The 141235-nt window shown below is 29.6% G+C and overlaps 5 protein-coding genes across 6 annotated transcripts; 4 read left to right on the forward strand and 1 right to left on the reverse strand.

Annotated features, from left to right (window-relative positions):
• Positions 1–21858: 21858 nt before the first annotated feature.
• On the forward strand, positions 21859–36474 carry LOC123297870 (transferrin-like). 2 transcript variants are annotated; one of them, XM_044879679.1, is made up of 12 exons: positions 21859–22115; positions 29534–29627; positions 30107–30246; positions 31217–31498; positions 31769–32066; positions 32491–32651; positions 32726–32963; positions 33439–33587; positions 33951–34154; positions 34214–34330; positions 34717–34979; positions 35517–36474. In XM_044879679.1, exons 1-12 carry the CDS (start codon positions 22028–22030, stop codon positions 35685–35687), a joined length of 2205 nt encoding a protein of 734 aa, XP_044735614.1. In that variant the 5' UTR covers positions 21859–22027; the 3' UTR covers positions 35688–36474. The 2 variants fall into 2 exon arrangements, with proteins under 2 accessions (XP_044735614.1, XP_044735615.1); XM_044879680.1 differs by having other exon boundaries at positions 34220–34330.
• Positions 36475–42003: 5529 nt separating this feature from the next.
• On the reverse strand, positions 42004–82683 carry LOC123297338 (transferrin-like). The gene is made up of 12 exons (XM_044878954.1): positions 82557–82683; positions 68884–68968; positions 51744–51883; positions 50281–50556; positions 48999–49275; positions 47474–47628; positions 45756–46002; positions 45063–45211; positions 44343–44519; positions 43892–44002; positions 43044–43300; positions 42004–42785 (listed from the first exon to the last, which is right to left on the reverse strand). The coding sequence occupies exons 1-12, from the start codon at positions 82612–82614 to the stop codon at positions 42558–42560; spliced, it is 2160 nt and encodes a 719-aa protein (XP_044734889.1). The 5' UTR covers positions 82615–82683; the 3' UTR covers positions 42004–42557.
• A 5344-nt stretch (positions 82684–88027) lies between these two features.
• LOC123299254 (putative U5 small nuclear ribonucleoprotein 200 kDa helicase) lies at positions 88028–97226 on the forward strand. The gene is made up of 8 exons (XM_044881585.1): positions 88028–88193; positions 88256–88942; positions 89597–89846; positions 90236–91726; positions 92432–95431; positions 95673–96130; positions 96253–96495; positions 96701–97226. The coding sequence occupies exons 1-8, from the start codon at positions 88149–88151 to the stop codon at positions 96944–96946; spliced, it is 6420 nt and encodes a 2139-aa protein (XP_044737520.1). The 5' UTR covers positions 88028–88148; the 3' UTR covers positions 96947–97226.
• A 6308-nt stretch (positions 97227–103534) lies between these two features.
• On the forward strand, positions 103535–110420 carry LOC123298164 (CLIP domain-containing serine protease B9-like). The gene is made up of 8 exons (XM_044880086.1): positions 103535–103669; positions 103753–103849; positions 107451–107680; positions 108465–108573; positions 109092–109276; positions 109603–109698; positions 109760–109959; positions 110282–110420. The coding sequence occupies exons 1-8, from the start codon at positions 103591–103593 to the stop codon at positions 110396–110398; spliced, it is 1113 nt and encodes a 370-aa protein (XP_044736021.1). The 5' UTR covers positions 103535–103590; the 3' UTR covers positions 110399–110420.
• Positions 110421–131043: 20623 nt separating this feature from the next.
• LOC123297721 lies at positions 131044–134835 on the forward strand. Its single transcript, XM_044879479.1, has 2 exons — positions 131044–131983; positions 132227–134835. Exons 1-2 carry the CDS (start codon positions 131044–131046, stop codon positions 134833–134835), a joined length of 3549 nt encoding a protein of 1182 aa, XP_044735414.1.
• The last annotated feature ends 6400 nt before the right edge of the window (positions 134836–141235 follow it).

The following is a 141235-nucleotide window of genomic DNA, read 5'->3' on the forward strand; positions in this document are numbered from 1 at the left end:
CTATTTTCGTTATTGTTTGATTTTCGCCTTCATGCCTCATCACAAAATAATACAAATAATTAAATTTATTTAGAACTGCTGCTTTTACGTTTGCTTAAAATATAAAAAAACAATTTGATAATCGTTAGGCATCTACCACGAAAATGGATTTTCATTTTCAAAAGGTTTCTTTCTCATTACACAGATTAAATTAGTCTGCTAAACATTTACTATTAACGTAGGTATCGAAAATTATGTATACCTATTAGATTTAGGGTGTGTTTAAAAAAGTATATGCGCTTAGTGTCTATATAGTTAAATCATTTTTAAGGTTGCCGAATTCATATTAAAACAAACTTAAACAATAATAATATTTTAGTATTCCGTACCTTCAGAGGATACGCAATATCTTATCAGAAAATATTTCACTATGTTAGAAGAATTATGAATTATTGACTCTACTGCGAACTTTATCAAAGAAGGAAAGATTTAAGCCTTTATACTAACTTTCAAAAAATTATTAAATGATAACCATCTTTGTGCTTTGAGTCGACGTGTTCAAACGGTGGTATGCCAAAAAGGCATACTAACCAACATATTCCCGTAAGATTGATATGACAGGATTTTCCTTACGATTTTTTTCTCATTATTTTTAGCAATTCATTTCATTGTATTTGATTGAACTATTCACATGGATGTCAATAAACGTCCGCAAACGCTTGTTTAAATTTACGTATTGTTAATTTGGGCTGGCTTAACGGTGGTTAAACGGTGGCTAAACGGTACCGAGGGTATTCTGGGCAGCGACCCCAAAAATCTCCTATTAACAGGTTTAGAATCATTTTCATCACTATTAACCGAATTACGAATTTAGTATAATTTACCGTCTGTGAATTAAAATTTTATTGAGTTTTAAAAAAAAAAATTGTTTTATTTATTTATTTTTTTTTTATTTATTTTTTTTTTCAAATTTCCTGATGCTCTAATGAATCAAATGCAGAAAATCGCATTTAAATCCGTCTCACTCTTCAAATTTTCGAACTTCAGTGCTTCGTTTCTGTTTCTAAACTTACTTCGTTTCAATAAGAATGTAAATTAGAGTATGCATGTGTATGGTAAGAACCTTTTACCATAAGACTATGGTTCACACTTCAAAAGTCTTTTAAAAATAATATTTACCATTATAATCCTAATATATTTAGTAAATATTTTCTTCCTGTTATCCTTTTATCATAATTTATTCCTTTCAAAGATTACCTGTTAAACTTACTAACACGACATTTCCTGGGTTTCAAATCTGTACATTTCAATTCAAGCAATTTTATATTTAAAACTAAAGTTTTAAATTTTTAATAAATAATAAAAAATAATTCATTTTAAATCTTATGCCGATTTTCCACTAAACGGACAAACAAAAACAAAACTCATCTCAAAAACTAACTTAACTTTTCGCAAACTTTTTGAAGACCTTTTTTGTGTCAGTTGGATTATAATAATAATAATACTTACTCAAATATGGTTTTTTCAAAACCTCGCCTGTCTTCAAAAATTTTCTAAGTATATGAGTTTTGTTTTTGTTTGTCCGTTTAGTGGAAAACTGGCATAAGTAGACTTCTTACGGACCATTACATGCTCTTATTTTGGGGGGACGGGGTTAAAACCATTCTCACGTAATATTTTGTAAGTCGAAATTTGAAATATTTTTGTTCATTCTTTATTACAAATTTTTATTGTTTAATAAAATTTTAAAATCTTAAATGTGTTTATTTTTGTCTATTTTTAGGTAGTACGAACACCAAGGCAATTTTAGATTTAGAGTTGAAATTATTTGTACCTTATTTTCAACTTTGATGATGAATTTGGTTATAACTTCATGAATGTAGACGAAAAATAAAAACAAAATTCCTTGGTTTTCGAAATATTCACCAACAAAATTGAAAATATACATGTCTTTTAATTTTGGTTTCCCCACTACCGTGTTTATACATCCTTAATTAATCAGACACAACGGTTTTTTTTTGTTTTTAATAATTTATTAAGGTTTTAATTTAATTTTTTTTTTTTAATTTCCATCGACTAGTTTTCGAGAAATCTATGAAAACATATCATGCATTTACCGTTTTACCTCAAGACCAATGTTAAATATGCCTACTCTTATTAAGTCATTAATTTATTTAAATAATCGGGCGATCCCCCTAAAATTTTTATCCAAAATTGCAATAGCGCTCGTACATCCTTAAAACAAGTTTTATTAGCCTTCATTGGCGTGGACAGGAAATTTTACTCATGGGCTTATACTTCTTACCTTCTCTAGCTACTCCTATGGTATTTATTTTCAAAATTCTCTAAAAAACTCAAAAATAAAATTATCAAAACAAGCATTTTGTTTTTTTGTCCTACTTTTACATAACTGACGAGCCACTGTGTATTGTTTTTGAAAAGTAAACAATATTTTCTACGTATACGTTCGCTAATCTGTCTCCATGACTATATAGGGGACAAAGGGCATGAAAGAGACACTTTGGAAATTTATGTTGTTGCAATTTAAAACCTGAAATAGCTCAGAAACGTTTAAAAGTAAAGTGCCTCTTTAAAAACGTAGCTATGTCATATGCTACATACGTTACAGGTTTGCACAGAACAATTACATATATTTTGCAAATGAAACGTGTACCATTCAGGCTATACAGCTATGGTTTTACCAACGAGTTTATTTTTATTGACGAAAACTACTCAATTTATTTAAAAATAAATAAAATAAATAAATGTAAATACAAATAGAATATACGTATTACATTTAGTGGAGGGCCGTTAGATTTATACTGCAGAATCCAGGGCCAGTCAATGAATCTTTATAAAACTGTTAAATGACACAACAAAAGGTAAAATATAAAAAATGTTCCTTGGAAAAAAATAAACAAATTTTATTTCAAATATTTGTTTGTCAATATTATAGTTTAAACGTACTGGCACTAATTAGGCCAGAAAATAAGTAATCATTTTCTCTCCACCTAAGAAGAAGCTTCGAGCGACTACCTCAATTTTTTTTTGCAAAAGTAGGTGTATTTTATGTGAAAAATAAGCGGATACAATAAAGGAATGAAGAAGGTCCAAATCATCAAGGTAACAAATCAGCTGTTATGGTTGGCAAAAAAATGTTTCAAGCAGAAGTTATTTATTTTTTTACAAGGAACATTTTTTATTCTTAAACTTTTGTTGTATCTCTTACGGTTTACAAGATGGATCCTACGGGCCCAAGACTCAAGGTCGCACAAAGGACACTGCAATATTAGATAGGATAATGGCTTTCTGTGAAAATTTTTCTAACCCACCCTAAAATGTTCTTTGGATCATTCTGATCAAAAGCTCTCACGGTCTCAAAATGTTGAATGTTGAAAACGGTGATTTGAAAAAGTTTCACAGAAATCCTTTTTCCTAACCACGTAGGTACTATAAATATAATATATGAATAGCTTTGATCGTCCGTTGCTCGAAAACTACTCATTAAAAATTTTTATGACCGTGAGAGTTTTGATCAGAATAATTTTAAGAAATTTTTGGTTGTGGTTTAAAAAGCATCCCAGAAAGCATTTTCCTATCTTATATTGCGGGGTTCTTTTTGATTTTAACTTCTTTAAGTAAACCCTAAATAATGCAATTGAACAGTTTTTATAAAGATTGATGGACTGATTCTGGATTCCGAGATATGACGATTTTTATACCTTACGGCTCTCTATTAATTCATGGAACATACAATCATATACAATATACATTTAATTGTATTGGCAAAGTGAAAGGTCAGCACCAATCTTGCGCACGTGCAATCTTATTAATGCAGTTAATAGAGCATAACAATTCATATACACATACTGTTCTATTCGAGAGTATAAACTCATATTCAACGTATATGTACTATAATAGTAAAACTTACTTTTTTATTAAAAAGATCCAACTGTACAAAATACAGAATGGGATAGAATATTCTTATTCTCAATTTTTTTTTATAAACGTTGATAAAAGTGTCACCATTTTAAGAAAACCCGTATTGCACTAAATCTTCGTAACCGTAAACTTTAAGGCAGTATTCTGGTAAAAAAAAAAACTTCTTTTTTTGAATATTTTTAAAGGTTAGACTCTTAAGAATATGTCCTTAAACGGATTTTTCAAAATTCAAATTATTTTCGGAGACACAACTGATTTTCTGGTAACGAAGTTTGAATTAATTGCTCTGTACTGCGAGATTCAGCTGATATGTCTCGAAACGTTTTTTTTCTCAAAAACGCGGCACTTTTGCCCTCCAAATTTATAAGGATTTTGTGCATTTATATTCAATACTGAAACTATTTTTAATAAGTGAAAACAAACAATTGACTGAGTTAATTGTTACTCTATCACATTACACATACATACATGTCACACATACATAATTGATATCCCCATATAATACATACTATACAATTTACGTCTAATTTGCACTTTCACGGGTAAACAGTGATGTTTACGAAAAAATGTTTCAAACAAAAGTTGTTTATTTTTTTATAAAGAATATTTTTTACATTTAAACTCATGTTCTAACTCTAACGGCTTACAAGATGGATCCTACGGACTCAAGACCCAATTGACCTATGTTGCTCATTTACGAACTTGACCTCACTTTTTTCGTTCTGAATAGGCTGTAAATTTCAGCTGGATATCTTTTTTCGTTTTTGAGTTATCGTGTTGACAAACGGACGGACAACCGAAAATGGACTAATTAGATGATTCTATGAACACCTATACCAAAATTTTGTTCGTAGCATCAATATTTTTAAGTGTTACAAACTTGGGACTAAACTTAATATACTATGTATATTTCATATATACATGGTATAAAAAGAGAACTCCTGTAATTTATTGCCTGGAAAATATATCTTTAATATGTATTAGAAATATTAATACTATTAAAATAACTATTTTTTAAACTTTTGTAAAATGTTATTTTGTTTTAAATTTTATTTTACACTCAGTACAAACAAATAAATATTACTTATTAGTCACATACTGAGTGATATGAACTTAGACCTAATAATAAAAACATAGTAGGTACAAAAAGTCAACAACTTACTGAACTCTTAGATAATTGCTGTAAACTTTATAATTGAATATAATTGATAAAACTTATTGACTAATTTAAATAAATTATATTGATTGCTAATTGATTTTTGATTATTATTTTGTTAATTACCTAACCAACTAACCAATAAATTATAATATTATGATATGAGCAGGTGACATTCAAACTTATATTTTTTGGAGGTCATACATGCTGCTTAAATAGAAATAAACAAAATAACAAAACAACAAGTTTTTAATTTAGAGTATTAATGTTCTGCCACGTGTCTTACTTTTGTAATTAGTGTCATATCTATGGGGTAAAAAAACAGTAGGTACAAATCTTATCGTTTTTATTGATTTTAATTTTTAAAGAAAACAAATTATCGTAATATTTTTGTAATTGGTTTTGGACTAAGGAATTGGGGTCATAATAATAAAGTATTTTTCCAACTATTTGTTAACTAAAGATAAGAACAAGTTTAATGTAAGGATCATTTGTCGGAAACGAAAAATTAAAAACAGTCAAAGTTCGAAAAATTTGAAGACTGAGACGGATTTGAATGTGTATTTGTGCATTCTATTAGTTAGAGCTTCAGGAAATTTTGTGACCTAAATGTATTTATAAGAAATTAAAAATATGCAATTTGCATAAATAATATGCATTTTATATTAATTGCATTTTCAATTAACCGTAAATATACTAAATTCACAATTCGGTAAATAATGATGAAAAAGTTCCAAACTTGTTATTCGAGGGTTTTTGGGGTCACTGAACACTAATATCGCAACAGAGTTGGTCTCCGAGGTATCTGGTACGATTACAATAATTCCAGATGGAACTGTATATTCTTAACGATTATAAATAGATTGTTTATAATTATTTTAGGATTGAAATTATTTATACCTTATTTTCAACTTTGATGATGAATTTTGTTATAACTTCATGAATGTAGACGAAAACTAAGAATGAAATTTTTCGGTATCTGCCTTGGTTTTTGTTTTTTAATTTCCACCGACTAGTTTTGGAAAACATATCATCCATCTATATCGTTTTACCATAAAACCAATATTGAATATGCCTACTTTTGAAGTCATTTATTAATTGAAATGATCGGGCAACCTTCCCCCCTAAAATTTTCACGATTGATTTAGACTTGATTCACCTTCATATAAAAATAAATCAAGCTTTTTATTAAAAGTTGTCTTGGTGTTATTTTTCATATGAAATCATGTGATTCACTGAATAATTTAAACGAATTAGTACTGACGAAGTCGCAAGTAACAGCATATTTAAAATAAACAAGTGAAAACAAACAATTGACTGAGTTAATTGTTGAAATGCCATGCATAGTCAGTGTTGATTTCTTTATCACATTACACATACAAACATGTGACACATACATAACTGATACTCAAGTATAGTACATATTATAAAATTTCCGCCTAATTGGCGCCCTCACGGGTAAACAGTGATGTTTACGAAAAAATGTTTCAAACAAAAGTTGTTTAATTTTTGATAAGGAACATTTTTTACATTTAAACTTTTGTTCTATCTCTAACGGTTTACAAGATGTGTCCTACGGACCCAAGACCCAATCCTGTATATGCCCTATGATGCTCCTTTACGAACTTGACTTTACTTTTTACGTCCTGAGTACGCTGTAAAAATTTCAGCTCGATATCATTTTTCGTTTTTGAGTTATCGTGTCCACAGACGGACGGACGGACGGACGGACGGACAACCGGAAATGGACTAATTAGGTGATTTTATGAACACCTATGCCAAAATTTTTTTCCTAGCATCATTATTTTTAAGCGTTACAAACTTGGGACTAAACTTAATATTCTATGTATATTTCATATACATATGTATAAATTTATTTATATTTCATATAAATATGTATACATGGTATAAAAAATCTTTAAGACAAAATTAAATTAATTATAGTTTAATTTTTCAATTTACTTTATCTATAAGATATTACTTATTACGTACATACTAGATGAAGGTAATTTTTTTATAATTAATAAACTTAATTATAAAATTTAATTATAGGTAGGTTTGTACCTACGTATATAATGAGTAAATAATATGCAAAATGAAATCTGCTACTGTGTACATAATAAAACAAGTTATTACATAATACATATATCATTATCATTAGCTATTTGGTCAATAACTTATGATTGTTTAATAAAGAATCTGGTGTAAAACACTCTAAAAACCACCATATGTATCTAACTAAATATATAATGAAAAATGAATCAAAACAATCTAATAGTATTGCACTTTTGGCATTCACCTTAACTAATTATCAAAGTTTATCCTGTGAAAAATAATTAATAAAACTTAAGAGGATATGATACTTTCTGTATGTCAGACAGCTCTCTGCTACTAATTGTAAGCCTGATATACTGCTCCAAAATATCCCATCCAAGACTATGTACGTCATCGAATTTAAAAATCATCATGTTCGTCAAATGGCATAGTATCGAAACAGGAGCAAAAACAGACTTAATACCTTGATCACTTGCAGGAACTATCCTCATTATCGGTGGCCCTATAGGAATTCTTCTAATTCAAGATGAATCATTCTCAAATTCTGGCTTGCAGGTCTCATCTTCGTCAACTTTCAACTGCGATATAGAAAGATGAAGAAGCATGTTATCGTACGTATCCTTCGTACATTGAGATCACATCAAGCTGTCCCTGCTAGAACAGTACATCGGAAAGGCAAACGACAGTGAACCTTCTTCAAAAAACGTTACTATCTTCACCGACAGCCAAGCAGCTCTTAAACTGTTCAGCTCAGTTTATCTTACCTCAAAGGTAGCACGGGACTGCCGAATGTCCTTAAGCGAGCTGGCGGGACAAATGAATGTAAACCTGGTAAGGTACCGGGACACAAAGACTTTCCAGGAAATTGTGAAACCGGCGAGCTTGCTAGAAATGACACAATACTGTCGGACACAAGCATCAATAGGCATCCGAGAGTTCCGTTCGAGAACTGCAAACTGCTCCTTAAAGAAGATATCTTAAAAAGGGTCAATCTTAGATGGAGGGAGGAACGTACTTGTGGTACAATAAAACAGATATAGTCTAAGTACAATCGTAGGCGTTCCGAAGATCTTATATCGCTTCCAAGGGCCTCTATTAGCAAAGTTATTGCGGCTTTTACAGGACACTGGCTGGGCAGCAGGAATGCTGAACGCCTCGGTTTGACAGTGTATCAAGACTATTGCTGGAGTTGTGGAGGAGTAGGAGACGATGTCTTATGACTTCTCTGTCACTTTCCAGCCTTTGCCATGAGGAGGTGGACTTATTTGAGCCAGCCTCTCTTTGACGACTTCTCTGACCAAAAGTCCATTGACGTCAAAGTACTCCTGCTGTTCTTAAACAGTTCAAAATGGTTCATGGAGTAGGGGCCAGAAATGAGTCAAGCCTCTTTCGGTATCACAACGGACCCCATGGTCTAAATGTATCCCACCCCAGGACAGCCACTCTAATCTAACCTAACCTAACCTATCCTGAGTTATATACGAAAAATGACTTAAATGACGTACCAGATTTGTACGTCATCCATACGTAATTGGTTAAAGATTAATATAATAATTTCTGTAATAGAAAGGCTGAGTTCGTTAATGGACAACTATTTCAACAATTGTACGTTACAGCTTCCAGATAGCTTTTCGTAAAATTGCAAAAGAAATTTTTTTTTCAGAGTGTAGTTATACTCCTTAAATTTAAAGTCGTTCGAAAGAATAGCAATTTGTAATTTTTAAATTGTGTGACCTTAATACAGAGGTAAACATATTTCAATATTATGAATAATACCTAATATAAATTAGTTTTAATTATTATATCCGGTTATCTTATAATAAAATCAAAATTTCATTCACACGTGTGTAGCTGTAGTGTGTAAGTCAACAAACAATCTAAAAACGATTTTTATGTTTTTAGGTATATATTATTTTTTATATTTTAATATTTAATATATATGCATGAGAATGCGTTACCAACGTCGAGCAGTTCATATAGGGTCTTCCATAATTGACTGACGATGTATTAGATTTTATTTTAAAGTTTTTTGTGTGGTAATTTTGCATATAGGTCATTACTTCACACTATGATAAAACACAGCCCCTGTTGTCAAGGTAAACGTCTTTTTGCTGTGCATCTATAATATTACTAAATCTAAAAGCTACAAATTTCTATAAAATTAAGAAAGTGTTGTGTGTTTGTGACTTACTAAAGATTCCTCCTATAAAGCGACGCCTGTTAGGCGGTACGAAGTTCGTCGGGTCAGCTAGTATAGTATAATAAATGGGTTTTTTTTAGTGCCGGGACACAGTGTCTAAAATAATATTTTAAAAATAAAATTTGAAAAATAGAAACAAGTCCAGTAATTTACATAGCAACTTTAACAGTCGGAGTCCATTAAGATCTTGACTGACTCCAAGCTTCTTTAGAATAGATAGCCCCGACTGTTAAAATCGCTATCTAAATCACTGGACTTGTTTCTTTCTTTTCAGATTTTATTTAACACAGTCGAGTTTTTAATTTTTTGAAATATATATTTTATTTTAAAGTAGGAATTGTCGAGAACTTGGTCCTTAATTCATTGAATACTCTTGTATAGGTATATTAGTGATACTAAACAATTAATGACACATCTATGAAATGTTCATAAATTTATTTCATGTAGGTATATTATGTTGAAATGAGTCACTAACTAACTAATTTTTTTTTAAAGCATAAGCATTACAACAAAATAGTAATATTACACATTTACTGAAGTAGCAGTTTATGTATAATTGGAACGGAACGAACCAACGAGTCATCGTCATCTAATATAATGAATCAGGATTTTGTTTTAATATCATATTCATTGCATCCGTATCGAATTTTGTAATTTTTTGAATATTGCATAAATTTTTGAAAATACAAATATACCGCGTGTTTGTTATGTAAACTTTCTATAATTTTATCAAATATCCCAACAACAAAAATTTTGGATTAGAGAGGGTTGGATAATTTGATCAAATTATTTCAAATTTTATATTATGTCATAATAAATATCCTGATTAATTAATTGTTGGTAATGAACGCACATATTGGATTGACTACTAAATCAAAAGTATGTCTTTTTTAAACTAATAATACAATTAATTCATAAAGTATAGAGTTAAAGTAGCTATAATATTATATTCTTTAAACAATAAAACAAGTATTTGCCTTCTTAAATTAACACTTTAAATTTTCATGATTACCAATGCACAGATATGCGAACATCATCGTGCAAGAAAAAAATGAAATAAAACAAAGTACACCCAAAATTACCAACGCACAGAAATGTAAAAAGTATCGAGATAGAAAAAACAAAATTCAAAGAAACTAATTACACTAAACCTGCAAGGTACCATACCACAAACCTAATTTTTATAATTAATTACTAATACAGTTATTTGTATTAGTCGAAAGGAACATAGTTCCTACCGGGCCCCACGACACTTCTCGTTTATATTATTTCACAAGACGCCAATGTACTTGAAAGTGGTTGTTTTTTTGATGGCTTGATTGCATTGTTCCACAGGGCTGCACAGCATATTGGTATAGTTTCTGTTTACCATCAACCGGGTGGCGGGTAGCTATGAGATCACACTCAAAGAATTTGTTAAAATATTTTTTATTTTATTTTACCTGTTGTAACACGCATATTGGAAGTCTATATAAGTGAAGGTACTAACATGGCTGACTAATCAATATCCAGCGAGCTAAATTTTTCTATTGAATCATATTATTAAGGTAGTACATTGATGATGAATTTTGTTATAACTTCATGAATGTAGGCCAAAAATAAGAATGAAATTTTCGATATCTGCCATGATTTTCGAAATACCGAAAGCTAAATAATTGCCGTGCTCAAACATCCTTATATTTTTTTCAATAATTTATTAAGGTTTTAACTTTCTACCGACTAGTTTTGGAGAAATCTATGAAAACATAGATTCATCCATCTACCGTTTTAAAAATAGAAAGGTTGATTTAAAGACAAGTTTCTCTTAATCCTTGAGAGTCATGAACTTGCCATGCCAGTTCATTTTACTTTATGACATTTACACATTTGCTTAAATACTTGAGTCGAAACTATACTAAACAGAAAAGTGGAAATTTGTAGTTTTGCAAGCCCCAAAATGTTAGTTTTCGTTACATAGATCTTTGAAAATGAAATAAAATATATTCGGTGATTTTTCTCTTCTGGTGGATATTTCGAAAGATTTACGCTCTCTTTAAGTTTTTTAAATTTTAGAGGGTCCCACACCTACAGTATTCATCTGAGGAAAATAATCACCGAATTTCATTTTTAAGAACTTACCTAACGATAACTTGAAAACGTGTTCTTTATTTTTAGCCGATTTGACTGTATTTTTTTTTTTCGAACAATGTATCTTATCATACGTTATCGTTCTGATTTCTTTTCTGGTTGGGAGATAAAACCAAAAAAGTGCAACAAAACAAAAACGACGCTTAAAGAATTTAATTTTACAGCAACTTTAAGTTTTTATTGTATGAATTAATTGTTATATTAGTTTAAAAAGAGCCATTTATAATGTACAAAGGTACGAAAGGAATATATTTCCTATCTGGTGATCCACGGCATTTATCTTTTTTGCATAGGTTTGTACAGAAGAATTTAGGGTAGTAACACAGGGGAGACAAATTAAAATCAACTCAGCGATTTTTTCATACTCAAGCTCAATTATTACCTGCACTCAACCTATGTAACTTTATATTTTATTTATTTATTGTATGTAAAGGTATCGAATACTTTGTTCAAGTCTTATTGGCTTTAATAATGTGATTCAGAGGGTCTGAGTCATGGCATGCATACATCACATCGTTTTACTACTACAACTATACATTTAGTATTTATTTACACATTACAACAAATTTGTATTCAACTAGAACAGTTATTTTTTACGATTAAAATCACGTCACTAATAAATCATGTATGAAATCTGTTCAAACTTGTTTATTTTTTTAGTTGGAAATTTTTACTAATTTCTTAGTAAAAATCTTAAATTTTATACTCTTATGTAGGTATTACAAGTCGCTTTGGCCCACTTTCTATGCTGGGAAATTTCAACTTTAACCGCGTTTTGCCCAGTGGCGTAGCGAACTTAACTCGTGCCCGGAGCATAATATCTTTTTAGAACCTCTCCATTCGAAAGCCATATCATATTATGTTCTCGAGATATGCGAGACGAAAATTGAATCCGAACATACATACATACATACACACATTCAAGACCCATCACATGATGGGAAATTACTTTCCCTATTAAAATTTTACACACAAACAGGGCCCATTGTAACGTATATAAAGAGGATAATTTTACCCGTAACGACATATTTTAATATCGTCATAAAAGCTGGCCTTAAAATTTATTATACTCAAACAAAATGTGTTACATTATTAAGTCAATAGAAGCCAAGAGTAAAAGAACCGGCGAAAACTAACAAACAAAAAAAAATAAATTTTACGTTGAAATTTGTCTTACCATAGATCATAAGCCGAAAAATTAATATTTTTGCTACGAAAAACAAAATAGCCTATACATCACCATAAGTCTCTGTTGAACATTTAATTTGATCACGTGGAAGTCATTTATCGATAAATATACTAGATGGCTTTAATGGTTCACTTAAAGCAACGAGGGATCATTTTACCCTGAGGGATCATTATATAGCACTTTTCCTTAGGTATGTCTCATATTTTAAGCGAGACCATAAGCTATTAAACAAATTTAATTTCATCAAAATTGGTTCAGTTTTTTTTGTGTGATTGAGTAATAAACATCGAAACATACATCATTTATAATATTAATAGGATTATGGATCCTTCCTTCTTATATCCTGCTTATACCTAATCTTGGATTTTGGTTTTACAAAAGTTTAAGTTTCGTTCCCGGTCGGTGGCTAAAATAACAGTTAAATAAGTCAGTGGTTTAAAGCTAAGAAAATATTGCTTTAATCAAAATATTCGCAATCTTAAGTAATTCAAGATGGACAAAATTAAATTCATTTCAAGACGAAAATTATTAGTACAAGAGCCAGGATACAGTAGTTCCTTCATAGGGCAAAAGTATAATCGGCTGAAACAATCGGTGTATTTTTAGAACACTTAGTTCCATCTAGTGTTGTATTTTGATAAGCTCGCATTATATAGGCATGAAATGAACCTTTAATAAAATGTTCTCTTCTACTTATTATCAAAGCATGTATGAAATACGTTACTTGTATAGTTGTATCACAGATGTCCGTACTAAAGTTTGTAGATGATCACAGACTAATTAACTAATTAATAATGAGATGAAATATTTATTTATTTAATGACTCAAGTTTAATGTTGGTAATACATTAAAATGATTAACACATCATTTTCGATATTCATAACTAAGCACAAGCCGAAAAATAATTAAAAGTTGGCATATGTGTCCTGCTTATTAGTGAACTTGTTACACAAAAGACCCTTTGAACAGCCCAGACAACACAATTAAGCCTAGATGATCAATTTTTATTATGGCCACTTGGCATATATTTGAGACATGGAACCAGGATGTATGGGAAATATAAGATGCTTGTCTGGCTAGGGGGTCGTACTAGTTATAGAGCTCAAGCGCGGATCCAGCACTCAAAAAAGGTGATGGGCACGGCACAGCACCCGAAAATTGGCCAAATGCGAATCGGAGTATGAATTTGCTCATAGTCGATAAAGTGCATTCTTACCAGGGCCCGATCAAGGTATTTTAGGTATTTTAGGTAGCGGCAAATAATATTTGCCGCTCTTCACATAACATATACGGGGTGTTTCAAATGACATATTCTTGAAACTCGATGAATAAACTTAATCGAGGAAAATTCTTCAACATTTACCTATTGAATAAAAAATAAAAAGTTGTTTTGTAAATAACGGACAATTTTATTCTCCGGTTATTTTACGACTAAATAGCGTCTAATTAATGGCCTATAACCAATTTAATCTTTAAAAGTTGCTTCCCTAACATGGCATACATATATAAGTCAATGACCCCCTCCAAGTTATATATCCGCGCCTGGATAACAGAAGTTTTCAGCGTTTTACGTAGTAGGTACAGGGATTTTTCAAGCCAATCACACATGTATGTCAAATATTGTTCTATAATAATGTTTTGTTCAGAGCAGATGTGTGTCATGTGCTTTTGTAAGTTTTGCTATATAAATAAATGACTCAATTCGTGAAATACCTTCTGCGTCACAAAAAGTGCACGTGTCTTACCATTCTAAGTGTTGTAACTATAACATTTTATGTGAATTACATGTATTGTTCCAGTTATAACACTTAGAATGGTTTTGCGTTTATTTCGACTTAGAGTACACATTCTTATATTAATAAAATAAAGTAAAATAAAGGTGTAAAAATTATTGAAAATAAAGTAAATATAGATAAGAATAACTGACTTTACATTCAATAAATTACCCACTTAATCAAACGTAGTAAACCCTTGAATAATGTTTATCAATTTTATTATTAAAAATAGTTCGTGGGTAGAGGTGATATTTGTAGAGGAGACTGGGGACACTTGATTCCTTTTTCTCCTTGAGAGAAAACCCCAAAAATCCTGTTTTGGCCTAGAGGGAAGTACCCTAGAAAAAAGACCTAGGGAAAATTTGTACCGAGTTTGAGAAAATTCGGTTGAAAATTGAAGGCTTCAGCTTCGTAACAGACATACCGACATACCGACATACCGACGGACGCAACATTTTTTAAAAACCACTATTTTGGAATCAGGGACCCTCAAAACGTGTATTTCCGTTGAAACCCTGATATCGATTTTTTTCGATCGTAATACTTTATTAAATTTATAATATAATAAAGTAAAAAAAATTATTTTAACTACTTCAATTTCATTTATCTCATTTTTTTCTCTAAATTTTCGCGTTCCTTCTCAAAACAACCGTTCTCATAATTTGTTTATCAACAGTAATACATCGAATAATTGTTGCAGACTTGCAAATAATAAATGTATTTTACTGAATTCATTGACTTATTTTTCACTACTCCAGTCCTTATAAGAAAGTTTTGTTATCATCATTTTTCTTTTATATCTTTTTCATTTTTCTCATGTAAAATTTGTTCGTATTCTTCTCGTAAAACTCAAAACCCAATTGGCACAGCACATAAATAAGTAAATAAATAAAATTGAAAACTAGAAATTTTATTTTTTCTTAAAGAGGCATGTTTATGAAAATTCAATGAAATAAATTTATTGATAATATTTATAAGTGTATACACTTGACCTTCAATTATATAATTAGTGTTGTAATTTAATCAGAGATGGTTTCACGATATACTTATAAGCAAGGTATACTTACAAGCAAGGAAAATCTAATTAAGGCAGTATTTTCTGGTCTAGAAATTTGAAAATTTTTTTGATGCATATTTTTAAAAGTTAGGCGCCGAAATATATGCCCTTAACCGGATTTGTAAAAATTCGAATTATTTTCGGAGATACAGCTGATTTTCTGGTAGCGAAGTTTTAATTGACTCTATCACATTTCACATATATACATAACTGATATTCCCATAGAATACATATTATACAATTAACGCCTAATTTGCGCCCTCATGGGTAAACAGTGGTGTTTACGAAAAAATGTTTCAAACAAAACTCGACCTAACTTTTACATCCTGAATACGCTGTAATTTCAGCTTGATATCTTTTTTCGTTTTTGAGTTATCGTGTCCATAGACGGACACCGGAAATGGGAGGACTAATTAGATAATTTGTATGAACATCTATACTAAAATTTTATGCATAGCATCAATATTTTTAAGCGTTACAAACTTGCGATTAAACTTAGTATACCTTGCATATTACATATATGCATGGTATAAAAATCAAGCTTTTTATTTAAAATTGCCTTGGTGCTCGTATATCTTTAAGTTTGTAAAAATAAAAAATTTTGCCATAATTGTTTTTATTAAATACTAGCTGTGAACTACCCGCTTTGCTGGGCAACATCCCCACTTGCACCCCTACCTCCACATTTCCTTGCGTGGGATAACAGTTTTGTAATGTACACGTCATGCTCTTTTATTTGATACCCTACTTAGGTATATTTGTAAATATTCGATAATTCCTTCCCACTTTCTCGCTACACCTTTCTACCCTCCGAAGGTTAAAAGTAGATAAAAATAATAGATCTTTGAAGCTGGTTGTATATCGTGTCAATATTCGAGCTTAATCGATGCACAACTTTTTTAGTTTTTGAAGCATATCCCTTTCAACCCCTATTATACATAATGATATGGATGTATTATACATAAAAACCTTCCTCTTGACCTCATCAAAATCCGTTGCGTAGTTTCAAAGATTTAAGCGTACAAAGGGACATAGGGACAGAATAAGCTTTGTTTTATAATATGTAGTGATGATAGGGAAAAATATTTAAATAATCAACAATGTTCATATTCATAAATTTCGTTTATATCTAACGTCGAACCCAACTTTCATGTTTATCAACTATTGAAATCAGAAAAGAATTTTGTTTTCTAATAAACTTATACAGAAACAGTATAAAAGTATTTATTATATTATATTAAAAATGGGGTGTGTTTGTTCTTTTTATAGACGAAAAACATGCTTTTATTTAATTAAAAAGTGTTAAATTGGTCAGATAATAAAGAAAATTAATTTTTATTTTAGGCATGGTAGTAATAGATTTTATATATAATAAATTGGTACGGTGTTACGACTTATATAAACATTGATCAAAATAGTATTCGTGCAAAATACGTGGGTGCACAACGTGGATGGTATCGGATAAAAGTAGACCATCGTGCGAATTTTGGACCACTGCACCTTAAAAATTCGTATTTTAGGAGCTGCTTTAGCTAATCAAATTTCCTCAGAGATTGAAAAAATGACACATTTCTTAAAATCGAATATTGCATTTTTAATTTTGAAATAATTTTTATCTTGAAAACTAAGCGTCTAGAGAAAAAAAATCACAAGCGTACTTTTTTGCTTAAAAATGATCAAATAAACGGTCCGAAACATCGCACAAGACTTTATTATACTATAAAAATGATATATTATTATTGTAATATTTTTACTGAAAGCAGCCAATTGTAAGAATTATTTAAAAACAAGTAATGAGGAACAGGATTAAGTATTTATTGGATTAAATATAATATTTAGAAGGATATAGTTTGGTAAGGGTGAGGTTAAGCAAAGATTACCAAGTTACAATAGTTACTTAAAAAGACATTTTGAATATTATTTGATCAATTTTGGGTAGGGTTGATTTAACCACTTTTGACGATTTCATCCCCTCAAGCTCCACGGCTCCACGGTGAGGATTCCCAGAGGGAAGTTATATCAAACTTAGAACCTTGTTGATATAAACCCTGATACGAAGTTTCACTGCTGTCCCCTCAGCCTCTCCCTAGAAAATTCCATTTTCCTGTATTTGGAAAGGTTCTCCCAAGGGTGTGGGCCTTCTCGAACTTTCCTGGATATGTAGCCTATACCAATCCTAGGAACACTTTAAGGTCAAGCCTTGTGTCAAGTTTAATCGAAATCGTTAGAGCCATTTGCAAATCGTTAGAGCCATGCTCTTCTTTTTAAAACATGTTCTCCTAGTATTAATTTAAGGACTTTTGAATTTTTTGCATCATTTTTTACGAAATTTGTTGTTTTTAGCCAGGGGTTACGGTAACTACGGGAGCGGAATTCCTTACGGGTCGAGCTAGTTATTATTATTAAAGTTGCCCAGAATGACTAATTGAATGAATATAGGTAGATAATATTAAATTTTATTTAACAGCCCAATCAATTTATTACAATAAATCCTGCTTAAGAAAAACTTTTTACTATCAATAATAAAAATTCGTATATTTTCGCTGTATTTCATAATTTCGTATATTTTCGTTTGTTATTTCATATAATTGATTGATCGTGAATTAACTAACTTCATGGAAAATTAATTAAATATAATAAAAATAATAATAATAATAATATTAATAATAGAAAATAATAATAAACAAACACATATGTTTAATTGAAATTGTATTCTATTTTCTAAATTACGATTGTTTTATGAGGTGTCATTTGTGTCAATTTATACATAACATACGTATTAACGTCGTATAAAAGTACAGTAGGTGCTTCTAATAAAAAATTCATAGCACAGTAACTGCGATAGCTAAGTGAACTTACTCAGAGATTACACGTTTTTCTGAAAATCAAATATTGCATTTTTAATTTTTCAAAAATTTTTATTTCGAAAACTAAGCGTTGAGAGAATAACTTACAAGAGTACTTTTTTGCTTAAAACTGATCAAAATATACAAAAATATTTTTTATTTTGAAACAATTCCAAATGTTGTACTTTGCTTACCCCCCACCGCTTGTTTATCTGTCGACTTTTCCCATTAACGCATTTTTCCTTTCAAATTCTAAAACTCTTCTTGACGCCAAATTTTATTAAAATCGGACTTAAATTGTAACCGCTAGAGAGTTTACAGACACATAAACGTATAGGTACCTTTTTGCGTCTTGAGTACGCTGTAAAAATTTCAGCTTGATATCTTTTTTCATTGAGTTATCGTGTCCACAGACGGACGGACGGACAACCGGAAATGGACTAATTAGGTGATTTTATGAACACCTATGACAAAATTGTTTTCCTAGCATCATTATTTTTAAGCGTTACAAACTTGGGACTAAACTTAATATACTATGTATATTTCATATATACATGGTATAAAAAGGTGAAAACATACCACGACTCTGATGGTTCACACTTCTCAGAATATAGAAGAGATGTATTAAATATTTCTTTTCGCAGTTTGCGATGACTAACTTTCCATAACTGCCTTAATTTACAAAAGGTGCAGAAGAGGTTTTATTAGGATCAACTTTCTAACTTACATAACAAAGGACCTCTTTCATAACCTTTCTTTTTTACCTTTTAGGATCTAAATTGACTATTAAAGCAACTTAGAGAACTAAAGTTCAATTTGATTTCAGAACTTGATACCTCCCCATCAAACTCTGCAAATTTTGTTTAAGTTATTTTTTGATTGGTTAACGAGTTATTAGCTATAATAAATTAAAATGATCCACCCTGTATGAACGTTTTGGCACATCGAAAAATACTTAGACTATCTACCGTACCTAACCTGTCGAACCAAATGAATACGTCTCTATGCGTGAATATAGACCAAAGTTATATATCATTAAATAATTGGGTCGTTAAAAATTATTTATGCAAGAAAAGTTTATTTAGATTTTTTGTGTTTTCCTACTTCTTTTAATATCCGATGTCACATTACCTCCGGTTAAAAATATAACAAAGTTGTAAGCTCCAGGAAACTGTTATTTTGTGTGTACTCTTTTTTCAAAGGAATTCTGAAGAGGTATTTTTCATTCACATATCCTTAAAATATCTCATAAGAAAAGATTCTTATGAAATAAGATAATTTTTTTGCGTTCAATATATTATTAATTATTTTAGACTTTTTAGTGTCTCAGCACTAAAAAAATTCTCTTATTATACTATTATTCCTAATTAAACTTAAATATATAACTTATATATACTTTTGTACTCTTTTAATTTCCTTTATTTTGATACCCTATATTCGATAGGTTTTGTTAATTTTTTTAAAAATAACGTATTACTAATCCGCTCCCAATCCGCCATTTTGCTTTGTTTTTCCAAACATCTATCTAAGAACACTTCAGTTTTTAAGACAAAATATAAATGATACCTTAAATGTTGTATTCCATTGAACCGTTTGCAAGATACGATGTAACAAAGAAATTAGATATTCGAGTAAAAAGAAAATATTTATCACCAAAAAAGCTGCAGATAATAAATTTAACAAGGTAAATTTAGCTTGTTAAGGGAAGGAGGACGCTGGTCATAAAAGGTCTCAAAAGTTAAAAATGCCATGTCAAGTTAAAATACTCATTTATTTAAAAAATTAGATTTTTCAACAAGTTTCATCTTCAAAGAAAATTTTTTGTAAATTACAATGAATTTCAAAGAAAAAGACAATGAAAATAAGCATTGAAATATTACTAATGTTAAAAACAATAAAATGAAATTATAGTGAAGTTACAAAACTGGAAACAAGATAAACTTGAAAATATTTCTTTCTTGAGTACACTTATACAAGTATTTTTCATTGGTCCCCATAAAAATCTACCGACGCGGAGTTTTTTCCCTGAATCAGACTGTTTTATCGGTTTTATTTTCTCGATTCAATTATAAATATTAAGGTAATATATGTATAATTTTTTTTTTCAGTGTTTGTTTATTAGAAGTTAAGAAATTTTTTAGACTAGGTACTTTTTATATCTTAATTTCTTCTAGATTCGCATAAATAAAAAATGGCTGTCTTTGAGTTTCCATAACCAGAAAAATCATTCATATGTGAAGTATTTCATTATTACACGATATAGACATTAATATGCCAAACACATTGAATTGCTAACCTTGCTGATAAGTTTTTAATGCTTTTTTTTCGATGAGTTGAACCATTGTATTTTTTGCATGTTCATATGTTAATAAATTTAAAAATGTTTCTTACTACTGACTGCTTAAAATAAATACTTCTTTTTGCTCTTATCAGTTGCTGCAGGTAAACAGCCAAAAAATACGTTGTGAACCCCATACAACCTCTATACAAACGCTTTCACACATTTCCAAAATATTTTGAACGTGTTGGTGTTTAAGGACTTGAATATCGATATCTAGGCAGTAAAAAAAGTTATACAGATGTACTGGCGATTCATTAATGATAGTAAATCAACTATTATAAATGAATACCAACTCTGGATGACCAAATGGAAAACAGAATGGGAAAAAAATTCCGCCATACTAGAGTCGGTAGCTCATTTCATTGAAACATGCGACTAAGATTTGTTCCTAATATAAAAATGTTCTTACAAATACTGACTCTTTCGGCCAGCATAGCTACCGCAGAGACATCGTTTTCTATACTTCGCGGGGTATAATCTTGATTGCGTGCCTCAGTGGGACAGGAAAGATTATTCGGGTTAGCTGTTCCAAACATCTCGATATCAATGAAGTCATCAACGCTTTTGCGAAAAGAAAACGAAAGCTTGAATTTGTTATTTAAGTAAGCACCTAAATAAAATTATTCAATGTAAAATGTGTCGTTTAATGAAATTTGAAACAAAAATTTCATCAAAATTTGTTCGGTAGTTTAGAATCTAATTGTGGCGACACTGTGATGTGCAAACAAAGACACGTTTACTTTTGTGATTTTCGTGAGCGAACAAACTAACAACTAACAGGTTTATGAAATTACTAGTGTTCACCCCACGACTTTGAACACGTGGGCATATACACTGTACAAAATCTTGGTTAGGGCGTCATAAATTTTGTCAACATCTCCTTTGTAGGAAAGAACTGTATCGATCATGAGCGAGTTCATACTCCGACTCGCATTTGGCTGAATTTCGGGTGGTTTTACCGTGCCCATTACCTTTTTTGAGGAGTGGATCCGCTCCTACAGAGTGGCAGCGCCCAAGGCTGGAAATGAATGTCGTACTACTACAGAAACACCCAGTAAAACACTATGTACAACAACATTATCATAATTTTAAATAAACGTTTGAATCATACACCGATAATGCGTTATCACTTATCAGTCGAATTTTATAGGTGAATAGTAAAATCAACACCATTTTTTTGAAGTGTGTATGTGATGAGTATACTCTTCTCTAGGAAATAACAAACACACGGTGGTATGGAAATTTTATTAACGGATACTTCATTCAATTCATTTCACTTTTAGTAAGTTGTTGTGTGTTATTAGTTCAGTTGGCGGCTACATATAACTTCACTTAGTAGTAGGTACCGGCCGCGGTTTAAATGAAAATCATGGCGCTATCATTTGTGAATCTGAGTATTATTTTATTGTTATCAATTATTGTTAGTGTTTCATATGGACAAACTGTATGTAAGTATATTTTTTGGAATCCATATTTATAGCCTTGAAATATCATTTTCATCTCAAGGGTAGGTCATTTTATTTTCCATAATTACTCTGATTATATACGAGTTGTCTGGTGCAATTATGAGACGAAAGTTATCGTAAAGAAAATTGTTGTGTGTCAAACCGAAAAATAGTTTTTATTTGAATTTTTTTTTTTAAACTTAAAAATTTTGAAGGAAAATCGACGAATGTTTCGAATAAAAAAGGGTTTACATTTAATTAAAAGGATCGTCTCACATTATTTACTGTATTTGGCTACGTCCAGCCGAAATTAACGCTCAGTATTGCTCAATTAAATTAGGTAATATATTTTAAAGATAAAATGGATTATCGATAGAGTGCCGGTACTAACTGAACACAATTATTACTGCTTAGTTCGGCTAAACGCGGCAAATTACTTTTCACATTTTTTATAAATAAATCCATGTTTTTATCAATTTAATCCAGAGTTAAGTTAAAAATACGCACAGTTTCTATCTTACGGCTACGAAGGCGGAAAAGTTAAGCTACTATTGGATAGTAAAATGTATCGGCCTCGCATATTAGACCAGGTTGAAAACTTTTACTTCTTTTTTATTTATTTTATAACATTAATGCGCGCCGACTTTTAAGATTATTTAGATTACTTTTTAGATTTTTAATCTACCAAAAAAAAAAAAAATGTTTTTGGTCGCCGCAGCCTCATGGCTATTTTATTTGAATTAACACGGCGCGGCGTTTGGATCACTTGTTTTAAAATGTATATTTAACTATAAGAGTGTTTTAATATTTATTTTTTTAAATTATATCGTTTGTTATTGATAAATCATAACCCTAACTAAATAAAAGCGATTATACTATCTCTGGCCACTTCAATGTCGGTTAGACTTTGTTTGGTAATATTTTAAAGTATTGGTCAGGTACTAATACGTATTACAATTCATTCTTCGAAGGAAATATTCATTTATAAATCCTTAATTTTCAGTTTTCATATAATTTAGAAAGAACACTGATCATAGTTAACTCCTTAAACTACAGTAAACTACAATTTTCATTTTATCGGAATGAAAATTTCAGCCGGTATAGATTTTAATGAATCCCGACTGTTAAGTCGCTATGTAACCTACTAAGCTACTGGACTTGTTTTTTTTTCTTTTTAGTTTTTATTTAAAGCACTCGGGTTTTTTTTATTTTACACTTTTTAGTTAGGACTTTCAAATACTTTTTGAATGATACCTCGCTTACCATAATTCGCCGACTTTCGTTTTCAGTTTCTTATTTGTATGTTTAGTTCTCTGTGGCGCTCTAGAGACCAGACGCCTATTTTAATAATTCTTACGTCACTCGATTTGTTTTTTAATAGTTATTCAAAGTCTGGTGTTGGCCATATTGAATTTTCCTTACTGCCATATCTTTAGTAACACTTGGGAGATTAAAACCAAACAATCGACGTTAGAATCATCAAGATCGGCTCATGGTCTCTTGGTCTCTAGTGTGCCTAAAACGAACACATATTCATGCATATATGGACCGATAAACATATAAAACTCCTTTACATCGCACAGTCGGGTAAAAAAGTATGGACTTCATCGAGTAAAAGTATCGGGTAAAAAGTATGGGCACAGCCGAAGAATTAGTCAGAATGTGAATATATCCAAAATGATTTATATTCAAGTTTTTGTGGATATTGCAAGTTTGTTCCAAGATGAAAAGAAGATCAACTTCTACATTTTTTTTTTAAATGAAAACGCATATTTCTGATATTTTTGAACCCCGAATCAAAAAAGATATCTGTGGAATCGTAGCACCTAGACAAATCAACCGATTTTAATAATTTTTGTTTCGTTTAAAAGATAATTTAATGGAGAATGTTCTTAGTTATGTTTCAAGTGCGAGTTTAGGGTTCCGCGCCCGAAAGATTTGTCTGGGTTTTTTTAAATTTTATAAATTTCACTTAATAGGAGAGTTTTTTTTGGCAAAAAATATTAAACATTTGTTTGAAAAGTCTTTTCTTTCAATTTTGCATCTCTTTTTTCATGATTTTTCCTGACCCTTTACAACCCTGATAAGGCTTGCCAAAACAACAAGCTTATATTTTTTTTTAGTTTAAATAATTTCTAAATATTGAAATTTATGGAAAAAATATTTCAAACTAAAGTTTAATTTTTTTAAGGACAATGAATCTTCTATGAAAAATATATAATTTACTTTAGGCTAGAAAATTTTCTTGGTCCAATGAACGTGTTTCTTGTCTCAAAAGTTTTACCTTTTTTTCAAGTGCAAAAAATATTTTAAGGAAAAATTTTTTCTGTGTACAGGTAGAGTTGTTTATGTGTATCCATACTTTTGCACACCCTTTATGAGAAAAGTTCATAGTCAATAGAAATATTAAATAATTGAATATGTAATAATTTTAATATTTTGATAATGAAATCAGCCCTATTTTTTTTCCACACCTAGTTTTAAAAATATATGTATATATATTATTTGAATTACTCTTCTCCTATCACATCGTTATCTTTTTAAAACACCTAAAAAATTTGATAACAATTTAACGTTTTCATAATATATGTTTTTTTATAAACATATTTTTCAATTTCAACGCCATTTTATGTCACATGATGACTATATAAATTAGAAATTAGGTTTAATTTGTGTGTGGATCATAATAAATTATAATTACTTCAAGAAGATATCCATTATGTACAGAAAAAATTATCATTATTTTTACTACATAGTCCAGGAAAATAAAGATTTTTATGCTTTAAAAATTCAAGTGAAGTTTTTTCATGGAGATTATCTTTATTCGAATGCAAGAAATGACCCATGAAAAGTCCATTGCAAAATTATGTGCGCAAAAAAAATTATTCAAGGACATAGATCGTGAAAATGGGTTTTTCAAATATCTCGTAAACTATTAAGTTTATTGCAGTTGTAACTTATACGAAATTTCTTTGTAAGTTAATTTTGCATAAAAAGTATCACTAAAAAATTTCCTTCGAAGCAACAGTTTTCGAAATATGATAAAAGTTAGTATTTCAGAAATTAAAATATTTAAAAAAAAATTTTAAAAATAAGAATAGTTATTTTTAATATTAAAATAAAATTTACTTCAGCGCCCCAAAGTTTCCTTCAACACTCCCAGATACTACTTTGTTTTACATTAGTAAAAGTGGCTTCTAACTAATTAGTATTCTTCCTTCAAATTTATTTTTGACATTATTTATTAATAATGATGAAGGACAAATGCTAAAATGTAATAATTACACATGTTTTGAAAATGTCATGTCATTTTTTTTATAAGGTTTTCTAAATTTTAACTGAACGGTATTCTAAAGAATTTTATTTATGTTGTATATTTCGTTAATCATCGATCATTCGTACACTTTTGTTTAAAATACTGAATGATATTTTATAAAAATCTATTTAAAAATGTTTTATAAATATCAAAATTGTTTAATTATTTATAATTTTTATATAAATATTATTATTCATTTTTATGATTTATTTAACTAGGTAGTAAATTATCTTAATACACCGAGTGTGAGACGGCGGTAATGTACCTCTCCCGATTTCAAGGTGGATTTGTATTTATATTACAGTTTTGGTACAGTGAGAGCTCACAGTGGGATTTTGTACAACTTATTGTTAGAGAAGTTTTTTAGTTTCCCAAATAGCCAGTTTGGTGGAGAAGAAATCCGAATGTTTGTAAGCAAACTGCCTAGGTCAATATTAAAAATGTTAGATTAGTATGCATTAGTAGTTTTCAGTTATTCCAACTAACATAGGTATATTTATTTTAATGCAACAATATCGCAACACCTTTATAATTATTAGAACTTAGTAGAGATTTCTCACATATCCAGAGCCCACTTAATCAGGTTCCACTGTAAAACTGAAAGTAAATCACATTAAAGATTATCAATAAATTATACTACTACCGTTCAAATTGATATTTTTCTTTGCTTTCATGATTTCTTCTGAAAAGCAGAATAAAAAAAGTTTTTGGGAAGATATAACTTTTATTGTTTCAATACTAAACACAATAACTTACACTAATAATTTTTTAACTCTTTTATTTATTGATTTCATCATCTTTGGAAGAGTAATTTTCGAAAAATAAGACGGGTAAATGGTAAAATTAATTTATTCACTATTGATTCGATAACCATTGGTAGTCAATTACATATATTTTGTGAACAAAAATTTTAGGTAAATAAAAAAAAATTAATATTTTGAACACAGTAGTTAATTGCTGACATAGTATTTTGTAGAAATAATATTAAGTATAATTACGAGGTAATGATTCGTAATTTTAATAGTAATATAATTAATAATAATAATTTTGAATAGTAGGTATTTTTTAAGTATCGTATCTTTAATAGACTAATCTCCAAAGTCCAAAGATAACAAAAATACACATATATCAATGTGTAACTAGGGCGGTGTCATTTATAGGAAAATGTGGTCATATATTGATTCAATTATTAATATTTTAAATAAATTGATAATAGGACAACAGGCGCAATTTGAAAAAAAAAACTAAATCATTCATACACGTGCAAATAATTACTTTACACAGACAGTCCTAGCCAGTTTCGTGCAGTTCGCCACCAAATTAGCAACGAGTAACATACTGATTGATGAATACTTGGTAGTCGAAATTGGAGTATTATTAAATAATTATATAATAAAATTAGGCCTAAAATTGAAATTTATTTCAAAATATCCTAAAGTTCTCATTTATTATCTTTGATAATATTTATAGTCCTAGTCAGCCTTTTTACTACATTTTTCGTGGAACCCTTTCAAAAAGGTGCGAAATTTAATTAAGCTGAACATAGAAAATGTCAATGTTAAAAAATTTTATTGAAATTGCATGTTTATTTCCAGCTATGTAAAACATGTTTCATATTATCAGGAGGGTCTTTGATTCTATTGTAGAATTTTTTTAGAAGCTTACAAAGAACTATAGAATATCCCCGTAATTTTTCTTCATATCACATATAACAGATTGCTCTTCCCGTTTCATATCTGTTTATTCGACTTGCATAATAAAATTTTTTATTGATAAGGAAATCCATACAATACACACACACACACACACACACACACACACCTTAATAATGTATTTTATGAAAATATTAATTGATAAGCATTATTTTTGTAAGTATTTTTAAATTTCTGATAGAAAGATTTTCCTGTCACTCCAAAAAGCTAATTAAAAATACATGAGTAACTAAATTACTAACGTTTGAGAATAGTTAAATGGAAAAATACGTTCCAAAATAAATTCTGTCGAAATGTTAATTTTACCGTAGTTAAAAGCATAGAGACTGCAAATACCATACTGGAAATACCACAAGGATATACAAGCGCCAGGGCATGTTTGGATTAAAGCTTGATTTTTTTTTATGAATTTGGACTAAGACTAAATTAATTCTGATAATTTTATGGGGGGAGGGGGTTGCCTGATTATTTAAATAAATAAATGACTTCAAAAGTAGGCATATTTAATATTGGTCTTATAGGAAAACGGTAGCTGGATGATATGTTTTCATAGATTTCTCCAAAACTAGTCGGTGGAAATTAAAAAAAAAACTATTTAAGTTAAGGTTAAAACCCGAATAAAATATTCAAAACAAAAAAAAAATTCTTTATATTAGCTGATTTGGCAAACATCAGGCTCCCTATGCTTTGAATTTGGCATAAAAACACTTTTTAGTGAAATAAAGCGTGTCTTTTTAGTTTTTTAAGTTCACATCCCCTTTCCGACATGGTTGGAATAAAATAGGGCACCTTCACTTCTTAAAAATAAACAAATCTTCCTTTGTTTAACTTAAAAAAGTTTTAGAAATATTACTTTAATCAGAAATTTATCGATATAGCGCCTTAAGGTCATCATCACAGCTTGTATTATAAGATATTATAAGTATATTTATATACCTATTTGTTAGAATTACTTAGTCATAGTCTTGGAGACATTGAAGTGCACCTACAACATTGCTTCTAACGAAAGCTATTACTCATTGATTATCTAATCATGTATTTTGAATAATTGGAATGATAAAATTGTGTTATAGCTCAAAACAAATTATTTTGTAAGAAGTGTACGTCAAGGGATTTATCACTGTGCCAACTGCCTTGTGGAAATAAATCTGTTCTGCAACTCTTAGTTTGAATACTTAGTTTGAAATTCAGAAAAAGAATATATGAAAGAAAACTATCTCTGAAAAATTCTGAAAACATTAAATAAATTATTAATCAATCATTTAATGACAGAAAATGGTATTAGATTGAGACTCTTTCGGATGAAATATGAGTTACACTAAAATTTTTCAGAAAATAATTTTCAAGCAGCTGCATCTCTGCGAAAAATCATCGAATTTAGAACCTCAATAGCTCATTTGAAAACTTGTACTTTTTAGTTTGAAAACTTGTACATTTTAGTATCTGTTGCTCAAAAATTTTTATCAACCCTTGCCGCTTAGGAGGGTTGAAAGGGTGACAAATGTTATCCCTAAATTTTATATAAAGTTTAGAAGCGTATCAAAATTTTAAAAATACTGTTTCAACAAATTTCTTAAGACCACTCGAAAACTTGTTTACTTTTCTTGAAAATGAGATTTTGCTGTACGACCTCTTGGACCAAGATATTGACTTTCTAAGCAAAATTGACACTTCTGAATTTAATATCATGTATCATCTAAAATAACCATCGCACTGAAATTTTTTTCATATCTTTTGAAAACTTAAACTATCTTATTTTATTATTCCCTTGACACTTTATTATTTGATAATAATAGTCCGAAGTTTTACCATAGATTTCAAAATATCCTTTTCAGAATTTCCTGTCCTTAAAAAAAAGCTTTAAGATCATCTTGCCATGTACGCATTGGTCTACCTTTTTTCTTTTATTACCGTACGGTATCCATTTCGTATCGTCAATCAACCGTCTTTTATTCGCGCAACATTTTCCAATTTTCACAGCAAAATCGTGGTCAGTAAGCCTAAAAACCCATTAGCATAGATTTTAGTCCACTTTCGTTGTTTATTTTCTTTAAACCTAGCACACTTTCTAACGATATACCTACATTCTGAGCTACAGAGTTACCTAAGATTATTTTAAGATCAAAATCAAGCCGATTCCTAAAAAATTCCTAACAAATCGGTACAGAAACTCTAAAATCAAGACTGCAAAAGCCAAATGAAAAAACTAAAAATACAACTTTTTTTGACAAACTCTGTAAACTTTTTTACAAAGAACATTTTTCTAATTTAAAGAGTTCGTTCTTCTGTCTCTTATCAATTATAAAATTGAGTGAATTAAGTCTAATTTGAGGTCTCCTTAAGATGCTCTACTTACTTAATTGATAGTTACAATCTTTTTTTTTTTATTTTAGTTAATGTATGCGCCATTGAAGATGTGGTTCCACCAAGTCTTTGCCAAGAAGTGAAACAAGAACAAAGTGCCGAATGTATACAAGTACCTGACAGGTAAATATTAATTACACACCATGTTCTTTTATTTGATATCTCACTTGGATATATATAAAAATATTAAAATGTTCATGCCCACTTTCTCACTCCAACATCCCACCCCTCGAAAATTAAAAATAGATCAAAACAATTCTTGAAGCTGGTTGTATATCTTATCAAAATTTCAGCTCAATCGATGCTGAACTTTTTAGTTTTTGAAGCCCACCCTTTTCAATCCCTATTTCAACCCCTTACAGCCCTTTTTCGCATTAAAAACTTATCTCTTCAGGGTCTAGATTATCTCTGTACCAAATTTCATTTAAATCGATTCAGTAGTTTAGGTGTGATTACGTAACATACAGACAGACAGACAATGTTACTTTCGCACCTATAATAAAAGTAAGGACAAGGATAAGGATTGTAATTATAATGTTTTATGCAAACGATAGACATTTGTAAATTTATTATTTTTTTTACGTTTTGTATATCTTTTTCAGTGTAAACTGTGCAATTAAATTACAAAATGGAAAAGCAAACGTTGCAGTATTTTCGCCAGAACAAGCATTAGTAGCTGCCAAAGCATTAAATGATACTGTTAAAGTTGTTGCATCTGTTCGTCATCCAGACGATATAAACGGTAAAAATTTTATTCATAATTTAATTTTTATACCATGTATATATGAAATATACATAGTATATTAAGTTTAGTCCCAAGTTTGTAACGCTTAAAAATATTTATCGTCTTCAATTTCGATAAAACTCTGTATATAAGGTAATTTTGACCCAAAAAATACAAAAATCGGTTTCATTTAACGATTGGGCGAATAATTCTCGAGATAATACTGAAAATCGATCCGAAATATCGTTTTTTTCGAAAATTACTCGGCCAATCGCCAAATAAACTCGATTTGTGAATTTCTTGGGTCAAAATTACCTTATAAACTGAGTTTCATCAAATTCCGAAACAAATAATTTTTTACGATTTTTTCGAATTTTTCTAAGGGGTACCCCTTGAAAAAATTGCAAAAAATCGATACAAATTTATCGTCTCCAATTTCGATAAAACTCTGTTTATAAGGTAATTTTGACCCAAAAAATACAAAAATCGGTTTCATTTAACGATTGGGCGAATAATTCTCGAGATAATACTGGAAATCGATCCGAAATATCGTTTTTTTCGAAAATTACTCGGCCAATCGCCAAATAAACTCGATTTTTTAATTTCTTGGGTCAAAATTACCTTATAAACTGAGTTTCATCAAATTCCGAAACAAATAATTTTTTTCGAATTTTTCTAAGGAGTCATAAGGTCATTTGGGTCTTTGCTGCGTAGGACCTATCTTGTAAACCGTTAGAGATAGAACAAAAATTTAAATGTAAAAAATGTTCCTTATAAAATATTAAGCAACTTTTTTTCGTAAACATCACTGTTTACCCGTGAGAGCACAAAATTGTATAGTATGTATGTTATGGTTATATCAGTTATAGTATCAGACAGAGTAATCAACACTTTCCATACATGGTATTTCGACAATTAACTCAGTCAATTGTTTGTTTTCTCTTGTTTTTTCATTATATTTTATTTACATTTATTTCCACTTTTATAGAGGAATTTGCATTCCAATCTGTGGTTGTTGTGAAAAAAAGTTTCGAAGGTGGTTTAAAAAGTCTATCCAATAAACAATATTGCCATCCAGGTTTTGATTTAGAAGAAAAAGTATCAAAACGTGTATTAACTGAATTTGAAAATACTGTTGTACCATTAAAATGTGGTCCATCAGATAGTCATGCAGCTGAAGATGAAGTTGGTTCGGTAGCTAAATATTTTGGAAAGTCATGTCGACCAGGTCCATGGGTACCAAATAATGAGAAAATTGATAAACAATTAAGTACGTACAAGTGTCAAATTAAATTATTAACGTTACCATGCACTTATATTTTAAACTCCGAACCAAAAAAGCTATAAGCTAAGTTATAAGCTATGTATGTGTGTCTATCTGTCTGTCTGTCTGTCTATCTGTGACATCGTAGGGCCTAAACGGATGAACCGATTTTGTTTTCTTTTGTTTCGTTTGGAAGGTCATTCTGTGCCATTCATCCATAATCTTCGATAATGAAATAAGATCTTGACATAATAATAATAATATTGTACCTTTCAGGAGATAAATATAAGAATTTATGCGAATTGTGTGATAATAAAGAAAAATGTGAATATCAGTCAACAGATAAAAATCCACATCATGATGCTTTGAGATGTTTAGCTTACTTAGGTGGAGACGTTGCATATGTGAGCTTACAACATGTTAAATCTTATTTTGGATTAACAAATTCTGCAGTCAAAAAAGCTGATCCCAACGATTATCAATACCTTTGCCCAGATGGTAGTGTTCAACCGGTAGCAACAGTAAATCCATGTACATGGGTCAAACAACCATGGCCAGTAATTGTTGTTCGAAAGTAAGTGTTATTACTTTGTTACTATATCTCAACTCGAAGTCAACAAAAATTCATCCTGAGATAAATACTTAGTTATCCGTTTTTGTGCCAAAAAGTGGAATTTCGGGTAAAAGGCAAGATTTTTGGAATGTAAGCCAGAATTAGTATAATAACATCGGATTCGTATTAAGCGACCAAAAATACCAACTAGTTGGCAAATTTAAGCCAAAATCAGCATTTCAAAAAAATTCGGGCTACATATGCCTCCCGCTGGGGCCCTATGCCCCCCTGACTAGGTTAAATTGGCTGATTATACGGTACAAAAAGTTTAATTCAAATCGGTGGTGTTTCCTCACTTTTCCACTTCCGAAACTTTTTTTTCTGGCTTATTAATTGTATTATTACGTGTTTTAATCAAAAATTATCTCATGATAAATCATTTTAGTGAAATTGAAGATGAATTTAAAGCCAAAATAATAGATGTTGAACTACCAGCGAAAAAAATTTGGATTGAAATTTTAAGAACAATTTTAGCTCCAAGCAATCAGAAAATTATTGAAGTAAATACAACTAATAACATCGTTGCTTATTTAGAAGACAAAAATGGTATTCAATTTAGAAATTATTCATTTCTAGTAGCAAATCAAAGAAAATTTTGTATAAGTAAAAAATTTTTTTAGCTCGAAAAATTCCATCTCCGAGTGAAGATAAATGTAAAAGAAATCTTAAATGGTGTACTGTTACTACTGAAGAACAAGATAAATGTGAATGGCTCAGTAAATCTATGATATCAACTGGAATTCGACCAGAAATAACCTGTCAACTGGGAGCAAATACTATTGATTGTTTCAAACTCATTAGCAAAGGAAGGGCTGATATTATTAGTATTGATTCGAATTACGGATATATTGCTCGCAAGTAAGAACTCAATCATTAGACCATTAAGTTACATAGACTGAGCGCCAAACGAGCGTACCAACATCTGAGGTAATTGCTTAGGTCAAATCCATCATGTGCGACGGTATAGAGATATCAAAACGAAGTGTTGTTGTCATACTTGTCATTGTAAATTCGTAAGAAAAAATGTAAAGTGATACGTGATAAGAATCTTTTAAGACATTTCGTCATATGAAAATTTGGCATTCAATGTATGTTTTTTTGATAAATGCCCCTAAATTCAATGTATATTTTTTTGATAAATGTCCCCAATTCTTTTGATAAATGTATTTTTTTGATGAATGTCCCTAGCGGACCCAATAACCTCAGATGTTAGGCACACTTCTCACTGTATGGAAAGATAGGGGATGCTCAGTTTATGTACTTAATGTTGTAAGAATCTATCATAGTTAGATTTTATTAAATTGTGCAGTATATCGATTATTTAAATTCACAGGTCCTATTCTTTACAACCAATTTACTATCATCGCACCAATGAACAGTCATTAACTCTTGCGGTTATCAAAGATAAAGATTCCGATAAATATCAAACAATCCAAGACTTAAAAGGGAAGAATGTATGTGTTCCAGAATATGGTGGATTAGGTAAATTAAATTTTACAAAGTACAGGTAGTACGAGGTGTTACTTAATTTCTTTATGAAACAAAGTGGCGAAACGTGACTCATATACATTTAAGGTTGGAATAACTTTCCGCACTTAATAAAATTTAATATTTCAAATTAACTACAAAAGAAATTTTTGTTTTTCATAATATACAATTAATTAGAAACAATTCGTGATCAAATTTAGAATGTTTTTCAAGTCAAAATTTGAACGTCGATCAATCGGAAACCGTGAATATTTTTGGTAAATTGCTCTATATAATGGATTCTGATTCCTTTCATCTTTTAAAATGTTACTTAATTTCGCGATTATAAACTATTATTAAAATATAGATATGTTTTAGCTTTTATATCAGCAGTTGTATTGGGACTTAGCACTAATTTAACCAGAGATGCAAAAAGTAAATTATGTGATTATGGCAGAGATTTCAGTACCTTTTTCAATGATGGATGTGTGCCGGGTGCTCGTGATAAGGATCATGGTATTAGTGCTGAAACAAACTCAGATCGCTTATGCGCTTTATGTCAAATTACTGAATTGTCTAAAGGTGAGATGAAATAGCTACAAATTTACATGAACTCTTTACATAATTTGACCATTTTTAAGGTGCAGCAACTTGTGCAGCAGATATATCAAATAGATTCTTTGGCGATAAAGGAGCTTTGGATTGTATTTCATTTGGTGGAGGAGACGTTGCACTTGTTGATAAATCAGAAGTACAAGGTAAGAATTAATTTTAATTTTAAGGAAAAGTATTTAAATCTTTGCTACTACTTTTACTTTTACTTAGCTAATGAATGTCGATTTTATTTCTTTATAATTCTAAATATTATGATGGTGGGCATTTGTACCACTCACTTTAATGAGGAAACCTTAATAAATCTCTCATAATTGACAATGCACATCGCAAAATAAGTTTAGTCACTTTATATAAGTAAGTATTCACTATTTTCTCATCGTTTCGAAATATCGCCCTTGACCTGGGTAGTGTCAAGCTTTTAATCTCCAATCATTGTAACTGTCTAAATATTATCTAAAATTCAGAATTTATTAATATGTTTCTTTCAAAATGAAATTTGAAATTATAACTTTCCTATATTTGTTTTTAGATGCTACTAATTCTTCAGATTATCGTGTACTCTGCGCAAACAATACGTTGGCAGCAAGTACGGGATTCAATGTTGATGAAAATTGCGCATTGAGCGCTATTGTTGATAGTGAAACGGTTACCAGACCTAAAGACGCAAACAATCCTGCTTATGAGTTACTTTTAGCTGATATCCAAAGTGCTTTCAAAAATACAAACAACAAAAAGTTCTCAGCAATGTCTGTGTTTTCTAAATTCAACGATCATGAAGATGTTTTATTTAAGGTGAGATATAATTTTAGTTTTATTGCTATTATACCCCTAAGTAAAAAACACTAACGATGTAACCTCTTGATGACGTTTGACGCCTGCTGTATGAGCGTCAAATTTGAATTAAATCCAGCTGAAAAAGTAGAATTAAGTTATGCGTCAGCGTCAAATTGTAAAAATGACGACAAAAAAGTTTATTAACATCGATATCTCAAGATATACAGTGGAACCTGGTTAAGTGAGCTCCTGAAAATAGGATTGAATTGAAATAACTGTGGAATTTTTTATTCATTCCATTGTGTGATTTTTGATTGCGGCCTTCTTTACTTAAATATAAAGTAAACAGTAATTGCCTAGTTAGGAAAACATATTCTTAAATGAAAACATATTCTTAAAAAAAATGGATGAATGCAGGCATCTAGATTACAGAAATACTTGTGAATGTATATTCGATTCGAACGCAAGCAATCGTGAACCGAATTCAAACCGAATAATGTTAACAATTTTCAGCAACTATTAGTATAATATTAATAAAACCGTTAATTATTTCAGAGCAACATACTTGGTTTTGATGAAACAAAAGACCCCAATTCGAAATACGCAAGAAACTATGACAAATTATTTAGTCAAGTTGACAAATGCACGGGTGCTGGAGCGATGGGTGTCTTCAGTTCATTTGCAACAATTCTTTTCTGCCTTGTAGCTGTGTTTCATCTATTTTAATTTTACATTATTTAATAAAAACTAAAAAGACAATTCGTTATTAAAGTATTATAAGAATATTTGAGTTACAACTCTCGAACAGTTCCATAGCCCGGATAAATTATTCGATTTCGTCAATGTGAATTTCAAATAATGTTTTTTTTTTTTTAATTTACCATTCATAGTAGGGGAAGGTGTCCTATAATGACCCTAAACTAACCTTAAAATTTATTACACGCCTATCAAAATGTGTTATAATATTATGAAAAGTTAACAGACGCCATGAGTAAAAGAACCAGCCGGCGAAAACTAACACAAAAAATAAATTTAACGTTGAAATTTCTCTTACCATAGATCATAAGCAGTGAAATTAATATTTCTCCTGTTAAATATAAAATAGCTTATACATCGCCATAAATCTTTGTTGGACGATTAATTTGATTACGTGAAAGCCATCTATCGATAAATATACTAGATGGCTTTAATGATTCACTGAAAACAACGAGGGATCATTTTACCCTAAGGAATCATTATAGAGCACTTTCCCCTACTGTATATAAAACGGGAGTAGATAAGAGATTTCATAGGTACGTTATTAGATCATGCCAATGCTGCATAGAGATAGTGATAACTATCTTCTAAGTAATGTGGAAGCTCTCTTTTAAAATTATTTACGATATTTTCATTAATTTTCCATTAACGAATAATAACACATCACTTGAATAAATGTTGATTATTACATGAAATTCATATTACGCAGTTTAGTTGTATTTTGATACTTTTTGAATAAATGTAATATTTGTAATTATATTTGTATTATTAATTAAAAATTTAGGAAATATATTATTTTGATTGAAACTTGTGTTAATGACCCGAAATTCGACTAAATTTATCTTGTATCATAATATCTAAAATAAGTGTTAAAAAATTAAAAATTTCGTATTCTTAATTTCATAATCCATTATGGTCCCAGAAGTAAGCAAACGCAAATAATCTTTATTAGTAAAATATAAATTTACAGAGGTACCCTAAATAACAATTGATGGATAAACATTAATTATACAAAATAATTTCTAAAGTAGCTAGAAACAAAAGTCAAAAATATAAATAAATCATACAGTGAAGAAATACATCATTACAATCTGTAGGCTAATAGAGACAGGGTAACCAGGTCTCATGTTTTAGCGCTAGAACTTGTGCTTTTTTTACTCTTCCTACACTCTACAATTTTTTTTTCTCCTTAATCTACCGCTTTTTGAGGATTTTGGAAAAATTTTTGAATTAACAAAATGACATTTGTTTAATTTTCATTTTACGTAATTGAAAATTTGAAACTCCTTCGTCTATGTTATTTTGAAGTCTTTGCACAAAGTCATCAACTCATAAGATATTCACCCAATAGACTATTTACTTCGGTAAATATTTCTAATTTAAAGTATTTTAGCATACCCATGATAATGCCATTACCGCCCAAGATTGTAACGTGTATTTCATTCCGTGTAAGCGCGTGAAAAGTGTGTTTTTTTAGCAATGTTAATGATAAATACTGAGAGTAACATTAATAAGTAATATTTATTTTAAATTTATATGAAAATAAATTAAAATGTCTTTATCGTTTAATTAATTTATCACAGCATTTTAACAATTTTAATTTGCGGAATGTTTGGTACGACGCACCAACATCTGTAGTTATCTTTTCTGTAATATATATAGTAGCAATTCTGACCAAACTCAACACATGTATATAATACCTCTCACTTAGATACATTGCTTGACGCATTTAGTCTGTCATACTCGTGATATTTATAGGCCTAGATGTAAATCGAACATTCTGTATATCTATGCGAGCTAACATACATAGTTCTTTTTTACATCGCTAGATAGAGTCTTTCTTAACATTAAAGTTCCAGAGACAAGCGGTAATTTAAAAAAAAAAAAAAAAAAAAAACTACAATAATAATATCTACAAAACGTTAGGAGTTGCAATATAACCATTCAATTCAATTCAAATCAAAGATTTTACTTGACAAACGTATATACTTTCTCCAAAACAGTTTAAATCGTTATACCAAACATCCTGTATAAATAAATTTGTGTTATTTTTTATATAAATTGTGAGATTTTAACAATATATAAAAATAGATTTGTCAATATAAACAAGAAATCAATCCTTCTTAGCTCCACTGATTCAATTCTATCATAAGTATCAACATTAACTTCCACTTGAAGATATGGAGTAACTATAGATTTATATTTATAAAATTCAAAGCATAACTCGGTGAAGTTTCACGTCTATGAAAAGCGCGCGGGTAAGTTATACTTGGCCACAATGGCCACGTAACATTTAAATATACAGCGTGTTTGTTGTTTATTAATGAATTGGGAACCATATTCGAAGTTTTACGAACGTATTAGCTATTTTATTTAGTGTCGTTGCGGCTACGGTAGAATTTACTCATCTCACGACTTTGAAGAGCGAGCGGATAAGTAATACCCAGCCAAGATGGTCACGAGACATTTATTTATATGTACAGTTTAGTTTCTTTAATTTTTGATTATTATATGTTCATTTTATATTAAATAAATGTTTAATTTTTATTAATAATGTGAATAACTAGGTATGTCCCCAATACAGAAAACTGAAATTCACATGAGATTGATTCAGTACGTACGTACAAAAATGTCAATGTGTAAAATATATCCGGCCACAACTGGCTACTTGTCTGATTTCTGAAACTTCAAATGCTTGTCTCAATAATTATTATCCTGTAAGATAACTAATTTTTACACCCAAAAATAAGTAGAATTGAAATTAGTTTGGATGCAAGTATTGAATTAATGAAACTAAAAAGAGAAAATCTGATTTTTAATAGTAAATCTTAACAGTTATTTGAAATAAGTAGAATTATCTAAGACTTAATAAATTATATTTATGTTTAAAATGCTAAATGTTTAAAAAAAACCAAACTGATACTTAAAAACTATTGGTCCATAGCACTATTGGCTCGGTTTCTGTACAATATTTCGTTCATATTTAAGTAATAGAGAAAATAAAGAGACATTCCTTTTTTTTAAATAAAGAACTGTTTTAAACTACTTTTCTGGGCATACTACGGAAAGAATTTTGCATGATCTCTAAATTGAAGTGTGCATATATCTTTAAAAATAAAAGACACAGCAAATGTTGATCATTCAAGTGAAAACGAATTCTTGAACAAACGGCAATCGTAAAAAAAGGTTTGATTCTAAAAAGAAAAAAGATTTTTGATTTTGTTTTATTTATATAAAATTTTTGATACAGTTAATATAGTTTTTTAATTTACTACATCAAATTAATATTTATTCTTAATATTTTATTCTGGAAAAAATAGGGACTCATCTTCTGAGAGTCACCTGTTTGTTATTGAAGGTCCCTTAGATATGTATAATAATAAAAAGGAATATTTCTTAAAATTTAAATAAATAATTATATTTTAAGTAATAAATAAATACAATAATCTATTTTTATAAGCTTAAGCGCTAGGTTTTGCAGAGAAAGATCTGTCGAGCGAGCAAGCAGATGTAATCGTTTTGCCCAATGACTTACTTGACTAATGTACTTTAATCCTGAGGGGGACGTAGGACCACAAAACCATCATATTTGTCACAGCGAGCAATTTATAACCAATAACAAATAGTAATACAAATTTCCAAATAATTTTCCAATTTATTTTGCACTTCTATATCAGCCTCTTTAATCTCCCCGGTGGAAAAAATATTTGAAGAAATAATAAGTCTTAATACTTAAGTATTAAAAACTCTGAAAAGTCTTGGAAACTCTGAATAACTCTGAATTTTTCAACGTTTTTGGGCTATCTAATTCAGAAAAATAAGTCTGGATAATTCTAAATTAAACTGTTGAAAAACGCTGAGAAATTCAGGGTTATTCAAAGTTTCTAAGATTTTTCGAGTTTCTAAAACTTATTAAGACTTATTCTTTCTTCAAATATTTTTTCCAGCCAGGGTTGTTGAATTATAAGCAATTTACCTCTATCCTTTACATTATTCCGCAAGATAATTGTCTGAAGTTATGTTCCACGTTCGAAATATTTATTTCTGTATTGTGTTTTATGATAGCCACTGTATCTATTTCTGCAATAATTAAACCGCGTTACCTTCTGCAACAGATCATTCTCTGTGTGACCCAATAATTTTCTAGACATTATAAATTCTAAAGGAAGAAAGGCATTTTCATAAATACAAGCTTAAGAGTATAATTAAGAGGCACAAAATAGACAATCATTTAAATAATTTTAAACTTAAAAAAAGTCGCAGATGTCTACATTGAACTTAGAACGCGTACCAATATTTAAAGAGTGTTTTCACAGTATTTCATAGTTTTTATTTTTTTATTTTTTGGATATCAGATTCCAGATAGCCAAACAGTAAGCTCGCTATTTTAGTTCAAAGTAAACATTTGTGGAACTGTATAATAGTTCATAGAGCTACTATATAATAAACATTTGGGAATATAACTGTCCTCCCGATAAAATAACCGCACATGGTTTACTAACAGAGTATTTGACTGATACACGCAGACATTAGCGTTGAAATAAGTATTATAAGGTCAAATACATCCAGTATGTTCAAACAATTATCGTGTAGAAAATTTTACTGCCATTTGAAAAAAACCATCACTTATTTGAACGGGAGGACTGCAATAGACTCCTTGAATCGTAACGTTAATAAAATGATATAAAAATATATGATATCGCAGCTAACTAACTTAATTAGCCATTCAATTAACAATCTTTTTACTAAACGGTGCCGTTTAACTAGTTGCCTGAACAATATTCAGCCATTCAATCAAACAACTAGGCAAATAACCTAGTCATTTAAATTTGGTTCCACTTTCTGTTACCTGGCGCTGAAATACACATACTGTCTCAATATGGCGTCCACAAGCAAAAATATTATTAGTGTTTCTCACAGTTTGATTGCGTTTAAGCAAAAGAAAGTATAAGGGAAGAGTGTAGTGATAAAAAGTTGGAACCAAGTATGATACTATTAAAAACTGGTTTTCACGGCAAGAGTTTCAATACTCAGATACAAACTATATCGACAAAATTTCAGAAAGTCAAATTTCTTTAAGAGAGACTGTGGAAAGTCAGTCACTCTTTAGTTTCTATAGTCATTCCAAAAATGTAGAATAAGCTTTCCGTGAATCAATGTCGCAATAATAGATGAGCTTATTTTCAAAACAAAGTTATTTGCGAATTCAAATGACACGGAAATTTAACTTGAGTTGACAAATGATATTTTTATGAAAGGCCTAAGCATCAGCCGGCCAGTTCATTAAATGTTGTATTTATTACACGCTACGGCTGAATATCATTCAATCCGCTAGTTAAACGGCACCGTTTGGTAAAAAGGCTTGGCTATCAGTTAAACGGATAATTAAGTTAGTTGAATGTGACATAGACATAACAAAATTTTAAAATAAAAATTTGACTCAATAATAATTTTTGAATTTTTTTATAGTACACTAGCCGAGCTAGAAAATGGGACAAAATATAATTTTAATATTTTATTTAATTTTAAAGTAATAATGTTCCAATTAACTGAGACTCCACCGTATATTATAATATTATTGAAAAATGTGTTTTCGATAAAGTTGTCTTTTGTGCCGTCATATTAAGTTTATTTCGATTGTAAAATTTTCTAAGATATAAAAAAATACAGAGTGCGATTTCTTAAATTTTATGTTCTTAACCATTTTTGTCATATTAAAAATGCAGTGTATGGTGTAATTGTTTGACTATATACAAGAAGGAATAAAAAAAAACTAACAATTTTTGTTTAAAACATTTTTTCGAAAAACGTTAACTTTCGGAGGAAATACAACTTAAAACAATGTCCTTATTGCATTTAATCGAAAGAAAATACGCTTAAAGTTTATCGATAGTTGTAGTTAAAAGTCATGGACACGAGTTATAGAGGCCTGGCGAATGTCCTCTATAGCTCCTAACAACTTTTAGCTAAAGGATTTTTCCGCAGTCAGCGTATTTTTTTTTTTTTTTTTATTAAATGCCAATAATGACATATTTTTAAGTCGCATTTTCTCCGAAAACTATAGTTTTTCGAAAAAATGTTTAAACAAAAATTGATAGTTTCTTATGAGGATCAACTTTCGAATTTGTGTTATTCTATCTCTTACCGTTTAGGATCTACATTAACTATTAAATAAACCCGAAGAATTAGGTCTAATCTGATGTCAGAACATGATGTCTCCCATCAAACTCTACAGCTCTGTAATTTTTGTTTAAGTTATTATTTGATTGGTTAACTACAAAACGAGCTATTAGCCATTATAGATTAAAATGACCCACCCTGTATATACAGCTTCTTTAGCTCTACTTTCAAAGTCCATCTTATCATTTATAGCACATTTTCCTTATGATTTTCTTTACATTTCATTAAATAATTTTATTTATTTATTTTTTCATTTTTATTACTTTCTTGTCATAAATTTTGTCCGATTTTCTTGCTTGGTCGGTGTAGTTAAACAATTATTATTTACTATAATATTTGGCAATAATTTTGGTTTAAATTTGCTAAATCAAATAATCTTCCATAATAAGATTTAAGAATTAAAGAATATAATTCAAAATTCAATATTGAATAAGGCCACCAAGAAGTAAGCGTGAAAGCATAGTAAATATGCTAATAAACAATTCATTTCTGTTACACACAGTACATACTTACTGTCGTTGAACTGAACGCTCAATGGACGAATCTATTGTGAGCTACTATTCAGATGAATTTCTGGCCATAGTTATACAATGTCATTATCATCACTATTTCGTTTCACACTTCACAATTTAATTTCCATTAAATTTAATTTTAAACTTTTTAAAATTCAACTCGATTCGCTCGATGATATTCACTTTTCATGACAACATTGTAAACGACAAACGCCATCATCATTAAAATAACAAAAACTGATCCCACGATAAGAACGTAATAGCCATATGATAATTCACCATCTTTTTCTAAATCATCAATATCTAAAATTAGATTGTTGTACGAACCAAAGTAATGATTTGCTCCGTCTAGAAATTCAAATCCTTCTGTATTATCCTGCAAACAATAAAAATTTATAAAGTACGATTATGGTCTCAGTTGGCAAATTAAAATAAAAAGAAAGAGTGTTAAAAAAAGCAAATTATAATGAAATCATGCATCTTATGCATGAACACTGCAAGGCTAAATTAGACTATTGGCAGAAAATATTTCCACCAGAGTCTTATAAATTATATGTGAACCTGGGTTAAAATAACCCTGAAAATCAATCATCGGAAGTCAAAACTGTATCAAGTTCGATTATCTTTATCTTACCTTAAACAAAACATCATTTTTATTATGAAATTTACTAAATACATTCATTGTATTAAATGCGGATGATTTACCGCCCAAGTACTTTTCAATTTGTCGTAATAACAATTTAAAGTTTGAATTTTCCTGGTCAATAACTCTTGTTATAATTTCACTGGTAATCACAGTTGTTAAGGCACATGCTTCATCGATGTTATCAAAGCCTGGAGTTGCAGCTAATGTATTATTACGACATATTACTCGATATTTATCATTCTTGTCTAAAAAAAAAACGAATTCGAATTGAAATATACGTTTATGAAAATAGGTAAGTTATTTAGTGATGTTCATAAGATCGTCTCATAGATCGTCTATACTATAATAAAACCCTTACGATTAAAATAGTAGCGGCATTCATGTTAAAGAAATTCTGCACGCCACAATGATTTAATATACAAAAATATCGATCTAAGTCCTGTATAAAAATCTATGATTCATAGTTATTGAAATAAATACCACGATACTCGAAATAAAATTGTATATTAAGAAATTCTATTTAAATTCTTTTTCTTCAAATTTGTGATAATTTTTGTATTTATATTTTTGTAAATCGTTACTGTAATTGTTGGTAATATTTTGTTTATTTATTTTTATATGAATAAATTTTGCTACTGACGATGATTGCGTTGCAATCGAAATATCGATATTTAACGACATGTAAGTCTGTTGTAGGTTTTTAATTGTATTTTTTAAATAGAATTTCTTAATATTCAATTTTATTTCGAGTATCGTGGTATTTATTTCAATAACTATGTCTCAACTCGAAGTCAACAAAAATTCATCCTTATATCTATGATTCATTTTACACCTACCCAAATCTTGTAGACCAACAAAAGCAACATCGCCTACTTGATCCAAACATTTTAATGCGTTTTCATACTCATTATTCTGATTTGCATAAAATGAACAAGGATCTCTGGGCCCTGGAAAATAATAATCATAACTCTAAATTATGTTTAGCAGCATTAGCGTAGCTAGAAATTTTTTGTTTTCGTTTATCTACTTCTAAACTAGAGAGATTTTTAGAAAAATTGAAACTATATTTTTAAATTTGAAAATTTTGCAATTCGGGTTGTTTTTAAATTTTGTGTAGATTTATTACTTGAAAATTTTTTGTACAATAATATATAACAGTATATTTTATTTAATACCTTTCGTTAAACCGATATTAACACGTGTTCTCGATTTGTAATGACATTTTTTTCGTATATTACACACTAATTTGGGTGACGAGAAATGTGATTTGAGAATTGTGAAACTTACCTTCATTCCAACTAACCATCTGACACAAAGAACAAGTATCAACAACTTCAATGTTATTATTGAAGTAATAAGATAATTCTTCGCCACCAGGTGCACAAGTTTTATTGAAAAATGATGTTAACGAATCATTTCTTAATTCTTCATATTTTTTTATTACACGCCTTGCAGCTCTATATCCTGTAAACAGTCAAATAGCGGATAAAATAAACCATGCTAGTTAACACACTTTCCATTCTTACAAATCAAATAAAAAAAGGAGGGGCAAAAGATTGTAACTATTTGTTACAATCTTTGTGGAAATAAATCTGATCTGGAAATCAGAATACTTAGTTTAAAATTCAAAAAAAAAGAATATGTGAAGTTAAACTATCTCTGAAAAAGTCTGAAAATATTAAGTAAATTTTTAATCAATCATTTAATGACAGAAAATGGTAATAGATTGAGACTCTTTCAGGATAAGTATTTCGGGAGTTACTTAAAAAATTTTCAGAAAAGTAGTAACAAAGTATAGTAGTAACTCAGAATATTTCTTCTGAAAGAGTCTCAATCTATTACCATTTTCTGTCATTAAATGATTGATTAATAATTTATTTAATATTTTCAGAATTTTTCAGAGATAGTTTTACTTTACATATTATTTTTTTTAAATTTAAAACTAAGAGTTCCAGAACAGATTTCTTTCCACAAGGGAAAGTTCAACATATAAAATTCAATATTTACCTATTCCTTCAACTAATGAGAAACAAGCATTTTTTCCTTTTAAATCATTAAAATTTTTAATTTCTGATGTACTGTTTTCTTTTATAACTGCTACAATAGTTTTTCTTAATCTGGTTTTTTCATATGCAATTGGATACAAACTGAAAAACCTAAAAGGTCCAAAAATATTGTTAACATTTTTTTCGTTTTATACAACTCAAGCACCCCTATTGTAAGTATAACACCTATTTTTGAAAAGTGTCTCAATTAGATTCTACTGGTAATATTTTGACGAAAACGCGGGACGCAGTGGTAATTATGAATTTTGTATTTCTATTTTTTATAAACTTCAAGTAATGGACCTGTTAATTGGCCTCCAAGATCGTACGATCTAACCCCAGTATATTATTTTCCTTAGAGATATGTAAAGTCATCTGTCTACGAAGATGAACCGAGACGGTTGAAAACTTGGAATACAGCATTCGGCGAGTTATTGGCGAAATGTTAGTTAGTAAGACCCAATTGACCCATGTTGCTCATTTACGAACTCGACAGACAGCCGAAAATGGACTAATTAGGTGATTTGATGAACACCTATACTAAAATTATGTTCGTATCATCAATATTTTTAAGTGTTACAAACTTGGGACTAAACTTAGTATACCTTGATATATTTCATATATACATGGATGGTATAATGAGATAGTTACTTACGTTCGTCCAATGTAACCATAATTGGAATCACTGACAACAATATCAGCAATATTTTCATGAATATTTTTAAAACAATTCAATATATTTTGATTTGTTGTATACAAGCATTCAATTTCAGGAACAAGTCCCAAAACGATTCCAGCTGTTCTTAATAATTTACATTTTTCCAATTGAATTTCAGATGTTACACACCATTTTACAACATGCACATTTTTATCAAACGGATCAATTTCCACTAAATCACGATCTTTAAAATAAATTAATAATTATTAATTAATAATAATTAGTGAACAATTAAATTATTGTATTGATAAAGATCGATACTTAACAAAAGTCAAAAAATTATTTTTGAACTTTTCGTAAAAATTATTTATTTGCGTTTCGAGATCACAATCTCTTCTTCATTGTTTTGTAGTAAACCAATCAAAAAGACTCAAACAAAAATTGTAGAGTTTGATGGAAAAAATCATATTCTGACATCATATTGGCCCTAGTTCTTCGAATTTCCGCTAGCTACGGAACAATGCTTTAGCTAAAAGTTGTCAATGGCAATAGAGGACATTGACTATGTCCATTACTTTGACTTACAATTATCAATAAATTTTAAGCGTATTTTCTTTCAATTAAATGCAATTATGACATAATTTTGAGTCGCATTTTCTCCGAAACCTGAATTTTTGAAAAAATGGTTTTGATGAAAAATGTTAGTTTTTTTTTATGAAGATCAACTTTCTAATTTAAAGTGCTATTTTATCTCTTACCGTTTAGAATCTAAATTGGCTATTAAAGAAACCGGAAGAACTAGGTCTAGGTCCAATCTGATATCAGTATTTGATGCCTCCCATCAAACTCTGCAACTTTTGTCTAAATTATTTTTTATTGGTCAACTACAACATACTACATTATAGATTAAAATGACTCACCCTGTATAAATAATTTTGTTAAACGTAAAGTAAGTCATTAATTTTTATAATGTTTTGTATTATTAGATGCATTTATTTACCTAACTAATACTTAATTCATTATTATTTAAAATTAATGAACCTGTCTATCATTTTTTTTAATCATTCATCTTTTTTTTTAATACGTGTAAGTGTGACATGTAAAAATGATTTATAGACTAAAAAATAATTTTTTTTAATAATTAAAAATTAAAATTCAATTTTTAAGAGTCATTGTTTATAATCCCGCTAATTTGCTCCATTTGTAGGTTACAACGAACGTAGTTCTAAAAGATCTGAAATTATATCACCTAAAATTGCATGTTACTTTAAACCTACTTCGGTCTGTATCTCTATTAGGGGCAAATAGAGTTACGGATTGTACGTGTTGTTTTCGGTTACAGGTCAGAAAATGTTTTAATCTTTGGAGGGGTTTTTCAAGAAAATTTGGTGTGATAGCTCTTATCGTGGCAGAAAGGTCTTTCACTCCGATTTTTAATATATAAAGCCAATAAAATTTAACCCTTATCTTTTAAAATTTGTTCTTTTTGAGTTCTACTTTCGAAATATTTCGGCGTGACAGCTCAAAACTTTACCAAAATATCTGTCACATCAGTAAAAAAATAAAAAAACTGGTAAAAATTATATATTTCTGCCAGGATAAACACTGGCATACCTAGTCCATATTGTATCAATCGTTAAATAGTATTGATTCATATGAAATTTCGAAATCCGAAGTGCAATTTTACTGTCACGGGCTCCATGGCTATAACTTACATTTCCACATGTACGTGTGTACTGGTTCGATTTCCGAAATTTGATACTGTTGTTGATTATCTTCTATTCCAAGTATTTGAAATATCGTATTATTGGTGCGATTTCCTGTTTCTTCTTTACGGATTAAGTATGTTTGAACTATACTTGCAGAATTTCTAAAAAAAATTATATTTTATTAATTTATAGAATAGCCTAGATTTCTAGAACATTTGTGCTCATAATTTTAATTTTTCAACACGGAGTTTTTCCGAAATTACAACGACTTTTTGAAAGCTTGCTCATATTTTTCGATTCCCCCGACAAAAACACAGCAATTATTTACTTATTTTAAATAAATTTATATTAACATAATATGGTGTGAAATAATCATCATATTTATTACTGGAAAAAAATTCCACAGATGTCTTTTTTTTATTTTACAGGAAAAATATTGTCATATAAATAAATGCATTAGCTAAGCACTTAAAAGTAAAACCTTTTAAGTAATTTTGAAAATGTACTTTTAAAATAAAATAAGCAAGCGGTTACAGTTCTATCAAACCAAAGTGGCACTGAGCAAGACAGAATGTAGATATGAGTCCACTTACATATATATCTCTTTCTCAGTGTCACTTTGGTTTGATAGAACTCCACATGTTAAAAGGGTATGGACAGTAATATTTGTTTAAAATAAATCGCAATTCAGCCCCTAATATCAGTTCATATTTTTCTTTTGATAAAATTTTGTAAGCTTTGATCTCTCGTGTTAAATTAAATTAAAATAAAATAAGTGAAAGCAGTTCATTCCCAAATTTACCGTTATTTTAGTAAGGTTAGATTAGGTTCGACCTGAGTAGCCCAGTTGGTTGAAGCGTAACCAATTCCGTACGCGGTATGTCGAGGGTAATTTAATTAATGACTGTGGTGGGCTGGTGTAGTAGTGCATGGTATATGCATGAAGGAGGTATACTTAGCCTCTCAAAATAATTGAGTAGATGATAAATGTAATTATCAGCGGGAAAGGTGGTAAAACACATATGGTATCACAATGGGTCCTATGGCCTAAGAGTGTCTCTTGACAGCCCATAGACATATAAAGGATACTTTTATGTCTATGGGACAACCAATCAATATAATCTAACCTAATTTTAGTATGTCGAAACCATGAAGAATGTAGAACAGGAGAAAGATCGCTATGTACTAAAGCATTAGCGTACCTGTCCCTAAAAATTTGTAGAATTTATAGTTCATTTTTCAGCCACCAGTCGCGCTGTCAACAAGAAGTAGTATCTGTGAAGTTAGCTGTTGTTGTTAGCATAATGTACAAATTGATATATCATTTGAAATTAGCGCACAACAGACCGCTTTTATTGATACTACATATTGATCGCAGCGCCTCACTTATTTTATACATATTTTGGGGACAATATTTTCTATAGCGATCGTTCTCCTGTTCTACATTCTTCATGGTCGAAACACTGAAACATTTTCCATCCTCTCCGAGGCAGAAGGTAAAAAATGTGACACTCATAACAAAAATATTTACTTTTTATTGGTAGCCACTATTGCAGAAACTGGTTGTTTGATCCATGTACATGGTTTTATATCCCAGCTATCCAGTGGAATTCTAGAACCATCTTTACAAACATACTCGAATTCTTCTTTAGCTAAATCATAATTGATATCGAAAAAGTTTCGAACATGTGCAAAATCAACGTAAGCAACATCACCACCATGTCTTGTTAAACATTCTAATGCACGCATATGAGGATTTGTCTCCTTTGTATATTTGCATAATGATTGTAAATTTGAATATTTATATTCTGTAAACATAAACAAAAATAATTATTAACCTTGTAATTGAATGTTAATTGATATCAATTGTAATCAATACAAAAATACATATATACTCATCAAACGAGTAAAAGGGAAATTTTAAATATATAAAATTTTTCCAGTAACAGGTTCGCAAGAATTAATAAAGTTTTCCACCAAATTTCAAATTTGTAATTGTCATAGACTTACGTAATATGTAATAAAACATTTGAATATGTACAAATAGGGCTTTTCATTTACAAAATGTTCTTTTTTGTTTCGGACTGTTTTCAATCAAGTAAAGACATATCTTATATTTTTGAATTTAATAAATATAATTAAAAAATATTTAACATTCTCCATTGTACTATTTTAAATAGTACAGTAAAAGATGTTACAAAAATCGGCTAATAAAGGAAAATGAAAGAAACTGCTCGCATTTTACTAAAACCTCATGGAAAATGTTTCTAAGGTGTCAAATATCATTAATAAGGCTTGAGTTAGTGGTGCAAATGTTTCTATTTGTTAATAAACAATAAATTTTTTATTCAATAAAACGATCAATGTTAAAATTTACTTAAAAAATTAGTAAATAGGCAACTTGTATGACGTAAATGTTAAGTATTTGCCAAATAATCGAATACTTTTATGCATGTATAACGTATACGTAATTCAAATTGCATATTTAATAATTTTGTAAGTCAACTTTAACATAAACCGTTCCATTGAATTAACAAATAGAAACATTTGCAGCACTAACTCATGCGTTACTAATGATACTTGACACCTTACAAACACATTCCATTCTTTCATTTTCCTTTATTTGTAACATCTTTAACTGTACTAAAATAAAAGTTTAAAAAATGGAAAAAGATACACAAAGACATGACGAGACGAGTCCATTGTGTATATTCATGTTTGAAAAGACTCGATTTGAATTCACATGCAATTAAAACTAATAAAAATAAATTAAATAACAATAATGAATGAATATGATAAAAAAATATTCTTACGTAATTCATTATTAATTCGTTCGTCGTCCACCCAATTACCAGGTCTACACGATGGTCCAAAATATTGTGCAATTTTTCTTATTTCATTATCGATTATTGATTGTTGTGTATCGTAATTGTATTCCACATTATGTAAGACCACTCGTTCGAATTCAGTTAACACACGTGGTGACCAATTTACATTATCGTAGAAACCAGGATGACAATATTTTGTTGCATTTAATTGTTGTGGTAGACCTTTACGTGCGAGCACCACTGTTTGAAAATCAAAATCATCTGAAAAATTAAATTCATTATTTTGATTTCATGTGATATTCTGAAAATACTGAAAAATTAGCGGGAAATAGTACAACAAACGCTGTTTTCACATTATTCAAAGAGATCTAAGTTAACCGTTTGATTACTTAGACTTAGATTGCGGGTTCCAATCCAGGTAGCGGTAGTCTCATAAATTATAATTAATGGGGCGGTAAATTGATCACCCTGACGTATAGACGTATATATCTGAGGAACGGAGGTTAAACTCCATTATTATTATGATTAATCACGTTATTCGACATGAAAGATTATGGCTAAACTGTTTGATTTTAAGAAAATTTTCTTTCTGGGATAGAAAGAGGCTTATTGGCTGTGCATTTTAAAATTATTTTCGTAATGTACAGGCTGCACGAAAAATACGAAAAGTATCAAAGTTGTGTTAACATTCTGTATATTATTTATTTTTTAGGTTTTACGGTCAAAATTTAAGTGAAATTCATCAGGGTTTATCTCACTTAAATTCATGGTTTCTGAAATATTCTTTATTTACTGAAAATGTTGTAGCAATTTTAACGTATAAATTCTCAAAGCTTATAACCGTTTTTCAAACCAAATTCAAGCCTCTGTACATTTTAAAATTATTTTTGTAATCAAGGTTTACCTTGATTAAATTTAACAGTTTTCGAAATACTCTTTATTTACGAAAAATGTTGTAGCAATTTTAACAAATAAATTCTCACAGATTATACTCGTTTTTCAAACCAACTTTAATTAGCTTGGAGTCTATTAATCGATTGAGCTTTCTGTTGTAATCTTGAACACTTGAATTACGTATATAGGTTGTCCTAAAATTATGACTAACAAAATTGCAAGTCTTAAAAACGGCAATAACTTGTTAAACTTAAATATAACACCCTGTATTATTATGTCAACATGAAATGTAAAATGTAATTATTTGTCAAATACCATCAACTTTACTACACTTTACAAAACTGTTTACGTTTTCATGGAAAACGTATTTTTTCCGAATGGGATCTGATTATAACATAGTTAATATTGATTATGAAAAATCCATTAAAAGAAAACTTATATTGCCTTTTTTTAATAAGCTAGGATTAATTTGAGGTTATTTTAAATATTACGCACTAGCAAGCAAGAAAATAAAATAGCTTACAGCAAGTGTTGGCCTAAAATTAAATACAAACCATTTAATTTACGTAGATTTCTTATTTCTTCAATAATTACAAATGTTTCGTTGACCAAATGTGCAATTAGGTACAGTTGTTCTGGATTGAATGATGCAAAATTCACTTCACTTGCTTGCAAACTTAGCAGGCAGTTTATACTGAAAAGAAGAAAAAGTTTCAGTTATAATCTAGATTATTTTTATTATCATAAGCATTTTTTTTCGTCCATCACTGGAACATAAGTAAAGTTACTGCGATAGGACTTTTTATTTATTTTATTTGTAATAATAGATTGAGAAAGGAGTATTATATACGAGTAAGGAATTTAAGAATTCCTTTGTTGCAAGATGTATGAGCGCCAGGGCAATTTTGGATAAAAGGCTTGATTTTTCTTATATGAAGTTGGACTAAATCTAAATCAACATATGCTGTATTAATTAGTCCTTCAGTGCAGTCAATCATCAAATCTTGAGAAATACTTACTCTTCCTTATTCTGTTTTAACTTTTGATAATATTTTATTAAGTACCTACATATATACGTATGAGGTACCAGTAGGTACGGAATATGTAAAATGTATAAAATGACCTTAAGTATTAAATAGTTTTTCTTATATTTAATCGTTTATTTTATCTATAATTAAAGTCTTACATTCTCTGATAAGCATTAGTGCTTATGTTTTAATCAAATTTAACTACCTGCTTTGTAAGTGTCCATTATAGTTGAAGTCCGAATTTCGTGCATATTAGAAAGAAGTATTTACACTTTACACCATCATTGGGTCTAGAAATTACAGTAAAATTTAACAATTCATCAAGAAATTTTAATTTTTGTCAATAAATTAGTTCGGATCAAAAGCCCGGTCGCCAAAGCGCGGATCCAGCCCTCAAAATGGTGATGGGCGCGAAACAGAGATGTTTACAAAATATATGACGTCTTGACCAAGATTTTGTACAGTGTATTTGTAAATTAATATCCCTGAAAATGTTAGTTTGTTCGCTCATAGAAATTACAAGAGTAAATGTGCGATTATTTACATATCACAGTGTCGTTACATTTAGTCTTTATAACCTACTGAACCAATTTTGATGAAATTAAACAACTTTAAATTAAATTAAACGCCAGTATACATTTTACATTAAATAATTTTATTTACTTTCTTTACTTAAATAACAAATTTAGCCTTTGGTTTTTTTCGCGAAAGCGTTGATAATATCATCGATTTCCAAATGTTTAAGAAAGCAAAGAACAAATAATCTTTCCTGTACCATTGAGGCATTCAACCAAGATTTTACTCCGTGAAGTGTAGAAAACGATCTCTCCACGGTAGCTACGCTGGTCGGAAGATTAAATTTTTGTTTTGTCGAAATTTTTTTTTTTTGTTTTCAATAATTTATTCAGGTTTAAACTTTAAATATTTTTTTTTAATTTCCAACAGCGGACCCCCTCCTCCCCATAAAATCTTCGTAATTGATTAAGAGTTTGTCCAACTTCATATAAAAAAAACCAAGCCTTTTATCCAAAATTGCCCTGGCGTTCGTACATCGTTAAGAATAAATAAATCAGTGTTTATAGTCTTCGACTATATCCATTTTTTAATTTTCTTTAAATTCAGCCCTAAAAGTATGACGTATTTTACATAACTATAAAAATTTAACTGTTATAATTATAGGGTCTAAAAGGTGTTATCTAAAAAAATTAAACACAAGTAATAAAAAAATTATAAACGCATTAAAACCAAAAATAATTTCTTGAACATAAAAAAAAAATATTAAAAAAATAAAACATTAAAATGAAGGACATTGATTGTAGTAACGATACAACATTATAACATTTACAGAATTGAAGTTGAACCTAATAATTAAATTATTTTGTTATTTATTTATTAATGAAAAAACTTATCATTATTTAATGAGGTTCACATATTGTACGTACACCATATTCTACCCACAGTGTTCAATGTTAATGAATATATACAGTGTGTTCATTTCAAAAGTATCCACCCTTTATATACTCTTAAGGATGTATGAGACATGTGCCCAGTCGTGCCCATGCATTAATCCAGCCCTGTCTGAAACTAACCTCCATTCTGTGATATAAGTCAGGGCCAAGAATATACAAGTACCATGGTGTGTCACCCTGGTACTTCATATTTTACTCTGTTGCATTTGAACATTCGATTATTTTATCAAATGCAACTGTTTGACCTAGACATTTAAACGATTAGCCTTATTCTATTTCAATATATAGTATAGCAGCCAACGTCGCCTTGCTACATATTCATTGTATCAGTTTCTATCCAAGTGTTTTCTTAGTATTTTAATCCGCTGATTCCAAATTTTGAATGCTACTCTAAAATTGGTTATAAACAATTTATGCTGCGACTTTTCTAAGAGTAGCATTCCAAATTCGGGATCAGCTGATCAAAATACTAAGGGAGCATACATAAATCATGTGGATCGGTCAGGAGGGAAAGCGGATTATTTCAAAAGCTACGCTGAGCTACGTAAGGGGAGGGTGGCAATGAAGTAAAGCTACCAAATTTTCTTGAAATATTTTATGGGCAAATTGAAAATAATTCAGCAAATACGAAATATCTATTGACTTGATAATAAAAAACTACGTTCCCACCGAGGGGAAATCATAGTAAAGGCTACGGTAGGCTACATAGAGCGAAAAAAAGGTTTCAAAGAGGCTAGAATTGAGTGGCGTAATTTATGGGTGCTTCTTAAGAAAACGCTTAGACAGAAACAAGTACAAAGAATGTGGACTGGAATTTGATAAGTTTAGTTTTGTTTACGTTTATTGAAAGAATTATGTTATAACTTGACAATATAAAGCGAATTATTTAGCTTTCGAAATTTCGAAAACCAAGGCAGATATCGAAAAATTTTATTCTTATTTTTCGTCTACATTCATGAAGTTATAGCAAAATTCATTATCAAAGTTGAAAATAAAGCACAAGTCAATCACAACCACAAGTCTAAACTTGCTTTGGCGCTCGTACTACCTTAAGGGACCAGTTTTTATTGCACTAAAAGGTAGAAAATAATATAGTTTTATGGGTCGCTCTTGCACGACTATATGTAAGCGCTTGAAACATTTCGAATATTCGTGTATGAGAATTATTTTCTACTTTTTAGTACAATAAAAGCTTTTCCCTTAAAAAGTATTATTTTTTAAAAATTTATTTTACTTTACTGGCTCATTTTAGGAACTAAAAATTAGGATTCAACTAGTCGATTTTTTTTAATAATACGATTAGTGACTGCACTATCTCAATATATTATAAGGTAAACAGCACTCGGTAGACGTACATGTTGAAATTTAATTGTGTCTGTAGAGTGTGGACTGTGGAGGTATGTATTTATCACAATAAAATATATTAACAGACTACAGACGTCATTTTTGTGCAGATGGACGGACGGATGCGACCTATATGTGGTTCAAGGTAACTTGAATAATGATATAAATATTATTGTCAATAAGATTTAATGTCTTTTTTTAACTTATTTTTATATATTGCGTAAATACATCTTAAGATTCTTATCTGTGTGAGGGTAACGTCATTAAGGTAAGCTACAGGTGTGCCATCATCATATTAACATACAACATCGTGCAAGAAGCAAAAACAATAAATAATCTGATATGAATGTTACCTTACACGGCCTATAAATTACTGCAGCATAGTTAAGTCAAAAAAAAAGATTGCCCATAAAATGTGTTAGGGAAAAAGACCTAGCAATATTAGATAAGAAAATGGCTTTCTGTGAAACTTTAACCGCCACCGAAATGTTCTTCAGATCGTTCTGATCAAAAGCTCTCACGGTCACAAAAAATTTTAACGAGTAGTTTTCGAGCTACGAGAGATTAAACCTACGAATATATTATAGTTTTAGTACCTATATGGCTAGGAAAATGGCTTTCTGTGAAACTTATTCAAACCACCCCCAAAATGTTCTTGTTCTCAAACCAAATTTTTAAACGGGTAGTATTTTTGTGGTCATGAAGGCTTTTGATCAGAATGATCCAAAGAAAATTTTAGGGTGGATAAGCAAAAGTTTCACAGCCATTTACCTATCTAATATTGCGGAGAAACCTTCTGTAATTGATAGTTTTATCTTATCTCTTATCTTTTTCGACATATTTTTCAATGGATCCTACGGTGATCTATCTTTTCAACACCTATTAAGTAGAATGAGAGAGAATTTGAAGAAATTTTTGGAAAATTTCATCATGTATTGTTCATTCATGCGAGCCATCCGTTATCATATTCGGGACAAAAATTTAATTTAAACAGAATTGACATAAAATTATCTTACCAATTAATCAAATATCATAGCGATTGATATGATAGAGAAGTTGCATGTTTAAAAAAAAAAAAGTTAACTAAAAATTACTAACAAATTAAAAAAAAATTTTTTAATGAATTTTTCATGTAAGTTTATAATTAAAAATGGTTATTGAAAACAATAAATTCAAACGTCAGTGACGTCAACACATCGTTTTAGCAACGCCACCGCACGGAGAAATAATAAAATAACATGCAGAATGATAAATGGTTTGTTTCTAAACTTTCTTTCACTATATTATAACGTAATTTTCCATAGAAATAAGCTGAAAATGTGAATTCAGCGTGATAATGATAGGCTCACAGCCAGATTGGATTAATGTTTTGAGTATAGTATTTACCAACAAAAAAAATTGTTGAAAAAGCATAATTAATTGCATATTAGTTTCTAAAAAAGTATCTAATTATTTATAATTTATTCAAAATTGCGTTTAAATTGAATACATTATCACTGCAATTAATTTAAATAAAATATAAATAATTATTTCATTCTTACAAGATGAAAATGGAAAAGTTATGTGGAACAAGGATAATACAATCAATACGTTAGATTTATTTTCAATTCACTTTAATTTCGTAACTGTACAGGTACTTTCACTTGTCACCAACAGGTGTTACCTATTGATTTCGCTATTATTATGTAATATTTTAACCCAAATATTTTCCCTAAGTAGTCATTATTCGAGCGTGATATCATTTTACGATAAATTTTTTAAAAATTTTCTTTAATATAAATAATTAAACGATGATTAAGATGATTAATAACAAAGTTGTTAATTTTTATTTTTTAGCCTCATCTTTTATTGTAAAACTTTAGGTTTTTCAGAAGATAATATATAGTAGCGATTTTCTACAACTTATTCGAATTCTTTGTAAATATTTAATAACAGAAAACATGTTCAGAAGTTAACTTTTTGGCAAATTTAATTTTCTTCAATAAGTATAATATTTTTATTGCAATTTTATTATTAATAAGCGAAAAATGCCATATTTTATGTTAATTAATTTATTAATTATTAAAATAGAGTAAATACCCTCTCAATATATCATCGAAAGTATCTTTTCTAAAAAATACTTTTAACAAGTGAAAACAAACAATTGACTGAGTTAATTGTTGAAATACCATGTATAGTCAGTGTTGATTTCTTTATCACATTACACATACAAACATGTGACACATACATAACTGATAATCAAGTATAGTACATATTATAAAATTTCCGAAAAAATGTTTCAAACAAAAGTTGTTTAATTTTTGATAAGGAACATTTTTTACATTTAAACTTTTGTTCTATCTCTAACGGTTTACAAGATGGGTACTACGGACCCAAGACCCAATTGACCTATGATGCTCATTTACGAACTTGACCTCACTTATTACGTCCTGAGTAAGCTGTAAAAATTTCAGCTCGATATCTTTTTCCTTTTTGAGTTATCGTGTCCACAGGCGGACGGACGGACGGACAACCGGAAATGGACTAATTAGGTGATTCTATGAACACCTATAGCAAAATTTTGTGCGTGACATCAATATTTTTAAGCGTTACAAACTTGGGACTAACCTTAGTATACCTTGCATATTACATATATGCATGGTATAATTCAGAAGTTTATAGTTGTCTAAAGTATTGGTTTTATTGACAGTAGAAAGGAAAAGTTGAAAAAAAATTGGTATGAACATTTGTTCGATTACTTTAAATTTAGCTCATTTTTTAACCCCCGAATTAAAAAAAAGGTGTTTTATAAGTTTGACCGCTATGTGGGTGTATCTGTGTGTGATTGTAGTTCTTAGCTATATGTTTCAAGTGCGAGCAGCCCTTTTTTGGTTCGGGTGTTAAAAATGATTTTTTCACAAACTTCATTTTTAAATTGATCTTTTTTTCAAGATATTTGCTTTGCTGGTTCATTTTACAATTTTGAAGAATACACTTAGGTGTAAAAAAAAAATTTCTGGATATATGCAAACCATTGTTTTATAAAATTATCTAGGTACATGATAATTATAAACAAATTTTAGTACGTCCATATAGTTAGTTATGTAGAATTGAATAAATTGTTTTTTCAACTTTTTGATAAGCAGTAATTATTATGAGACATTGAAATTATAGATTTCTATTCATTTACTTGTTGAAGCTCGTTGATAAACTAACACAATAAATCAACAATCGATTTCTAAACGTTTTAGAGTAAATATCTTAGAAATAATAACATAGAACCGTAATCTGGCCATCAAACGGTTGATCGTTATAGAGAGAGACCTAAAAAAAGTACGCGTATAGCTGTCTTCGTCTATCTTATATTACCTCTATGAAATACTTAGACATGCACTTGTTTATACATTAATTCAAAATATTAATGATAAGCTGCGAGACAAAGACAAAGCCTCTAAAAGAAAAAGAGGTTATATATCGAGTACTCACACTCAAAAAGCCTTTTTAGCTCTTGCTGCTCTTTTTAGAACCCCAAAGTCGACCGTCATAGAGGATTTGCCCATCGAGTATTCAACAACTACATATAAAAATGATTACAATATCTGTTATATTATACTCCACTAAAAACAGTTTAATCTATCGCTGATATTCAAAAGCAAAATTGCATTTTTCGGGTACGGAACCACAAGCTCGCACTTGAAACTAATAGCTAACAACACTCTCCCTTAAATTACCTTTCAAATGAAATCAAAAAAATTAAAATTAGTTTATTCGTTTAGGCGCTATGATACCACAAGCAGACACACACACATAGCGGTCAAACTTATAACACCCCTTTTTTATTTCGGGGGTTAAAAAAAGTATTTTTTTGCGCTCGCAATTGGATATCACCTTAATAAAATTGTATATTTTTACAAAATCATTCTTGCCTTTTCTGGTGGCATTACAGTTGCTGTTTTTATACTATGCATAGGTATATGAAATATACATAGTATATTAAGTTTAGTCCCAAGTTTGTAACGCTTAAAAATAATGATGCTAGGAAAAAAATTTTGTCATAGGTGGTCATAAAATCACCTAATTAGTCCAATTCCGATTGTCCGTTCGTCCGTCTGTGGGCACGATAACTCTAAAACGAAAAAAGATATCCAGCTGAAATTTTACCAGCGTACTCAGGACGTAAAAAGTGAGGTCAAGTTCGTAAATGAGCATCATAGGTCAATTGGGTCTTGTAAACCGTTAGAGATAGAACAAAAGTTTAAATGTAAAAAATGTTCCTTATCAAAAATTAAACAACTTTTGTTTGAAACATTTTTTCGTAAACATCAGTTTACCCGTGAGGGCGCCAATTAGGCGAAAATTTTATAACACGTACTATACTTGATTATCAGTTATGTATGTGTCACATGTTTGTATGTGTAATGTGATAAAGAAATCAACACTGACTATACATGGTCTTTCAATAATTAACCCAGTCAATTGTTTGTTTTTACTTGTTTTACTTGGTTAATTTACAGCTATTTTGATTGGGGTATTATAAAATAATATTTCACTCCCGCAATGAATATAATAATGTATTTTCAGTCATAGATACATACATGATACAATAATAAATACAACCTTCATTATTACAACGTAAAACGTTATTTATAATGGCAATGCTTTTTAAAAAAAAAATCAATAAAATGTAACTTATACTGTCGGTACATTACATTTAAACACTGTTGCTTTATTACATAAAATTACATTGGATAAGTTTTATAAGTATTATGAAAGCTAACATATAGCTAAATCGATTTTAACGATTTTGTTTTATTTTATTTTTTTTACTTTTTATTATATTGCGTCAAAGGTGAACTAAAAAGTAATTTGTTATAAACAAACAATATATATTGTATGGCAATCAAAAACTTTCTATGCAATTATAATACAATTTGAAAATATCAACTTTGTTAATATATAAAAGAAATTGTTTAGTTTTTACGTGTCGATCCATGTTGTCATGCGAGGGCTAAGAGGTTAGGTCAAGCGAATTGTGTTGGCTAACATAAGAAGTTAACGTTTCTATTGTAAAAACTACTGACTACATTATATAAATTTTCATCATACAGCAGCGAAGGAAATGGTTTGGTCCGGCCATAGTCGAACCAGAAGAAATTAGGAAACTCAGCGCTTGGCAGATCCTGGGTTTCAGTACATCAGTTGGTTATAATAGCCACTGAATAGAGTACAAGGGTCTATTTGGCTTAGTGCTCTGAACCATTGCTTCGAGGCCCGATGCTCGAGCATGGCCCGCTAACCTCCATACTCACTCACTCACTAAGTGGGGTTTCAACAAAACTCCCTCTACAGACAACAACAGTTACATATATGGATGATAGAAATGTAATCACATAAGTGACATTTCTATTCTCAAGAAAAATTTATTATATATTTTTTTATTTTATTATTTATTTATTTATTAAATTTTAATTTAAGAAAAAATCTTTTTAAGTATGTTATAAGCTTTTTAAGTCTTTGTATTGAAAAGTATTTACTTATTAGTTTACGCTGTATGCATCATATTAAAATCGCAATTATAATCGAGAGACTTTGATGTAAATAAACATCGTATACATGGTTAAAAGTAAACAACACAAAAAATAATAATAATAAATAAGTAAATAAACAAAGTAAAAATAAAAATTCGATGATTTGAAAAAATTGCACTCTGTGTTTAGAGCTCGAATGGACCAATTGGTAGGGCGCTTGGCATGAATCCAAGAAGTCCGGGTTCGAGTGTATTTTTTTTCAATTCTCTTTAATTAAGATTATTAGGCAAGATATTTGTCAATATTTAGTTTACGCTGTATGTATCATATTAAAATCGTCAATTATAATCGAGAGACCATCATTAAAAGTAAACACAAAAAATAATTTACTTAAACGTTTTTGTACATATATTTCATATGCGACCCTAAACAAACCCTTCTCCCCAAATGTTGCCGAGGCAAACTAAGATTGAAAGCCCCTAGTATAAAGTAAAGGCATGGGAAGCTACGGGTGCAGTATTTAGTAAAAAAATATATTCAACCAAGATTGTTTGCGATATAAAAAGGAATTAATGACAGATTCAAATATTATAAAGTTTCAATTCTATCTTGTAACAATAAATAATGTTGTCATTTGAATGATGGAACACCTATAAAAACTAAAACTATAAATAATATAATCATAAATACACCTCTCCTCCTAGCCCCCCTTTAATACTGAATGAACTTAAATATTTATTTTAAAATTCAAGAGTCAAGGTATTTACGACTATTATTGTCAATTTGTTTTGACATTTTTTACAACTTTTTTTTATTAATAACATTTATTTAATTTCCTCTTCATAATAAAGTCTTCCACACACCAATCTTAATTTTATTCATAAAAGCAGCTCCTAAAACATTAACTTAAAGTTTTTTTGAGATAAATAAAAGTCTTTCGCTGGTTAAAAACAATGTATTAGGTATAAGTTTTTCTAAACCGAATAACCTAAGCTAACATTTATGAAAATGGTAAACAAAATCAACCAGATAGACTGAATATCATTCAGGCCGCTTCGCGCTTGTTCAATAGCGCTACTTAGTAAAAAGGCTAGGCTGTTAACTAAACGGCTTATTAAGGTATTTGCAGCGTGAATGCAGTTGTCGACAGATTTGGCCTATTTTTTTCACAGACTCACAGAATAATGTGAGATCCCGAATAATTATTTGGTCGTTTAGATTGCGAGATAATCAGCTGCAAAGTTCGCGATTTCTCCATTCAAAGCATGTAAAACTCACTGCCCTCCCAGCTATTTTTTACGATATTAAAAAATTATCTCGACAAAATTGAAAAAAAAGTAGGAGAGTTAAAAAGATTTTTTTAGAATAAAATAAATAACAAAAACTAACATGCTTGAAACTCGAAAAATAAGTTTTATCGAAAAAAATGCAAAAAATGTTGGGTCTATAATGTCTATGCTGACATTAAAGTTGACCCTGGTTTTCAGGCTCAATTAAAAGCTCACTCTATTCCATACCTGGTAATAGACATATAAAAATTGTTAGAGGTAATATTTTTCGTTCGAAACATTTGTCCACAAACCTTACAGTTTAGGCAAAAACGGACTGAAATGTTTTACTATAATAATGGGGTTTAACCTCCGTTTCTCTGACATATGCGCCTATAACAGAGGCCACCCACATCGTTATTTGTTAATCTTTATTTATTTAACATCATACATGTTTACAATTACAATTTGATGTGGGTGGATTCGGTTGCTTCGTTCTTATCCAAGCGACGACAATGTGATCAATTCTACCGCTCTCATTATAATTATTTATTAAATTGTTCACACTGCCGCTGCCTGGCTTCGAACCCGCAACCTAAGTCTAAATTTAGGCCATTTAGGCTCTGTTTTACCCAAAATTGATATGTAGTTTATTATAGGGTCTTATGGAATATTTTTGCTATCAATTATTCCGTTTACAAAAAAATGTTTCAAGTAAAAAATGTTTGTCTTTTTATAAAGAACAACTAATTTCTCTTTATTTTAAAGTGTTTTTTCTAATGTTTGCCAGTTATGAATTAGAGCGAGTTTTAATTCAACCGGAAAACTTGATTTATTGAATTCAATACCCGTATAAGATGCATGCCTTTGAAATTAACGTTTTTCCTTTGAAACATTTTCCTCGATTAAATTTATTTATCATTTGGAGTTGGTTTTCGTATAGTTTCATTTGGAGTTGGTATGAGGTTTGCTTTATTTATAAAATCTTTGTGCTTATAAAAAAAACAATAAAACATTTTATTTAACGTGTTCAACAATTTCATTAAAATTTACCTTGAAAAATAACTTTTTTTCTTATAAGGGCGATTAGCAATACTCCGGCTTAATCTTTTCAGCTTCGACAACCAAGTAATATACATCACTACACAGTTTATATAATATACAAATACATCTGCCTTATTTTAACGAGCTATAATTTATCTTTTGAAGAAAATCGAAGGAATATAAATATCACTTTTCTAACAATTTTCTCGGAAAGTATTAGACCAAGGGGAAGAAGGGTAAGCAAATTTGTACAATACTTAACCGAGATGATTATATTTTATAACCACTATGATCGGATCATATTTCTAGAAGCATATTTTTACTCACCGATTTCTTCTCTTAAATACTATCGTGTGGAGTTCGTATGAAAATAGTTAAAATAAACAAATCAAAGGTCCCGGAATTAAGCACATATGTGATAGCTAGCGAAAAACTGACATCACAGCTGAAAAGAATGACCCAAAATTAGTGGGTTTCAAAAAAAATTCCAATAAGATCGGATAAAAATTGCCTGTGTTATCAAAAAATCGAATTTTTGAACTTTATGACGTCATCAGAATCCAAAAAATTTAATTTTGCTCTATCACATCCAAATTTTATCCAATTTTGATAAACCAAGAATGTAATCCTATTAAATTTGGGCCATACTTTTCAAATTTAGGGTCAAAGTTAATCTAGCTCTATTAGGTTTCAAGATTGTGGAGGTCTGGTCCTGGAATTAGGCACATATGTGATAGATAGCGAAAAACTGACATCACAGCTGAAAAGAATGACCCAAAATTAGTGGGTTTCAAAAAAAATTCCAATAAGATCGGATAAAAATTGCCTGTGTTATCAAAAAATCGAATTTTTGAACTTTATGACGTCATCAGAATCCAAAAAATTTAATTTTGCTCTATCACATCCAAATTTTATCCAATTTTGATAAACCAAGAATGTAATCCTATTAAATTTGGGCCATACTTTTCAAATTTAGGGTCAAAATTAATCTAGCTCTATTAGGTTTCAAGATTGTGGAGGTCTGGTCCTGGAATTAGGCACATATGTGATAGCTAGCGAAAAACTGACATCACAGCTGAAAAGAATGACCCAAAATTAGTGGGTTTCAAAAAAAATTCCAATAAGATCGGATAAAAATTGCCTGTGTTATTAAAAAAATTGAATTTTTGAACTTAATGACGTCATCAGAATCCAAAAAATTTAATTTTGCTCTATCACATCCAAATTTTATCCAATTTTGATAAACCAAGTATGTAATCCTACTAAATTTGGCTCATACTTTTCAAATTTACGGTCAAAATTAATCTAGCCCTATTAGGTTTCAAGATTGTGGAGGTCTGGTCCTGGAATTAGGCACATATGTGATAGCTAGCGAAAAACTGATATCACAGCTGAAAAGAATGACCCAAAATTAGTGGGTTTCAAAAAAAATTCCAATAAGATCGGATAAAAATTGCCTGTGTTATTAAAAAAATTGAATTTTTGAACTTAATGACGTCATCAGAATCCAAAAAATTTAATTTTGCTCTATCACATCCAAATTTTATCCAATTTTGATAAACCAAGTATGTAATCCTACTAAATTTGGGCCATACTTTTCAAATTTATGGTCAAAATTAATCTAGCCCTATTAGGTTTCAAGATTGTGGAGGTCTGGTCCTGGAATTAGGCACATATGTGATAGCTAGCGAAAAACTGACATCACAGCTGAAAAGAATGACCCAAAATTAGTGGGTTTCAAAAAAAATTCCAATAAGATCGGATAAAAATTGCCTGTGTTATCAAAAAATCGAATTTTTGAACTTTATGACGTCATCAGAATCCAAAAAATTTAATTTTGCTCTATCACATCCAAATTTTATCCAATTTTGATAAACCAAGAATGTAATCCTATTAAATTTGGGCCATACTTTTCAAATTTAGGGTCAAAATTAATCTAGCTCTATTAGGTTTCAAGATTGTGGAGGTCTGGTCCTGGAATTAGGCACATATGTGATAGCTAGCGAAAAACTGACAACACAGCTGAAAAGAATGACTCAAAATTAGTGGGTTTCAAAAAAAATTCCAATAAGATCGGATAAAAATTGCCTGTGTTATTAAAAAAATTGAATTTTTGAACTTAATGACGTCATCAGAATCCAAAAAATTTAATTTTGCTCTATCACATCCAAATTTTATCCAATTTTGATAAACCAAGTATGTAATCCTACTAAATTTGGGCCATACTTTTCAAATTTATGGTCAAAATTAATCTAGCCCTATTAGGTTTCAAGATTGTGGAGGTCTGGTCCTGGAATTAGGCACATATGTGATAGCTAGCGAAAAACTGACATCACAGCTGAAAAGAATGACCCAAAATTAGTGGGTTTCAAAAAAAATTCCAATAAGATCGGATAAAAATTGCCTGTGTTATTAAAAAAATTGAATTTTTGAACTTAATGACGTCATCAGAATCCAAAAAATTTAATTTTGCTCTATCACATCCAAATTTTATCCAATTTTGATAAACCAAGTATGTAATCCTACTAAATTTGGCTCATACTTTTCAAATTTACGGTCAAAATTAATCTAGCCCTATTAGGTTTCAAGATTGTGGAGGTCTGGTCCTGGAATTAGGCACATATGTGATAGCTAGCGAAAAACTGACATCACAGCTGAAAATAATGACCCAAAATTAGTGGGTTTAAAAAAAAATTCCAAGAATATCGGATAAAAATTGCCTGTGTTATTAAAAAAATTGAATTTTTGAACTTAATGACGTCATCAGAATCCAAAAAATTTAATTTTGCTCTATCACATCCAAATTTTATCCAATTTTGATAAACCAAGTATGTAATCCTACTTAATTTGGGCCATACTTTTCAAATTTTTGGTCAAAATTAACCTTGCTCTATTAGGTTTCGAGCAGGGTTCGATATAAATCAAAATATCCGATATTTTGATATTTTAATAAATATCGGATATTTTCGAACCCTGGTTTTAATAAAACTTGCGGATTTGACAATAATATCTAAAAAAAGCGTGTATATTTTAAAAGTTTAATCAATTTGATTTGGTAAATACCTATAGCATGAAACTAACATGTAATTGACTCCATATTGATTGATTGCTGAATTCTATACTCTGTAAGTACATTAAATTATTTTCAAAAACATTGACCTACAATAACCTTAATGGTTATTGTCAATGTTAACTATAACAGCAAGTTGCATGTTATATTAGTCCGTCGCATGCCGTCCAAAGAATGTACCCAAGTGATTTTCTTTCTACCACATGCCAAAATGCAGAAGATGGAGGTAAACAATATTGCTCATAGAATCTATAATTGTTTTCCCATGAGTTGAATGTCAATTTTTTGTTGTTGGTTTTTTCATTTGGAGGCCGCCGCGTTTAGACTTCGTGAAATTTCAAAAAAACGCTAAAAAATATTTTTAAACCGTAGATGTAACATGAAAGTATTTTTGGAACTACGCTCCTTATTGCACGTTATCGTTCTGATTTGTTTACTGGTTGGGAGGTCAAACCAAAAAAAGGTGCAACAAAAACCGATAATTTTCACCTCGGTTACCTAGGAAACTAAAACTTTTTTAAGCATTTCATCTTGTCGTGAATTTTGAGAATATGAACAAATATTTTTATAATATATCAATTTGTATTTCTTATCAAATTAGTCCAATTCCGGTTGTCCGTCCGTCCGTCTGTGGACACGATAACTCAAAAACGAAAAAATATATCGTGCTGAAATTTTTACAGCGTACTCAGGACGTAAAAATTGAGGTCAAGTTCGTAAATGAGCATCATAGGTCAATTGGGTCTTGGGTCCGTAGGACCCTTCTTGTGAACCGTTAGAGATAAAACAAAAGTTTAAATGTAAAAAATGTTCCTTATCAAAAATTAAACAACTTTTGTTTGAAACATTTTTTCGTAAACATCACTGTTTACCCGTGAGGGCGCCAATTAGGCGGAAATTTCATAACACGTACTATACTTGATTATCAGTTATGTATGTGTCACATGTTTGTATGAGTAATGTGATAAAGAAATCAACACAGACTATGCATGGTATTTCAACAATTAACTCCGTCAATTGTTTGTTTTCACTTGTTTTAATCTAATATTAACAACTAACAATTAATTGATACAGTAAAAACTTAAAATAGCTAAAATTAAATTCTTGAAAGAATAAAACAAGTATTTGACTTCTTAAATTAATACCTTAAATTTTCAGCTAAATATCTTGTAAAATATGTGAAGATGGAGAAAAACGACGAGGAAACGATTTAAGGTTCTAAGAGTAATATTGTTCCCCACCACCCCTGCATCATTTTGACATGTGGCAATAAGAAAATCCTTTGGGTGCATTTTTTGTGGTACGGGACGGACTATATCGTATGTTAGTAAATATTATTTATAGGTAAGCAAAAAAGGTTTAGGTAATATACATTAATTATGTTTATTATGTTCAATTTAAATTACATAATTGTAATTTATTTAATTAATAATCAATTAAATAATTACTTTTATATTATTAAACCCTTATTTTTATACTCCATAGATTTTAGGTATAAAATACAGAAGTTAAAATAAAAGTTTTGATAAAAAGTTTCGGCCAATCACAAAATTTTTCGAAGCGGGCTCCTCTGAGATTGGCTGGTGGAATAAAGGTGGATATTCATAATATATTTTGAATATTTAAATTAACGAAAATATTTTCTTCCTTTTTTTCACGTAAGATAAACTTATTTAAGTTGAGAAAAATTATATTAAGCCTTATATTAAAAGATTATAAGATATTATATTAATATATAATCCTTCTCGCGATTAAGGGTTTTTCCAACATTCTAAGTAAAATATGAAAAGTTCACCTTAGCGAAGATATGGAAAATTATATTGATACCTATGTGCTATATTTATTTTATTATTTAAATGGAATTTTTAGTTTTTGATTACGTTTTAGCGAATTTTCTTCAAAAAAATTTAAGTAGCTATTGTGGTTTCACGATGATGGTATATTGATTAATCTTACTAGATATGCAACATAGAGAAGCTGCATGTTTTTTAATTCCTTTTTTTCGAACGATTACTAAAAATTATTAAGAAAAATTAAAAAAAAAAAAATTAAAGTTTATCACGGTTAATAATTTTAGTAAATATTTTTATCTTTTTGAATCTGAATTTCTGGAGATCGAATATTTCTAAGATCCACAATAATAGCTACATTTGTATTACAATTATAAGAGCATCGTTGGTTAAGTGGTAGAATGCTCGCCTGCCACGCAGGCGGCCCGGGATCGATACCCGGACGATACATATCTTTTTTTTCATTCTTTGGAGAAATTTCTTATGGTCAGCATTGTAATCAACGCGGAAGGCGGAATTTCCAATAATAATGGGTATTTTCTTCAAAAAAGAGAGGGAGTGGCTTGTTATCAGAATATCTTACAAGGGCGTGGTGAAAAGTAGTAAATTAAATGAATAAATTAATGTGATTTTGCCTATTTTGTTTTATTTGTGTAAGAAAATTCGACAAGCTTACGCAGTTTCTAAGGAGCGAATTTTATATTAACATAAAATTGGGGGTATAATAAAATCATAAAAGTTTGTTACTATCAGAAGGTTATTATTATTATGAAATATTTTTAGCACAGAAACGTAAAATTTTGTGCTAAAAATAATTCGATATAAAATTTTAAGATACACAAAATAAAAATAAAAAATTCTACTAGAGAAACTAGAAAGAAAATAGATAGTGGTCTGATCATAAAGAATAATAAAAACAAGTGAAAACAAACAATTGACTGAGTTAATTGTTGAAATACCATGCATAGTCAGTGTTGATTTCTTTATCACATAACACATACAAACATGTGACACATACATAACTGATAATCAAGTATAGTACATCTTATAAAATTACCGCCTAATTGGCGCCCTCACGGGTTTCGCTGCCCGAACTTTTAATCCATATAACAGTCTTTTTTTGCTTAAATTTACTCCAGTATAATACTAAAAGAATTACATAATAAGTACATACCTATCTGGAACAAAAATACATTTCTCCTTTTTTAATTGTTTACATTTCGCTTTAATTGCTGGATCATTTCTTGCACAAACGTTATCTAAAACAAACAAACAATTTGCATTTAATATAAATTCACATTCATAAATATTTAATCATATATAAATAAATATTCATTTAAACAATATATAATTCAGTATCAAAAAATAACTCATGTCTTGATTCCGCCAGTTCTATTTCAGAAAAGATAACGCATAATAAATCACTACATATTATAAAACAAAGTCGCTTTTTCTGTCCCTATGTCCCTATGTCCCTATGTACGCTTAAATCTTTGAAACTACGCAACGGATTTTGATGCGGTTTTTTTTAATAGATAGAGTGATTCGAGAGGAAGGTTTTTATGTATAATACATCCATATTATAGTAGAGTAAGGGGTTGAAAGGGATATGCTTCAAAAACTAAAAAAGTTGTGCATCGATTAAGCTCAAATATTGACACGATATACAACCAGCTTCAAAGATCTATTGTTTTTATCTACTTTTAACCTTCGGAGGTAGAAAGGTGTAGCGAGAAAGTGGGAAGGAATTATCGAATATTTACAAATATACCTAAGTGGGGTATCAAATAAAAGAGCATGACGTGTACATTACAAAACTGTTATCCGGAAATGTGGAGGGAGGGGTGCAAGTGGGGATGTTGCCCAGCAAAGCGGGTAGTTCACAGCTAGTTCATTAATAATTATAAATTGGATAATAAAAGGGTACTTTCGGTAACGAGAAATAAATTATGAAATTCGAAAAAAGTTAAAATTTATGTAAAAATATACCTAAATATTCTGATTTCGAAATACACTGTATAAAAAGCACATTTTTCTTTTATAATATTAAAATTAAAAATCGTAATTTTTAAACTGTATATCATGTGAACTTAAACACGGGCAAGCCCTGATGTGATGTCATGTCGGTATGAACCATAGACCATCAGTTAGTTCAGTGTGGACATCTGGGTATAATATATCCATAGATAATAAATATTTATATTTATTATAATTAGTTGTCTATGAATATATCTGTCAAACTTATTTGTTTTATTTCGTATAATGATACAGATATTACGTCACCAAATTGAATGCCCGCTTTTTTGGAAGTTTAAAAAAGGTTTAAAATTTATTAAGTTTTTGGCAAGACGCTTAATAATTATAAATTGGATAATATTGGATATTTGTAATAAATATTATCGATATTGTAAAAACTAAAAGTACTTTCCTTCTGAACAAAATTGACATTTATCGACAAATCTCGTATACAAATGCAAAAAATTGGTATCTGATTATTTTATTTCGGGTTTACGGTCATGCAAAACTTTTTATCAGGAATAACATCATTTTTTTTCATAAAAGAAATAATAAAAAAGTTTTCCGTATAATACAGACGTAATTTGACACACTGTATAATACCTACCTACAGGGTGGATTTTTATACCATGCATATATGTAATATGTAAGGTAAACTAAGTTTAGTCCCAAGTGAAATCACCTAATTAGTCCATTTTGGTTGCCTGTCCGTCTGTCTTCCAACACGATAACTTAAAAATGAAAGAGATATCAAGATGAAATTTTTATAGCGTACTTAGGACGTAAAAAGTGAAGTCAGTTCGTAAATGAGCAACATAGGTCAATTGGGTCTTGGATCCGTAGGACCCATCTTGTAAACCGTTAGAGATAGAACAAAAATATAAATGTAAAAAATGTTCCTTATAAAAAAATGTTCCTTGATACAAAAAAAACAATTTTCGGAAAAATTTCTCGAACAAAAAATGTTACCTTTTTAATGAACAACTTTCTAATTTAAAGTGGTCATCTTTCTATTATCAGTTATGGAGTAGAGTGAGTTTTTCATTGAGCCTGAAAGTCTAGGTCAAGTTTAATATCTTTGGAAGATGCCGCCTATACACCCAACATTTTTTTCTTAAAGATTTTTTATCGATAAAAGTTATTTTTCGATTTTCATGCATATGGAAACTTTAAAAAGACACCCGGTATATATTATAACTGTAAAATTTCTAAGTATCTCATAGTTTATTACAAAGTAAGTGTGGAAAAAACTTAAATATAATTGAAAATTGCGTGCAAGTACACAATACATATAATTATTTATAAAGTCCAAAAAAACAAACAATCAGAAAATTGTTACACACGCGCTAGCAACTTTTTACTTTGAACATTGAAAACTTGGTTTTCAAAAAAAAAATTTAATTGTTTTTGTTTCTACAATGTTGCAATCAACTATATGTAATAATATAAGACATATAATTATCATCATATGTAGATACAAAAAAATTAATACATATAACAAAAAATAACATAGTTAATTGTTTAAATACAATACTGAAAGGACTCCAGATCAATGTATTCGTTGTGTGCGTAGTCATGGTAAGGACAATAAAATCGATGCCAGCGCTTCCAGTGAAAAATTTTGGTGATAAAGGGGGCTGTTATGACTAATTTGCAGTTCTTTACATGTTAATATTATAGAAAATGTCAAATTAAAATTATTGAAAAACACTAATTAATTAAACTTAATGCATTAAAAATTGTGAAAATAAGAAATCAAATTGCACAAATATTATTTTTCAAATGTAAATTATCATAATTATTTATTTAAATTTGTGAGACAAGAATATTAAATTTTCAATGTAAGTCTTAAATGCAATCCATACAATTATATATGCATCCATACAATTCTATAATTAAGGTAGTGTATCGTTGTCATGGAAACGAAACTCGCGCACGGTGCGAATATAGAGAATGGCTTTTTGTTAAATGTCTCCATAATTTTAAAAAAATATTCTTCTTGTCATTCTAAACCAATGTCTCGTTTTTCACAAATCTCGCCAACGTGCAATTTTCGAGATATTCCACGACAAAGTTCTTGATTTTCATTGAATTTCATGAGTAACTATATCATGGCATAATTTATGCTTGAAACGATGACAGGAATGAATCGATGAATCGGTCTCTGCCAAAGTATATCAGCAGATAAAGTAATCCTACATTCCTAGAGTGTAGAATTTTTTGATTTTTTTGGAACTTCGGGTTTTGAGTTATGGTAAACGGTGGTGCCAAAATAAATTCTTCTGCAAAGACAAAAATTGCGAGCGAGTTTGTTTGTGTGTTGGACAAAAATTTTAACACCAACTTTATTCAGGTCCATTTTATTCGATGTTGGTAGGTATTAATAGCCGTGCATATTGCTAAAACAGTTTTGGGTAACCTCATCTGTAACTTTGGCAGAACCAATTCATTCCTATTTCATCGTTTCAGCACCTCTTGAAATTCAATGAAAATGGGCAATTTTGACTCGGAATATCTCGAAAACGGCATGCAAAATTTCTGCATATTGAGATATTTGTTCAGAATGATACCATGCCCCGGGGTCTTTTGTAGGGAAATGTCTTGTATACATATATTAAAAGTTATTTACGGTACTAGTGGGATCACAGGATTATTAACGTACACTATCGAAATTTGCACAACGAATGCGTAGCACAAGTTGGGCAATCGCAGAAGTACGTTTACAAGGCGTATATCGTACAAAACTTTATCTACGCCTTTAAAATGGTTAAATAAACGATAATTATTACCCTAGAGCGGGAATAAATTCATTATCACTCTAGGGTTTTAATGAACTATATTTCCCACGCATACTGAATGAGAAAAGTATTTCTTTTCTCACGAGCGTAGATAAAATAAATATCAAACGTGTTTGGTGCAATGACCGACCTTAAATTATTATAAAATCTTTTACTTTTTATTTTAGATTTTGAACCTTTTATAAATTGCATATTTAATACAAAATTATTAAATATTTTTACTTTCCTCGTAATAAAAACGATTAATTTATTCTTAATAAGGTTATTCTTTCAATTACTTTAATTCAAGCAAAACATACAATTACTGTTTTATTATTATTCTTTTTATTGAAGTAAATGATCTTGAATATTTTATATTTTTCCTATACTAGCCGCCATCCATCAGCTTTGCTGAAAATTTCACTATAAAAACAAAGACTACCACGTTATATCCTTTACTTCACTTCCCCTGACTTATTCCTCACTCCATAGTATTTGAAATATAGATAATGAAACCTAATCCACCAGATGCTATCTTTTAACCTATTTGGCATTATTTAATCGCCCTAAATAGTATAACATCCAACTTCTGGCCAGCGAAGTGGGTGGGTATCAAACTAGTATAATTATAAATAATTATAATAATTAAATGTGTAATAAAGGTAATACATCATGATATAAAAACCTTTGACCGGTGGGAGCTGTCGGCTCCTCCCCGCCTTCAAGGGTGCTGAGGTGGGGTCCCACACACTTAGCGCATTTGTTTTTATCATTATATCTTCAGACATCGTTTCTGTAGAAAGATAAATTATAACATGTGTCTTCTTTGATGTGTAAGTAAGCTATAATACTGTGAGGTTTCATAAAAATCCGTCCAGTAGTTTTTGCATGAAAGCATAACGAACATCTATACATAGATACATACATATACATACATCCTCACAAACTTTCACAATATTATGTATATAGAGAGAGATAGAAAATTTAAAAATGACAAAAAAATAAATTTTATTAGGTATCTACCACTTAATATTATTATATTGTTTTGATAAATCTATAAAATGATTGATAGTTTTATTTGATATTGTGACGTATTGTCATTAAAAATACGTAAATATTGTTTTTAAAAATAACACAATCATTGCTAAAATTTATTCGTGGAATAATTAAAAATTAATGGTTTTATTAATAACTTTGATGTTTTAAACAATGAATGAATGAAGACACTTTATTTAAAAAAAAATGTCATATTAAATAAAATCAACATTCAATGTCGATAGAAAGAAAATACGTCATTTTATTAATGGTTGTTTTGCACGATTTACGGAAGCCTGAATGGCTCAGTGTCAATTTTTGAGAAAGTGGCGCTATACTAGCTTAATTTTTAAATGTGTACTACCCACAAGTATAAAACCAACTTTAAAAAAAGTCAATATTTCACTTTCAACAAGAGCACTTTTGACTTGTGGCATTATGGAAACGAACCTCTTGAAGGTGTCGGTATTTTGTCATGTGCAGATTTCTAATTAAACGTCATAATAAACACTTAATAATACTTTTAAAGGTTAGAAATTAGAAATGTGATTTTTTAGATCTCATGGAGCGATCTTGGCAGAATCGAATCGAGATCACCCATCCCTAGCCCTCTCCTAGATTGGGATTAACCATTCATTCAGTTGACTAAGTACGAGTATATGCTAAGATACTATTAAAAATATGAAATTTGTATGCCAAAAACTTTCGAGTTTTTACTACCCGTTTGGGCCAATAGCTCGGTACACAATACATCAAGATTTACTAATGAAAGTAATGCGAAGCTCGACGTATTTATACATTACAAAATCTTCATTCACTTTCAAACCAAATTAAAATGATTGCGACAAAAACTCTCTATAATTAAACAATCATACCTTGATCCAAACTAAATATATAATTAATCTGGTCACGGTCCGTTATTGATTCGCTCTAACAACACTCCAGTTCCACTCAAATGTTAATTATAATTAGAACAATCAATAGTCAAGGGAATAAAGATGTTTTGTATTAAAAAATTTAAATTTTCGCCGTCTTCTGTTTAATTTATATGTTTGAACTTCTTTTAAGGAAAATATGTACTTCAACGTGTCTAAGATCCTTTTAGAAATACTATTTTACGATTCCTGTATTATAAAATTTTGTTTTTTGTAATTTTGAACTATTTAGTCAAAGTCCTAAGTAGTCAGAGTTTAGTCAGAGTCCTAAAATTTTATGTATAAAAATTTGTTTTAAGGTGGGTTTGCCCGATTAATTAAATAAATAAATGACTAAAAGAAGGCATATTTAACATTGGTCTTTTGGTAAAACGGAAGATGGATGATATGTTTTCATAGATTTCTTCAAACTCGTCGGCGAAAATTATAAAAAATATATATAAATTAAAGTTAAAACCTTAATAAATTATTGAATGTAACCTGTAGAAGACACCCGTTGTGCCCGTCTTATTAAGGATGTATGAGCACGGTAGTGCGGGGACACTTTAAAGAAATATATTTTTTCTATTTTGATGGAAGACGCAAAGTAGGAATAAAATATAAGGATTAATTTTTGTTGACTTCGAATTGAGACACAGTTATCGAAATAAATACCACGATACTCGAAATAAAATTGTATATTAAGAAATTCTATTTAAAAAATACAATTAAACAAGTGAAAACTAACAATTGATTGAGTTAATTGTTGAAATACCATGTATAGCCATTAGACAGTGTTGATTGTTGAGTGTTGACATACATGTAACACACATATTACTAATATACCCATATACTACAATTGGCGCATAAAATGCGCTCTCACGAGTAAACAGTGATGTTTACGAAAAAATGTTTCAAACAAAAATGTCTAAACTTGAAAATTTTGTTTAATTTTTTTGCTTTCGATATTTCGAAAACTAGGTAGATATCGAAAAATTGTATTCTTATTTTACGTCTACATTCATGAAGTACCTGGTGGAAAAAATATTTAAGAAAGAATAAGAAATTCTGAAAAAGTCTTAGGAACTTGAATTTCTCAACGTTTTCGGACTAGTCTAATTCAGAGTTATTCAGATTTCTTAATACTTTTTTAAAGTTTCTAAGACTTTTTCAGAGTTTCCTAAGACTTATTAAGACTTATTCTTTTTTCAAATATTTTTTCCACCAGGGGTTATAACAAAATTCATCATCAAAGTTAAAAATAAGGTAATAATAATATGAAAAAAAAACGTATTCCAAAATTAAAAGCAAAAAAAAATTGTTCGTTTTTTTCCATTAGTAACAAATTTTTATGGTCCTTTATTCTCTTGACTAATTGTAAGTAAATATGCTAAAAAAAAATGTAGCCAATATTATGTAAATATAATTTAAGTATATTTGAACCGTGACCGTGATATTAAAGTGTGGATATTGGATATAAAAACAAAATGAAAACAATTTATCTATGCGAAAACATTTTTTTATCTACATTTTTAAATGTCAAATAAAACCCGCAAAAAGAGTTAATTTACCTTACAGGTAATTTAGTACTACAGATAGGTGAAACATTTCATGGACTCTATATAGACCGTCAGCCTATAATAAAACGAATTCTGCCATTTGGAAAAATATGATTTTAAGGATGTATGAGCATGACAACAATGTTTGATTTAAAGGCTCAAAATTTGTTTGTAGGTATTCTTTTACTCAAAGAATATGTGGTTAAAATTTCAGCTTAGGTAACCGTGCAAATTTTTAAGAAAAAAGTCATTAAAAATCGATATAAAATACATTGGCTCTTATGGAGGAATCTCAAAAAACGACATATTTTGGAAGTTTTTGATAATTTTCATTTGGAATGAATGAAAACAAATTTAAAAAAAAACTTTTTAATAGAAAGTAAACATATTAGCAATTAATTAGAAAAGAAAAAAACTAAGTGTTTCCGTCCAAATAAGGGATGTAAGAGCTGGGTAGATTAAGGGTTGAAATTATTTTTATCTTTTTTTCAACTTTGATGATGAATTTTGTTATAACTTCATGAATGTAGACGTAAAATAAGAATAAAATTTTTCGATATGTGTCTTGGTTTTCGAAATATCGAAAGCTAAATAATTAAACAAAATTTTCAATTTTCGATATTTTGAAAATTAAGCCAGATATCGAAAAATTTTATTCATACTTTTCGTCTTATATCGTCAAGTAATAATATAAATTTATCATCAAAATTGAAAATATCTATTTTTAAATTTGTGCCCCCACTACCATGCTCATACATCCTTAATCGTGGTTCGAGTGATTAATTTGTAGAAATCAAATTTATCGATTTTAATTTCGACGTCTTTTTATACTCTGTATATAAGAAATATACATCAAAAATTTTAGTCCCAAGTTTGTAATGCTTAAAAATATTGATGATACGAACAAAATTTTGATAAAATCACCTAATATCAGTCCATTTCCGTTTTTCGATCCGTCAACACGGAAACTCACAAATGAAAAGAGATCTCAAGCTGAAATTTTTATAGCGTACTCAGTAGGTACTTAAAAATTGAGTTACACACATTCGATGCAAATTTTATAGTATGTATTAATATGGGATTATCAGTTATGTATGAGTGATAGGTATATGTGTAATGTGATAGAGTAATGAACACTGTCTATACATGGTATTTCAACAATTAACTCAGTCAATTGTTTGTTTTCACTTGTTTTTACTCTCTTTAAAAATGGAAAAACTTTTCTTGAGGATAAAAACGCTTATCATGATTATTGGCTTCGATAGACAATAACCAGTTTGGAACTAGTTGCAAGAAAAAAATCAGAAATTTATTGATTTGTACTTTAAAGACCGTATTTATCTTAAACATAACTTTATGATTTGTTTATAATGAACGTGTCAAAAAAAGGATAACCTCGACACGGAATAATCAAAACGATTTAATTGTGTTTTCAATATAAAAAAAAATGTTTATTACACTTTTATCATGTATTTATATTTTCATAATTATTATTATTTGATTTCTTCAAAATTTATTTACAAAAATTATGTAACCACTAATTTGTTGCGCTTTAAAATCTAAAAAAAAAAAATTGTTTTCTTTCAAAATCAGTGTACTTAAAAAAAATCAAATATTTATTATTTATACAGAGACGTAGGTACAAATTTCAAGGTACGTTAACTTATTTGTATTCAAATTTTTTGAACAATAATTATAGTTTACTATATAATAATACAATGCTATTGCCAAGCAGTCAGGTGCGCATCTAAGATTTAAAAAAAAAATTGTAGCGTAGGAGCTGCGTTAGCTAAGCGAAATCTCCCAGAGATCGAAAAAAAATAAGGACACATATTTCTTACAAGTGAAAACAAACAATTGACTGAGTTAATTGTTGAAATACCATGCATAGACAATGTTGATTTCTTTATCACATAACACATACAAACATGTGACACGTACATAACTGATAATCAAGTATAGTACATATTATAAAATTTCCGCCTGATTGGCGCCCTCACGGGTAAACAGTGATGTTTACGAAAAAATGTTTCAAACAAAAGTTGTTTAATTTTTGATAAGAAACATTTTTTACATTTAAACTTTTGTTCTATCTCTAACGGTTTACAAGAAGGGTCCTACGGACTCAAGACCCACTTGACCTATGATGCTCATTTACGAACTTGACCTCACTTTTTACGTCCTGAGTACGCTGTAATTTATTTCAGCTCGATATATTTTTTCGTTTTTGAGTTATCGTGTCCACAGACGGACGGACGGACGAACGGACAACCGAAAATGGACTAATTAGGTGATTTTATGAACACCTATGACAAAATTTTTTTCCCAGCATCAATATTTTTAAGCGTTACAAACTTGGGACTAAACTTAATATACTATGTATATTTCATATGTACATGGTATAAAAGTACTCTTGTAATTTTTTCTCTAGGTGCTTAGTTTTCTAAATATAAATTCTTGAAAAGGGAATTCGCTTAGCTACCGCCGCTCCTGCTCTACGAATTTTTTTTTTTGCAATTAATAAAAGCTAAATATATTCAAGCACAAAAAATTTTCGCAACAAGCGATTTTTTTTTTGAAACAAAAAACTTGATCCACATATTAAAACGATAATTAAAAAATTTATTCTTATTTTATGTAGCTCATAAGAATTCAATATAATTTTTTGGTGATTGAACCTTAAAAAACACATTAATCTTCCAGTTTTTTTTTTCGAATTTACGTCATACTTTTTTACAATAATTTTTTTCCGGGTTCTAACAGTTCATGTTAATGTTATAATTTAACATTTATCTACTCCATCTATTCTTGAAATATTTTAATTATAATAATTATATTATTATCAATACAGGATGGATGTCCGGCTAAATAAGAATTGTTTTCAACTCAGGTGGTTGTCTTGCTATGGGCGGGATGGCTTCAGAAAATTATAAATTTTTGTATACTTATTAAGGGGTCCTTTCGCCTTCCATGTTAATTAAAAAAATATTGGATTACAAAAAAAAATAATTTTTGTAAAATATAGTTTTTAAGTTTTTATTTATCGTATTCGCTCCGTGCGTGAGTTTCGTTTCCATGGTAACGATACACTACTTTAATTATAGAACTGTATGGATGCATATATAATTGTATGGATTGCATTTAAGACTTACATTGAAAATTTAATATTATTGTCTCACAAATTTAAATAAATAATTATGATAATTTACATTTGAAAAATAATATTTGTTCAATTTGATTTCTTATTTTCACAATTTTTAATGCATTAAGTTTAATTAATTCGTGTTTTTCAATAATTTTAATTTGACATTTCTATAACATTAACATGTAAAGAACTGCAAATTAGTAATAACAGCCCCCTTTAACGCCAAAATTTTTCACTGGAAGCGCTGGCATCGATTTTATTGTCCCTACCATGACTACGCACACAACAAATAGTGAAGTTTAGATCATACTTTACCGTGTAAATTTTTGTGCAAAAATTTTTCAAAAATGTTAACATTTGTTGACAGCTTTACGAGAAAGTAAGACCCTACCAACTTTTCTTGAATTATACTACCAGTTAACAATTAGATGGAGTGAAAACAAACAATTGACTGAGTTAATTGTTGAAATACCATATATAGACAGTGTTGATTACTCTGTCACATTACACATACATAACTGATATTCCCATTTAATACATACTATACAATTTGCGCATAATTTGCGCTTTACGGGTAAACAGTGATGTTTACGAAAAAATGTTTCAAACAAAAGTTTTTTTATAAGAAACATTTTTTACATTTAAACTTTTATTTTATCTCTAACGGTTTACAAGATTAACAAGACCAAATTGACCTATGTTGCTCTTTTATGAACTCGACCTGACTTTTTACGTCCGAAGCACGCTAAAAAAAATTTCAGCTTGATATCTCTTTTCGTTTTTGACTAATCGTCATTACAGACGGACAGACAGACGACAGACAGACAACCGGCGATACAAACTTGGGACTAAACTTAGTATACCTTGGTATATTTCATATACATGGTATAAAAACTGTAAATAATTAAAATCGATATATTTATAGAATATTTTGATCGGAAATGCATGCAAAATTATCCGGAAAATTTCTCATTATTATATGAAATATAATTATAATTAATAATGAAAAAAAAAAAAAACTATAAATAAAATATAATGTAATAAATATTACACACAATTTCTAATAAAACATATTATATTTTAAACCGGTTACGTTTTAAGTATAATACCTACGCGTATAATATTTATTTATTAATTAATAATCGTATTATGACCTGAATATGTTTTAATTAATTAACATTTTTATTACATCTTTCAATTATATTAAATTACTAATTTTTATAAATTGTTTTACTTTCATTAATAAAACAACTGAATTGAAAAAAAAAATATTGCAGTCAAACAAAATTACCTGAAAATTTTCATTAAATTATATTTTTATTAATTGAAGACTCAGTCTGTGATTTTTATTATAGTTTTCAACATCAGACTATTTGATAATCTTCATTAACTTTAATTTATTTGGTGATGAAATATTATTCCAAAATATCAATTAAAATTGCTTTTATATTTTTATATTACTTCAATTGCTTTTTACCAGGCGCGGATCCATCCCTCAAACAAGTGAAAACAAACAATTGACTGAGTTAATTGTTGAAATACCATGCATAGTCAGTGTTGATTTCTTTATCACATTACACATACAAACATGTGACACATACATAACTGATAATCAAGTATAGTACATATTATAAAATTTCCGCCTAATTGGCGCCCTCACGGGTAAACAGTGATGTTTACGAAAAAATGTTTCAAACAAAAGTTGTTTAATTTTTGATAAGGAACATTTTTTACATTTAAACTTTTGCTCTATCACTAACGGCTTACAAGATGGGTCATACGGAACCATAGGTCAAGACCCAATTGACCTATGTTGCTCATTTACGAGCTCGACCTCACTTTTTACGTCCTGAGTACGCTGTAAAAATTTCAGCTTGATATCTTCTTTCGTATAGTGCAGAGTTATCGTGTCCACAGACGGAAGGACGGACGGACAACCGGAATTGGACTAATTAGGTGATTTTATGAACACCTATACCAAAATTTTGTTCGTTGTATCAATATTTTTAATCGTTATAAACTTGGGACTAAACTTAGTATACCTTGCATATTTATATATGCATGGTATAAAAATGAGCACTAATAGTCAAACTGTAATAATATATTCATAATAGAAAAGGCACGTCTTTTCTACTGACAGGCTGGCTCGACCTGTGTCTGTCAGCACTTCCTTTTGGCATTTGCGATGTGTGGTTACATAAATTATCTCTTTTCTTGATTTTTCTGATAAATGAATATGTTAGATATGAACTTGAATCATTAGCGACTGAACTAGAAGAAATTCGAGACAAGCTCTGTAAAGAAGCAGTAGAAAAAGCAAAGTCTCTTCGTGAAAAAATGGGATATTGATACAACAATACGTGTAAGAAGACGTCGCAAAATGCCCGGAGAATTGGCTAGAGATAAATTATAGGTATCTTTTGAACTAGTTCTAAATGATCATTTACATTTTAAAATCTAGTCTTGTTTTCTCAACTATTTGCCTCAAATTTAAAGCCCAGCTTTATTTATTTTCCTTTATTTATTTATTAATTTGCGAGTATATTTTACGTATAATATGATATGGTTTTAGAATGGCGGGGGGAGCACTAAAAAGGTATTGTGCCCCGGGCGCGAGTTAAGCTCTCTACACCATCTGCATCTGATCACATGTTCTGTAAGTCTAATACCGGTCTATCTATGCATGTAGAGAACAATTTACGATTTTATTATTCTAAATATTTGGAATTTCTCGGTTAATATTAATTAAGTAAGAATAATTATAGAAAAATAATTATTATAAGCTGAAGAAATAAATTATGTTCAATTTATTTCCTCGTTGTTTTTTCTGTATTAATTCTAATATTTACAGAGATGTTTACGATTTTAATGTGCCACCTACATCAATAAGATTTATAATATTACAATTAATTAATAAAATTTTTGCGTCTTCGCTAGATAATTTAGCAACAAGCGTCTGACGATTACACTTTAAACCGAAAAAGAGGCTTAACAGAGTTACAGAAAGCCCTTGGAGAGGGTACACATGGCTTTTTTCAAAACAGGGAAATAGGTATGAAAAGCGTAAAAGATTTTGTGATAGATAATCTAAAAAAGTAGGAAGATGTCACTTTAATGCGACTACTTGCTGATAAAATTAAAAAAAAAGTCTTGAAAAGATAAATATGAAAAACACTATACATCCTGCCAGAAATCCAACCACAGATCTTTCACTCCCTGAAAACACTGATTCCTATTTCTTAAAAAAAAACAAAACCTATTAGACAAATCCCCCTAAATGCTTTTAAAGATTGTTGATTTTTTCAGGTTTTAATCTACCCATAATTGTAAAAAAAAGCACTATAATAAAATTTTCGACAAACTATAAATTCAAAAAAATAATAATAACAATAAAAACTTACGTTGGTATGTTGAAGTGAACAATGCACAAAATATAACAATGATTTTATTTAAAAACATATTTAATTTAAATTGTTAATTTAAACAATTAATTATACATAATCACTGATCATAAATCACTTATTTATTATAAACAATAATATTATTTTATACACAATCTCTAAAAAAATTAAAATAAAAAATTCGTAATAAGTATCAATTAAGTAACTATTATTTATTTATTTTTTAAATCGATTAAAAATTAATCTTAAATTCGAAAATAAAGTTGGCAATCATGCATAACATTTCAGAAACAAATGAAAAATAATATTTCTTAGTTATGGAATTTCAATAAAAAATCATAAAAAATTCATTTGTATATCGTGACTCACATCGATATTAACTCAATTCAATCGGTGTTTATCAGAGTTATCATAAAAATATAATAAAAAGGTATACGGAATTATAAATTTTATATCATGAATAGTAGTAGAGAAGTCAATTAAAAACAAAAAAAAAAAAAAAAAAAAAAAACTTTATAAAAAAATAATAACAGCAAAAAAATACTTATTTACATATTAAATGAGAGTTTTTTAATAATAATAAAATCCACATGCAATGGTATCCGTATCAATAACAATACTTGTTCGATTCAAAACAATTGTTTGACTCAATATAAACCACGTTTCTTCAATGAGGGTATTCAATACAGTTTACAACGTCATAGTTTTTATGTTAAAATAAAATGTGATTTTTGGTTTGAATCAAGTATTGTTATTTCGTAAACATGTTGTTTATTATGTGTGTAATAAAAACGCGTTCAGTCTTTAAAAGATTATGCCGTAATCATTTTTATTTGATTAACTAGATGTTTTTTTTTTTTAAATAAATATGTTTTATTGCATAATTTTTGTATACTGTCACCTTATTTCTATCGTCCAACATATTCAGTTATAAACGTTTTTTTTTTATGTTAGGCATACCAACCAAAGTATATCGTTCGATTCATACTTTCTCTTGATTGGCTCATTCGATTGTGAAGTAATAACTACAATGTTCTATAGATGTCTATACTAAACTGTGATTGCTGATGGTGGCGTGTAGACTACGTATGCAATAGGATGTCCCTTGCAATAAAAAATATAAACTTGTTATCTTCATAAAACACGAGTGAAGTTAAATTTGATATCCACACATAATCTCAAAAATAAAAAACATTTCATTGAACAGTTTACTTCGTGCTAGGACATAGTAATTTAAATTAAAAATAAATGCCACGATACACAAGCTAATAATATTTTTTATTAATGAAATGATAAGACTCACATGCAAGAACAAATATATTAAAGACGTAAAACTAGAGTGGAGAGGGTAGAAGAAAAAAAAAGCGCATATTTAGGCGAGTCGGTCGTTGCGTACTTTGTACAGCGTATTTTAACATGGTGGCAGAAGTATTTATCAGTCTGTCTTTTATTTTTCAATGTTTTGTCTTTTGTTTTGAATCAATTGATCAATTTCAATTGTTTTCAATCACTTAGACAGTGTGATTCGCAATACAAAGTACGCAAAGACTGATGACTAGACCCCCACCCCGATAAGCGCCTAAAATTCAGCCACGGGCGTTTATAGCTAGGCATGGGAGGTTTCATGTCCTTAATATATATGTCCTTGATTATACTATTCAATAGAATTAAATGCCCGAGGGAATCACAAAAATGTACGTTTCTGGACAGGTCAACTATCTGAAATAGAAATAGAAAATATTTTTATAATTTATTTAAATACCAATGTATTCATATAAAAGTATTTTGTATGTCAGTCTTTCAGTCATTGATAACAATCTAGATTTATTTTAAACATCTATGCGGTATGTCTACATATATACTAGGGTTGCCATGATTAGGTTGTTTAAATAGTCCAAAGGAAAAGTTTTTAGTTAAGGGACTTTAACACTTGAAAATATCTCCGTTTTGTTAAGCGGCTTTTTTCGTGACAGAATATATTCTACATTTTTTTATTATAATCACCCGATAGACTACTTTTATTCCATCATGGGCATCCTACCTTTTATTTCTTTTGATACTACATTATTTAATTATTTGTTATTTTTTGATATTACTGTTTACTACTTTGATAGAATTATTTGAATTTGTCTAAAATTATAAATAAACTTTATAATTATATTAATGCCTGCATAAGCACAACAAAATATATCGAGTTAAATTGTTCACTGATTGTTACTGTTGCCAGAAAGTTTCGCAGCTGTTTCGCCATCTTTATTCGTTGCTAACACTTAGCTCATAGCTGCATAAATGTCGTAAAATTCAAATCTTACGTTAATTTTGGGACACTCTTAAATGGTATTTATATAAAAATATTTGTTTTTAAAAGTTCCATTCAAAATTATTTTCACGTAACTTTTATTTTAAAAACGTATCGTTTCAAGGCTACCCAACGTAACTTCTGGTCAAGTCCCACTGGCAACCCTTCCATTTACTTTTCAACAAAATCATTAATAAAATGTAGACACGACAACCCTATATTTATGAGAATCCTTGGTGTACATAAAAATTATTGAAAATTGTATGTTTTAAAAAAAATTTATTTAAAAAAATTTTTACTATCAAATTATCGTTTTGATGTAAATAAAATAGGGAAGTCACGCGACTTACAGATTAAGTTAAGATGTTTTTCTATTATATTTATTTAATATTTGTAAATTTTGTAGTAATAAAACGTTGCAATAAATTTATGAGATATTAATCATTCATATCTAAATACAAAATATAAAATACTTAATATTGAAAGTAAAAGTACTTTTGATATACAATACGTCATAGTATGAAATTTTAATTCTTTTCCTCATAAATTGAATTTTACTTAAGCAATCTTACAATATACATTACTTAATCGCATTTTACTAAAGTTTAATGCATTTTTAAGTAAATTATTAACTTCAAGTAAGAATAATTGAGGTTACATACATTACAAAGTTGTTTTGTTTTGACCATTCCTCTCAAATAATGGTGGATACCCACTGAACGTAGCGCGACCTACGACATAATCATCAATCAATCAATCATAAATATAGATACTTGTTGTAGACTGAACATAGATAAAATATAGAACTGGGAAAGACTGAATTTATTTTAAAATTAGACTTTCATCCTCTATTTTACAAGTTTATATTTTGAAAAAATAAACCTAACACCCTTTTTGGGTGGTAGTTGGGGGTTTTAACCATTAACTTTCAAAAATTTTCGAAACTAGTTTCAAGAATGTTTTTCTTTCTTCGAGAATGTTGTACAAAACCACTAGTTGAAGCTACCTGCAAACTTTCAACTCCCTATCTAATAGTTTTGGAGAAATTGGGCAATAAAGTTATTTCCTAATTTGCGCCCTCACTGGTAAACAGTGATGTTTACGGAAAAATGTTTCAAACAAAAGTTTTTTATGATTTTATAAGGAATAACTTTTATATTTAAACTTTTATTCTACCTCCAACGGTTTACAAAATGGATCATTTTTTATTTGATTAAATGGGCAATGAATGCACCATTGTTAAATTGGAAAATCTGGCCCAATTTGGCTAGCTAGAAAGTCGAAAAAAAAAAAAACAAAAATGTGCTTTAATTAAATCAGCTAGAACTTTTATTTGATGCATAGGTTTTTAATTTGTAAAAATCTGATTAAAACCCCAACTGCATTCCAAGAAAGGGAGTTAGCCCCCCACCCCCTGAGAGGTCGATTTTTTTGAAGTTTTTACCAACCAATAAACAACTTTGGAAAATTTCAAAGATGCAACACTTTTTTCCTTTTAGATATATAGTTTCATTGTACTATTGCATCATTTTAACATGGTGTCAGAAGTATGTCAAGTAGGTACATTTTTTAATGGTATGCGACCGATGAAAATTACAGAACAATCGAAAAATCTCGACAACTTTTTTTCTAAATGTTTGACCCGCCAAATTTGTGGCTCACTAAGAATTTTGCCAAAAAAGTTATGAACACCTTAAAATAATATATAAGTGATACCGTTAAGCCTGATTAGACAATACACGCATATACCTATATTGTTTTTTCACCCCATCTATCTACGGAAAACAGACAAATTATTTAATAGTACAGTCAAATATGTAACAGGATATGGAAAATGAAATAAACCGCTCAATTTTTATTAAAACCTGGAGGAATGTATATAAAGTGTTAATTAAATGAAAAGGTCCATATAAAGTTTTACTTAAACAAGTGAGAACAAACAATTGACTGAGTTAATTGTTGCAGTACCATGTATAGACAGTGTTGATTACTCTATCACATTACACATACATACATGTCACACACACATATAACTTATATTCCCAAATAATACATACTATATAATTTGCTCCTAATTTGCGGTCTCACGGATAAACAGTAATGTTTAGGAAAACATGTTTCAAACAAAAGTTGTTAATTTTTTTATAAGAAACATTTTTTATATTTAAACTTTTGTTCTACGGACCCAAGACCCAATTGACCTATGTTGCTCATTTATTGTTTCATGATACCTTTTTTCGTTTTTGAGTTATCGGGTTAACAGACGGACGGACGGACGGTAGGACGGGCGGACAACCGGAAATGGACTAATTAGGTGACTTTATGAACATCTATACCAAAATTTTGCTCGTAGCATCAATATTTTTAAGCGTTACAAACTTGGGACTAAACTTAGTATACCTTGCATATTACATATATGCATGGTATAAAAATTAATAAATAGACAACTTCTATAACGTATATGATATGCATCTATAATAGTTTTTCGATTATTTAACACTTATATACATATGCGTAGTACAAGTTGCCAATTTAATTTTGATCTATACTGTATCTGGTAGATCGTTGTATCAACCTTTTATAGACAACATGTATAAGCATATGGCCAGACAGAATTAAGTTTTAGAACAAAAATATAATTCATATTTTTTGCAATCCTCAGTTTGTTCTTGATAGAGGAGTTAATGTCTTTCGTTCGTATAATACACTTGAGTTGATGGTAATCGTATGCCAGTCATATGCCAAATTGTCAACTTTAAAAAAAGTATTTCCGGTACATTTTGAAAAGAAAGTGCGGAAAAATAAGATCATATATAAAAAATTTATCCATTTATTATTTTAAACACTTATAAATTATGGAAATAAAACAATCTTGATAAATTATATAAATTATAAATAAAAGGACAATAAACATAATTATTTTAAAAACTTTTTTCATTTCAGATTTTTAATATACGATATGGTGAAAAAAATCCATTTTCAACTCTCAGTACAATAAGAGGGACTCTAGTATAATTATTATCAATACTTAATCCTTTAATGCTTCTAATAAACGTTTTAGAATTGAAAATATTAAAAAATTCATTCGTAGCTCTTTTAAATCACGTGCCAGTAATTCTGAATGCAAGTAAATAAGTTAAGTTGGTATTATTTTCATGTTTGTAAACTTATAAAAATGAAGTCAAAGTCAAACGTTTAATAACGTTTTGTGTTTTGATTGAAATAAAAGTAGTTAATTAAAACTAATAAAAAATAATTTGAATAAAATTTTGCTATTTATTTCGTAATTCATAATGGCGGATGCCGCAGCCCGCCAGCTGCAATACGAGTACAAAGCGGTAAGTAATAACTTAACCTATAATGTTAAATTTAATAACAAAACCTTAATATGTTTGAATAGAATTCGAATCTTGTATTGCAAGCTGATGTTCGACTTATCGAAAGACGAAGTCGAGATGAAGCAACGGGAGAAGTTATGTCCCTTGTGGGGAAACTTAGTGGAACGCGTATGGGAGATCGACATCAAAGAACAAAACCCGGTAAAGCTGAAGAACGTAAAGCAAAGCGTCAAAAACGAGATGAAGCTCAATATGATTTTACACGAATGAAAGGTGCCACACTTCTTTCAGAAGGTGTTGATGAAATTGTTGGTATTGTATATCGCCCTAAAACACAAGAAACTCGACAAACTTATGAAGTATTATTAAGTTTCATTCAAGAGGCTCTTGGTGATCAGCCTCGTGATATATTATGTGGAGCTGCAGACGAAGTATTAGCTGTATTGAAAAATGACCGTTTAAAAGAACGTGAAAAGAAAAAGGAAACTGAAATGTTACTTGGTCCATTAGCTGATGAACGATTTGCTTTACTTGTAAATTTAGGTAAAAAAATCACAGATTTTGGATCGGATGAAAAAATGCAAACATCTGAAGAAAATATCGATGAAGCATATGGTATTAATGTACAATTTCAAGAAGAATCCGAGGAGGAAGACGATGAAGAGGAAGAATTTGGTGAAGTTCGTGACGAACAAGATGAAGAAGAAGGCGAAGAAGCACGTTTAGATGGCACAATTCATGCAGAAAATGTAAATATTTTTTTTTTTTAATTTTAGTTTAGAAATATTTAGGAGCCCCGAACATTGGTTAGGTTAGAATTAAAATTTCTAAAGTTAATTATTTATGCGTTTAAGCTGTTTTATTCTTAGAAACCCAAAATTTAAATTGAAATGAAATTTTGTGGATACCATCCTTACCTTAAAATGTAAGATGAAGTATTAAAAAAGAAGCAAGTGCGTGTAATGCACGCCAAAAAAGGTTCCGACATATTATCTATAGGAGGTAAAATAAATTTTATCGGATTTTTCGCTAGATATAATACAAAGAAGCAACATCGTGTTTATAAATCGTTGAATGAATGAAATGTAGAAAAAAGGCAAATCATTTACTAAAAGTTGAGGAAATAAAACCTTTGAGGTCGGAATTTAAAAATACACCACCTATTTTTTCGGAAACGGGCGCAAACTGTTCGTATAAGGGTGTAGAAAAGATTCACTGCTTCTGTTGGGAGGCCGGAAGTCCCACATTTATGCTTTGTCGGACTTTCTGCCTCCCAACAAAAGCAGAAAGTGCGTACTTTCGGCCGTGGATCAATAAAAAGTGGTTAAAATAGTCAAAAATATAAAAGAAAAATTAATATTTTCTTCCATTTCATATTATTTATTTAAATTTTATAATTACAGTTAATTGGGGGTACAGAAGAAATGAAAAAAGAAAAGTCACTACATCCATTAGATATTGACGCATATTGGCTTCAAAGACGTTTATCAAAAATTTATGATGATGCTATGGTGTCACAAGCGAAAGCTGCAGAAGTACTATCAGTTTTAAAAGATGCTGGCGATGATCGTGATTGTGAAAATCAATTGGTACTATTATTGGGATACGACTGTTTCGATTTCATTAAACAGTTAAAGAAATATCGTCAAATGAGTAAGTTTTATGATTCGAATTTACCTAAATTATAAGGACTTGTTTATTTGTAACCTATTGCTAAGGAGTATCCAAAATTTTCTTTAAAAAATCGACCTTACTGTCTTGATTCGAGAGGGTTGAAAGGGACTTTAAGCTACTCGTAAAAAATTTGATCGTTTAATCTCATTCCCGATTCAAGATGTAAAATTTAGGTTATACGATTTATTTCGAAAAAACTTAACATGGTAAATTATAGTACCTCGTGGCAAAAGTGACTATTTTTAGATAATTACGCGTACAAACTTATTAAATCCACAATATGTCGTCTGCACCCTAATCGGATAAAAATGCAAGTTTTTAAACAAAGTATTAAGCAATGGACTAATTTTAATTTTTATATTTTCCAGTTTTATACTGTACAATGTTAGCTTCATCTCAAAGTGATACCGAACGACAAAATATTCGCACTAAAATGAACGATGATCCACTATTAGCGAAAATTCTTCGTCAATTGGATACAGGAAAAGGTGAAGATGATGGTCATGAAGAAACTGCGTCACATTCACGTAAAAAAGATCGTCATGATGATGGTGGGGACGGAAACGCTGGTCAAATATCTGGCAGTCGTACAATTGTCGATTTAGAAGATTTAGTATTTACCCAAGGCTCACATTTTATGGCAAATAAACGTTGTCAGTTACCAGATGGTTCGTTTCGTAAACAACGTAAAGGTTATGAAGAGGTTCATGTGCCTGCGTTAAAACCGAAACCGTTTGGCGAGAAAGAAAAATTACAACCGATTGATCAATTACCAAAGTATGTACAACCTGCTTTTGAAGGATTCAAAACTTTGAATCGTATACAAAGTCGTCTTTACAAGACTGCTTTAGATTCGGACGAAAATCTATTACTATGTGCTCCAACCGGAGCAGGTAAAACAAATGTTGCTCTATTATGTATGATGCGAGAAATTGGAAAACATATTAATGCGGACGGCACAATAAACGCTGATGAATTTAAAATTATTTATGTTGCTCCAATGCGATCTTTGGTACAGGAAATGGTGGGAAATTTCGGGAAACGTTTAGCAAATTATAATCTTACGGTATCTGAATTAACTGGTGATCATCAACTGACACGGGAACAAATAGCCGCTACACAAATTATTGTTTGTACACCAGAAAAATGGGATATTATTACACGAAAAGGAGGCGAGAAAACATTTACAAATTTAGTTCGATTGATAATTATTGATGAAATCCATTTATTACACGACGAACGTGGCCCCGTGTTAGAAGCTTTAGTTGCACGAACAATTCGTAATATTGAAGCAACACAAGAAGATGTACGAATTGTTGGATTATCAGCCACTTTACCAAATTATCAAGATGTCGCTACATTCTTAAGAATCAAACCTGAAACTGGTTTATTTTATTTTGATAACAGTTTTCGGCCAGTCGCTTTGGAACAACAATATATTGGTGTAACTGAAAAGAAAGCTTTGAAACGTTTTCAAGTAATGAATGAAATTGTTTATGAAAAAACTATGGAACATGCTGGTAAAAATCAAGTATTAATTTTTGTACATTCACGTAAAGAAACTGGTAAAACAGCCCGGGCCATACGTGATATGTGCTTAGAAAAAGATACACTTGGGCAATTTTTACGTGAAGGATCAGCTTCCATGGAAGTATTACGTACGGAAGCTGAACAAGTTAAAAATCACGAGCTTAAAGATTTATTACCATATGGTTTTGCTATCCATCATGCCGGTATGACTCGAGTTGATCGTACTTTAGTTGAAGATTTATTCGCTGACAGACATATTCAAGTGTTAGTATCTACAGCTACACTAGCTTGGGGTGTAAATTTGCCAGCGCATACCGTTATTATTAAAGGTATTCAAATATTTTTATTAATTTTATTTCTTCTTACCTTCTTCCGTTAGGCCAACCAAATATATTCTTTCCAAAATATTACAATTTTAATATTCACAAATATAAATTATAACTTTGGGACATGATCTTACCCAATTTGTAAATTTTTTAGGTGAATCGCGAGAAACTAGGATTATAACAAACGTAACTTATATTAACCAATAAAATAAACGTAAATTTATTTTGACTTTATCAAGCTCTGAAAAATATATAAATGTTAACAAAAATTACTATTTCATTAAAAAGAACACATTTACATTTAAAGCGACAGAATTCAAGGTAAATGGGAAAACAATCAGCTTAGACAAATTAATGGAACAATATGCTCTTGTCTTGTATGTATTTTTCCGAGCTTGATAAAATTTTCTAATCAAATATTTGATCAAAACCACTCGATAATCATCAAATTTGTTGATAATAAAATTTTAGACTAAAAAAGCGCCGATAACTCGATAGCGGCGAGCTAGGTGAAAAAAGTACCCCGCAATATTAGATAGGAAAATGGCTTTCTGTGAAACATTTTCTAACCCACCCAAAAATGTTCTTTAGATCGTTCTGATCAAAAACTCCATAACATTTTTAACGGGTAGTTTTCGAGCTACGGGCTATATAAATATAATATATGTGTAGTTGTATGTATTTTATATTGTTTTTTTTGGTTATTAGGTACTCAAATATATAATCCAGAAAAAGGACGATGGGTTGAATTAGGAGCATTGGATGTCTTACAAATGTTAGGTCGAGCTGGTCGACCACAGTACGATACTAAAGGTGAAGGTATTTTGATAACAAATCACAGTGAACTCCAATATTATTTATCACTCTTGAATCAACAATTGCCTATCGAATCACAAATGGTTCTAAAAATGCCAGATATGATGAATGCTGAAATTGTCCTTGGAAACGTACAAAACATCCGTGATGCTGTTACATGGCTCGGATATACTTATTTGTATATTCGAATGTTACGTCAACCGACTCTTTATGGTATTTCACACGATAAAGCTAAAGAAGATCCTTTATTAGAACAACATCGAGCAGATTTAGCACATACAAGTGCACTTCATCTTGAACGAAGTGGATTATTAAAATATGATCGAAAATCTGGAAATTTCCAAGTAACTGAAATTGGTAGAATTGCGTCTCATTATTATTGTACACATGAAACTATGTCAACTTATAAACAACTATTGAAACCGACTTTAAGTGAAATTGAACTGTTTCGTGTATTCTCATTATCCGGTGAATTTAAGAATATTACAGTTCGTGAAGAGGAGAAATTAGAGTTACAAAAATTAATGGAACGTGTACCCATTCCAATTAAGGAGAGTATCGAAGAATCCAGTGCTAAAGTGAATGTATTATTACAGGCATATATTTCACAGTTGAAACTTGAAGGATTTGCGTTAATGTCCGATATGGTTTATGTGACCCAATCTGCAGCTCGTTTAATGCGAGCTATCTACGAAATTGTTTTACATAGAGGTTGGGCCCAACTCGCTGATAAAGCATTAACTTTATGTAAAATGATTGATCGTCGTATGTGGCAATCAATGTCTCCGTTACGACAGTTTCGTAAAATGCCTGAAGAAATTGTGAAAAAAATTGAAAAGAAAAATTTCCCTTGGGAACGATTATATGATTTAGGTCCAAATGAAATTGGTGAATTAATACGTGTACCAAAATTAGGGAAAACAATTCATAAGTACGTTCATCAATTTCCAAAATTAGAATTATCAACACATATTCAACCGATTACAAGATCAACTTTACGCGTTGAATTGACGATAACACCCGATTTTCAATGGGATGATAAATTACATGGAGATTCTGAAGCATTTTGGATTTTAGTTGAAGATGTTGATTCAGAAGTGATTTTACATCATGAATATTTCTTATTAAAATCAAAATATGCAGCTGATGAACATCTAATCAAATTCTTTGTACCGGTTTTTGAACCGTTACCACCTCAATACTTTTTACGAATTGTTTCGGATCGTTGGATCGGTGCTGAAACTCAATTACCTGTTTCGTTTAGACATTTAATTTTACCAGAAAAAAATTTACCACCAACTGAATTATTAGATTTACAAGCTTTACCAGTTACAGCACTACGTAATTCGAAATTTGAATCTTTGTATTTGGATAAATTTCCACAGTTTAATCCAATACAAACTCAAGTATTTAATGCGGTTTATAATAGTGATGATAATGTATTTATTGGAGCTCCAACCGGATCTGGCAAAACTACAATTGCAGAATTTGCTGTTTTACGATTATTTTCACAGAATCCTGAAGGACGATGTGTTTATTTAGTATCGAAAGATGCTCTGGCTGAATTAATATTCGCTGATTGGTATAATAAATTTGGACAACTTCTAGGGAAAAAAGTTGTTTTATTAACTGGCGAAACAGGTACTGATTTAAAATTAATTGCGAAAGGACAAGTTATAATAACGACTGCTGAGAAATGGGACGTACTATCACGTCGTTGGAAACAACGTAAAAACGTTCAAAATGTACAATTATTTATCGCTGATGAATTACAATTAATTGGTGGAGAAGATGGACCGATTTTAGAAGTTGTATGTTCACGAATGAGATATATATCATCTCAAATCGAAAAACAAATTCGTATTGTTGCTTTATCATCATCGTTAGCTGATGCTCGAGATGTAGCTCAATGGTTAGGTTGTAATGCGAACGCTACATTTAATTTCCATCCAAGTGTTCGACCAGTTCCATTAGAATTGCACGTACAAGGTTTTAACATTACCCACAATGCATCTCGATTAATTGCGATGGCTAAACCAGTTTATAGTTCAATTATAAAATATAGTGCTCATAAACCAGCAATAGTATTTGTTCCAACACGAAAACAGGCTCGATTAACAGCTATTGATTTATTGACATATGCGGCAACTGAAGGACAACCTAATCGATTCTTCCATGCTGAAGAAGAGGATATTAAACCATTTTTAGATCGAATGTGTGATAAAACGTTAAAAGAAACATTATCGCAAGGTGTTGCATACATTCATGAAGGTTTATCTGCAAGTGATCATCGCTTGGTTGAACAATTGTTCGATTCGGGTGCCGTTCAAATAGCGGTCGTTACTCGCGATCTTTGTTGGAGTGTTAATATTCTAGCACATTTAGTTATTGTTATGGATACACAATTTTATAATGGAAAAATCCATGCTTACGAAGATTATCCAATAACGGATGTACTTCAAATGATTGGACGCGCAAATCGTCCACTTGAAGATGATGACGCGGTTTGTGTATTAATGTGTCAAAATTCGAAAAAAGATTTCTTTAAAAAGTTCTTAAATGAATCGTTACCCGTTGAAAGTCATTTAGATCATCGTATGCATGATCATTTCAATGCGGAAATTGTTACAAAAACAATTGAAAATAAACAGGATGCTGTGGATTATTTAACATGGACATTTTTATATCGACGATTAACACAAAATCCAAATTATTATAATCTTCAAGGTGTTACACATCGACATTTATCTGATCACTTGTCAGAGCTTGTTGAGAATACGTTGAGTGATTTAGAACAATCGAAATGTATTAGTGTTGAAGATGAAATGGATTGTCTACCATTGAATTTGGGCATGATTGCTGCATATTATTATATCAACTATACTACCATAGGTAAGAAACATAATTATTTCCGTATGTCCTTTAAGGTTACATAGCACAAACAACTTATTTATTAAATTTTTGAAAATTAAAATCTTACAATAAAAGAGAATATGCATGAATTTTTTTTTCGCGTTGCTTAACAAAATATGAAAATGCCGTAAAGAGATGACAAAAAGTGAAATTAAAATTAAAAACACAGACTATGCTCTTGAACGTACTAGTTTGTTAATCATTGTTTATTTATTTACAGAATTATTTAGTTTATCATTAAATAATAAAACAAAAATCCGTGGTCTTTTGGAGATTGTATCATCTGCCGCTGAATACGACGACGTGCCAATAAGACATAAAGAGGACAACTTATTACGTAGTCTAGCTCAAAGGCTTCCAAACAAGATAACTGGAACAGGTGGAGCACCACCCAAATACAATGATCCACATATCAAAACAAATTTATTGTTACAAGCACATTTAACGCGATTACAGTTGGGTGCTGAATTACAAGGGGACACTGAAGTGATATTAAGTAAAGCTATACGATTGATTCAAGCTTGTGTTGATGTATTAAGTTCCAATGGATGGTTATCACCGGCTGTAGCTGCTATGGAACTTGCACAGATGGTAACGCAAGCTATGTGGAGTAAAGATTCATATCTAAAACAATTACCTCACTTTACGCCTGAAATTATCAAACGTTGTACGGATAAGGTAAGAAAATTTAAAAATTTATTCATTCGTGTTAAAATTATGGTCTCAATAGGCTCCAAGTATACATTCCCCATTTTTTAGGCTTTTAAATGAGCTTATTCTTATTTATCTTAATTTCACAGAAAGTAGAAACTGTTTTCGACATTATGGAATTAGAAGACGACGATCGATCCAAATTACTTCAATTAAACGATGCTGAAATGGCTGATGTTGCAAGGTTCTGTAATCGTTATCCAAATATTGAACTTAGTTATGAAGTTTTGGAAAATGATCGTATTCATTCAGGATCATCCGTTAATGTTGCTGTACAATTAGAAAGAGAAGATGAGGTTACTGGACCTGTAATTGCACCATTTTATCCACAGGTAAAGATTAAATTTATACATATAAAAAACTTGGTCCTGAATGACTGATTGACTGACTGACTGATGAATCAACGCACGGCTTAAATCGTTGATCATAGAGTCCTGAAATTTGGAGGGTTGTGTTCTTTGTATGGCGTTCTCTGTAAAATATGAAACTTTTCTGCTTTTTGAAAAATTATTTATTTATCTTCTTTTTTTTTTATAGAAACGTGAAGAAGGTTGGTGGGTGGTTATTGGCGATCCAAAATCAAATTCATTACTATCTATAAAACGTTTAACATTGCAACAGAGAGCTCGTGTAAAATTAGATTTTATTGCACCAAGTCCTGGACATCATAATTACACGTTATATTTTATGAGTGATTCGTATCTTGGATGCGATCAAGAATATAAATTTTCAATTGATGTTGGTGATTTTGAATCTGATGAAAGCAGTGCTGAATCAGATTAAATTATCTTTAATTCAAAGCCACAATTATTGCATCATAGCAGTCTTGATTCCCTGGAATTAATAAGTATATTTAGCAGGAGTTAGAATTAAATTATTTTTATTGTTCTTGCGTTAATAATACTTTTGAAGTGAATTTCTAAGAATCGATTTCAAGCTGTTGCAAGGGCAATCTTTTTTCATATTAATATTAACAATAAAACATTTTTGATCAATTATTTCTGGAGAGAAGTATTGTGTATTATTTTGTACATAGATTTATTTTAATAAAATTATGAAAAGTCAGTACAAATTTTTTGCTTTCAGAACCCAAATCACTTTAAAAATAATCTATAACAAGCCGTGGGTAGGCTCTAGTGCGATACTTGAGATTCACACGAATAACTTCTTAGTGTAATAAATAATTTTCCGATCATTTTTGAAAATAATGTGGTAGTCTTTGTTTTCATAGTTGAAATTTCTCAGCAAAGGGGATGCTGCATTGGGAATAGTTAACATTTTTTCTCGACTTGTCCGGGTGACGAAGTTATTAAAAATGACTAAAAAGACTATGACTAAATGAGATTGATTTCTGGATACGATATAGGAAAGAATTTATACTTCCGGATGCTTATTAGTGTATGGAACTACTACCTTTTGTTGATAATGGTGGTTGTACCTCAATGGAACTTGGACTTGCTAACGGATGAATAATAATAAATATATCTAGTTATGTAGTATAAACTTTGAATTCTGGATGGACTATGCTCCATTAGTCATTTCATTAGGTTTTTCTATTTCTAGGTTAAAATTTTTTTTATCATGTGGAAATTTCATGGATAATAAAATAAACCAAGGCCTTGATGTAACATAAAAATACCCATTGAATACCGTTGTTCGTTGTTTTGTAGTAAAATAAACATAAATGTAATATTTAAAAACTGTTGAAGCGTACCACTGTGCAAGGCCGTAATTGTTAATAAATATATATAATTTTGTAATCGTATTATATAAGTAATACTAAAAATTAGACTCATAAAATCAAATTTTTACCTCGATACTACAAAAACAAGATGCGTCAAAAATAGTGAATACATATTAAGAAATGCTGAATATGGTATCCGGTATCTCTAATTCAATTAATCTGCAAAACGGATGACAAAATTTCTATCAAGCCAAGAAACATAGCGTTTTATGTTTACGGCTAATCAATGGTTAAGTTAACTTTAAATTTTCCAAAGTAAAAAAAAAAGTTTTCTTGCGATAACAAAGTTGAAATTTGACATCCAACCTATCGATTGACGTCTGGTAAGTCTGATTTCGATGCGAAGGTGCCGAGAAAGTTTAATTATTAAATATTTATTAAATGGCATATTAATATTTATTATATTGTATATTAAGACATGCGCATTAATAATCACGCTACTTCATTTATTATCCTTCTCAATCATCTTGGAGAGGTGGTTCTCACTCTGATGCCAACTCCAGTTATTATATTTTCAAAGGTCGTCATACAAATACATAAAGATTGAAACAAACCAAAACAGCTCTCGGACTATTGGATATGATTCATTATAAATAATTTATAAAAATATGAATAAAATTGATGATATTGACTAACAAAATAACAATTCAATGTATTATAATTATTAGAATTTTATCAATAAAATTATATAATTTTTTTATTAAATTTTATTATTAATTAACCTTATATTTGTTAAAATAATAAACACATGTTATACAATACTTTTTTTTTTATTATTTTATTATAATAATATAATTAAATTATAACTTATTGATGAGATGAGTGATGATGACTCCCTGTTGTGATATAACATAGATTAGATATTATGTACAATACGTATTGATGTTTATTATTTCTATTCCCAAAAAATTATTTTATTATAATGTCACGGTTTTATCATGAAATTGCCTATTTATCTTGAAAACTACCAATGGAATTTTTTTTCGAAAATTGACTACTAAAGTAGACAAAACTAATTACCTAAAGTGGATAAAATTTCGCATAAAACGCATTAGTTTTGACGTGATATCGAGATATAAGAAAAACATTAAACAGTTTTTTGCCCAAAACACACTAATTTTGTACTTCCTATCGTTAAATAAACACGATTTTTGAATTTTTTGGGTCAAATTTACCTTAGAAACTTAACTTTATCGAATTCCGAAACAAAATAATTTTCGCGATTTTTTCGATTTTTTACCCCTTAAGAAAAATGTCAAAAAATCGAAAAAAATTTATTATGTCCAATTTCGATAATAGTCAATATTTAAGGTGTTTTTGACCCACAAAATTCAAAAATCAGGTTTATTTAACGATTAGAAGTATAGTTTCTGAAATAAAGCTATAGTCGGATCGATTTTCGTTCAAATCTCGGAAACCTTTCTTCCTATCGTTAAATAAACACGATTTTTGAATTTTTTGGGTCAAATTTACCTTAGAAACTTAATTTTATCGAATTCCGAAACAAAATAATTTTCGCGATTTTTTCGATTTTTTTGAAGGGGTACCCCTTAAGAAAAATGTCAAAAAATCGAAAAAAATTTATTATGTCCAATTTCGATAATAGTCAATATTTAAGGTGTTTTTGACCCACAAAATTCAAAAATCAGGTTTATTTAACGATAAGAAGTATAGTTTCTGAAATAAAGCTATAGTCGGATCGATTTTCGTTCAAATCTCGGAAACCTTTCTTCCTATCGTTAAATAAACACGATTTTTGAATTTTTTGGGTCAAATTTACCTTAGAAACTTAACTTTATCGAATTCCGAAACAAAATAATTTTCGCGATTTTTTCGATTTTTTACCCCTTAAGAAAAATGTCAAAAAATCGAAAAAAATTTATTATGTCCAATTTCGATAATAGTCAATATTTAAGGTGTTTTTGACCCACAAAATTCAAAAATCAGGTTTATTTAACGATTAGAAGTATAGTTTCTGAAATAAAGCTATAGTCGGATCGATTTTCGTTCAAATCTCGGAAACCTTTCTTCCTATCGTTAAATAAACACGATTTTTGAATTTTTTGGGTCAAATTTACCTTAGAAACTTAATTTTATCGAATTCCGAAACAAAATAATTTTCGCGATTTTTTCGATTTTTTTGAAGGGGTACCCCTTAAGAAAAATGTCAAAAAATCGAAAAAAATTTATTATGTCCAATTTAGATAATAATCAATATTTAAGGTCATTTTGACCCACCAAATTCAAAAATCAGGTTTATTTAACGATTAGAAGTATAATTTCTGAAATAAAGACCTATATATTAATGTGTACAAAAACTTAAAAATGTAAAATATAGGTATTTGATGATTCGAGAAGTCTGGGTCATTAACAATCTAAAAGCAAATGAAAATTAAATTAAATTAACATAATGATAATTAATATAAATGAAATACTTATGATTTTGTTTCCCATGAATTATGAAATTTATATTTTAGTTCGTCTTGCACGGTTTATGATTTTTAATACAAGTAATACGAAATTTTTTTTCTTTATAGATAATTTATGTAAATTGTATGGAAAAATTATTTATTTGTTGAGTTTAAGGAACAATAATTGTGAAGTAATTAATAATAGTCAAAGTAAATAGTGTTATATTATTGACCAATAGAAAGTGTGTCATTTGCCAAAAAATGAAAATTTATAGCGCCGGAGCTGCGATAGCTAAGCGAATTCCCTCAAAGATTGAAAAAAATGACACATTTTTCTTAAAATCTTAAAATATTGCATTTTTAATTTTTCGAGAGTATTTAGTTCGAAAACTAAGCGTCTAAAGAAAAAATCACAATAGTACTGTTTTGCTTAAAATTGAGAAAAAAATACAAAAATATTTTTATTTTGAAAAAAATTCAAAATTTTGTCCTTTGCGCAATATGACTTACCATAAGAAAGATCTCATTAAAGGGTAAGGACTTCTAGGACACGCTGTATATTAAATCTTTCAGTAATTAAATGAAAATGACTCATTATTTGATAATATAATAATTTTTCTCCGTATTCTTTGATTATATACTAAATATCTTTTATTATAAGTTATACTTAGTAGGTAGTTGGTAGTAATGTCCTTAATAATTGATGGATAAACTATATGTTTTTATATAAACATATGTTTATTTCAATTTTCTACTAAAATTATCATACAATTTCCTTTCAATGGAAACCAAAAAATTAATAAAATTTACCAAAAAGATACCTACTTACTTTGCTTAATTATAAGTACTCACAATTCATTGTAATAAAATAATAAATGGTACCTAATTATTTTGACTACAAATAAACTGAGCACTTTTTTGGAATGGCATTAGAATATAATAGATACCGATTGTAAGCCAACTCTGTAGCCATATAAAATATATGAAGTAAGAAAAGTTTTTATGGACGTTCTTTTGTATAAAATGAAGAGGGAATGTTGTACAGTATGTTATGGTTATGTGTTACTTTGTGTGATTGGTATTGTATGTGTACAACTTCAAATGATCAGTCTGATCCGGTACATGTATACACATATACATTCCCACTTTGTTTTATACATACGAACGTCGGTAAGAACTCTTCTTATTTCATATAATATAAATGACTAATGATATGGTTTACAAATTGTATAACAAGATTATAGGAAAATAGACTTTTTTATGAGCACCAATATTCATACCACACTTTATAATTTTTGAGAATTAATTATTAGAAAGCTTTTAATTAATAACTTAAGAAAATCCTGAGATCAATCCAATAAATCTGAAGCTTATCCGTTTTTATACCATGTATACAGGATGTCTACTTAAGTTGGCTACATATGGAAAACTTTTTTATTATAAGGTTTATGAAAAAAAAATGCTAAGTTTACCTCCCATTAATTTTTTTACTTGTAGTTAAATTATTAAACTTTTAAATATGTATGTTTTTATTTGAACATTAATGATAAAATTAACATAATTCAGTTAATTACTTAACTTATACTTTTTATATCTAGATTAAATATCCTTGAGGTTTTGTTATTTTTTTTTCTATTTAAATAATAAATATTCTTAAAGCATCCTTTCAAAGGAATGTATTGTTTGTTTAGAATAATTTATCAATAGATATTTCCACTTAAAATAAATTTATTTTTTAAGAGGTAATTCTGTTTCTAATCTACATGTTTTTCAAGCAGATCCACATTCAGCTCGAAAAATTGGTCGACATTCTTATATATGTAGACGCTATTTGTATCAGTTGTTCAGCTTCATTAAAACAACAATTCGAGATTACTACGAGATATAAGTTCATTTATGGGCAATATCGGAGCGTAAAAAATCCAAAACGTTAAGTTTCAAATCAATATCTAATTAGATAGAAACGACTCAATAAACTATAATTTCGATAAAATCAAATTTTCGTCAAAAACATTTTTTTTTTTCAATCACTTGTGCCTCAAAAACGGCGACTTTTAGGAAAAAATGTAACGAAACAAAAAATGCTTCTAATAGTTGTTTTCTCAGTTCATGATTTTTCAGCAAAATTAGCTTAAGCAAACTTAATGACTTTTCAGGTGAATTAGATTGCGCTCGCATGGCAAGAGCAACCTTTGTAATCAATATGACTCTGTTCTACGCACTCATATGAACATTTTGAGCCGGATTTCATAAAAAATCATCCGGCTTCATATTTTAGATTATATTGGTTTTAAAAGATTCTGATTCTCAAAATATTTATTATCTAACCGGTTGACTGGGAGTATTATTTTTGACTAGATAATCGGCTAGGTATTGTATTTTATTTAATGTTTAATGTATATTTGATTATACAAATTTTTGTGTGAATGAAATAAAATTAAATGACATTGATTTAAATTTTGACATTGATATAATATTCAATGGCTAAAAGAGGATGCAGCCAATAATGAATATTATATTTAAAAAAAAAATAATATAAATTATGATATTTATAAAAATCATATTATTATTATTTTTTTAATTTCCCACTACACTACAAACTCTTATACAGGAGGTCACAATAAATCAGACATTTAATACTGAAGATCTTCAGAGGTCCCGGAGTTGTTAGCTCCGAATGTCCTTCAATAAATTCGGCTCTGGCCGAAATAAAATATCCATACGATTTATAGTTGAAATTTTTTACTACCACCATGGAATTCAGTGTGATTTTTACTAAAAGAATCGTCAATAATCAGTAAAAGTTTCTAATACCGATTTATAAGGATATTCAGAAAATTCTGAAATATCTTGGTTTAATGCCCTTAAGACTCAAGTCATGGTAAGCGGTAGGTATGCCAGAGCAGGCAACTGGCTAATTCTAATACAGCTCGTATATTTTCTTTGGAGAGTACCATAAATTTATAGGAAGAGTAAGTAATAATTATTTACATGCAGTCTTATAGATTTTTTTACAAACACTTTGTCTTTATAGATATTACTCATTCACTAAGCAAGTCCTTTTCCGTACCATTAGTGATGGGACATCCGGTAAAAATTTTAGTATGAAAAACATAGTACATTATTTTGCAACTAATATTTAAAAAAAGTAGTGATGGTTTGTTTTTATTAAATGGCAACTATGAAATTTATTAGATAAATTTTTCTTAGTGATGAAATAAAATTCAGTCGCATCATTTATTAAGTTTCGTGTATCAGTAAAATAAACAAACATGGATTTAATTGTTGTAATTTTGTGTATTTTATCAGCAATTAAAAACATTCAATCGCAAAATTTTTACAACAATAATGGTACATACATATTTAGTTTTTATTAATAAAGTGTATTTGGGGAAATTTTTAAAATTGTCTTTTATTTTGGATTTACTTTTCAGCGCAAGGATTATGTCCTCCAAGTAGCACGTGTTTACGCTTATCGCAATGTGGTCTTTTAAACGATTTGATTCATCGATCATGTGTTGCAGCAGATAGGTAAATCAATTAAAAAATTTTTTTTTAAATTTAGACTATACTTTTTTATTATCTTTTAAGATTCCTAATTCTCGCGAAGTAAACAAATTTGATTAAATGTAGAGAGCTTTACTTTGTGGAACTCCATAATTTGGGATTTGATAAAAAAATTTTTTTTTGCTAAGTCCACTTGTATTTTATTTTAATATTTTAATAATTTAAGATATGACATGTTTCGTCTAATATAGACATTTTCAAACAGTTTTTCAAAACAAATTTAATTTACTTCAGCTAGAAATCAAAAACTGAATGCGTATTTTTCACGGATTTCTGCACTAATGTTAACATTAATTTTGATAAAATAAATTCGCTGCGATTATGAATGTTGCGAAAAAATTAACTGAAAGAAAAAAAGTATTTTCAGTGATCCATGTGGTCCACAACAAATGGACCTATTTTTTTAGTTACCTACAAATTCTTGCCCATGATAAATTGATCAAAACTGAATAAATTCTCTTAGAAAAACTGAAAAAATCTCTTTTGAATGCATAGGTTTCTGGCCATTAAATATTTCTGAAGAAAAGTTATCCCACCGTGAACATAAAAGTTTTTACTAAACCAACTATTTATTTCCATTCATTCCAAGTAGAACTTAAACTAGTCAAAAAAAGACGGGTATTCGAAAAAAAGACTCCGAAATTTTCTTTTGGAGAATTCATATAATCTATATAAAATAAACTTGCAGGTAAACTTGAAATGTAATCATTTGTAGTATGTATATTATTAAAATAAAATTAGCAGTGGTAAATGTGGCTTTTAATAATCATACCAGTAACTTTCTAAATAAGAAAATTATTGCAATTATTGATAAAATACAATAAATTTTTTAAAACTTTACTTAATAAATGTTGCTATTTTATTAATACAATCGAGATTTTCAAAATTTGTACAGCAAAAATTCGTAAATATTTAACTTACATAATGAATATAGCCAGATGATTTTGTAGTAGACAAATTTTTAAGACTAGGGAAAAAAATCTGATCAGATGAATTTTTAGTAAAATAACCGAAAAAATTTTGAATGAAATTTATAGAAAATTTCAGGTTCTACAAATTTACTTATTACCATTTTTAATGTATCATGAATTTTTATCTATAGGCTATAACTGAAAAAATCTGATGAAAAATTCTATGAAAATTTATTCTTACATCTTTGCTTGTGATAAATATTGTCTGTACTAATAGCTATAATTCGAGACATTTCGAATTAGTGCTTACTCCTGTTTTTAACCTCCTCCGGGGGCACACCTCAATTCAATTTTAAATCTTAGAGCATGACGATTCCTCAGAAATTCATTATCTTATAAAACTTTTAATTCATCAGATAATTTTGATGAGAGTCATGAAGCGACAAAAACTACTGGATGAAATAAATTACTTTCTATCAGAAATTTGATAAATATTTTCCCAAATAATAAAAACAAAAAAATAACATTGATTTCAATATAAAAATAATTAGTATAAAAGTTTAATTTGATTGATTCAAAGTTACATACAAATTGTAAATATGTAGTATTTTTGTTCTAAATAATCGATGGTCAATGCCTACTAATAACATATTACTATTTAGTATTTACTAGATTACATTAGAAGGCATGTCTAATTTATATTACCTGTGAATGATTAGTCAATTGACATATTGACATATTTTTCTTTGCGGTCCGTAGATAGGTACACTATCACCATATTTACATTTTTCGTTAAGTCAGAAACTTTGTTAATGTTGCCTTTACGATTTTACTATAAAATACGTATATTAAGTGAGCGGACCACTTTACGAATTTTCAAACGATATGGTGAATTTGCCATTTTTTATTCGTGAAAGTTTTGCTTTTGCCGTTCCATTACTTTTAAAATAATTTTTTTAAAGCGTTTTTCCAAAAAGTGAAAGGCTGAAGAATCGAGCCTCGCTCGAGTCTACTTTACACTGGAGCGAAGGATCTTCAGGCTTTATTAAGGAATGTCATAATGGGTGGATAGACATTAGTTTACAAAATAATTAACTAATCCTACGTTTGCGAAAAAGTAATTTTACGGTGAGGAAAAAAATATACAAATGAATTTTTCCGCATCAAGGACATTTTTTAATACTACAATAATAATCCCACTTGATGTTTATTTAAATAAATTATGAAATTGAAATGGTTTAATTGTATGGGTTGTTCTTGATTGAAATGCTATTTAGTATAACAGGATACAAAATAAATATTTACAAATTTATTGATTATCTATTAATCGATAAACAAATGCATGTTACCTATAATTCATTTTTTTTGAAGAGTACATACCTAGTTATCAACGAAATTATTTATAATGTATGAATTATAACCACGATAATAAGTTGAAGGGTATATATTTTTCACTTGCAAATTTGAATTGCTTTATAGTCTAATGAAAACTAGGTTTTCAGAGATGAGAGAGAATTGTACCATCAGAAGATACAAAATGTAGATATGCAAAAATTTCCCTGGAGAAACGGAAAAATCTTCCAAAATAGCTATTTTCAGATCTATACATGTTAGAAAGAAGGGGAAAAAAGATAAAGAAGTTTTTTATGCGGCTGAGCTATAAATTAGATTTGTTTATTGTAAATAACTCGGTCTCTATTGCAAATACGCTACAAGTCTTTGGGATGGTTGAATAGGAATATCGTGACAGAATTGGTCTGAGATGTATCTGGTTCAACGGCACCCCCGCCGCCTCCTAGAGTTTTCGAGAAATTAATAGAAGTCCTATCTGCGTTGGACTGATACCGGTGTCCTCTTGCACCAGGTACCTCTGAGACCAATTCTGTCACAATATTCGTGTTCAGCGACCCCAAAAACTCCCGCGTAACGAGTTTGGAATGATTATATGACGAATTTATCGAAAACTCTAGGAAACGACGGGGATCCCGTTGCACCAGATACCTCTGAGACCAATTTTGTCACGATATTTGTGTTCTGCGACTCCAAGAACGCCCGTGTAACGAGTTTGGACTAATTATATGACAAATTTCTTGAAAATTCCAGGAGGCGGCTGGGATATCATTTCTCCAGATACCTCTCAGACCAATTCTTCTACGATATTCGTGTGCATCAACCTCCAAAACCTCCGTGTAACAAGTTTGAAACCATGTTCATCACTATTAACCGAATTGTGAATTTAATATTAACGGTCAATTTAAAATGATATAAATCAGACTAAGTTATTTAGACAAAATTACCTGACGCTCTAACGAATCGAATGCCGAAAACCGCATTCCGCCTTCTTGCTCAAATTTTTTAAACTTTGTTTCTTCGTAGTAAGTCTGCTCAAATTTTTCGAACTTTGATCATTTTTGTGCTTTGTTTCTTCGTCTAATTGGTTAAATACAAAACGAGATATTTAGGTGTATAGATAAAAATGGCCCACCTGTATATCTAAAAATAGGTTAAAATAACAAGCTTTTATCATTTGCTTACATAAATGTTTATGAATATTATTGATTTCTTTGTCAATTTTTTTTAAACGTTGAAAAAAGAAATATCTAAGTAAATAATGATATGACAAGTTTGATATAGAAAAATATAAAATTTTAAAGGTTTCGACAATTAACATGTGGATATTCTGGCGTAGAACCAATGTTATGTTGTCCAACAGTTGGCAGATCATCAATAGTTCCACAGAATAATAATAACAATAACATTTGGAGAGGTTATCAAAATACAGGGAATGATAATAACAAACCGTGTGGTGTAACCCGTCTGCGAGGAATTACTGGATACAATGGACTGGGTGCACAACCATGGGTGGCACGAATTGGATTTGCTAGTACGATCTCATAAAAAATATAGTTAATGTCCTGGCACACACATTGATGCAGCAAAACTTTAATAGAGAAAACCTTTTGTCACACAACCAAACAATTTAAGATGTAACACACTCTTTAGTACAGTTAAAGATGTTACAAATAAAGGAAAATGAAAGAAACTCCGCGAATTTTGCAAAAACTCATGAAATGTGTGTCTTGGGTATCAAAAATCATTAGTAACGTACGAGTTAGTGTCGTAAATGTTTCTATTTGTTCATAAACAATAAATTGTTAATTCAATGAAACGATCAATGTTAAAGTTGACTTACAAAATTAATAAATAGGCAACTTTAATTACGTTACACATGTATAATAGTTTTCGATTATTTGACAAACACTTAACATTTACGTCATACAAGTTGCCTATTTACTAATTTTTTAAGTGAATTTTAATACTGATCGTTTCATTGAATTAACAATTTATTGTTTATTAACAAATAGAAACATTTGCATCACTAACTTATGCTTTATTAATGATATTTGACACCTAAGAAATACTTTCCGTGAGATTTGATGCTTATTTTCTCATAAAACATGCAGAGAATTGATATAAATTTTTCACAAAAGACGTATAAAAGAATGATTAATTGATAATAAAATTTAAAATTTTTGGTAGTATTTTCATTTTTAAGGTACCGAAATACCTAAAATGTATCCAAATCAGTTTTTCCTGCATCAGTGTGACTTGTGGCCTTGAGGTACAATTGAGGTAAATTATTAATAAGTTTTACCAACTATGTTTAGATGGCAAAACTAAGGAGATTAAATATCCTTGTGGTGGATCAATTTTGAGTAATCGTGTAATATTGACTGCAGCCCATTGTGCCTTAGCGAAATCAGAAAATTATAAATTGTAAGTAAATGAACACCTGGTAAGTATTTCACTACATTTTCCAAAAATATAGGTAGCTCCACCCTGAAATCTTGTTCATATTAGGAAATGTATCAAAATAATGCAAGTGTCAAAAGAAGCCCTCAAAGTTCTTGAGTCGTCAGCAGTGGTACCCTTAAACGCAGCAATTAGAAAAGTGGAGGGATCAAACTCAAGCCAATCGAACGATTTTATACATTTTCCAAAGTTTTTTGGTCAACTTGAGGTGCTTGAGGTTGAATAGGACATTTCGATAGAACAACTTAATTAGATCATATTTGTCCTTTGTACAAATAATTGTTTACTATTTAGCCGTCGTAATTGATTAAATTTTGAAATTTTGACAATTTTAATATACCTACCTAGTTAAAAGTAATAAATTATACATATTTTCAAAAGCAATTTTTAAATTTTCGTATTAGATTGTTTTCCAATTACTCTGGAAAGGGAGTGATAAGTAAGGAACGTGGATTTTTTTTAAATTAAAAATTGTTTCGCAGGTATAGTGTTTTGGTTGGCGAGTATGCGACAAATACTAATATTGATTGTGATGAAGAATTTTGTTCTTTACCACCACAACAAATACAAATCAGTCATGTGGTCGTACATCCAGGATATCAACAGGATGATTCTTATAGAGATGATGTTGCATTGATTGTTTTACGAGATTCAATAAATTATACAGGTATTTGTATTAAAATGTTGACAATATTGTGTAATTATACTAGTTGTGAACTCGTTTGCTGGGAAATATCCCCACTGACCCCACTGTCACCCCTCTCCCATATCCCCTTGTGTAGGGGTTACAGTTTTGTAAAGTACACTTCATGGTCTTTTATCTGATACTCCACTTGGGATATTTGAAAATACCCAAATGATTAATTTGGGTATTAATAAAATATCTTAGGTTTTTTTGTAAGTGTTCCTCTAAAGATTCCTCTAAAACGTTGTCTGTTATTTTTTGAAAATTTTAATTGATTACATTTATTTTAATTTTTCATTGAAAACTAGTGGCTGCTCAACCAATTTGTGTATTTGAGGGACGAGAACGTTTTGTTGGCGAACGAGCTACTCTTATTGGTTGGGGAAAATTAGCTGGCCAACAAGGTAATTTTAATAGCTCACATTATATAGTTGCACAAAAAAATTTATCTATTATATTTTGTAGCTCAACCATCAAATCAACAATCATTAACGGTTCCAATCGTTCCAATGGAGAAATGTCGTAAAGTTTATGGTGAAACTGTTCCCTTAGCATCAGATGAGGAACAAATTTGTGCAGGTGGCTCTGAAGGACAAGATGCTTGTGCTGGTTTTGGAGGGTCGCCTTTAGTGTCGAAACATTTAACTGGAGGAGTTTATTATCAAGTAGGAATTATTTCATTATTTTCAAGTATTTAAGGTAGTACGAGCGCCAAGGCAAGTTAAGACTTGTGGTTGAAATTATTTGTACCTTATTTTAAACTTTGATGATGTCATCATAAATGTAGACGAAAAATAATAATTAATAATATTTTTCGATATCTTTCTTGGTTTTCGAAATATCGAAAGCTAAATAATTAAACAAAATTTTAATTGTCGATACTATGAAAATTACTCCAGATATCGAAAAATTTTATTCTAACTGTTTGAGCCTAGTTTACACTATTTTTTTTTAATGAAAATTATTAAAAATTAATCACATTTTTAGATTGGATTATTATCATTTGGTGCTGATAAATGTGGAACAGATGGTGTTCCAAGTGTTTATGTCAATATTCAAAATTATGCAAGATGGATTCGTGAAAATACTCCATTACTTTATTAAATAAATAAATTTTATTTAAGTATACATCTGTAATTTATTTTGTATTTTTAATAAATTTGTTTTTATTTTATTAAAAATTTTATTTGCCTTATAATTCATTGGTGTTTGGAGCTAGGGTCTCTGTGTATGCCACTAACTTATATCTCTAAGTCAGAAATTTTGGTTTTGGCTATAAGTTTTCAATCCTTCTGCATATACTTTTATAAAAATACTATAATTTCCAGCGGCTTTGCACGCGTTTTTGTAATTAAATTACTGGCAAAGATAATTAAAAAGTAAATAAAATAATATGAAACAAACAGGGTGAAGGAGATACAATTTATGGACATCTATTTAAACAAGTGTGTGATTTTTTAACATAGATGGGAAAGGCGAAATTATAAGGGTTTGGTTTAGCCATTTAGTAATGGAACCCTAAAAACATTGGCTATAAGTTTTCAATCCTTCTGCATATACTTTTATAAAAATACTATAATTTCCAGCGGCTTTGCACGCGTTTTTGTAATTAAATTACTGGCAAAGATAATTAAAAAGTAAATAAAATAATATGAAACAAACAGGGTGAAGGAGATACAATTTATGGACATCTATTTAAACAAGTGTGTGATTTTTTAACATAGATGGGAAAGGCGAAATTATAAGGGTTTGGTTTAGCCATTTAGTAATGGAACCCTAAAAACATTACCCTCCTTCTGAGGCAGGTTTCATGATACGGTATTACGAGGTCATATCCATAGAAACAACAAATTTTTATTATTTTTGAATTCGTTTTAAAAAGCATTCTGAAAATAACTTTTTGTGCTATGTGGTATATTTATATGTAGATAGAAGTTTTGATTTAGAAAGAATATCGAAACTAAGAATAATAAATACGTTTTTAAAACATTGATATTAAAAATATATTCAGTAAATAATGAGTGACACAACAGTGATATTTGATATTACTAACATAGAAAACATAGAAGAAAAAGTAGATGATCACGATAGATCGACGAATTCTTCAACGGAAGGTGGAGATACACTATCACCATTAGAAACATTAGTTGCACCAAAACCATCGATTGCACCAATCCTATTATTACCATACGATCCAATGTGGAATGGACTTATTACATATGGTAGTTTCGTCGATTGCCTTATGATATATCACAAATATATTTATTCAGGTAAGTTTTTTTTCCTTTTGTGAAAAATCAAAAGTGATGTATTTATAATTTTGAGACCATTAGTGACTCAAAAAACGAATTGAAACTCTAGCGCCACATGAGGGCAATTTCCTTCAGTTTTAACGTAATATATCTAAAACACTTTTTGTAACTATTTGGCGGACCAAGTTCCTTAATGATCCCCGACCATCCGTAAAATGCGCTTTCTTGAATCAGTTTGGAAACATAATCAGAAAATATAATCTCGTGATTAAAAAATCTTCTGATCTGTAACCGAAAACAACACGTAAGCCATATTTTTCCCGTTATTCTATGTGCCTATATATCAGATGTAAACTATGTTTATGTAGGTATCAAAAAACAAAAATGCTTAAGCATGGCATGTTCGCGGTGGTAAACAAGCTCATCGGTGCAGTATTTTTGTCTGACAACATATTTTTCGAATTTCTTATTAAATTATTTTGTAAATGCATTAAAACTAAGTAGGTATACTCAAGTATTCGGCTTATTTCGATCATACTCAACTGAAAACGAAGCAATATCGAAAAAAAATCGTATAGAAAGTTTGGTAGACTCGTCAAAAGTAAGCCACTCACGAAGTTTGAAGTATGTGTTGATGATTTAACAGAATTAGGATGCTGTTCCGCGGATTATATTAATAATAATTTTATTAAGCAGCAAAATTATAAAACAATATTTTTATTTAATATTTCAATTTTTTATTCTATTTCTTACAAATCGTCCTTGCGTTGAAATTCCATCAGACATTATTTTGTGTACTAATGAAAGTATCAAAATTTAATAAGCTCGAGCTCGAACCTTCAAATTGAAATTAAAGGTCGCTTTTACTCATACAGTGTGTTGCATTTACTCATACAGTGTAATTTGCAAGACTGGTGGCTCCAAGATTTTATTTTTTGTCGTTACAAAATTTGTTGTCTAAGAAGTGATAGTCTTATTAATTTTCTTATTTTAGATAAATTTATATTTGATTGGTATCGGTACATCCATACGATTGTGGATGTGATATTTTTTATGGACTTATTTCTTAGAATTCTATATAAAATTATGTTTAAATTTAAGTTAACTAAAATGATCTTACCTTCGTATAACTGGACTTGGATGATTTTAGAATATATAACTTGTTTCCCATTTTGTTTATTCAAGTTACCTGCCATCAAGAAATTCACATTAATAAAATTTATACGCTACATCCGTTGCATAAGATATTTTAAGGATACACATCATCATATTTTCCGAAATATTTATAAACGTTTCGCTGAAATGTATTTTCATATAACTACATTAGCACTTATCTATACGTTATTTACCAGTGTGATACTAAAATATGTTTCGGATAACAAGCGTGAAGATTTTATAAAAGTTCTTAAAGACTCACAAATACGAATGGATCCAGAAGAAAATTGGTTTGTAATATGTTGGTATGTAGCAATGACTCTTATAACTCCCAATGGTTGCCTTTTGAATTTTGATTACCCCATAATGGCAGAGATTATTTTCATATGTATGCTATTATTAAGTATTATTTGTCTATTTGGATTTCATTTGTGTCATATGACAAAAGTTGTACAAAATCGTATGTTATCATGTTATTTGTATCGTAAATATGTAATTATATTTGATAATTGTTTAACATTTGGTGCAAAAATTGCTCAAAAACGTAAAAAAATATTTCTAAAATATTTGAAATTTTTATGGAAAACACGTGGTGGTGTTTCAACGTTAAACTCATTTAAAACGATTTTGCCAGAAATTTTTATACAAGATATTGCTTTAGGTAAGTGTTTAGAAGTATTACTTTTACTACTACCTCGTTTGGAGCATATCTAAATCGGACGCGTTCGAGTTAATTCACTTATCGATTTTAGTTTACTTATCTGATGGTCTGCCTTACGCGTGCAGCCCTTTATTGATGAGCTTACATTTGCTGAGGGTTCAAGGAACCTAGCATATGTTAAGAAGGAACATCGCATATGCTGACGTGCGCGAATTACTACCCAAGTCCTCTTGGGCTTCCCTACTATAAATTCTCTTCATTATTAGAATAACAAAAACCGGATTTAAATATCAACTTTAAGCTTGTGAAACAATTAAAAATTTGCTGACATCTGGGAAAAAGACAATTTATATGGATTTTTCCAGAGAAAGTTTTTGGCAAGGATTCCTTTAGAATAGCCTCTCAAATTTCTGTTTAGAACAGCCTCTCAAAATACATTACGTTTGCCTTCATCCTGGACTTGCTTACGGCTTACAAAAACAGTAAATGATACTCATTTATAGCAAAATTAACGCAGTTAGTTCATATTAGCAGTCCTTGCCAAGTTCGTAGTTCTTCTAATTTATTTCTTGATTTAGATTTATATTGGGATGCTTTTCATCATACACATATTTTTCGAAATATGGATGTGATGTTTTTACGATATACTGCATCACATATGGAACAAATTTATTTGATGCCTGGTGAATCTATTTATTCCCAAAATAGTGAAAAAGATTGTTTTATTTATATAGTCAGTGGTATTGTTGAATTATTATCAACTGAAGGTGATCATGTTGGATTGTTATCATTCACATCGGGAACTGTTTTAGGTTAGTTTAATAAAACTAAAAATTCTACACTTAAGAACATTAATAGAAACACAGAACTCTTCAGATCAATCGTTATTATATTCAATTTATTATATTTAATTTTGTCTTTATAACCTAAGCGACTCAAGCATTTAAGTCACATATACAGTGTGTCGCATTTAAGATGAAGACACCCTCATATTTTCGTTATTTAAAAGAATATTGATTTGAAATTTTGCACAGCCATGCAAGGTGATGAGTTACACTTTTTAAGATACTTAACCGAAATCTGAACTTTAAACTCAGCCTACTACAAATTGACAAATAGGTTGGATTCTTAGTATTTTGTCAGGGATGGTTAGAGATATCGATTTTTTATTATTATTTTTTCATTATTTTGATCTCTACTCCAATTCATTATAAATTTATTGAAATATTTGTCCAGTTTTTACATGTGCTATGGAATGTAAAAACTGGACAAATTGATAATTTAAAAGTGTTATAACCTTGTAATAAATTTGAGTATAAAGACCAAAATAATGGGGAAAACTAAAAATGCGAATTTTGTCATGAAAATCGGTATATGGGTATAAAGAATAAGCAACTTTTTCCAATACTTTTTTCGATATCATTAACCATCTCTGACGCTACGCAAAATATTAAGAAATATCCATATTTGTCAATTTATAGTATTCTGAGTTTAAAGTTCTGATTTTGGTTAAGTATCTTAAAAAATGTGACCCATCACCCTATCACGCTGTATGACTGTGCAAAATTTCAAATCGATAACCCTATAAACAACGAAAATATAAGGGTGCCTTCATCTTAAATGCGACAAACTGTAGATGATCCAAAGAAAACTTTCAAGATGTGTTGTTCCATGAAATCACGCCACTAGACTAATTTTTAAAGAACAGTTTAATTATTTCATATATTTTTACAATACCCGCAGGTATATCGTCATTAGTATTACCCCATGTATCAAATAGAACCCTACAATCCAAAACAGCATGTGTTTTACATATATTACGTCATAAGAAATTTATGCAAATTGCAAAATACTTCCCAAAACAATACCAAGAAATTCGACAAAAAATTTACGAACGACTTCAAATTGGACAAGAACATTATGAATTAACAAAATCAATACATATTGACAATCCATTTAATTTTACACGAGAAATGTTTACATTCCGTTGGTTCCAATATACGGTGAAAAAATTATTAAAAAGTCAAGTTCCTGTACATTATGTATTCTATCATCGACTTAAAGAACGTCAATATTGGAATAAATTAAATTTTATTGGTGATTATTTAGATAATGTAACTTTAGCTGAAGATCCACTTAAAGCCGTAGATCCAATATTTTATCGACAAGAATGGCCATGTATTTTACAACCAAATTCAATGTTGATTCGATTATGGCGTATATGTTTAAATCTTCTAGTCATAGCTACGGCATTTATAATGCCGTACCATATTTTAACGGTTGAACGAACTTGTTGGTACCAAAATTATGTATTTAGTATTACAATATTATGGGTGATTGATTTATATGTTCAATGTTCAATACCGATTGTGGTAAATGATAAAACTATTTCTAGTTTCTTTCAAATATTTCTATTTCGAATAGCAAGAGATGGTTTTTTATTAGATATATGTGCCAGTATACCAATTGAATATATTGCAATGATGTATGATCCAAAAGTAACATTTCACACTCAAATGACGCTGCAAATAAATCGTTTACTTAAAATATGGCATTCAGAACGAATGTTTACAGAACTCGAAAATAATTTATTAATTAATATAACAATTGTTCGTTTAATGAAGACAGCTTTATATAAATATGTATTTTTATATATTTTATCAGTAATTTTATTCTTTGCCAGTAATTGTACAAGAGGTGATTGTAATTTAGAATATTGGATACCAATTACTTATTCAAATTTAACAGCACAAAAACAAAATTTTATTAAATTTATTCATTTTACATCGAATATGGTTACAGGAACGACAATTGCATTTGGTACAGTTGTATCACCAATTCAATTTGTTTTTCGAATATTTTTTATGTGTGTTTCGAAATTATATTTAATTTTTATATTAGCTCACGTTTCATGTGCTTCAGTTTTATTATATTATTCATGGGTTAGTGCAGTTGTAATAACATTTTTGAAAAATCAATTTTAAACAGCAATTTAACTATTGGAAATGGATACAGCCCTAGAGCCCGTGACAAGCTGCACTTACACGGATTACAAAATTTCGCACATGAATCAATACTATTTGATGATATATACAACATGGACTAGGTGTGTCAGAGGTTATTCTGGCAGAAATGTTTTTTTGCCAAAATTTTTTTATTTTTTACTGGTGTGACAACTGTCACACCGATTTTTACTGTCACACTGAGATATTTCAAAAGTAGAACTCAAAACGAACAAATTAAAAAAAAAGAAAGTATTTTCATGTTAAGGGTAAAATTGTATTGGCTTTATATATTAACAAGTCAAAACAAACAATTTACTGAGTTATTTGTTGAAATACCATGTATAGGCAGTGTTGATTACTCTTTCACATTACACATACATACATGTCACACATATACCACTAGTTCGATTTACATCTAGGCATATAAATATCGCGAGTATGACAAAGTACATGCGTTAAGCAATGCATCTAAGTAAGAGATATTATAGATGTTATATGAAATTGCAAAAAAAGACTTGTATCGTGGCTTCGATGTCTTTTCAGCTATACAACAGTTCTTCTGTTGTGTGCCTGCATAGAGTGGGAGAGAACACATGTATATAATACTGCTCACTTAGATGCATTATATAAAAATTTCAGCTTGATATGTTTTTTCGTTTGTGAGTTATCGTGATGACAGATGGACAGACGACAGACAGACAGACCGAAAATGGACTAATTTAATGATTTTATGAACACCTATACCTAAATTTTGTTCATAGCATCAATATTTTTAAGCGTTACAAACTTGGGACAAAACTTAGTATACCTTGGTATATTTCATACACACATAACCTAAAGTACATAAACAAAAATCGAAAAAAAATTTTGGTTTCTGATTTGAATGAAACTTAGTATATAAGGTAATTTTGACCCAAAAAATTCAAAAATGGTATTCATTTGTTGATTGAAAGCATAGTTTTAGAAATATCACCCATTATCTCATATTTTGGCTCGATATCTCCGAAACTAGTTGCCTAACCGTTATATTAATACGATTTTTGTAAATTATGGGTCATAATTACCTTATAAACTGACTTTTATCGAAATCGGAGCCAACATTTTTTTTTCGATTTTTTCGATTTTTGTAAAGGGGTACCCTTAAAAAAATTCCAAAAAATCGAAAAAAATTTATGGTTTCTGATTTGGATAAAACTTAGTATATAAGGTAATTTTGACCCAAAAAATTCAAAAATCGTATTCATTTGTTGATTGAAAGCATAGTTTTAGAAATATCACCCATTTTCTCATATTTTGGCTCGATATCTCCGAAACTAGTTGCCTAACCGTTATATTAATACGATTTTTGTAAATTATGGGTCATAATTACCTTATAAACTGACTTTTATCGAAATCGGAGCCAACATTTTTTTTTCGATTTTTTCGATTTTTGTAAAGGGGTACCCCTTAAAAAAATTCCAAAAAATCGAAAAAAATTTATGGTTTCTGATTTGGATAAAACTTAGTATATAAGGTAATTTTGACCCAAAAAATTCAAAAATCGTATTCATTTGATGATTGGAGGCGTAGTTTTTGAAATATCACCCATTATCCCATATTTTGGCTCGATATCTCCGAAACTAGTTTCCTAACCGTTATATTAATACGATTTTTGAATTTTTTGAGTCAAAATTACCTTATAAACAGAGTTTTATCAAAATCAGAGACAAAAAAATTTCTTCACCATTCCCAATCGTTAAACTGCTGTTTACAATTTATTTATTTTTTTTTGAGTAAAATTATGTTATATATTTCTGGTCTAGGTCTCGTATATGCAAATTATACTCAAATTACAAACAATCATGTCTCAACATTTTTTAAATAAAGAAGTTTTCCATCGTGTTTGGAAATTCTTATACTACTATTATCAAATAAGTGATGGAAAACGTATGGCTACATTTCCCATACGTAATCCATCGATTGAAATCATTGTACAAGATGATGTATACCATAAAACATTAAAAAATCAACCTTTATTTTCTGGAACATCAAGTAAATTTATCAAAGAACTATGTTCATGCGCAAGACGTGTTTATATATCGGAAGGGGAAGTTATTATTTATACAGGACAAGATTGTAATTGTTTAATGTTTATCCTTTATGGGTATTGTGATATGATTGCTAGTTCTACAGAGTTAAAGAATCGTTTATTAAGTTCTGGAGATACAATTGCGTTAATTGAATGTTTAATACATCTGCAAACAGTTCATACATATGTGGCATCTACAACTTTACGCTTATTAATTATAACAAGAGATGATTTTTTTGATTTATTAAAAGATTCACCTGAAGATCGTATTATAATACAAAAAACATGCGAATATATGAATAGTAAATTACAAAAAAATACTTATATTTTAAGTCCAAGTTTACCAATTAATATCTATGATTATCATGGTTAGTAGAAGTTTGACTACTTTAATTTATACGATGGAAAAATTTTGTAGGGTAGCTGAAATGAAAAAAAAAAATTACTGAAAACAAAAATGATGAACTTAAGAGGGGCCTCTTTTAGAAGCCTTTGGCCTGACTGGAGCCTTTGGCAGTGGAGTTTTCTGCGCTAGCATATAGCTCTACTAAATACCTATTCCCAATACCTGAATAATAAGTAATACCTCAATACTATTTAAATAGTTGTTCACAATTCTAGATAAATATGATGGGAGCGCAAATATATTTGAATAGTAAGATGTAGTAATATAATATTTATATGCGTTTCCACCATTTATTTCATGGGTTTTAATTTTTTGCGGAATTTTGGTACGGAACCCTCAAAAACTTTTGTAGTGGACCGAAATGTGAATCTAAACCATCTTTGCGTTCACTTGAACACACACACTAAATTTCATCAAATTCATTCCATCCGTTTAGAAGGAGTTCAATTAGAAACACGTGATGACGTGAGTTCCATGATTTTTGTTCACCGAAAAAGTAAGTGCTCAACGTGCCAAAAAAAGTTTCCCTTTCAACAAAAAATAGAAATTTGTTGGAAACATTTTACATTTCACAATTTGTCTCTGACAATTAATATCTTTTACTTTATAGCGAAACTGTCATTTGTGCATTGACTTTTTGCTGAAACTGGACTAGAATCCGTAAATTTTTTACTTCCTTTATCGCTTTGTATCGAGGGTTGAAAAGATGAGAAGTTTCTATAAATTTTAAAGGCTTAAGCGACGCACAAATTTTATAAAATATCCAAAACGCATCTCAGGCAAGCAAAAAAAAAATAGATAAATAGGACCTTGGGGTAAGGGACATAAGTACTTTTGTCGCGAAAATAAAAATTGAAGGGGTTGAAATAGGGGATAAAAGTTTGTATGGCGAACCACTCATATCTTAAATTCGGGTTATATTATTCACAGTATTATAGCTTATACAGGGTACCCGTATTATAGCTTAACGGTTTAGTGAATTAGCGAATAAAAATCATTAGATTTTTGTGGTAGAACCAATATGTTTTATGATGGGGTTTAAAGTTTATGCCCCACAATTATTATTTAAGCGTTTTTTTTCTGCATCTGCAATAAGTAAGCTGCAGCTTTGGCGAAAAAAACCTACATTCCATGATTGAGAGCGTAGGTTAGCTTTTATTTTTCGTATAGGCAACAGGAAATTAGGCACAATATTCTTAATAAAATCTTCGCTTGTGGTATATTTTCTTTGAGTCAAGCCTATTTTTGAATTATGTTCCTTGCATTAGGTAGAAAATCAAAATCATTTATTAAATTTGATTATGAAGTTGGTAGCGCAGAATATGAGATATTTAATGCATATTATGAAGCATCAAAATTAATGAATTTATTTAAGAATCTGTTGATGCCTTCAACAATATTACCAAATGGTAATTTTCAATTAAGCTGGGAGATTTCAAGATGTTGTCTAGCAATGATGTCAGTGCTTGGATATACATGTCCTTTAATTGTGTTTGCACCCACATGGAGTTGGGCCAGATTATTTCTGTGGTTTTTGGATATAATGGCATACATTGATATTTATTTACAAATGCATGTCTCATATTATAATGAAAATGGTGAGTATAATCACTTTTGAAAGAAGAGGGATATTCGAGGTAACGATAATGGATAAAAATGCGATTTTTATCTTTAAAATTTTTCTAAAAGATATCCTATGACATAATTTAACGTACCTTTAAAAATTAATAGTAATATCAAAAACTTTTTCGATGTCTAAAAAGACCATGCTTGTCGAAATGTTCCAGTTAAATTCAGAGAAGATGTGATACTTTTTTTTCTATAACATTGCGAATTAACTTTCTTCCTCGGCTTCAGAAGAGCGAGCACTTTGGCTGCTTTTAAAATGATCAAGAAAAATAATCAAGCAAGCAGTATAGATATAACTGCTCTGTACAATCTTCTATCATTACCAGCAGGCTACCTGCAATTAAGTTTCCTTAAATTTGAAACCTCCTCATATGATTCGACATCGATTTAGTTAACAATGGAAGACCAAATGTTTGCCAAAATTAAGATACTAAACCGGTCGTTTCTTCATTTGATATTCGTTGACATCGGTTAAACTGTGTGGTTTGGAGGAGGTGCCAGCAAGAAGTAGGCTATTGCTAGAACCTGAGTAGAACTACATAAGTTTTCCAACAAAGAGGGGACAGTCTATTGGAAAGTTCACGTAAATTTTTAGCAATTGTCCAAACACTATTGTCACTAACGATTAGAGCCGAAATCACCTCTTCCCAAATTTCATCTTTGGTCCTCGCGACTTTTTCAGGATTTAAGCTTACATTCGCTTCATAACGTCACGAAGCATAGGCAGCCTGACTCTTTGCTAAATATTTAGGTGGGTTGTTTCGAGTCTGTATTAGTCGTAGTGTGCCTTGATTTGATTTTAGTAAAAGTCAAGGGTTCGAGTTTTCCATTTAAGTATTTTTCGAGCTACGAAATACCTCGTAAGTTCACTAACTTCCAAATCTATTTGGTCGGCAGTTTTTGACTGTAGATTGATAAAATTACGATGTTGACGACGTTTGAAAAAGTTGACGGCCACAAATCCAAGTTCCACAGAAGGCTGTAATTCTTGAGTATAACTAACATCTGGATAAGTGGGATCCTCTGGTAGTGAGAACACAAATTTAAAAAAATATATTTTTTCAATTTTGATGGTGAATTACGTTTTGACTTGACAAAATAAGACAAAAAATAAGAAAACAATTTATCGAAAATTGAAAATTTTGTTTAATTATTTAGCTTTCGATATTTCGAAGTAATAACAAAATGCATCATTAAAATTGAAAATAAGATACAAATAATTTCAACCACAAGTTTAAACTTGTCTTGGCGATTTGTTATTTTCTTTTATTATAGGTATATTAATTACACATCCAGTAAAAACTGTAAATCATTATCTAACACATCGATTTACTCTTGATTTATTAAGTTGTTGTCCATTTGAAATTGCATTTTGTACTCGTAACTCAAAATTGTATGGTCTATGTAAAATGAATCGTTTACTACAAGTTCATCGTTTCTTTGGAGTGATAGCATACTATAAAGAATTTATATTCAAATATTTTATCAAATTTTATTGTCTATTTGCCTTTCTTATGTTATTTACAAGTGTATTAACCATTTCATTCGTAACCGCACTATGGAGTTGTGAATTCGGTAATAAAATTATTCATAAAGGGAATTCAACATATGGAAATGGTGTAAGTTGCTTAGAGAAGACTTCTTTGGTGCAATTCCAGCACCATGGTGAACTGATAACACCAATGCATGTGCACATACATTATATATATTTTATTACAGGTAAAATTTTTGTTTTTGTTAAATTGTACAAGCACCAAGGAAGGCTTAAACAATGTTGATTATTCTATCACATTGCACATACATATACAATTTATATAATACATACTATACAATTTACGCCTAATTTGCGCCCTCACAGGAAAACAGTGTTGTTTACAAAAAAATGTTTCAAACAAAAGTTGTTTATTTTTTTATAAGGAACATTTTTTACACGTAAACTTTTGTTCTATCTCTAACGGTTTACAAGATGGGTCCTACGGACCCATAAGTCAAGACCCAATTGACCTATATTGCTCATTTACGAACTCGACCTCACTTTTCACGTCCTGAGTACGGTGTAAAAATTTCAGCTTGATATCTTTTTTCGTTTTCGAGTTATCGAATTGACAGACGGATGGACGGAAATGGATTTTATGAACACCTATACCAAAATTTTGTTGATAGCATCAATATTTTTAAGCGTTACAAACTTGGGACTAAACTTAGTATATCTTGCGTATACCTTTTTTAACAGCAAATATAAATCACAAATATTTAATTGTATTAATAGAAACATTTAAGTTAAATACTAGTAAATAAAGCACAAACCTTCTTCTTTAATATCCAAAATAAATCTTTACTTAATTGCACTAATAAACACAGTAAACATAAATTGAATGATACGGTAAATCGAGAGCGGCAACAATAATAACATGCATCCGTAAGAGCAGCTAGATTGCGGCTTACAAAACAGGCGGAGTGCGAAGTTAAGCTAACTCAAGTGACGTGTATGTGATGGAGTGGTGATTTAACTACACCAAAAAACAATTTTCAATGTGAAACAAAAGAGTTGAGTTTTCTGACTTTTGACCAAAAAATTTTATATAAATACTTCACTATGCGGCTTTTGTACTTATATACTCTTCTATCCATTTTAATGGAGTATAAGCGACAGGATATGTCTCATCAGAAAAACCTCGCTTCCTGCAATAATTATTTTTACTCAATTGAACATTTTTCATTACAGAACTGATGACAACATCAACATTACAATCTTTTGGTATTTCATACACTGATGAAGTTTTATACGTCTGTATGGTGTATTTAGGATATTTTTATCTTATGTTTAATATAACCATAATTATTGCGGGTGTGACGGCAAAAACCAAACATTTCTTACGATTTATTGATAAAATAAAAAATTTACAAATATTTATGAAAGATGGAAAAGTATCAAATAAATTACAAGAAAATATTTTTAAACATTTTCAAGTTGTTTGGAATCGTGATCATGAAAATACTCCATGTGAATTATATAAAGTTTTTAATGATACATTACGTGCAGATCTATTAATGGAAACTTATAAGAATGTATTTAAATCATCTTCTATTTTTGAAACGGCTAATGAAGAATTCTTTCATAATTTATTAACTCATGCATCGCATGAATTAATTTGTAATGGTGATTATGTTTTGCGCATTAATGATGTACATTCTTTTATGTATATTTTAGTTAAAGGAACTGCCAATATTTATGGTCCAGCAGATACTTTATTTACAACTTTACATCCCGGTAGTATATTTGGTAAGTGAAAAAAATGAACCAAAACTAAAAATATTTGGGAATACCTACATTGAAAAAACTACTTGCTTAAATTAAGTTTTGATTTGTATCTTTTGAAGATATTGCTGCAACTAATTAATTATAGACAGATAGTGAATCACTAAAATATATACACTAGGAAATATATAATATATAAATGAACCCCTATTTCTCTTGGCCACGCTATAACTTGAGCACGGATGGGATAATTTCGCTAAATCTTCATTTTTTGGGTTAATTATTGTCAGGAGAAGGTTTTTATGAAAAAAAAAGGAAATTGAACGAAATATTTGAAAATTTAAGCCAAAATATTAAATGCAATAAATGGTGGAAACGCATAAAAATTATGCATTACACTACATCTTCCTATGTACTATGTATTTATTTGCGCTCCCACCAAATTATTTATCGAGAATCATGAACAGCTATTTGAATAATATTGAGGTCGTATTTATTATTATTCATGTATTTTGAATAGGTATTTATTCGAAGACCTCTCCGAGTAGTTAAATTTGTGTTTAGCAGGCGGGCTAAGCAGGAGGTGGGCTTAATATATTAAGTGGGCATAGTATATCTATTAATGAATTGGAACTGCGTGTTAATTAAGATTATAATAATCGCTGATCAATAGTTACAATCAAGTAAATTGTAGGTGAAACGAAGTTCACCGGGTCATCTAGTACTAAATAAATAATTTTACTTCATTCAATTTTTAGACAATAAATATTAATAATAACATTATTTAAATTTCAGGTAATTTGGATAATATAAAGTATATACGCCAAATAATTACAGTTACTGCTAAGGGACATATAGATGTATTAAAAATTGACGCGATTATATTTCATCAAGTTCTGACAAATTATTCAGAATTTCAAAGAAATTTTCACCAACAAATTGCAATACGTTTTGATTACATACCAAATCTGAAATATATTGACATTGAAAATGATTCTTCGATTCAAAAAAACAAAAAACGTAGAATTTGTAGAATTTGTAAACGTTTCAAACAACCTGTATTTAATCCAAATGGGAAATTTATACCAAAATGGAGAATTTTTATTTTAGTTATTATAACATTTTCTTTTTGTTTAGAGATATATCAAACTTTAACATTTAAAATTTATTCCGGGATCGTGTGGTCTTTTTATGTAGCAGAAATACTATTTATTTTAGATATGTTCATAAAAAGTTGTACAGCCTTTGAAGATGAATATGGTCTTTTAATTCGAACAAATATTTTAAAAAAATATTTAAAATCCTGGTCATTTAAATTAGATTTATTTTCAATAATACCAATTGATTTTTGTATTAAAGGGATTGCTTATGTATCTTCTTTCGATTTACCTGGATATGTATTTATGATATTTATGATATCAAATCGATTACTTCGAATTATTTATTTTATACATTTTATATTCTATACCGAACATAATCTTCGAGTTTCTTATCTGCGATATCAATTGTGTATGTTGGTACTTTTTCCAATGGTAATAATCCATTTTTTAGCATGTGTCTTAACCATGATTGTTTTAAACACTGGACATAAACACTTGGATATTTCGAACACTACGTCGGGTTTTAATGATTTAGATATTTTCAAAAATTATTTATTTCACGTTCGTACAGTTTTATCATTATCTTTTTCAACGAACTTACGAACACAAGTCCCACATGCACTTACAAATTATATTATTATGATTTTTTTTATGATATTATTTCGTGTTTTTATGACAATTTTTATTGCTAATATTAGTGTTACAATCGAATCAGCAAATTTATTAGAATTTCATATACGTGAAAAAATTGATGGATTTTATAATTATTTAAAAGTTAATCAGATAAGTCGACCAATACAAAAACGTGTATTAAATTATATAAATTCAACTTGGGGTGAAAATCGTTTACATCAGTATCCAAAAATATTAAAAAAAGTACCGTATTATTTACGTGAGAGTGTTATGATGGAAATTTATGGTTCACATATTATTGAAAGTAAAATTTTTCAACAATGTCATCCAGATTTCATACGACAAATCGTCTCGTACTTACAACCGTATACATTTTATAAAAATGATTTTGTAGTGTTTGAAGGTAATCGCATCACAGAGTGTTTTTACTCGGGAGTCCTCAATAACAGCTCCGATTTTGATTTTTTTTTTTTTTCAAAATGATTATTTTTGTATATTTTTTAAAATCAGAAATATTTTAGAAGGAGGAAATAATCTGGAGAGGGAAAGAGCAATGTCCCCACTGATAAATCGACACTAAGTCTAAGTCGATCACGATAGACGTTTGAAATTTGGAGAGGATAATTTTATATTGTAGGTGTCATTTAAGAAAGGATTTTTCAAAATTCATCCCCTAAAGGGATTGAATGAGAGATAAAAGTTAGTATGAAAATATATACAAACCACTCACCACTTAAGTTTACTACTTAAAATCATCAAATAAAACATCAAAATCGGAGCTGTTATTGAGGACTCCGTAAGAATAGCTATTTTATGTATTCCTTTATCCGAATAAGGTTCTGTTAATAATTGTTTGTATGTTATTCATTCGGGAGATGTAGAAGAATTGATTTCATCCAATGATGTAAATGATAAAATTGAAATAGTAAATCGTTATCTTAAAAGTGGTGAAATGTTTGGTATTGAATGTGGTTTGAGTCTTCAATTCAAACATCAATATTCTTATCGATGTTTAAGTACAACGATAATTTTACAATTGGATTTTAATGATTGGAAATATTTATTGAGTCATTATCGAGCATCATTGTCAACAATTCAGTTGAATCTTATGAAAATGCGAAATAAAATTAATTTTTAATTGTTATTATTTATTGTACCTCATTAATCCATTTAATAAATTAAATAATATTCAATTTCGAATTAAAGGTGTGTCGGTGAAAAGAATGGCCCAAATTTACTTGGATTGCATACTTGGTTTATCAAAATTGGACATAACCTGGTGATGATAAAGCAAAATTACATTTTTTGGGTTTTGATGACGTCATAAAGTTCAAAAAATCAATTTATGGATAACACAGCGAAATTTTGTCCAATTTGTTTGGGATTTTTTTTGAAACCCACTAATTTTGGGTCATTCTTATCATCTGTGATGTTAGTTTTTCGCTACAATTCACCTTTTTGCTAAAAGTTGGGACCACGCCGCCACTTTTTTTTTAAATTTTTCAGTTTTTCTTTATTTTTCGAAACATGTTTAAAAAGGACAATGGGCAATCAATTGAATAATCTGGTAGGTAATGCCAAAAATAAGTATGAGTCATATATTCCCACGGGGGAGGGGATCATTTTGGTGGCCCATGGTCTATATTTAAAAGAATTTTAAAGAAGAATAAGAATTTTAGTGTCATAAAACGTTTCAATCATAATGACATCATAAAATTAAATAAAAACAAAAATTCGATAGATGGAATTTGATTAAAAATGCGTTTTTTGTGTATTTTATGATGGATATTAACATTTTATACATATACGTAAATACAAACCCTGTTGAAAATTGAATAATATTTTATAATCCTAACTTTCTGTACATTCGTCAATATAAACTGTTAAAAAGCTTTCTGAAAAAAATAAAAATTACTAGATCGAATGACTTTATTTTGAAGTTCGAGATCATTCTCCATTAAATTACCTTTCAAAAGAAACAAAAAAAAATCATAATCGGTTCATCCGTTTAGACGTTAAGATGCCAAAGACAGTCAGACAGACAGAAACACACACACACATAGGGGTCAAACTTATAACACCCCTTTTTTAGTTCGGGGGTTAAAAATAGTGGCAGACATCGCAGGCTGGACATAAACAAACCTCCGCAAACATCGTCTCATTTGGCGATATTTTTTGTTTGAAATGCAAAACGCAGATGCAAGCAACAAACAACAAATTTCTTTGATAAAATATAGCCCGATGCGATGTTTAGTATCCAACTTTTAGCTTGTTATGGGATTAATATTATCGTACCCAACACGTAGCCAACATTTTGTTGTTAGTTGTGGACTTGTGGACTAATGGTTTTTATCATATTTCGCTTAATGAAAACTAGGCAAACACCAAGGAATATACCAGACAATTGTATACACATTAATGCCACCTTTTAACATATGAATGACCTTGAATTTTAATTAGTTTATTATGTCGAATATACGGAGAAATTTTTCGGAATTCAAACATTTACATGATACCTAAATCTGAATAACATATTGTGTATTGTTCATTTTATATTGTTAATCAATATTTACTTTTATTTTCATATACTTATTAACATTCAAAAGAAATTCAAAATTCATTAGAAAATGATTTCTATTCTTCTAAAATTTGTTTTGAATATAAGTAGGTGTCATGTGTGAATGTGCTAAAATGACTCATCGAGTGGAAATTTATTATAATGAATGAATTGTTAATATCAAACGCATGCTACATTTTCTAATTGTTATAAGAGCCAGTCTATCGAAAATATTTATCGAGTTCTTGCAATCTGTTCAAACCCATGAGATGTCTCTGATTTAAATTAATAAGTTGTTAAGAATCATGGCGACATCTCTGATTTAAATTGATAACTAATTCGTAAATTCATATACATGCGCATGCACAAGAAAGTAGTTCTAATTATATTATTAATTAACTGAATTTTGTTTATTAATTCTAAATATTGTTTGTTGATAAATATTCTAACTATTAATTGTAAACTAAATAATAATCCTGTGAGGAATTATTTATCATACAATCATTAATTTCATGTCATACGATTATCAAAATGATGTATTAATGCGCCATAGCGGCCATTAATATACAGATTGGTCGGGTTTTAAGAAGATATCCGCCATTAATGTTAAAAACGTCTCAGCGTCTTTTGACCATTTTTTCATCCTAATTATCGAACATTGTTCAACAAAATTGTGCAATTTTTTGTGTTATGTGCATTTATGGAATAGTTATCAAATAATAAAAAATCAGTGAAGTAATTCCTAGTTTAAAACAAAAACGTGAATTACTTGTGCAAAAATAAGGGATTCCTAGTTCCTAGAACGTGAATCACTTAAAACTAGTTCCCACACTAGCATCACTATATTATTCGGCGGTTGAGCTTGTGAAATACCAAGTAAATATCGTTTGATTACATATAAATCAACTATTGTTGAGCTTGTGAAATACCAAGTAAATATCGTTTGATTACAAATAAACTATTGTTGAGCTTGTGAAATACCAAGTAAATATCGTTTGATTACATATAAATAAACTATTGTTGAGCTTGTGAAATACCAAGTAAATATCGTTTGATTACATATAAATAAACTATTGTTGAGCTTGTGAAATACCAAGTAAATATCGTTTGATTACATATAAATAAACTATTGTTGTAAGCTTGTGAAATACCAAGTGATTGATAATTCATCTTATATACTTTTTTGTATCAAAAACATATTATCGAGGAGTTTTTTTTTTTGCCCAGTTATCACTGGCATAATTTTTCTTCTCTTGGGGAATAAACATTAATTCATAAACCCAAAAATTAAGTGTTTCATTTATTTCACGAACAAACAGTTTAATCATCTACATCACCATCAAGATCAAGAATCGAAAAAACACGGGAAGTATTCCCAGGAATAGTTTCCGACTAAACATTTTGGTGCCTCCTGTGAGGTGAATTCACACAATCTATGGAGTAATTCAGCACAAATTCGAAAACAGCACAAATTCGTCAACCATTATTCAGTCAACTTCAATATCGTTGGATGTGAATTTATAAGTTAAGTTTTTTCTTTTTTTTATTATTTAATCAATTATTATAATTATTAATTATTCAAAAAAATCAAAATATTCATTCAACATATTAAACGGCATCTAATATTTTATTATAATGGATAATACAAATGTACCATTATCACGAAAACGTGAACTTATTTTACAGAGAATTCGAGAAATTCAAGATGCTCTAAAAAATGGAAAAATGACTATTTTAGTAGCTGAAATACGTTTTAAAAAATTAATTCCACTCTATGAATATTATGAAAACATTATTACTAATTCAGAATTAGATGAATCTAATGACGTAGAATTAACTAAACCAAATGAGAATGATCCATCTCCTGCTGATCTTTTACGACAAGAATACTTTAATCTAATGGGTGTTTTTGAAGCACATAATCAAACTAAAGAACATGAATTACTTAATTCAACCGTTCGTGCTTCCACTTCAACACAAGGGAATTTTTCCTTTGTTGAAACACAACGTCTTGCAAAACTTCCAACCACTGAATTGCCTAAATTTGACGGTAATTTTGAGAATTGGCTATCGTTTAAAAACACTTTTAAAGCACTCATAGATAGTCGAACTGATATTGATGATACTAACAAATTTTTATATCTTCGCGGATGTCTTACTGGCACGGCACGTAACAAGCTATCGCTTTATAATGCTAGCCCTGAAAATTATGAAAAAGCCTGGAAATTGTTAGAAGAAACGTATCAAAAAGAACGTGCATTAGTACTTAAACATTATGATGCTATTTTAAATATTTCTTCGATTTCTAAAGCTAATACTGAAAATCTAACTAAATTTATTGATGAGGCGCGTCAACACTTAAATGATTTGGAATCATTAAATGCTAGCCCAACGGGTGCATTTTTGGTAAGAATTTTGGAACTCAAATTACCTATGGATATTAGGGACAAATGGGAAGAGACTTTTGATGATGATAACACTCTCCCAGATTTCGATCTTTTTAGTAAATTTATAACTAAGACAGCTTTTAAACTCAGCGCGCGTAAAACTGATCAACAACAGAATAATAATAATCAATCATTCAAAAGAAAAGGTTCAGATCGTCACGGTAATGCTAACAAAATTCAAAAGAATGAAAATTCAACACAAGTATTCACTACTGTAGCTCGAATTCCTTGTCCTCACTGCAAAGGTCCTCACTCTTTGTACAAATGTTCAAATTTTAGATTATTATCTGTTGATCAAAGAGTAAAATTCGTTAAATCATCTCGTTTGTGTCCGAATTGTCTTCGATTGCATAAAGGAAATTGTAATTCCATTAAATGCAAAATTTGTAACAAATTTCATCACACTTTGTTACATTTTAACAAATTTCAGAATCAACAATCAACAATTCCCAATACAACTAATGCTAATAATTCTAATCTTGAAATTAACAATTCTCTAATAACAAACAAGGATTCAGCATGACTATCCCTACACAATTTTACTACTTATTTAAAATTACCACGATTTCAACTAATGATGAGTGCAATAATTCAAATGCGTGGTTCAAACGGTGATTTCATACAAGCTCGTGCTTTACTTGATACTTGCGCAACTGCTAATTTTGTAACTGAAAATTTTGCTTCTAAATTAAAATTACCAATGAAAATTTGTTCTATTCCAATTGGAGCAGTTAATGGAATGCAAACTTATTCTAAACATATGGTGCAAATATCTTGTAAATCTTTAGATAACAATTATCAAAAGTCATTATCATTTTTAACTGTTAATCAAATTTCGGACTTCAGTCCAAGTGAAACATTTCCTCGTAACATGATTCAGATTAAAAAGAATATCAAATTAGCTGATCCTCAATTTCATATTCCTCGAATGGTCGATGTTTTGATAGGATCCGGAACAACTTTATCTTTATTATCAATCGGTCAGATTAATCTTTCTCATGATGGTTGTGATTTAATTTTACAAAAAACACAACTAGGATGGGTTATAGCCGGAGGAATCAACAATAATAACAAAATAAAATCGGTATCTTGTAAACTTACTGATTTATCAAATCAATTAACTAAATTTTGGGTAATTGAAGATGTAGGTACAAAAAATTCTAAGACTTTAGATGATTCTATGAGTGAACAGTATTATCAACGTGATACTACTCGTAACTCAGACGGACGATACGTAGTAAAACTACCTTTCCGTGTTGAAAATGTTGATTTTGGGAATTCAAAGAGTAAGGCTTATAGACAATTCTTATCCTTGCAAAGAAGATTAAATTCTGACGCGAAACTTAAAACAGAGTATTGTAAGGTTATGCAAGAATATATTGATCTAGGTCATATGGTTCATGTATCAGATGGTCATAATCAAGGATATTATATGCCTCATCATACTGTTGTAAAGGCTTCTAGTACTACAACAAAAGTTCGTGTTGTCTTTAATGCCTCAGCCAAAACTGATAAAGGTATTTCTTTGAATGATGTATTATTAACTGGTCCTACTATTCAAGATACGTTATTTATTCTTTTATTACGATTCAGAAGTTATGTTTACGCGATGACATCGGATATTGCTCAAATGTATCGACAGATATGTGTACATCCAAATCATTATAAATATCAACAAATATTTTATTACCATAATAATAAAATTAGCACTTATGAAATGAGAAGAGTTACATTTGGAGTCTCTTCCGCTCCGTTTTTAGCAACACGTACACTTCATAAACTTGCTGATGATGAAGCTCATAACTTTCCTAAAGCTTCAAGGATATTGAAACGTGATTTCTATGTTGATAATTTATTAACTGGTGCTAATTCTTTGAATGAAATTCTTCAGTTACGTGATGAATTAATTCAACTAGTTAGAAAAGGAGGTTTTGAATTGAGACAATGGGCATCCAATCATAAACATGCTTTAGATAATTTTGATCAAAGGACACTAGATTTGGATTGTGCTATAAATGATGATCCAGTTTCTAAAACTCTAGGTGTAGCTTGGAATTCTCTTACAGATAGTTTTATTTTTACTGTCAATCCTATAGATCCTTTAACTAAAATAACAAAACGTACAATTTTATCTAATATTGCAAGGATTTTTGATCCTATCGGTTTATTAGGTCCTATAGTTTTAGCTGCAAAAATTATAATACAAGCATGTTGGAAATCTAAAGTTCATTGGGATGAAGCTGTCCCACCACAATTACATTTACAATGGCTAAAATTTTCAGAACAATTACCTTACATTAAAGAATTTTCTATTGAACGTAATCTAATTATTCCAAATCCTATTAATATTGAATTACATGGTTTTTGTGATGCTAGTCAGGTTGGTTATGGCGCTTGTTTATATGTACGCTCAGTGGACCAAGAAGGACAGGTTGTTGTTAAGTTAGCTTGTTCAAAATCCAGAGTTGCACCACTTAAAGGAATAACTATTCCTAAATTAGAATTATGTGGTGCACAGTTACTTGCTCGCTTATATCGTGATACAATACCAGCCTTTGATTTTTCTGTTTCTCGAATAATATTTTGGTCTGATTCTACCATTGTACTTCAATGGCTTCAAAGATCACCTCATTCTCTTAAGGTATTTGAAGCCAATCGGGTTTCAGAAATTCAATCTCTAGGAGATAAAACTGAATGGAGACATGTTAGAACTAAAGATAATCCAGCCGATTGTTTGTCTAGAGGTCAGTTGCCCTTTGAGTTTTTTAATAATCAAATGTGGTTTGAAGGTCCAATATGGCTCTCTCAAGACCAAGAAAATTGGCCAGTATTAACACCAACAGTTTCTGATAATTTGCCTGGTATTCGAAAGAATGTTTGTTTACTTTCTATTCCTAATGATACCTTAGAACGTTTTTCTTCTTACACTAAACTCTTAAATATTTGTTCATATTGGCTCCGTTATCTTAAAAATAATCCATTTAAATATAAAGCTTTAAGTGTAGAGGAAAAATTAGAAACAGAAATTAGAATTTTAAAAATAATTCAAAGTGAACAATTTTCTGCTGAAATAGAACAATTAAAGGAAACTGGTGAGACCAAAAATTTACGTTTAAGAGGTCTTAATCCATTTATTGACGATAACGGTTTACTTAGAGTTGGTGGGCGTTTGAAACATGCTCCAATTTCATTTACTAAAAAACATCCAATATTATTGCCTTCGCATCATCATATCACTGATATAATTATACGAGAAATCCATAAAAATAATTTTCATTCAGGCATACAAGGTACTTTATCCAATTTAAGACATAAATTTTGGATATTGGATGGTAAAAACCAGGTAAGACAAATTACACGCAATTGTATTGACTGTATAAAAAATCGACCTGTACCATTACATGGTAAAATGGCAGATTTACCTAGTTCTAGAGTCACTGAATCAACCCCATTTTCTCATGTAGGTGTTGATTATTTTGGACCATTGTTTATTAAAGAACGTAAATATAGAAATAGGACTACAATCAAGGTTTATGGTTGTGTCTTTATTTGTATGGCAACTAAAGCTGTACATATTGAAATTGCCAGTGATTTAACTTCTGATGGTTTTCTGGGTGCCTTTGGACGATTTATAGGTCGTCGAGGTATTCCTTCTAATGTATACTCAGATAATGGTACTAATTTTATTGGAGCAAATAATCAATTACGTGAATTATACAATTTATTCACATCTCAATCACACCAGGATTTAGTTAACCAATATGCAATACAGAAAAACATCATTTGGCATTTCAATCCCCCCCTTTCACCTCATTTTGGAGGTATTTGGGAGGCTGCTGTTAAATCATTTAAACATCATTTTAAAAGAGTAGTAAAAGATCAGCTGCTTACATTTGAACAATTAAATTCTCTAGCGATTCAAATTGAATCTATTCTTAATTCTCGTCCATTATGTTCTCTATCAAGTGATCCAAATGATCCTATTGCATTAACCCCCGCTCATTGTCTAATAGGACGCCCTCTCACAATGCTACCGGAAAATAATTTTTTGAGTGTTCCAGATAATCGTCTCAGTGCATGGCAGTTTATAACTAAAGCAAAACAAGATTTCTGGAATCGATGGTACCTAGAATATCTCCATGAATTACAAATACGACAAAAATGGCATTCATCAAAAGGTGAACTCAAACCAAATCAGGTGGTGCTACTTATGGATAAAAATCAACCATGTATGCGTTGGAATCTGGGTATCATCGTTGAAACTTTTCCTGGAGATGATGGCGTTGCTCGAGTCGCTTCTATCAAAACTACTCAAGGAATATTCAAAAGAAATATTACTCAAATATGTCCTTTACCTATTAATTGTTAATACTTAATTACTATATTGTCTTGTTCAAAAAATTTTAAACTTAAAATTATTACATTAACATCTAGATATTATATTGCTCACTCACTCGCAACGGGGGGAGTGTGTTCAAACCCATGAGATGTCTCTGATTTAAATTAATAAGTTGTTAAGAATCATGGCGACATCTCTGATTTAAATTGATAACTAATTCGTAAATTCATATACATGCGCATGCACAAGAAAGTAGTTCTAATTATATTATTAATTAACTGAATTTTGTTTATTAATTCTAAATATTGTTTGTTGATAAATATTCTAACTATTAATTGTAAACTAAATAATAATCCTGTGAGGAATTATTTATCATACAATCATTAATTTCATGTCATACGATTATCAAAATGATGTATTAATGCGCCATAGCGGCCATTAATATACAGATTGGTCGGGTTTTAAGAAGATATCCGCCATTAATGTTAAAAACGTCTCAGCGTCTTTTGACCATTTTTTCATCCTAATTATCGAACATTGTTCAACAAAATTGTGCAATTTTTTGTGTTATGTGCATTTATGGAATAGTTATCAAATAATAAAAAATCAGTGAAGTAATTCCTAGTTTAAAACAAAAACGTGAATTACTTGTGCAAAAATAAGGGATTCCTAGTTCCTAGAACGTGAATCACTTAAAACTAGTTCCCACACTAGCATCACTATATTATTCGGCGGTTGAGCTTGTGAAATACCAAGTAAATATCGTTTGATTACATATAAATCAACTATTGTTGAGCTTGTGAAATACCAAGTAAATATCGTTTGATTACAAATAAACTATTGTTGAGCTTGTGAAATACCAAGTAAATATCGTTTGATTACATATAAATAAACTATTGTTGAGCTTGTGAAATACCAAGTAAATATCGTTTGATTACATATAAATAAACTATTGTTGAGCTTGTGAAATACCAAGTAAATATCGTTTGATTACATATAAATAAACTATTGTTGTAAGCTTGTGAAATACCAAGTGATTGATAATTCATCTTATATACTTTTTTGTATCAAAAACATATTATCGAGGAGTTTTTTTTTTGCCCAGTTATCACTGGCATAATTTTTCTTCTCTTGGGGAATAAACATTAATTCATAAACCCAAAAATTAAGTGTTTCATTTATTTCACGAACAAACAGTTTAATCATCTACATCACCATCAAGATCAAGAATCGAAAAAACACGGGAAGTATTCCCAGGAATAGTTTCCGACTAAACACAATCATTTTGATGATCGAAATGTAAATGTTAAATCCATAATCAATCAGTATTGGTTCTGAGTTAAAAAACATATCTGAGTATAAAAAAATATCGATATTGAATAAAGCTTCCAGTCAATTATGACCCATCTCTCCCATCGAGCTAGAAAGAGCTGGCAGGAAAACAGTGTATTCAGTTATATCGATATAAACTTTTATTGACTTTACTTAATGAACCGAATTACTTCTAATTAGTTTGAAAAACCAAACTTTTTAGTTTGAATACATTAAGACCTCTCGTCCTTAATTTGAGGTTTGCTTTTATGTAAAATTGTTGTTTTATCGAAAACAATTTAATGTTTTTTTTTTTTTTTTGGACAAAACATGAGGATGCAGATTTTTGGACAAAAGGGTGCAGGAGTTTTGCAACCCGAGGACAAATATGGCTATGATAAATGAGGGTTATGGTTTTAATATTTCACTCTAGTTACATCCCTTCGTGGACTTCGTGAATGAATCGAAACTAATAATACTATATCTGACCAAAGATGGCAGATAAATGTATTAATAAATAATGAACCAAATATTATTCTTAATATATTTAGGAACAACAGAATAATCCCCTTGAAAGTCATATAATTAATTATTATTCACTTAATATTTCAGCGGCGTAGCTGCATACATCCTTTCAGCGCCTGTTTCAGGAATTGACTGTGTATTGTTTTAAAAATTGATAAAAAAAATCTCTTCCGTGCTTCTACGTAGTTCAGCATGTTGACAGTTTTCAATTCCTGTATAGATGCTTTTTGTTTGTAAAATGTCCGGAAAATGCTTAGATCTGGTGTTATGAAAGCTCAATTAGCAGAAGAGTGCTGGCAGTCAGCCGCTTCATGTAAGGGTTTTCCACTGGGAGAATTGGCTACCATTCTTAGTATGCGATTCGTGACGTTAACGTGTGAACCATCTCAGAACACTTCCCGTTTGGAGACGGGTGAGTACGTCAAAGTACTGCACTTGCAACACTGCCCGGTTCGAATTATCCGACCCTCTGCACCGTAAAAATAACACTCATTACTTGAAGTTGTACACATACAATACCAATCACACACAGTAACATATAACCATAACACACAGTACACATTCCCCCTTTGTTTTATTCATAAGAACGTCGATCAAAACTCTTCTTACTTCATATATTTTATATGGCTAACTTACAATCGGTATACTTTTGTCCAAAACCCAATAGCTATGTATACTATTATGCCTCCAAAGAGAGAGTAAACCGTTCCTGAATATCTGGTCCTCTATGTCATCAATACCCACTTCCTATATAATAACACATTTTCAAATGAATTTATATCATGTTTGTGGCCAAATGCGACTAATAGACTAGATGCGACGTTTAAAATTCTACTCAATTCTTTCGTGGCTCTTGGTTTAGTATCAATTGCGTAGTTTTCGAACTTCTTTCGGTATAATAATGAGGGTCATTTTTAACTGACAATAAAATGGAATATAATAATAAACGAAATATATTTATCGTACATTATAGATAGATATAGGTAATGTTTTTAATATTTTGATATAAAAACGATAATAATTGTAGCATAAGGGTTGAAATACAATAACAAAACGTAACGATAATATTAGTAGCGTCACACAATAGTTTAGGTTTAGGAATGAGGGTACAACATATGTTCAAATAGTTTTTCCAACCAAGTCCAATGTCAGTTTATTATCGGCAAGCGTGTCAGTTGTTGGTCGCCGCACGAATCAACCGAACGGTCAACGAAAAACTAATATTATTCAATATATTTAAGTTTATTTTTTTAACACACTAACAAGTGATATTTTCCAATGTTATTAACATAACTAGAAAGAAAATTCGATTACTAATATACTTTTAATGACGGTTATATAAATTGTCATTGATTTTAAACAAATTTCAATTTTTTTTAAATTTTAATATTTTTCTAAATTGATTTTCTATGTAAAGTAGTCAAGCTAATTTTCGTTTGAGTAAAATAATTAGTTTGTGTTTTTATCTATGCCATTTGTAAGTAATTTATGGAAAAAATGTAAAGCACATTTTCTTTTTTTAAATAAATTTTCACAATATAATAAATTTCTCACATCATAGTTTACTTTAAGTTCAATAAACTATTTTTTATTTATATAATTTAATTATAAATAACACAGAGTGGCGCTAAAAGTACCTTATTGTGGTTATTAAAATAAATACCACGATACTCGAAATTAAAATTTTTTTTTATTTCGAGTATCGTGGTATTTATCTCTCAACTCGAAGTCAACACAAATTGATTCTTATGCCTTAATATGGTTAAAATTCTTTTAATGCGATAATTTATAATTAAAAACTTTATTCCTACAACAAATTTTTTACAAAAAATAGAACCTGTTTCAAAAAAATTAAAAAAATTCTTTTGAAACGAATGCTTCTGGCTAATGATATAAATATATTGATAGAATTATTCGTTTTAAAATTTGTTTTGACTCTTTTGTGAATTTTTTAAGCCAAAACGTTAATTCTGCAATTACTGCCAGGCAAGTTAAGAAAAAAAAAAAGGAAATTTTGTACATATTTAGTCATACTTCGACCAGAGGGATTTATTTCAGTCGCTAACCTCCTCAATTGTCAGCGGCGGTCCATCAATTTTCAATAACAAATAGATATAGGCTCGTTTCTACTATTAATACAAATTTGGAAAAAATATCTTATATAGTACATAAAATGTACTATGTTTTCATAATGTTTAATGTTTTCACCAAAAATCAGTAGTTTTTCCCAAAATACCCAAAAAACGACTTTTTTCAAAATCTTTTAAAAAACCCACCAAAAAAGATCGTTCCAGGGCAAATTTTTGTGCAACTTTTTTCAATTTTTGTTTTTGATAACATTAAGAACCCATTCATATTGTTCATAAAGTGTGTACCTCAAAAAAGCTAACCTCGTTTTTTGACTGATAAGGGAACTGAACTATAAAAAAATTTTAATAAATAAAACATTAAACTACTTTACTCAACAATGTCTTTTCTTTATTAAAAGTTTGTAAGGCATATTCGACTAAAATTTTCCAAAGAATACGTTCTTAAGCTATTTTCATCGAGTGAATCATGTTATCATGTTTCATGTTAGAAAATAATATATATACAAAAATTATTCATTCGATGTAAAAATAGTCGTTTAATTAAAAGATAATCGTAATGAGTGTATTTTTGTTTGCATTAATAAATTGCTTCATTTCTTTATGTTGTAAATTTTTCTATAATTGATTGCCCTCTTTTTTATTGTAAAAAGAAATTGGTCACCTTATTACTAAGAATTATATTTATGTTTATTTATAATCATTTTATAAAAACAAAACATTAGGTATTAATTAAAGTCCGTTATTCTTTGATAAAGGATATATTTACCAGGTACCCTTATGTTTAATTACCAAACATACATACACACATGGTCATTATCAAAACATTGATAATAGAATAGCCGTATGAATTTTTAAAAAAAATTGGAATTATAATTACATACCTTTTAGTAAAATCTCTTTCCAAAGAAAATTATATATATATGGGTGTTGTGGATTCTAGTAGTAACTAACATTACAGTCCGATCAGAATGAATCTCAAAACAAGTGAAAACAAACAATTGACTGAGTTAATTGTTGAAATACCATGTATAGTCAGTGTTGATTTCTTTATCACATTACACATACATACATGTGACACATACATAACTGATAATCAAGTATAGTACATATTATAAAATTTCCGCCTAATTGGCGCCCTCACGAGTAAACAGTGATGTTTACGAAAAAATGTTTCAAACAAAAGTTGTTTAATTTTTGATAAGACACATTTTTTACATTTAAACTTTTGTTCTATCTCTAACGGTTTACAAGATGGGTCCTACGGACCCAAGACCCAATTGACCTATGATGCTCATTTACGAACTTGATCTCACTTTTTACGTCCTGAGTACGCTGTAAAAATTTCAGCTCGATATCTTTTTTCGTTTTTGAGTTATCGTGTCCACAGACGGACGGACGGACGGACAACCGGAAATGGACTAATTAGGTGATTTTATGAACACCTATGACAAAATTTTTTTCCTAGCATCATTATTTTTAAGCGTTACAAACTTTGGACTGAACTTAATATACTATGTATATTTCATATACATATACATGGCATAATAGAGTGATCAAGAAAAGATGCTTTTTAAGATATTTTATAATGACTTTATTTTTACCAGCTTTTCTAGCACTCCATGCTTTTTTACGATACAATGATTTTTTCCTAATCAATCTTTTATTATTATTATTATTTTTGTTTTTGAAGTGATTGAAATTATTTTCTACTTTTTAGTTCAACTACCTACAAAAGCGTATATTTTTAGTTTTTATACCCTATGTATGTGAAATATATATCAAGGTATACTAATGTTAGTCTCAAGTTTGTAACGCATAGAATAGAAGCATTGATGATAAGAAAAAAATTTTGGTATAAGTGTTCATAAAATCGCCTAATTAGTCCATTTCCGTCTGTCCGTCTGTCGATACGATAACTCAAAAACGAAAAGGAGTTTCAAGGTAAAATTTTTACACTTAATACAGGGTATTTAAAAAATTAACTCAGTCAATGGTTTGTTTTTATTTGTTTTACTATTTTTATGTTATAAAGCTTTATCGAAAAAATGAAATGTTGTAGGCCTTATGACCATGTGAAGTATTTTAATTCTTCTGATTTTGATCGAATTTTCTAATGTTTTGATCACTTTCACAAAAGGGGAAAAAAACATACGCAAGAGTCTCGCGAGTATTAGTAGCAAAGACCCTTTTAAGTAAATCATAGAGAAAGGGTTGTCATTAAGCTCAAAAGCAAAACTTTTCCCCGACAGGATACTAATAGCTGGCGTATTTTTTTTTTTTTCAATTTGGATTCCAGCAAGATCAAGAGAATTAATGTAATAGTTACCGTATACTTTTTAACCTGTGATCTAAATAATTAATCTTTTTCATACAATTACATTCATAAACAACAAATACTTAATGTGTTTTTGACATAATGATTAATTTATTTAACTTGTTTATTTAGATTTGATGATGTTCCCATCGCCATTAGACAAACCGAACGGCCAAACATAATCAATAAA

Source organism: Chrysoperla carnea, chromosome 4, assembly GCF_905475395.1.
Source record: "Chrysoperla carnea chromosome 4, inChrCarn1.1, whole genome shotgun sequence".
NCBI classification, from domain to species: Eukaryota; Metazoa; Arthropoda; class Insecta; order Neuroptera; family Chrysopidae; genus Chrysoperla; species Chrysoperla carnea.

Bases quoted from the DNA above. Each gene is read 5' to 3' on its own strand.
- LOC123297870 (XM_044879679.1), top strand. From the start codon at position 22,028: ATGAAAATCATGGCGCTATCATTTGTGAATCTGAGTATTATTTTATTG. The intron at 33,588-33,950 runs GTAAATTAAATT...GATATGTTTTAG, and splicing joins TCCAGAATATGGTGGATTAG to CTTTTATATCAGCAGTTGTA. The intron at 34,980-35,516 runs GTGAGATATAAT...TAATTATTTCAG, and splicing joins ATGAAGATGTTTTATTTAAG to AGCAACATACTTGGTTTTGA.
- LOC123297338 (XM_044878954.1), bottom strand. From the start codon at position 82,614: ATGTTTTTAAATAAAATCATTGTTATATTTTGTGCATTGTTCACTTCA. The intron at 47,629-48,998 runs GTAAATATTTTT...AATTTTTTTTAG, and splicing joins ATAGTGGCTACCAATAAAAA to AAATTCTGCAAGTATAGTTC. The intron at 45,212-45,755 runs GTAAGTAACTAT...TGGACCTTTTAG, and splicing joins TATGGTTACATTGGACGAAC to GTTTTTCAGTTTGTATCCAA.
- LOC123299254 (XM_044881585.1), top strand. From the start codon at position 88,149: ATGGCGGATGCCGCAGCCCGCCAGCTGCAATACGAGTACAAAGCG. The intron at 88,943-89,596 runs GTAAATATTTTT...TTATAATTACAG, and splicing joins GCACAATTCATGCAGAAAAT to TTAATTGGGGGTACAGAAGA. The intron at 96,496-96,700 runs GTAAAGATTAAA...TTTTTTTTATAG, and splicing joins TTGCACCATTTTATCCACAG to AAACGTGAAGAAGGTTGGTG.
- LOC123298164 (XM_044880086.1), top strand. From the start codon at position 103,591: ATGGATTTAATTGTTGTAATTTTGTGTATTTTATCAGCAATTAAAAAC. The intron at 103,670-103,752 runs GTACATACATAT...TTTACTTTTCAG, and splicing joins AAATTTTTACAACAATAATG to CGCAAGGATTATGTCCTCCA. The intron at 109,699-109,759 runs GTAATTTTAATA...TATATTTTGTAG, and splicing joins AAAATTAGCTGGCCAACAAG to CTCAACCATCAAATCAACAA.
- LOC123297721 (XM_044879479.1), top strand. From the start codon at position 131,044: ATGAGTGCAATAATTCAAATGCGTGGTTCAAACGGTGATTTCATACAA. The intron at 131,984-132,226 runs GTATTTCTTTGA...CTCCGTTTTTAG, and splicing joins CTCAGCCAAAACTGATAAAG to CAACACGTACACTTCATAAA.